This window comes from Schistocerca gregaria, chromosome 9 (genome assembly GCF_023897955.1).
Source record: "Schistocerca gregaria isolate iqSchGreg1 chromosome 9, iqSchGreg1.2, whole genome shotgun sequence".
NCBI lineage: Eukaryota > Metazoa > Arthropoda > Insecta > Orthoptera > Acrididae > Schistocerca > Schistocerca gregaria.
The window spans coordinates 148,637,507-148,781,685 of NC_064928.1; the positions used below are offsets into that span (position 1 = coordinate 148,637,507).

At 40.6% G+C, this 144,179-nt stretch overlaps 1 protein-coding gene and 2 non-coding genes across 3 annotated transcripts; all 3 read left to right on the forward strand.

Moving 5' to 3' along the window:
- Positions 1-22,070: 22,070 nt before the first annotated feature.
- On the forward strand, positions 22,071-115,429 carry LOC126291715 (ADP-dependent glucokinase). The gene is made up of 8 exons (XM_049985371.1): positions 22,071-22,489; positions 43,685-43,875; positions 55,549-55,645; positions 59,433-59,569; positions 74,864-75,027; positions 87,637-87,743; positions 94,788-94,965; positions 108,408-115,429. Exons 1-8 carry the CDS (start codon positions 22,161-22,163, stop codon positions 108,675-108,677), a joined length of 1,473 nt encoding a protein of 490 aa, XP_049841328.1. The 5' UTR covers positions 22,071-22,160; the 3' UTR covers positions 108,678-115,429.
- Positions 115,430-137,092: 21,663 nt separating this feature from the next.
- Trnag-ccc (transfer RNA glycine (anticodon CCC)) lies at positions 137,093-137,163 on the forward strand. The gene has a single exon. It is a non-coding gene; the product is annotated as a tRNA-Gly (tRNA).
- Positions 137,164-137,189: 26 nt separating this feature from the next.
- Positions 137,190-137,260, forward strand: Trnag-ccc (transfer RNA glycine (anticodon CCC)). Its single transcript has one exon. It is a non-coding gene; the product is annotated as a tRNA-Gly (tRNA).
- The last annotated feature ends 6,919 nt before the right edge of the window (positions 137,261-144,179 follow it).

Genomic DNA, 144,179 nt, shown 5'->3' on the forward strand with positions numbered 1-144,179 from the left:
CTTAGTGCACACATGCTCGCTTAGTCCACACATGGTCGCTTCGTCCACACATCTTCGCTTAGTCCACTCATGCTTGCTTAATCCACCCATGCTCACTTAGTCCACACATGGCTCATTAGTTCTTATATGGCACCTTAGCTCACACTTGCATTCTTATTTCATACATGCCTGCTGAGTTCACATATGCTTGCTTCTTCTACATGTCCCTCTTTAGTCTATATATGTCTCCTTAGTCAATATATGTCTCCTTACTTCATACATGTCTCCTTTTATTCATAATTATCTGTTCAGTTCATGCTTTGCTGTGTAAAGTATCGTCCTGGAAGTTACACTTTTTCTGGTGGTCATCTTCTTCAGCAGTGATGTGTGAGACGCCATCGATGACGACTGTGCATTAACAATGGCACTTTCGCTAGGTAGTGATTGACTTAACTGTGGTCTCTCAGTTCTGACCAAGGTTTTTTGGGAGGTTTTCCTAGGTTGTAAGGCAAATGCCAGAACTGCAAATCCCCTCCCATTACTGTAGTGAATATTGATGTGAAAGATTAAATAAATGTTAAAGCCTAACTTACCTTGTTTTTATTTAAGTTTTTTTTAAATATAAGAGTAATAAAATGATAAAATCAATCCTTGATGTAAACAGTGCTTTATAGGATCAAGTATGTTTCTTGTGTGATACTTATGGAGTGGCAGAGTATTTCTGAATGAAAAACATATTGCTGTTGTTGTGGTTGTTAACGAGAGTGGTAAACTGACGTTAGCTAATTGATGGGTTGAACATTTGGAGAGAGATAACCCAAATACAGCTGAAGTACATGTAGAAGAAAAATAAATTACAATAGAAACCGCAGAAATGATGTCATAGTGTTTCGTTCTCGTTTGTCGTTGGTATTTTGACTGAACCTGCTCGGCTGATTAGTGGTCAGTGTTTTTTTCTTTTTTTAAAGATTTGTTTAGAGAATAGATTGTCAATTGTTCAACTGTTAAGCAATCGTTAAATAATCGAGAGTTAGCTTTGGATTATTGAATCTACATCTACATCTACATTTATACTCCGCAAGCCACCCAACGGTGTGTGGCGGAGGGAGGCACGCTATTTCTGGAAAATAATTTGTTTCATCAGAAGAAAAGTCGGCGAAACTTAACGCTCGATTTGTGTAATAATCACAGGCTTGTTTTCTTTAACAAATGGATTTGTTTTGCGGCGGTAAGCAGAGAGTCCAGCGGGAGCGAAACTAACGTCTTTGAATTTTTACATCTGGATCGCTGTTAGAGCGTATTGAACAGACAAATAGTACTTAGTTGACCATAAAGAAATTTTTGGTGTGTTTCGAGATGTGGCTCGTCAGACAATTTAATATCCCACAGTGGGATGTCACAATGAAGAAATTCCTTACATGTTGGTTTTGATCGAAACACATTTCTTTACATTTCCTCAGTGAGGAATGGAATAGTCTACTTGCAAAACCGTCTCTTCCAACATACGCTGATGAACACAAAGAACACCTGGCCCAATATCCTTGACCATGTCGGCTTGTAGAACCCATTCTCAGCTAATTTAGTTATATTTTTTGTTCGAATGGCGCTTTGTAAAGTTGACAGGTTTCCAAAAATCGAGAGAGGAAGGTGGCTACTGGCTACGGATCACAGCTCCCTTAAAGACGCGGCTGGTCTCAACTTACTTGTGTTGGTACCTATTATCGAAAGTGATGCAATTTTAAATGCACCAGAAAAGACTAATAAATTTGATATGTAAAATTTCTCATGCTTGTTTATACACTCGTGGCATAAATGTAGGCCTATATACAGTCCAATAGAAAATGTGGTGAACGTAGCATGCATTCAATAACATACAAAAGTATTCTACTTCCATTATTTTTAATAAGATCCATACATATTATAAAAACGTGTGGCATAAATGTAGGCCTATATACAGTCCAATAAAAAATGAGGTGAATGTAGCATGCATTCAATAACATACAAAAGTATTTTACTTACATTATTTTTAATAAAATCCATACGTATAATAAAAACGTATCTGTGATAAGTATGTTTTAGTGTTTCACATCTCTTCATAAACCATTAGACCAATTTCGTCCAAACTTTGTACACATATCACTTACTGTCTAGAAAGAATCGCTGCGGGGCTAAGAAACACATACCTATCAAAGGGGTGGGGTTGAAAATGCCGCGTAGCCCACGACGCTCGAGTACTCTACTTTAATGCTAAATTATTTGAGTATAAGAGTAGTTAGTGACTTGGAACAAGCTTTACACGTAACTTCAAACCTTTACGAAACTTTTTCTTGCTGACAACCATAACAAAACGAAAGGAAAAAAAGTTTATAGCTTAGTACGTATCCATTGTTCATGCAGTGAAAGGGCCACCTAAAGTATGAAGTTTTAATTTATTACTCCTTCACTACTAAGTGTATTCGCTGGACATATTGCACACGTATTCACATGTACCGTTAAATCTATTTCGAAAAATGTATCCCTCTAAGACACATACACTCTGTGATCAGAAGTATGTGGACAACCCCAAACACATACGATTTTCATATTAGGTGCATTGTGCTGCCACCTACTGCCAGTTACTTCATATCAGCGACCTCAGTAAATGGTTCAAATGGCTCTGAGCGCTATGGGACTTGTGGTGTGCGTACTGTAAGACCTTCGGTACACACACCATCAGATTATTTGACTTGTCGCTCTAACGAAGTAGGCGAGTGACAGCAATATGTCTTGTGGTCTTATCATGGCGTGTTTATCTTCTGCCGTTAGGTCAGACGATAGAAATGCCACCTGCGCGCTTAGAGTAGCAGATTGACGGTGACCATCTTCAAACAGAACTTGATTAATTTTCACACACATATATTAAAACAATAAAAAGCAAAGACATTACGCAACTTGATTCTGGATGCTGCTTACAATTGTCAATCTGAAGTTCCTTTGGTCACATATCTCTGATACTTGACAAAGTGTCTATACATTTATCTTCATGGCTATGTACAGGAATATGATAATCTTCTTAGGTGCAGACTGAAACTTGACTATAGACTGGTACAGACTAATGCAGACTCGTACAGGCTGGTGCAGACTCGTACAGACTGGTGCAGACTCGTACAGACTGGTGCAGCAATCTCATTGGCTTTGTTACATATTAATATGTGGATCGTTGGAAGCAGAATTTGGTCCGTCTCTAAGGCAGCGCCATCTCGTAGTGCAGAGATGGACGAGCGCTGCGCCTGCGCTGTTGTGCTTAGCGGGGCACGCTCTAGTGGGAAAGTTGAATACGCGCTGACTACGTGGAACTATGTACACAACAGGACTTAACATCTAATATCATCAGTCCGCTAGACTTAGAACTACTTAAAGCTAACTAATCTAAGAACATCACACACATCCATGCCCGAGGTAGGATTCTAACCTGCGACGGTAGCAGCAGCGCGGTTCCGGACTGAAGCGCCTAGAACCGCTCGACCACAATGGTCAGCGACCTCAGTAGTCATTAGACATCGTGAGAGCAGAATGGGTTCCTCTGAGGAACTCACGGACTTCAAACGTCGACAGGTGACTGGGTGTCACTTATGACATACGACTGTACGCGAGATTTCCACATCCCTAGGTCCATTGCTCCCGATGTAATAATGAAGGGAAGGGACACGTGCAGCACAAAAGCTTACAGGCTGACCTCGTCTGTGGATTGAAAGACCGCCGACAGTTGAAGAGGGTCGTAATGTGTAATAGGCAGACATTTATCCAGAACAGCACACAGGAATTCCAAACTGCGTCAGGATCGACTGCAAGGACATTTGATTATGCTGTTTTCTATTAATCCCTTGCCTGTTAATATGCCTTTTATAGTGTTGTCCTTTTTAGTTGCTGTTTTAACATTGTGCCTCGCAGTGCTTTCATAATTTAGTCTGGGCGCTAATGACCATTGTAGTTGTGCGCCCTAAAACCACAAAAAAGACTGCAAGTACTGTGACAGTTAGGCGGGAGGGAGAAAACTTAGATTACATGGTCGAGCGGCTGCTCATTAGCCACACATCACGCCGGTAAATGAAAACGAAGGCTTGGTGTAAGGAGCATAAACACTCGACGTTTGAACAATGGAAAAACGTTGTGTGGAGGATAAATCATGGCACACAATGTAGCGATCCGATGGCAGCGTCTGGGTATGGCGAATGGCCTGTGAACATCATCTGCCAGCGTGAGTAGTGCCAACAGTAAAATTCGGAGGCGGTGGTGTTATGGTGTGGTCGTGTTTTTCATGGAGGAGGGGTTGCACTACTTGTTGTTTCGCGTAGCACTATCACAGCACGGGCCTACACTGGAGTTTTCAGCATCTTCTTGCTTCCCACTGTTGAAGAGCAATTCGGGGATGGCGATTGCATCTTTCAACACGATCGAGCACTTCTTCATAATGTACGACTTGTGGCGGAGTGGTTACACTATAATAACATCCCTGAAATGGATAGGCCTGCACAGAGGCCTGACCTGAACCCTATTGAATATCTTAGGGATGTTACGGAACGCCGACTTCGTGCCAGGCCGAACCTACCGACATCGATGCCTCTCCTCAGTGCAGCACTCCGTGAAGAATTGGCTGCTATTCCCCAAGAAACCTTCCAGCACCTGATTGAACGTATGCCAGCGAGAGTGGAAGCTGTCATCAAGGCTAAGAGTGGGCCAACACCATACTGTATTCCAGCATTAACGATGGAGGGCGCCACGAACTTGTGAGTCACTTTCAGCCAGGTGTCCGGATACCTTTGGTCACATAGTGTGTTGCAGGATATCTGACGTCATAAACTGGGATGTGAGAAAAACTTCCGCAACAAGCGTGAAATTTGTATACATTACTTCTTTATAACTATATTCACAACGCAAATCGCGTGCTGTGTCACACATACGCCGCTGAATATACTTAGAGAAATATATCGTTGTACGACTCCATAGTTCAGGAGAAATCATAAACATTGAGATGCGTGAGAAACTGCTGCATCATGGTTCAAATGGCTCTGACCACTGTGGGACTTAACATCTGAGGTCATCAGTCCCCTAGAACTTAGAACTACTTAAACCTAACTAACCTAAGGACATCACACACATCCATGTCCGAGGCAGGAATCGAATGTGCGACCGTAGCATTGCGCGGTTCCGGACTGAGCGCCTAGAACCGCTCGGTCACACCTACTACATCATACTTGACGTTATAATTTATTCTTTCGTTACTATTAACAGGTGTTGACAGATGTGAAAATTACCAAACAATCAGTTTGATATGCCACAGCTGCCAAATACTAACGCGAATTCTTTACAGACGAATGGAAAAACTAGTAGAAGCCGACCTCGGGGAAGATCAGTTTCGATTCCGTAGAAATACTGCAACACGTGAGACAATACTGGCCCTACGACTTACCTTAGAAGAAAGATTAAGGAAAGGCAAACCTAGGTTTCTAGCATTTGTAGACTTTGAGAAAGCTTTTGACAATGTTGACTGCAATACTCTCTTTCAAATTCTAAAGGTGGCAGGGGTAAAATACAGGGAGCGAAAGGCTATTTACAATTTGTATAGAAACCAGATGGCAGTTATAAGAGTCGAGGGACATGCAAGGGAAGCAGTGGTTGGGAAGGGAGTGAGACAGGATTGTAGCGTATCCCCGATGTTATTCAATCTGTATATTGAGCAAGCAGTAAAGGAAACAAAAGAAAAATTCGGAGTGGGTCTTAAAATCAATGGAGAAGAAATAAAAACTTTGAGGTTTGCTGATGACATTGTAATTCTGTCAGAGACAGCAAAGGACTTGGAAGAGCAGTTGAATGGAATGGACAGTGTCTTGAGAGGAGGATATAAGATGAACATCAACAAAAGTAAAACGAGGATAATGGAATGTAGTCGAATTAAGTCGAGTGATGCTAAGGGAATTAGATTCGGAAATGAGACACTTAAAGTAGTAAAGGAGTTTTGCTATTTGGGGCGCAAAATAACTGATGCTGGTCGAAGTAGAGATATAAAATGTAGACTGGCAATGGAAAGGAAAGCGTTTCTGAAGAAGAGCAATTTGTTAACATCGAGTATAGATTTAAGTGTCAGGAAGTCATTTCTGAAAGTATTTGTATGGAGTGTGGCCCTGTATGGAAGTGAAACATGAACGATAAATAGTTTGGACAAGAAGAGAATAGAAGCTTTTGAAATGTGGTGCTACAGAAGAATGCTGAAGATTAGATGGGTGGATCACATAACTAATGAAGAAGTACTGAATAGGATTGGGGAGAAGAGAAGTTTGTGGTACAACTTGACCAGAAGAATGGATCGGTTGGTAGGACATGTTCGGAGGCATCAAGGGATCACCAATTTAGTATTGGAGGGCAGCGTGGAGTGGAAAAATCGTAGAGGGAGACCATGAGATGTATACACTAAGCAGACTCAGAAGGATGTAGGTTGCAGTAGGTACTGGGAGATGAAGAAGCTTGAACAGTGTAGAGTAGCATGGAGAGCTGCATCAAGCCAGTCTCAGGACTGAAGACCACAATAACAACGACATATTTGACATGTACATAGACAGACAAACCAACGGGTATGAAGCTCATCCTACACGCCTGGGACGATTTCAGCCAAAGTTGGTACACATATTAGTTACGATCCTGAAAAAAAAAATACTGTGGGGACAAGGACCACCAGCGTCCTATTGGGATGAGGATGGCAATGTGGAGAGAGAAGGGGGTAGGAGGAGGAGATGGATTCAAAGATATAGTAGCAACAGCAATTGAGAGATTCATACCTCATAAATGCTAAGAGATGGAACTGATCCCCCATGGGACACAAAACAGGTCCGAACGCTGTTGCAGAGGCAACGGAAAAAGCATGCGGAGTTCAGAAGTACGTAAAATTCTGAAGATTGGCCAAAATTTACAGACGCGCGAAATTTGGCACGGACTTAAATGCGAGATGCCTTTAATAGGCTCCACAACGAAACATTGTCTCGAAATTTGGTAGAAATTCCGAAGAAATTCTGGTCGTATGTAAAGTACACAAGCGGCAAGACGCAGTCAATACCTTCGTTGCGCAGTGCCGATGGTACTGTTACCGACGACTGTGCCGCTAAAGCGAAGTTATTGAACGCAGTTTTCCGAAATTCCTTCACCAGGGAAGACGAATGGAATATTCCAGAATTTGAAAGACGATCAGCTGCTAGCATGAGTTTCTTAGAAGTAGATACCTTAGGGGTTTCGAAGCAACTCAAATCGCTTGATACGGGCAAGTCTTCAGGACCAGATTGTATGCCGATTAGGTTCCTTTCTGATTACGCTGATACAATAGCTCCCTACTTAGCAATCATATACAACCGCTCGCTCACCGATACATCTGTACCTATGGATTGGAAAATTGCGCAGGTCGCACCAGTGTTTAAGAATGGTAGTAGGAGTAATCCATCGAACTACAGACCTATATCATTGACGTCGGTTTGCAGTAGGGTTTTGGGCATATACTGTATTCAGACATTATGAATCACCTCGAGGGAACGATCTATTGATACGTAATCATCATCGTTTCAGAAAACATCGTTCTTGTGCAACGCAGCTAGCTCTTTATGGCCGCTATCGACAGGGGATCTCAAGTTGATTCCGTATTTCTAGATTTCCGGAAAGCTTTTGACACAGTTCCTCACAAGCGACTTCTAATCAAGCTGCGGGCCTACGGGGTATCGTCTCAGTTGTGCGACTGGATTCGTGATTTCCTGTCAGGAAGGTCGCAGTTCGTAGTAATAGACGGCAAATCATCGAGTAAAACTGAAGTGATATCGGGTGTTCCCCAGGGAAGCGTCCTGGGACCTCTACTGTTCCTGATCTATATAAATGACCTGGGTGACAATCTGAGCAGTTCTCTTAGACTGTTCGCAGATGATGCTGTAATTTACCGTCTAGTAAGGTCATCCGAAGACCAGTATCAGCTGCAAAGCGATTTAGAAAAGATTGCTGTATGGTGTGTCAGGTGGCAGTTGACGCTAAATAACGAAAAGTGTGAGGTGAACCACATGAGTTCCAAAAGAAATCCGTTGGAATTTGATTACGCGATAAATAGTACAATTCTCAAGACTGTCAATTCAACTAAGAACCTGGGTGTTAAAATTACGAACAACTTCAGTTGGAAAGACCGCATGATAATATTGTCGGGAAGGCGAGCCAAAGGTTGCGTTTCATTGGCAGGACACTTAGAAGATGCAACAACTCCACTAAAGAGACAGCATACACTACACTCGTTCGTCCTCCGTTAGAATACTGCTGCGCAGTGTGGGATCATTTCCAGGTGGGATTGACGGAGGACATCGAAAGGGTGCAAAAAATGGCAGCTCGTTTTGTATTATCATGTAATAGGGGAGAGAGTGTGGCAGATATGATACGCGAGTTGGGATGGAAGTCATTAAAGCAAATACGTTTTTCGTCACGGCGAGATCTATTTACGAAATTTCAGTCACCAACTTTCTCTTCCGAATGCGAAAATATTTTGTTGAGCCCAACCCACATAGGTAGGAATGATCATCAAAATAAAATAAGAGAAATCAGAGCTCGAACAGAAAGGTGTTCGTTTTTCCCACGCGCTGTTTGGGAGTGGAATGGTAGGGAGATAGTATGATTGTGGTTCGATGAACCCTCTGCCAAGCACTTAAATGTGAATTGCAGAGTAATCATGTAGATGTAGATGCAGATACATACAGGTGTAAGAGGAGAGGGGCAGAGAGAGTGGAGGGGGAATGGACATAGACAGAGGTGAGGGGGAGATGGACAGGAAAAAGGTAGGAGAAGGAGAGGAGAGAGGGAGGGAAAAGGAGGAGATAGACACAGAAAAGAGGGGAAAGAAGGAGATGAGCAGAGGGAGGAGGGGATGGTTAAAGAGAATGGGAGGAGCAGATGGAATTATAGGGGAGCAGATGGATAGAGTGGGGTAGGAAGCAGATAGAGGGGTAGGAGCAAATGGATGGGGAGATGGGCAGGAGGAGACAGAGAGAGTGGGGGATGGAGGAGATGGACAGAGGAGGGGTAGGGGAGATGGACAGAAAGGGGGTCAAGCATGGGATGGACAGAGAGGGGGAAGGAGGAGACATAAGTAGAAGACTGGAATAAATGCATACGCAGGCAACGTCGGTTGCGCAGCAAGTATGTTTATAATTCCAGTTTTGTTATTGTTTTGTTTTAGGGCGCAGAAAACTGGGGTCATACGTGCCCCAGTCAAAATTATAGAACACAAATGCAGAGACAAGGGAAATGGACAGAGTAGGAGACAGCTAGAAAAGACACGTGGTAAAAGGGCTAAAAAAGACACCATACAAAAATGGAGGTCCAAAACTAAAAATTAAATGGCCTTCGTCATGTTGCTTCGGCGGGTAGAACATGAAATGCGATCGACAGCCCGCGCGTCATTCGCTAAAATGACTGATAAATCAAATGGCGAACCCTTAGCTGGAACGTAAATTGGTAAAAATAGGGCATTCCAGCAGGCAGTGACGGACAATTGAAACTTAGGCACAATGGGTACGAAGGGGGGGGGGGGGGGGGGCAGCACTACTGAGGAAACGACAATGGCTAAAAAGGCAGGGCCCAATACGCAGCCGAGTTAAGCTAATCTCCTCCCGGCGGGAAGGCCAGGATGAGGTCGCCCAAGGCGCTGGGAGAGGCTCAATTCCAGTGATGGTAGTGTACTTGTGCTCTGGAGATGAGAAACATTTATTTTTGGTTAAAATGAAATCTTTGGTAATAGAGCGGACTGTTATTCAGTATACAAAAAGTACATAAAAATTTCAGTGACCTCACTTTGATGTATATGAAAAACAATATCGATGTCTCGTGACAATCTACGTTTTGTAGTAAAGGTACTGAAAACAAAAGAAACCACAGAAACACACTACTGGTCATTAAAATTGCTACACCAAGACGAAATGCAGGTGATAAACGGGTATTCATTGGACAAATATATTATACTAGAACTGACATGTGATTACATTTTCACCCATTTTGGGTGAATAGATCCTGAGAAATCAGTACCCAGAACAACCACCTCTGGCCGGAATAACGGCCTTGATACGCCTGGGCATTGAGTCAAACAGATGGCGTGTACAGGTACAGCTGCCCATACAGGTTCAACACGATACCACAGTTCATCAAGAGTCGTGACTGGCGTATTGTGACGAGCCAGTTGCTCGGCCACCATTGACCAGACGTTTTCAATTGGTGAGACATCTGGAGAGTGTGCTGGCCAGGGCATCAGTCGAACATTTTCTGTATCCAGAAAGGCCCGTACAGGACCTGCAACATGCAGTCGTGCGTTATCCGGCTGAAATGTAGGGTTTCGCAGGGATCGAATGAAGCGTAGAACCACGGGTCGTAACACATCTGAAATGTAACGTCCACTACTCAAAGCGTCGAACATGCGAACAAGAGGTGACCGAGACGTGTAACCAATGGCACCCCATACCATCACGCCGGGTAATACGCCACTATGGCGCTCATGAATACACGCTTCAATGTGCGTTCACCGGGATGTCGCCAAACACGGATGCGACCATCGTGATGCTGTAAACAGAACCTGAATTCATCCGAAAAAGACGTTTTGCCATACTTGCACCCAGGCTCGTCGTTGAGTACACAATCACAAGCGCTCGAGTCTGTGATGCAGCGTCAAGAGTAACCGCAGCCACGGTGTCCGAGCTGATAGTCCACGCTGCTGTAAACGTCATGGAACTGTTCGTGCAGATGGTTGTTGTCTTGCAAACGTCTCCGCCTCTTGACTCAGGGGTCGTGACGTGGCTGCACGATCCGTTACAGCCATGCGGATAAGATGCCTGTCATGTCGACTGCTAGTGATACGAGGCCGTTGGGATCCGGCACGGCGTTCCGTATTACCCTCCTGAACCCACCGATTCCATGTTCTGCTAACACTCATTGGATTTCCACCAACGCGAGCAGCAATGTTGCGATACGATAAACCGCAATCGCGATAGGCTACAATCAGACCTTTATCGAAGTCGGAAACGTGGTGGTACGCATTCTCCTCCTTACAGGAGACATCACAACAACATTTCACCAGGCACCGCCAGCCAACTGCTGTTTGTGTATGAGAAATCGGTTGAAAACTTGCCTCATATTAGCACGTTGTAGGTGTCGTCACCGGCACCAACCTTGTGTGAATGCTTTGAAAAGCTAGTCATTTGCATATCACTGCATCTTCTTCCTGTCGGTTAAATTTCGCGTCTGTAGCACGTGATCTTCGTGGTGTAGAAATTTTAATGGCCAGTAGTGTAGATTTTCACAATCTTTTTACTCTGGTTCGAATCTTACAACAAGAAAGACGTAGAGGGAGATAATGTATCTTGTATGGTATTTTTGCTAAATACATGCCGTTATTGATGTCCAAAACACTTATTTCAGTAGCATTAGCATCACTACGCATATGAATAATTAATTGTACATTTTTCAGAGATTAATGACGTACAATATGACGCGAGTTGTAATTAGTATTGTTGATCGCCATTTGCAAGTGGTATCGAGATCAAAACAGATTATTGTGGATGCCGCTTCACGACTATCTTTTGTTTAAGTGGCGAGATTTTCACTGTTAAGAAAGTACTCAGCTTTGATTAACCCTAGCATTACCAACGTATTTTTTGTTACATGTAATACCAACGGGGGGGCCTCAAAGGCCCATAAAGAATACCACAATTTATTTTATCATAAATCAAGCTTATTTACTTCTGATACCTCTAATAACAATTCAAAATGCTTAGACATTGTTTTTGTATACTGGATAATAAAAGATGTTATTATAATAGGAATAAAATGAACAATTCACGAGATTCAGTTTATATATTTTTTGGAGTAATGTTTCAAAATAGTGTTTTCTTATAAAAACGACTTTTTTAATTCGATACACTATATGAAGCAAGCAAAATTTACTGTCTCATTCTGCAACGCATTTTTCACACAACACTGTCTTCCTGCAGTGTTTCCCACGGACGTGTTTGTGGCACTGAGAGCAGGTAACAGTTGACTTTTCCCAGCTTGATGTACTTGATCTTTTTAGATGCAGCTTCTTGGCAGCATAGGTGGCACCGTCCACGTGTTCCTGGTTCTGCTGTTGAGGATGATGGTTCTACAGAGCAGCTGAGCTTCCGTTGTGTGATGCTTTCCATTGCCATTGTTACTGGCTTCTGAAGTCCATACAAATTTTGTGCCCGTTTATCTACTTGAGATCTTATTAGTTCGAGACCTAAGTTAGTGATAAAAACCCTTCTGCGGTTTAGCAAATTCTTTTTCCAATTCGGAAAGTTGAGGAGGAAGAGTGAATATGCATTTATTGCTGCTATGTCAATGAGTGTGTAGAAGAGGGACAAAGGCCATCTTCTTGTTCCTGTCTTTGTGCTGTAGTGTCTTGCCATCTGGTCTATGGTGTCCACGCCTCCCTTTGTAGAATTATAAAAAAGATTTACGTTAGTCTTTTTTGAGTCTTCATTCAACACCCCTTCTGAGTGATAAGTTGAAAGCATCAACAGCAGTCGCTTTGGCTTCTCGCGGGCTAGCGTTGATGCAAGAGTAACTGGTGGCCTCTGTGTCTGAGGGTCAGTATAAGTAAAGATGGAAGAGTGTAAACTGCGGTCAGTTGTAGTCTTCAGCTCTTCAGGTATGTGTCGTCTGTTAGACTGTAGGGTGCCAACAAGTGTGAGGTGAAAATCATTCCATAGAGTCTCAGCAAGCTCCACTGAAGTATAGTACCGATCTGTGGTAACATTACGGCCTGATTTTTCAATAGGTTTTGTTAGTCTCTTTACAATTTCCATCGGTCCATTTGAATGCTGTGTATTTCCTGACTTGCCTGTATAGATGTCCATGCTGATCACGTATCTAGTCTCAGAATCAGACAGCATTCGAATTAGAATGCCGTATTTTCCAGGTTTTTCTTTTAGAAACACCTTGAATGGACAGCGACCACGGAACAAAGACAACATCTCATCCACTGTTGTATGTAGACCAGGAATGAAATACAATGGAAGTGAAGAATTGAAGCTTTCAAAAATTTCCCTCATTGGAGCAAACTTGTCAGTCTGGCGACGAATTTCTCTTGTGTTCTTATCGTCAAACCTAAATATTTTAGTCAATTCGAAAAATCGGGTCCGACTCATTGATCCATAGTACACTTGTCGGCCCTGAAGCAAAGACCATAAATCTTGGACAGGTATCTTATTGTCATGATTTGAACCCATGATTAGCAAGAGTCCTATATAACAAAATAACTCATCTTCATCTGTGTGCTGAATACCTAGTCGAGAAGCCTCTTCATTTGAGTGTAGTTTTATTAGATTCATAATTTGAGGTGTAAAAAAGAGCTCTATAGCTCTTTCGGAGACGCAATTCTTCCTTGTTGTCCTAGCCCCATTCTTTCTCGCACTATATTTTGTACAGAACGCCGATATTGTCGAGATGGCTTCGTAATATACTCTCGTCCACTTTTTGCTATGAATTTATCACATTCCGTATCATTATCATCTGGTGGATTGGCTTCAACCTCATCTCCATTCTCAGACGATGAATCAGTTCTAATTTCTTCCACATCATCATCCACTTCACTTTCCTCTAAATCTGATTTGTTCAAAACTTCTTCTAGCACTCCTTCAATGGAACTATCACGTAAACGTTGTCTACTCATGTTGCTGGTTTAACAGCAGCAGAAACACTGAAAATAACAATGGTCCGCTTCATAATAATATGTCTGAAGGCAACAATGCCAAAATTTGTTTCATGGTAAGAATTTGAAACGAAAGACTCAACCTCGTAAATCTTTCCTTGCTATTACCAACGGGTGGGCTTCTAAGGCCCACAGAGAATTAAATCAAGTAAATGAATTTTAATTACATTTTTATTCCGAAATTCTGTAATGACTCAATACTACATTCAATAACGAACAATTACCTTAGCTTTCAAGTTCATATATCAAAGGGTGTGGATACAACATAGAAAAACTGAGTCAGTGGGCCTACGAGCCCCCCCCCCCCCCCCCCCCCCCCGTTGGTAATGCTAGGGTTAATAATAAGTTTACTAGCAAAGGATGTTTCTCCATGCGAACCTACGAAAGTATAGATTATTATTAATGTGAAAAAACATTCCGCTAGAACCCTGAGATATTTCCAAAAGCAAACGATTAACGTGCTCCACAGCGAGTTGTTCCTAATTTATTTTACGTTTATGCAGACAAAAAAATATGGAAATTTGTGGTAAGTTCTATGGTACCAAACTGCTGAGGTCTCGGACCCGAGGCTTACAGCCTACCTAATCCAACTTAAACTAACTTACGCCAAGGACAACACACACCCCCATGGGGTGGGGGGGGGGGGGGGAGCCGCGCGAACCGTGGCAAGGCATCCGAGACCGCACTGTTAGCCCGCGTGGCTTTATACAGACATTCCAAAGCGATTTATTTATCGGGCGCTTGCGTATATCAAAAATAAAATTACTTGTCCTTGGAATGAAGTTTTAGAGAATATGTTGTTTGTAGCCTCATGTGATTTTATCAACAAGACAAGCATACAAACACACACACACACACACACACACACACACACACACAAACGGATACACACCCAAATACAGATGAAAAATATCACTACAGCAGGCCACCGGAATACTGTCGTTTCTGATTTGAATGTGTATGCCTATATCGTGAGACAAACAGCGTCCACTAGGGCAGGATGGTTCAAATAGGCTCTGAGCACTATGCGACTTAACTTCTGAGGTCATCAGTCGCCTGGAACTTAGAACTAATTAAACCTAACTAACCTAAGGACATCACACACAAAGGGCAGGAAAGTAGTAATTAATGTGTAGCGCTATAATGTGCAGATAGACAATTGGGATGTCACATTATTTAATTTCACGTCGAGAAATTCAGTAGGTACAATTAGCCGACATTCCACTACAAATACACATTTGTTTTTAATACATTATGCATTGCATGGGGGAGATATTAATGACTTTCTGGCCGTTTTTTTTTTTTTTTGTTTCTCATTCACGTATAAAGTGAGAATGAAAGACTGTACCTTTGCCCCAATACGTTCCATAGTGTCTCTTACATTGTTTACATGACTTCTATCCGGAGCGATTTCATTTCAGTTATTGCATATTTAAAGACCTGCTGTCTAATATTTTAAAAGCAAGTCGTACATCTTACAGTTTTACATGCAATAGTACATTGTTCCCCATTGCTAGTGATTCACTGTAAATAATCCACTACAGTTCAAAAGGTACAATGATGTACATAATTACAGTATCAGAAAGGAAAAAGACGTTGATGACTCCACGTTAAGGTTGTCTTTTAACATGAAAAGCGATCTGGTCCCTTCCCTTTCCCCGTGATATAAAATGTCTGAAAGACGACAAAGTAAAATTTGTAAAGAAACTGAAAAGTGTCTCCTGGACAACTCCTTCTCTTCCCTAGAAGAATTTCTATTATTGTAATGTGTAAAATGTGGTGGGTAGGTATTACTAACTTATATCCGCAAATTAAAAAGAAATTTCAGCATGTGGCCATATTCACAAATTAATTTGCGATGTTAGTGACTCGTTCCACATCATTATGATTAATAGTGCAGAATGATCCATGGAACATGAAACTAACTAAATAAGTAATCAATAGAGTTACAGGGAAAATTGAATTATTTCATTAAGGGCTGAAAATCCTCTAAGTCAAGATCGCAAATAGTTTTTTTTTTATTTTGGTTACTGGTTTCAGCTACACGCGAGCCACCTTCAGATCATAGAAACATTGATTGTTGTGCTTGAAATGACTCCTTAACACATCGTTAAAATCTTTTTTTTTTTTTTCAACTGACAGTGTCCATACAGAACGAATAGATGAAGTAACTTTACATCGTTCCTAGGCAATCAGGTAGAACGAAGATCATAAAACTTAGTAACTGCTAATATAAATCAGTATTTGATTCATCTTAGAGCAGAGATTATGATGAGTGCGTTATTATAACGCGGCGTATGAGAATGATATTGCAGTTGATGACTACTATAACGATCAAGAAACACCAGTTTTGAAATGCACACATTGTAAATACACTACTAGCCATTAAAATTTCTACACCAGGAAGACATGCAGATGATAAACGGGTATTCATTGGACAAATATATTATACTAGAACTAACATGTGATTACATTTTCACGCAGTTTGGGTGCATAGAACCCAGTATAACCACCTCTGGCCGTAATAACGGCCTCGATACGCCTGGGCATTGAGTCAAACAGAGCTTGGATGGCGTGTACAGGTACAGCTGCCCATACAGCTTCAACACGATACCACAGTTCATCAAGAGTCGTGACTGGCGTATTGTGACGAGCCAGTTGCTCGGCCACCATTGACCAGACGTTTTCAATTGGTGAGAGATCTGGAGAATGTGCTGGCCAGGGCATCAGTCGAACAATTTCTGTATCCAGAAAGACCTGCACAACACCTGCAACATGCGGTCGTACATTATCTTGCTGAAATGTAGGGTTTCGCAGGGATCGAATGAAGGGTAGAGCCACGGGTCGTAACACATCTGAAATGTAACGTACACTGTTCAAAGTGCCGTCAATGCGAACAAGAGGTGACCGAGACGTGCAACCAATGGCACCCCATTCAATCACGCTGGGTGATACGCCAGTATGGCGATGACGAATACACGCTTCCAATGTGCGTTCACCGCGATGTCGCCAAACACAGATGCGACCATCAAGATGCTGCAAACAGAACCTGGATTTATCTGAAAAAATTATGTTTAGCCTTTCGTGCACCCAGGTTCGTCGTTGAGTACACCATTGCAGGCGCTCCTGTCCGTGATGCACCGTCAAGGGTAACCGCAGCTATGGTCTCCGAGCTGATAGTTCATGCTGCTGCAAACGTCGTCCAACTGTTCGTGCAGATGGTTTTTGTCTTGCAAACGCCTCCATCTGTTGACTGAGGGACCGAGATGTGGCTGCACGATCCGTTACAGCCATGCGGATAAGATGCCCGTCATCTCGACTGCTAGTGATACGAGGCCGTTGGGATCCAGCACGGCGTTCCGTATTACTCTCCTGAACCCACGGGCTCCATATTCTGATAACAGTCCTTGGATCCTGACCAAAGCGAGCAGCAGTGTCGCGATACGATAAACCGCAATCGCGATAGGCTACAATCCGACCTTTATGAAAGGTGATGGTACGCATTTCTCCTCCTTACACGAGGCACCACAACAACGTTTCACCAGGCAACGCCGGTCAACTACTGTTTGTGTGTGAGAAATCGGTTGGAAACCTTTCTCATGTCAGCACGTTGTAGGTGTCGCCACCGGCGCCAACCTTGTGTGAATCTTTGAAAAGCTAATCATTTGCATATCACAGCATCTTCTTCCTGTCGGTTAAATTTCGCGTCTGTAGCACGTCATCTTCGTGGAGTAGCAATTTTAATGGCCAGTAGTGTAAGTGAGCCAGTAGGTGGATTGGGGCACACTATGCGGGCTCAATTGCCATCTTCTCTTGTCTTTACTTCCCTCAACTTTCTCAGTCCTTGATCCCATTGTCTGCTCCACATCAGTCTGCCAGTTGCGTGGTGGGCGACGCCTTTTTCTCCGCTGGCCTGGTATCCGTCGTAGTATCCTGTTTGATATTGGGTCTTCATTCATCCTGTTGGCATGGTCAAACCACATCGGCTGTTTTTGTTGGATGCCGTCACAGATATGTCTATCCATTTTCATACTAACTGACAGTAAAGTGGTGTGAAAATGTCCACTCTGCCCCGACTATTTCGCTTTTATTAATTGATTTTTATAAGCACTAAAAAATGACGAAATGGTTTTTCTTTTCCTTTACTTGCCACTTTCATAATGACGTTGCTGTTCTCTCCGAGCTCACCTTCCGAGATAAATTCTTCCCCATCGTGAAGACTCGAATTAGCATCACTGTCACACACCTAAAAAGCAGCATAGCCTTCATGAGCTTCTCTCGGGCCGAAGTTCCCCTCTGACATTTTTGGAAGTTCGATTTTGGAAGATTTTTCCCTTACTATTTTCACATTCTAGGAGCTCCTGCTTCTCAGTGATGTCAGTAAGAATTCTTGTCCGTCCTCTTTTCTTTCCATGCTGAGCTGCGGTCTTACGTGTAGTTGCTTTTGGAAGATGTCGAATTTTCTTCGGCGACACCAAGAGTCTTGAACTTCTTCAACAGCTTCCATTTGAAGGCAGACTTACAACTGGAGTAATAGGCCTACTTCTGTTGTATTAATGGTGTGTTTTATATATGCCCTGTTTGTATCATTATTAGTATTTTCTGTTACATTTCCAACTACTGTATCTTTTTTATCATCATACTGCAAAGAGAACTTTCCTTTCAAGTGTCTGTCTGGGGATGATGTATTGTTTTGATGCTGCCAGAACTTTCATGCCACATTGAATCACACTATTCACAGCTTTCTTCACTTCTTCAGCAGGTGTTAGACCACAAGTTGTTTTTTTGTCCCTCTCTGGCGAGACATTTTTGTTTTTTGCATATATGCAAACTGTGCCCCCCAAAAAGTTGCTCACTCTGCCCAGTATTCCATCAACACAAATAAGCACGTTTGTTCTGTCACAAACAGACGTTATAATTTTGTATTTAATGTAGTATGAAGAAACAATACCTATGATAACTGCTTTCATTCTCAAGATTTGGTTCCTACAAAATTAAAAAGTAGAAGTCCTTACTACAGACGTGACAAAATTTGCAGAGGAAGATAGCAAAACATATGTCACAATTTCAATACTCCAGCATTATTTGGTCATCTATTTTCCACAGTCTTCTAAATGCTACGAGAGAGCAGATTATGTGTGGCATCTCAAGATATAGAAGGCAATGTCCTAACTCATTGACTGACTGACTGGCTGACTGAATGATAATAGCCCAGCCGAGACCGCTAAGGATAGAAACTTGAAATTTGGAGAAGGTGTGGATCTAATACTGTAGACATCATTTCAAAAGGGACAGTCTATAATTCCATTCCTAAAGGGGTAAAATTCTAAAGTAAGGGAATTTTGAAGTTAGAAATAGGAAAACTGGTATTTGGTTTCTCAGTGTAGTGTCCTTTTTGAAATATTAAGGACAATACATATGAAATGATTAAAAAAGGAGACTGTGAATAATATTAAATGGACGGGAACGTCAAATTATGAAAATTTATCAAATTAATTTCAAGGAAATATTATATCGATCGTAATGTAAAAAAGAAAAAAGACATTATATGTAATGAATGAAATCGTAGTGTATAACGTATAGACGCAATCATTATGATCTTTGTTCTTATATATAAACAGAAAGAAGACAATGAATTTTTCTTCTGCTGTTAGTCTGTTATCTGTAACATACGATCGCTATTGTATTGGAGAGATTACGTATAGCGAAAGCATTTGTATTGTTTGTTCTTTTGCTTGGCGATTAATTAGAGTGTATCCTGTGCTTGCTGAAAATGTATATATAAAGTGAGTGCATTGTGTCATTTCAAAAACCACACAAGCAACTCTTCATATAGTGGCAACTGAAAAATTTATTTAGCATTTTTCAGTTGCTGCGAAGCGAGGAGCGGTGATTTTGGCTGGTAACAATTGGCCGCCGTTACGCGGCATATTTAAAATTGCTATTTGTGCAGATTACTTCAATAGCCAGAGTAGTAAAAAATCATTCCAAGTCATTAAGTTATTTAAACTGGAAAAGTTCAAGAATGTTATTTTGGCAAAAACTAAATATTTTCAGAGGTGCAATTATCTCTGTGTCAGTGGACTTGGCTGGAATACTATTACGTTAAGAGCATTTGAATTAATTTGTAGGGAGCTAGGCGCTCAAGTAAATCATAACTTAACATTTATTTTGGCCACCTACAAATCGATTTTCTCGTTACGGCCTGTATTGTTTTTTACATGACAGACAATACTAATAAATCAAATTATCAAATAAATTACAATAAAGAGACGTAATATCAGTCAGTAAATAAAAAATCTTGTTTCAGCATTTTTGGAAATTCCGGCACTAAGAGGGTAAAATAGTGCGTGAAAGCTTTTTTGAAAGGAAATCATTATTAAAGAAAATATTTTTTAAAGGTACATCTGTGAAAATTGAAATTTGACACTCAGTTGGAAATCCAAATAAAACATATGTGTTTCAGTGTCTTTTGAACTTCAACCCCTAAGAGAATGAAAATTTCTAAGAAAATAATTCTTTACATTAAAAAAAATTTAAAGCCAAATTTATGAAAATTAGTAGTTCACATGTCGGTTAGATATAACGCAATATTTGTTAGTGGATGAAAGTTGCTAAGGAAATATCTCCATAAGGACGCAGAAAGCATGATTAATAAAAACTCAGGAATCCAGCTACCAGAATCGCTTTTTGGTTAGGAGCACATTCGGAAAAGACCATGCCTGTATGGCCGAATCTTAGCGTGAAAAGCTTAGAAGCTGTTGCAGTTTGTGAAAACATTAAAAATTCCATTAAAGTGAAACAAAACAAAAAAATCTGCAGGTCATACAGTCTGCGTGAGCGCTAGGGTGGTATATTTTATGCAAACAATCAGTCTGTGTGCCCCACTGCTTACTGCGACCCAGTCTCCCCTACTGCAGTGAAGAAGTGACTCAAACTTGTTGACGGAGCGGAGGGCGTTAAATAATAAATATTAGTAATTTGAAGAAAATAAGAGAAGGATAGGGACGGGACGATATGCAAATCATCTTTTACTGTTAAGTCGAAATATGAAATTTAAATTACGATTTGTATTGTTTGCAATAGGTCCATACAAAGCTGTGGCCAAGGCAAGGTCCATGTACATAAGTGGACCTGCAGGAAAGGTGGTAGAGGTAAGGTGTTGAGTTCAGTAAGAAGCGACTGGACACAGAGTGCAATTGGAATCCCGGAAGTTGTTGTGGGCAATGGATCGCCGTGTTAAGGAAATGGAGGTGGTAATTTGGATGGTGAGACTAATTATGAGTGTGGGCTGTGTAATTCACAAGCAGCAGTTGTCATCTGAGTCACACTGGAGAACGCAAGCGTTCACGAGGAGTCTGTTCACTGGGCTCATGTGGGAAGCTGCCGTTGCAAGTCGAACTCTACAGTGGTGGATAGGTCCAGCAGCCGCAATGCTGAATGCGATGCTGAACCATACACCAGGCTCCCATAGGCCAGATAGGACTGCGCAAGGGCTTAGTACAGTGGCAGCAGTGTAGAGCGATCACAACCCTAGTCAGTGTGGCTCAGCAGTTTTCCTTAAGCTGACGAAGAAAGAACAGACACCATATCCATATAAAGTATATAGTTCTGGCAATACCGGCCATGACCTTCTTCTTCTGTGCAGAAGCACACATATTGGCCAAATTCTTACGGGACTTGGTAAGAATCTCTTCCTTGAGAGTAATGAGTGTGTTGGGTAGGGACACTGCGAATGTAGTGTGTGGACATATAAGGTGAGAATGTAGGTCTCGCGGGTGGCGTGCGCGATGTAGTCCCAGCAGTCGCATTATCCTTTGTGGTTGAGATGGATAGAGCGTCTGCCATGTAAGCAGGAGATCCCGGGTTCGAGTCGCTGTCGGGGCACAGATTTTCATCTGTCTCCGTTGATATATATCAACGCTCGTCAGCAGCTGAAGGTATTAATATATAATTCTAAGTCCATCCTGAATTAGGTTTTCTATAATTTCCCTAAAGCGTTTTAGGAAATGGCGGGATGGTTCCTTCGAAAGGACACGGCCCACTTCCTTCCCCATCCCTCCCTAACCCTATGGGACCGATGATGCCGCTGTTTAGCTCCCTCCCCCAAATTAACCAAACAACCACCTAGCAAGCCAGTGGTGTTATTTTAGCTGCATGTTGAATCAAAGCGTAAGTATTAAAACTAATTTTCAACCAAATCATTGGATTTACTTAGCAAGAAATTAACAAAAACTGAAGTTGAAATAAATGATTTGCAGTAAATACTATGGATTATTGACGTCTATTTGTAATCACAAGTAACAACTTAAAGATATGACATTTCGTATTTAGCATTTTTTCTTCACGTGGCACGTATCTTTCTGGTAGTTAATTCTCTTTGGCTGCCTGCTGTTTAGGAAGTGCCAATTCAAAAATGGGAAACTTTCTGAAGTACTGTAGTTTTATTTCATTATTAGTCCTTTTATATTCATTGTACGTGAGAAGAGAGGCGGGCGATGAATTAAAAACCAGGTTAAATTCAGTGCTTGAAGGATTGGTGAAGGCTGAAAAGCAGTTTTCCTTAAACCAGCACCCAAAAGTAGCGTTAGGTTACGGTGCATGTCAGGACGTGTTTGTTGATGCTAGACATTTGTTGACATATGATAGCATTGCAGAAAAACCTGAACATTTCAGTGATATCAGATCAAGAGATGAACTTCTGAGATCCTACGCGTATTTCTTCAGGCATGGTGCAGCTGCGGAGTAAGTGTTTGTTCATACCGTAAAACTTCTTTTAGGTTACGTGTCGAGGGGCTTACTCAGCAAAGTGAATTCGAACTGGCTTTATTAAAATAATTTATTCTTGGTAGAGTTGTCCTACATCCTTAACAACGAATGAAATGATGGAAGAAAATCCTTTGCATAAACAAAGAGCTGCGCACAGTAATGAATAATCGTTACACGGATTTGAAATCATAGTACGTGTCAGTATTTCAGTATGGTTGATACTGAACCGAAATGGGTTTCATTCGCCAACGAAAAAAGAAATTCGTTTATGGTTTTAACAACTGTGCCATTTACGTGGCACAAAACATTCCCTTAAATAGTGTCATTCCAAGACAGAAAAGAAACTACTAACGTTGAATTTGTGCGTAACCACTTACTCGTTCTGTGGTTTTAACAACGGTGTCATTTATGTGGCACAAAATATTCCCTTAAATAGAGTCATTCCAAAAATTTTGAACTTCGTAATAAAAAACAACCTCATTGTTAAAAGACTATTTATTTCAAGTTTGTAACTGCAAGTGTGCACTGTGAACAGGCCTAATACCTGAAATGGCATCAGCATAATTTAGCAAACCAACTGTGTTTCACATGGTGGATTGATTGTGGTTCGGGGACTTGGTAACATTTTTATCCGACATTCACTTACCATCAGTACTAGACCTATATGGATCCAGTAAACATGATCTGTGCCACCACAACTCAAGAACTAAATGATCTGCAGTCTAAACAAAGAAGTTGAATGTCCCCTGTGGAATACAAATGTCACGGCAAAGAATGTTATGTTGGCTTGTGTTTTTTTTTAGAAAAGTCTACTTTTGCACTGTTACATAGATCTGCTACAAGGAATCTTGTGTATACACTGAAGTATACTGCAGGTATTACAAGAATTACAAATACATGTGTAATATATTTGATTTCCTCAGTTATGTGTTACAGCTTGTATCATCAAGTCTTGGCTTTATGTCATCCATAGTATGGTCTATTCATAAAAAGAAAAAATAACTTATGGGATGTATCTTCATGTTAATATGTTACTTCACTATCAGTTATACAACTGTCCATAACAATGGAATCACCCATTGGCTAACTCCAGTCATGGGCTAAGCTACAGAGCAGTCTGCCACTGCAACTTCCATTGTAAAAATTAATAGATGCAAAATAAATTTTTCTGCTTTGTTGTTTCAGCTATTTTGACAAAGTTCTGTCATCACACACATTAATAGCATTGCAGCAGGTCAAAGCCAATGTTTTGGCATCAATAGGCTCAAAATACTTGTAGCTTTAGTGTTAGACCCACAGATGCAACACATCCATTCATTTTTTATTTTATTTATTTACACGTCAAATTCTGTGGGACCAAATTGAAGAGAAAATCTCCCAGGTCATGGAACATGTCAGCAAATGAAATTACAACATGAAAGTAATAACAGATAAAAATATAATGTTATGATCCCATAAAAGTGAGGCCATAAGTTTACGTAAACACAATCAACACTACAAGAAGAATCAGTTTAATTTTTCAAGGAACTCCTTGAAAGAATAGGAGTGACTCATGAGGAAACTCTCCAGTTTCGATTTGAAAGTGCGTGGATTACTGCTAAGATTTTTGAATTTGGGTGGTAGCTTATTGAAAATTGATGCAGCACTACACTGCACACCTTTCTGCACAAGAGTTAAGGAAGTCCGATCTACACGAAGGGTTGCTTTCTGCCTTGTATTAACTGAGTGAACGGGTTTGACAAGAGGTTCGTGAACTTACACCACATATTGCCTGAATCGCCTGTTTCTGAGCCAAAAATATCCTTTTAGAATGGAGGAATTACCCCAAAATACACCACAACATGACATGAGCGAATGAAAATAAGCAAAGTAGACTAATTTTTGTGTTGAACAATCACTCACTTCAGATACCATTTGAATTAAGTCTTTGAACAAGTTTCTGATTGTGGGCTTTTCACAACAGTTTACTATCTGAACACCTAGAAATTTGAGCTGTTCACTTGTATGTCTATTCTATGAAATTAAAACATGAAATTAAAAATTAAAACATCAAGTTTTGTTGAATTGCATGCGAGAAACTGTAAAAACTTAGTGTTACTGTGATTTAGTGTTAGTTTATTTTCTGCAAGCCGTGAACTTATATGAAACAGCCAATGTTGCTCACTGTCCCCTTTACTACCATGCCAGTGTCACAGCAAACAGAAATATTTTAGAATTACCTGTAATATTAGAGGGCATATCATTTAAATAAATAAGGAACAGGAGTGGCTCCAACGCTGATCCCTGGGGCACCTCCCACTTCACCGTACCCCACTCAGACCCCCTCATCATAGCCACTCTCAACATTGTGAATAATGACCTTTTGTTGTCTGTTGCTAAAGAAGTGAACCAATTGGAAACTACTCCCCGGATTCCGTATTAGTCCAACTTCTGGAGCAATATTTTGTGATCAACACACTGAAATGCCTTAGTCAAATAAAATAAAAAAATGCCTATCATTTGAAACCTTTTGTTTAACCCGTCCAGTACCTCACTGAGATAGAATATAGCATTTTCAGTTGTTAAATGACTTCTAAAGCCGATCTGTACATTTACATAGTAAATCGTATGATCTAAAATGATTAGTTATCCTTAGATACACAGCCTTTTCCATAACTTTAGCAAATTCTGATGTCATAGAAATAAGTCTAAAATCGCCTCCATTATCCCTTTCTCCTTTTTTATAAAGCGGCTTTACTACTGGGTATTTCAGTTGTTCAGGAAACTGGACTTCCTAAAGGAAAAATTACAAGTAGGGCTAACATGTGCAGCACAGTACTTTAATGTTCTGCTAGGTACTCCATCATAACCAGTGATTTAATTATTGACTCAATCTCCCCATTGTCTGTATCACAGAGGAGTGTTTCAGACATCAATCTTGGAAAGGCATTTGCCAAGATAGTGATATGATACCCTGAAGAAACTAAATTTTTGTTTTATTCACCAGGAATGCTCAGAAAATGATTGTTAAATACTGTACGTATATCTGATTTATGAGTAACAGAAATATTTTTATTACAGACTGACTTAATATCGTCGACCTTGTGCTGCTGACCAGACACTTCCTTCACAACTGACCATGGGTTTTAATTTTATCATGTGAATTATCTGTTCTATTTGCATACCACATACTCTTTGCTTTCCTAATAACAAGCAACTTACAGTACAGTTTGTAAAAGGTTACTGTAGCTTGATTGTGACGATTTCTAACATGTTGATATAATTCCTGCTTTGTTCTACATGATATCCTTGTCCCACTAATCAGTCACCCGGGCTGCCTACTGCTGCTAGTATCCCGTTTAGAATGTTCTAATGGAAAGCAACTCTCAAAGAGAATGAGAAATGTGTTACGGCAATATAAACATCCTGCCACTCTTGTTCCTTGACAAGGTTTAAAAAACTCTCTATTGCTGTTGGATTAACTTTTGTGCACAGTTTGTAATTATATGTCACATTTGTTTGACTACCAAAGCCTTTGAGTGTTAAATTTGTGCTTCATGGTTTGTGAAAGGCCATTCACCCTTTTAATAACAGAGTGCTCATCTAGTAATGAAGAATGAGAAAAATTATTGTCTGTGGCTCTGTTACTGTTCCCCTGCACCTTATTTGGGGGAAAAAAGTGTCTGCATCAGGTCATATCAATTTAGAATATCTACCAACATCCTTTTTCTTGCACCATCATATACAAAATTTATATTAAAGTCACCACATATAACTAATTTCTGGTACTTCCTACGAAGTGAATCAAGAACCCTCTCTAGCTTGAGCAGTAATGCTCTGAAGTCAGAGTTAGGGGACCGAGAAACAATAGCAATTAGAAGTCACTAAATTCAACTGCCCCTGCACAACATTTAAATATCTGTTCAGTACAGTTCCGAGGTGGATCTATGGACTCAAATGGAATTAGGTGGGGAGGCTTGCGTGCCTCAGTAATACAGATGGCTGTACCGTAGGTGCAATGACAACGGAGGGGTATCTGTTGAGAGGCCAGACAAACGTGTGGTTCCTGAAGAGGGGCAGCAGCCTTTTTAGCAGTTGCAGGGGCCTTGCTGTGCTGCTACTGTGAACAGCTGAAAGCAAGGGGAAACTACAGCTGTAATTTTTCCCAAGGTCATTCAGCTTTACTGTATAATTAAATGATGATGACGTCCTCTTGGGTAAAATATTCCGGAGGTAAAATAGTCCCCCATTCGGATCTCCAGGCGGGGACTACTCAGGAGGACGTCGTTATCAGGAGAAAGAAAACTGGCTTTCTATGGATTGGAGCGTGGAATGTCAGATCCCTTAATCACGCAGGTAGGTTAGAAAATTTAAAAAGGGAAATGGATAGGTTAAAATTAGATATAGTGGGAATTAGTGAAGTTCGGTGACAGGAGGAACAAGACTTTTGGTCAGGTGATTATAGGGTTATAAACACAAAATCAAATAGGAGTGCGTGTAAGATACTACAAACCGCATAGTGAACGCATTATTGTGGCTAAGATAGACATGAAGCCCATGCCTACTACAGTAGTACAAGTTTATATGCCAACTAGCTCTGCAGATGATGAAGAAATTGATGAAATGTATGATGAAATAAAAGAAATTATTCAGGTAGTGAAGGTAGACGAAAATTTAATAGTCATGGGTGACTGGAATTCGAGAGTAGGAAAAGGGAGAAAAGAAAAACGTAGTAGGTGAATATGGATTGGGGGGTAAGAAATGAAAGAGGAAGCCACCTGGTTGAATTTTGCACAGAGCATAACTTAATCATAGCTAACACTTGATTCAAGAATCACAAACGAAGGTTGTATACATGGAAGAATCCTGGCGATACTAGAAGGTATCGGATAGATCATATAATGGTAAGACAGAGATTTAGGAACGAGGTTTTAAATTGTAAGACATTTCCAGGGGAAGATGTGAACTGTTGATTACAACTGAAGAAACTGCAAAAAGATGGGAATTTCAGGAAATGGGACCTGGATAAACTGACTAAACCAGAGGTTTTACAGAGTTTCAGGGAGAATATAAGGGAAAAATTGACAGGAAAGAGGGAAAGAAATACAGTAGAAGAATGGGTAGCTTGGAGAGATGAAGTAGTGAAGGCAGCAGAGGATCAAGTAGGTAAAAAGACGAGGGCTGGTTGAAATCCTTGGGTAACAGAAGAAATATTGAATTTAATTGATGAAATCAGAAAATATAAAAATGCAGTAAATGAAGCAAGCAAAAAGGAATACAGACGTCTCAAAAACGAGATCGACAGGAAGTGCAAAATGGCTAAGCAGGGATGGCTAGAGAACAAATGTAAAGATGTAGAGACTTATCTCAAAAGGGGTAAGATAGATACTGCCTACAGGAAAATTAGAGAGACCTTTGGAGAAAAGAGAACCACTTGTAGGAATATCAAGAGCTCAGACAGGAACCCAGTTCTAAGCAAAGAAGGGAAGGCAGAAAGGTGGAAGGAGTATATAGAGGGTCTATAGAAGGGCGACGTACTTGAGGACAGAATTATGGAAATGGAAGAGGATGAAGATGAAATTGGCGATATGATACTGCGTGAAGAGTTTGACAGAGCACTGAAAGTCCTGAGTTGAAACAAAGCCCCAGGAGTAGACAAAATTCCATTAGAATTACTGACAGCCTTGGGAGAGCCTGTCGTGGCAAAACTCTACCATCTGGTGAGCAAGATGTGAGACCGGCGAAATACCATCAGACTCCAAGAAGAATATACTAATTCCAATCTCAAAGAAAGCAGGTGTTGACAGATGTGAAAATTACCGGACTATCAGTTCAATAAGTCACAGCTGCAAAATACTAATGTGAATTCTTTACAGACAAGTGGGAAAACTGGTAGAAGCAGACCTCAGGGAAGATCGGTTTGGATTCCGTAGAAATATTGGAAGACGTGAGGCAATACTGACCTTACGACTTATCTTAGAAGAAAGATTAAGGAAAGGCAAACGTATGTTTCTAGCATTTGTAGACTCAGAGAAAGCTTTTGACAATGTTGACTGGAATACTCTCTTTCAAATTCTAAAGGTGGCAGGGGTAAAATACTGGGAGCGAAAGGCTACTTACAATTTGTACAGAAACCAGATGGCAGTTATGAGTCGAGGGACACGAAAGGGAAGCAGTTGTTGGGAAGGGAGTGAGACAGGGTTGTAGCCTCTCTCCGATGTTATTCAATCTGTATATTGAGCAAGCAGTAAAGGAAACAAAAGAAAAATTCGGAGTAGGTATTAAAATCCATGGAGAAGAAATAAAAACTTTGAGGTTCGCAGATGACACTGTAATTCTGTCAGAGACACCAAAGGACTTGGAAGGGCAGTTGAATGAAATGAACAGTGTCTTAAAAGGAGGATATAAGATGAACATCAACAAAAGCAAAACGAAGATAATGGAATATAGTCGAATTAAGTCGGGTGATGCTAAGGAATTAGATTGGGAAATGAGACACTTAAAGTAGTAAAGGAGTTTTGCTATTTGGGGAGCAAATAACTGATGATGGTCAAAGTAGAGAGGATATAAAATGTAGACTGGCAATGGCAAGGAAAGTGTTTCTGAAGAAGAGGAATTTGTTAACATCAAGTAGAGATTTGTGTCAGGAAGTTGTTTCTGAAAGTATTTGTATGGAATGTAGCCACGTATGGAAGTGAAACTTCTACGATAAATAGGTTGGACAAGAAGAGAATAGAAGCTTTTGAAATGTGGTGCTACAGAAGAATGCTTAAGATTAGATGGGGAGATAACATAACTAATGAGGAGGTATTAAATAGGATTGGGGAGAAGAGGAGTTTGTGGCACAACTTGACTAAAAGAAGGGATCGGTTGATAGGACATGTTTTGAGGCATCAAGGGATCAACAATTTAGTACTGGAGGGCAGCGTGGACGGTAAAAATCTTAGAGGGAGACTAATAGATGAATACACTAAGCAGAAGGATGTAGGTTGCAGTAGGTACTGGGAGATGAAGCAGCTTGCACAGGATAGAGTAGCATGGAGAGCTGCATCAAATTAGTATCAGGACTGAAGACCAGAACAACAACAGCCACTCTTCCACCCTGCAAGGAATTCCTTGAAAAACAGCCAGCTAATCTGTATCCTGGTAAAGGAAGCCCCTGAATTGTCAAATTATTTAAGTGGTGTTCTGACATACCAGTAATTTCAGAGTCAACATTTATAAGCAATTCACTAAGTTTATCTTTAATACCTCTTATATTTTGATGAAATATTTTAATTCTTTCTCTACTTAGAAACATTACATCCTCTGAAGGCGAACACTTAGAGGTACTTCCTTTAAGCAGGTCTACTTATCAGCTGACTTCAATCTAAAAAAAAAAGGTGCAGCTCTAACACCAACTAGTACAGGAATTTTTCCACGAGTGATCCCATCACCACCCACTACATTGTCACCTATAAGCTTTGCCAGCCTCCTCTTCCCATTCCTATTGAGGTGCAGACCATTCCTAGTGAAACCAGATCTACTGATATACCCAACTGGCACTACTGAAATGTGACCCATGCCCACTGTCATCACTGCCCTCCCCAGCCCCATGTTAACGTGTGTGGCAGCTGCATTAAGATGAGGCCGATCATGACACTGAAACAGTTGCATGAAATGCACATTAGTGCCACTAGTTTGAGTAGCTATCTTTACCAGGTAACGACCTACATCATATTCCCCATCCCTCTCAAGACTGTTCCGTGCTGCACCCACTATAACTACCTGATCGGCCCCCTGCGAGTTCAGGGGTAAGAGTAGGCCCGCAGTATTCCTGCCTTTCGTAAGAGATAACTAAAAGGAATCTCAAACGTTTTGGCCTTTATGTGATGGTGCCCTCTCGGGTTTGACCTTCATATTTCAAAATTACTCCTAAGATCGAGTCGATTGGGGAAGGGCGTCTTACTCGGTGCATTGTGTCCATTGTGGGTTGAGACCTTTAGCCAGCTTATTTGTCATCGCATTGCAGTCCCGTCTGTTCTCCATCTCATGGGCACAGATACTTTTCTGTATGCGATTTCCACCATGCATTGTGCAGTGTCGCTTTCTGCACTGTCAACGGCAATGGTCTACTTGTTACCTAATATCCAGCACGGTAGCCAGTCCGTTGTGGTGGGGTCGCCATGTAGTCCCCTGACAACACAGGGATCGCTCTACTGATGCCCGTGCTAGTTAACTTCCCGCGTATGCCAAGGAGTAGATAACTATCTCCCTGGGGCATTGGGACTCCCAGCAATGGCCATCCTGCCAGGTGGCACTTGCTGTGGCTGGGTGGCGCCCGTGGAGAGAGGGCCCTTGGTTGGAGTGGGTTGCATCAGGGCGGATGACCCGCAATGAAATGGAGTCTGTCATCTGTCGCTGGTCCTCAACCAGCAGTCTCAAAGCTAGGAAAGCATCAGTTCAATGCCAGTAAATATGATCTGAACTCATTCCCCTCCCTGGCCACGCTGTGGGAGGAACATCAGGCTAAAGAACGGCATGAGTCAGTTTTGCCCCAATTCTTGGTTTGTAGACGTTCTGATGGGGAATCTTTCACTCCCATGAAGCCTCAGTTCTTTGGTGGACATTCAGAAGACAAGTATGGAGAGGTGGACGGTTTGTCTCAGATGCGTTCAGGGTCTGTCCTAATTCAGACAGCATCATCTGCTCAGTCGAGGACACTCCTCACCTGCGACCACCTGGATGATGTTCCTGTCTCGATAACACCCCATAAGAGTCTCAACGTGGTCCAGATTCTTATTTTCACAAAGACCTCCTTCTGCAGTCCAGTGACGAGTTGCGTGCCAACCTCGAGCGACGAGGTGTTCACTTCGTCCGGCGAATATACAGGGGCCCGAAAGACAATAAGGTCCCCACTGGTGCCTGGTGCCTTCATCTTGGCTATCGAATGGGCACCTTACCCAAAAAGGTCAAGGTGATGGTGCACTGGTGTGATGTCCAACCATACATCCGTACCCCTATGCTGTGTTTCAAGAGCTGGAAGTTTGGACATATGTCTTCCAACTGTAATTCCAGCCTTATATGCTGCGATTGTGGACGACCTTCTCATCGTGACGCTCCATGCGCTCCACCTCCCATTTGTGTCAACTGTGGGCACGCCACTCCCTTGCTCCCCGGAGTGCCCCGTTTTCCAGAAGGAATGAAAAATAATGGAATACAAGACCCTGGATTGAATGACCTACACAGAGGCTAAGAAAATGTTTGAGTGGTTAAACCCAGTCTGCATGGACTCTTCATATGCTGTCGTGACCGCATGTTTCCTGTTCCTCAGTGACGCCACTTGTGGGTGGCCCTTTGAGTCACAAAACCACACCTGCCCCCTCAAGGCTCCCCCTCTCACTGTTGCCCTCGCACCTCCATCTTCGGGTGCAATGCCCTCCCAACCGTTGGGGCCGCCGGACCTCACATCTGAGCCGAAGGAGGGCCCCCCTTCTTTGGCCCCTCTCCCAAGTACAAGGTCCCTTGGGGCTCTACCCTCCAAGGCCCAACACTGTGTGAAAGTGGAAGTTAGCCAGTAGCTCAAGGAGCCACAAGCTGCAGGTCGACGGGCTTCCTGCTCTTCGTCCTTACCTGTTGCTGCTTCCAGAAAGCCCTCCCAGCAAGCTCCAAAAGAACAGTGGGAGGACAAAGAAGAAGAAACAACGTGTTCTGGCGATAGATGTTCCAGTGGTCTCCACACCACCACCACCACCACCACCACCACCACCACCACCCACGAGTTCCGCCTCTGAGGATGAGGTGGATCTTCTAGTGTCCCTGAAGATCTAGCTCTCGGCGGTTCCTCAGATAAAATGTTCCTAGGAGTTAGTCCCCCACCAGTGGCAGCAGCTGACTTTAGGGAATAACCTGCGTTCTCCGTCCCTCCATGCCTTCAAAGAACACAGAAAGCGTTATCATCCAGTGGAAATGCGCCGGTTTTTTCCACCACTTGGCTGAACTACTACAGATTTTGAGCTCAACACCTGCTCTCTGTATTGTCCTCCAAGAAAGCTGGTTCCCAGCAATGCAGATCCCTGCCCTTTGTGGCTATTGGGGTTTTTATAAAAATCAGACTGACTGTAACGTGGCATCAGGTGGCGTATGTCTTATGTCCTTACTTCTGTTTACTCTGAATCAGTGTCTCTTCATACAGCTTTAGAGGCTGTTGCTGTGAGGACAAGGACAACCTTGGATATTACCGTCTGTAATGTCTACCTTCCTCTGGATGGTGAAATACCTCTTAATGAACTGGCTGCTCTGATTTCCCAACTCCCCCCACCATTCCTACTGTTGGGGGACTTCAGCAACTTGTGGGGTGGCACCGCAATTACTGGGGGGGTAGAGTTGTCGATAATCTTCTCTCTCAGCTCGACCTCTGCCTTTTAAATTCAGGAGACCCCACACACTTCAGGTGTGGTTCATGGCATTAATTTGGCCATTGACCTCTCACTTTGCAGCCCAGGACTTTCACCATCTGTCCACAGGAGGGTTCATGATGGCTTGTGTGGTAGTGACCACTTTCCGATCTTTCTGTCACTACCACAGTGTCACACTGTCTGTCGCAATGGGCCCTTAATAGGGCTAATTGGCTGTCTTCCACATCTGCAGTCACTGTTGACACTCCAGCACATGGCGCTATTAGTGTGGTGGTCGAGCAGGTCACTGCATAGATCATATCAGCTGCAGAATGCGCGGTTCGTCTTTCTTCCGGGTGCTCTCGGCGTGAAAGTGTGCCTTGGTGGTTGCCAGACATCGCTGAGGCCATCGGAGAGCGTAAACGGGCCCTCCAACAACGTAAGCGGCATCCATCGTTGGAGACTCTCATTTGTTTTTAAGCAGCTCCATGCCCATGCCTGCCACCTAATACAAAGACAGAAGCAAGAGTGCTGGAAGAGATATGTTTCCTCCATTGGTTCTTGTACCCCTGCCTCCCAGGTTACCGACACTGTTGGGGCTGCCTGGGATTTCAGTAAACGGGGTAGTGTGCACCGACTCCGGTGAAATCGCCGAGCATTTTGCTAGGCGTTCTGCATCTACAATTGAAAGAGTGGACAGAACAGCAGCACTTGTCTTTTACATCGTACCACCCTGAGTCATACAATGCTCCTTTTACTGACTGGGAATTCCTCAGTGCCCTTACTTGTTGTCCTGACACAGCTCCAGGCCCTGACTGAATTCACTGCCAATTTGTCAAACATCTGTCTGTGTCAGATTCTGTATATCTTGAATCGCATCTGGAGTGAGGGAGTGTTTCCGTTCCAGTGGCAAGACAGCGTCATTGTCCCAGTGTTGAAACCTGGGAAGAAACCTGCAACGTTGGACAGCTACTGCCCATTAGCCTCACCAACGTTCTGTGCAAACTACTTGAACGAATGGTAAGCCGGAGGTTGTGTTGGCTCCTGGAGTCTCGCGGCCTTCTGGCTCCATCCCAGAGTGGTTTCTGCCGAGGCCGCTCAATGGCAGATAATTAGGTGTGCCTTGAGTCTGCCGTCCGAATGGCATTTTCCAGGCGCCAACATCTGGTAACCGTCATTTTTTGATTTACAGAGGGCCTATGACATGACCTGGCAACGCCACATCCTTGCCACGCTGTGTGAGTGAGGCCTCCGTGGCTCACTCCAGATTTTTATTCGAACTTTCTCTCCCTACGTACCTTCTGTGTTCAAGTGGGAGGCTCCTTTAGCTCCTCCCATATCTGAGAGAATGGGGTCCTGCAGGGCTCTGTATTGAGCGTTCCACTGTTTTTAGTGGGTATAAATGGCTTAGCAGCAGCTGTAGGGCCGTCAGTGTCACCCTCCTTATACGCTGACGATTTCTACCTTTATTTCAGTTCCTCAAGTATTGGTGTCGCTGAACACTGACTACAGGGAGTCATTCAGAAAGCGTAGTCATGGGCTCTCGACCACGGGTTTCACTTCTCTGCCGACAAGACCTGCATTTTACACTTCTGTTGGCGACGGACAATCCACCCTGACGCTGCATTTTTCTTGATGGGCATCTACTAAGGGTAGTCGAAACGTATCACTTTTTAGGACTGGTTTTCGACGCCCGACTAACGTGGCTCCCCCACATTCGTCAGCTTAAGCGAAAGTGCTGATGGCATCTTAACGCCCTCCGCTGCCTGAGCAACACCATTTGGATTTGGGGAGGGGGGGGGGGCAGATTGCTGTGCATTGCTGCAGCTCTACAAAGCCCTAGTACAGTCACAACTCGACTATGGGAGTGTAGTGTATGGTTCGTCAGCGCCCTCAGCATTGAAGCTGCTTGATCCTGTGCACCACTGCCGGGTTCGTCTAGCGACGGGCGCTTTTCGGACGAGTCCAGTGGCCAGTCTCATAGTGGAGACTGGCGTCCCTGCATTACACATCAGGCGCCGCCAACTGCTCGCCCACTATGCAGCGCATGTCCATAGCTCTCCTCAGCATCCAAATTACTGTCTTTTGTTCCCAAGCACTGTGGTTCATCTCCTGGAACTGCGGCCTCAGTCAGGGATAACGATTGCTGTACGTCTCCATTCCCTACTTTTGGAACTCGAGTCCTTTCCTTTCCAGCATCTCGTGGGGGTCCATACACATATGCCTCCGCGGTGTATGCCTCGGCCGAAACTACGGCTGGACCTATCACGTTTTCATAAGACTGTGTTCCTTCTGAGGCACTCCACAGTCGGTTCTTATTGATCCTTGACTAATCCCAGGGTTCTGAAGTCATCCATACTGGCGGCTCGCTGGTTGACGGTCGCTTAGGCTTTGCCTATTCTCACTCGGCCCATATCGAACAGTGCTCCTTGCCGGATGGCTGCAGTGTCTTCACTGCCGAGCTGGTGGCCATCTATCATGCCCTTGAGCATATTCGTTCCTGCCCCTGTGTGTCCTACATGGTATGCAGTGATTCGCTGAGTGGTTTACAGGCCATTGATCAGTGCTGCCCACGCCATCCTGTGGTAGCTTCTATCCAGGAGTCGGTTTATGCCCTTGAACAATCTGGTCGATCAGTAGTCTTTGTATGGACCCCAGGGCATGTCAGAGTCCTGGGAAATGAGTTTGTTGACAGACTGGCCAAACAGGCCACTCCTAAGCCGCTTCTGGAGATTGGAATACCCAAACCTGACCTCCAATCAGTGTTATGCCCCAAAGTTCTCTTGATTTGCGATGCTGAATGGTGCAGCTTAGTTACGCCCAATAAACTCCCTGCCATCAAGGAGAGCACAGATGATTGGAAGTCTTCTCTGTGGGGTTCTTGCAGGGAGTCTTTGGTCCTCTGCCAACTTTGCATCGGCCACACTTGGCTGACGTGTGGCTATCTTCTTTGGCGTGAGGCCCCACCATGTTGTTGCTGCGGTTCATGTTTGACAGTGGTCCACCTTTTCGTGGACTGTCCACGTCTCGCCACTCTTAAGACGGAATTTAAACCTCCCTGACTCCCTTCCTTCTATTCTAGGAGACGATGCCTCCACAGCTGACTTGGTTGTACATTTTCTACGTGATGCTGGTTTTTATTCTTCTGTTTAAGTTTTATTTCCTGTCTTTTGTCTCCCTGTGCTTTCTACCCTAGTCCGTTTAGGTTAGAGATTTTAATGTGTTGCAGAGTGGCTGGCTCATCCTTTTTTATCCTTGTGATCAGGCAGCCCAGGTCATCTGCTCTACTGTTTTAAGCTCTTCTGCCTGTTTCTTGTATGTCTTGTCTTCTGTTGTCCCTGGTGTGTTCAGCTTTGTGTTTTTTTCTTTTTGTCCCTCTCGAACTCCTGTGGTGTCTCTTGTATGTTTTCCATTTTATCCCATGGACTTAGTTCAATGGAACAAGAGACTGGTGACCACGTAGTTTGTCCCTTTAAACTTGAAACCAACCAACCAACTACCTGATCCTCCTTTGGAAAATTGCAACATAACTCCCCTAAGCTGTCAGTCACCTGAGCCAACCCTGCACTAGGCTCCACAATGCTGGTGACCTTGTACTCACTCCCCAACACTTCCTGCAACTGCTGGCCCACACATCTACCGTGTGAACTACCAAGCAGCAGAACCTCCTTCTTTCTGTTAGACTCTGCAACTGACCTGGGCCTCCTAACTGCTGAGGACTGCTGCATGTTCCCTACATATACAACTACAAGAGATTGCTCTCCACTCAACCCTGACAGTTGGTCAGATCTATTGCATATATGCAAAATATAACTGCCTGAGAACTACTAATCGCAGCTGCCTTCTTGCCAACTGCCAGTTCCCATTCCACACCATCCCTTGACCCTCCTCAACCTATCTAGTTCCTCCTTTGTTGTAGTTGCACCTGAAGGGCACAGATCTTATGTTCATGCTCCTCTATCAACTTATTTCTACTACAGATTCTGCACTCCCAGGAGAGGATGTCACTAGAATGCCCACTGGCTTCCCCACTGCACCCCCCTCCCCCTCCCCCAATGAAAATACTATCTATGATAGAGCCCACACTTCTTCTCGTGGTAAAATTTTACAGTTACTGGGGGGAGGGGAGGGGGGGTGGAATATGTGTCTACGTTACCTAAGTTACATCAGTAGAACTATTTATAGAACTAACAATAGCGGTCTCGAAATTTTCTGTCTACTAAGAAAGCAACTACTTGTATTAATACTACTATACCACAGCTAATACCAATACCAACAAAACTTCACAAAATTATTAGCTAAAACCAAACATTTAAGCCGCCACTGTAACACTTAGTGAAGTTAAAACACTGAATGAAAATTTTACTGAAATATTTCACTACAAACAATAAGAAACATCGACTGAAAACTGAAGCACGAAGTTTACTAAATAACTTCAACGCACAGAAAACTATAAAAAATGCAGTGAGCGAATATTTCCGAAAGTTTATTAAATCATTATTTCACCACAAACAGCACGAAACACTGCTGAAAACTATTATGTTTAATTACTGTATGACAGTGCACAAATGATTTTGTCAGTATTTAGGTGTATACCCATCAGTGTTAAAATCAATGAGTAGTGTGTATACCCATCAGTGTTAAAATCAATGAGTAGTAATACATTTATACATAAGTGAAGATCGTTTAAATAATGGACAACTAATTTAGTTTACAAAGTTTAATTTCATTTCAGTAAAAGTTAACCTTTCCCTGGAATCTATAATAGGCTTATGTAAAGAACTTTTCTCTCGCAAGAAATTTAAGAGCAATGCTTTTTTTTCCGTTGTCTTCACTGCCAACTTCTCCAGCGAATTTATATAGATATCATCATTCAGGTTAAAGTTTAACAATAACCTACTGACGAAAAGACAGTGAGTAGTTTTCGTCATTGCAGCTGGTTATGAAAGAATTTATGAGCATTTCTTCTGGAACATTCTGGTCTGCAGTATGTTTAAATGGAAGAGTGTGCCAACTTCCCCAGACATAAAACCTATTGTAGCTGTACATTTCCCAATAGTGTGGGTACATGCTTTGGGTAGGTGAGTGTTGGGAAGGTATCTAGTATTGCTCCAACATTGCTTTAACTTATCATGGTTTTACACTTCTGCTGGTAGGACTGCTATTATATTTACTTTATGAGTTATGGATTTTGCACATTGTAGATAAGATGTGCTGTCAGTAATGAGAGCTTGTCTAGCTTTCATAAACATGAAATGCTCCTTTCCTCGCGAATGTACAAAAGAAATGCCAGTTTAACACATGGCAACAATCGTCTTTCTCGAAAGCTATATTGGTTAATATGTACTAGTACTGTTATAAATGTTGTCTGTTTCCATCAAAGAAAATTTCCATCACTTTAAGATTAGAAAACTTATTTTTTGAGTTCCAAAGTATTTTATAATTAAAGAACGAACAAGAGAAAGTTTCTCTGTTTGACAGCTCCTATTCCATAGAAGAATTTCTATTACTGCAGCTATTGTGTAAAAGGTGATAGGTATGGGATTACAAACTCACATCTGTATATCTTTTTTCTTCGTGTAAAAAATATAAAATAAAAACAGCTTACAAATGCAAAATGAAATTTTCACTCTACTGTGAAGTGTGTGCTGATATGAAAATTCCTGGAAGATTAAAAATGTGTGCCAGACTAAGACTCAAACTTGGGAACTTTGCCTTTGCGGAGAAGTGTTCTGGTGACTGAGCTATCCAAACACGACTCACAACCTCTCCTCACCACTTTATTTCTGCCAGTACCTTGTCTCATACCTTCCAAACTTCATAGAGGTTCTCTTGCGTAACTTGCAAGACTAACGCTTCTGGAAGAAAGAATATTGTGGAGACTTGACGTAGCTACAGCCTGGGGGATGTTTCCAGAAAGAGATTTTTCACTCTGTAGAAAAGTGTGCAGATATGAAACATCCTGGCAGATTAAAACTGTGAGCTGGGCTGAGACTTGCACCCAGCACCTTTGCCTTTGTGTAGTGTGGGAGGTAGGAGACGAATTACTGGCTGAAGTAAAGCTCTGGTGATTGGTTGTGAATCATGCTTAGGGAGCTCAGTTGGCAGAGCACTTGCCCACAAATGGCAAGGTCCTGAGATTGAGCTAGATTAGTACACAGTTTTAGTCAACCAGGAAGTTTCACTTTACAAATGTTCAAAATTTAACTATATATCCGTGATATATAGATATATGTATCCCACCCCCCTCCCCTTCATCATGGGAGCGTATCACACAAGACTAGTGTAACCCCAATGTTTGCATGGTAGAATAATTATGGTGTACACGTATGTGGAGAAAGTGTTTGTGCAGCAATTGCCGACATAATGTAACTGAGGCAGAATAAGGGGAACCAGCCTGCATTTGCTGAGGCAGGTGGAAAACCGCTTTAAAAACCATCCCCAGACACTAGACCTTGATACTAATACGGCACAGCTTCCCGCCCGGAACGCAGTGCGTTAGACCGCACTGCTAACTGGGCGGGCAGTGGTGGTGGTGGTGGTGGTTCCATTCACCCATGGATCACTTTTACGAACGTGCTAGACATGTTATGGTATTACAGTATAAGATCAAGCATGAAACCTAATATATACTGGCATTTACATACTTGGAGGTCTAGTATGTCAAACTTTGGACAGGTTGTCTACTGTGGCCTTATAGTAGGAACCATCATGACACTTGCTGGAAGAGATTTGTGAAAACCATGGAAAATGGAACTCGGCGTGCTTAGGTGGAGGTAGGAGCCTCCATCATTCAGAATAAGAGACCTGTCTGCTTAAAACAGTGTAACCTTGTTTGGCTTACCCCAAGTGTAGAATATTGTTTCGAAAAAAAGTTATAAAATAATGTAAAACGTTGGTGTTACACTGCTCATTTGTTTATCCATACTGATCACTGCACATTCTACAGGTGCATTATTTTACAGTGTAACACTAAACACATTAGGTGACATCAGGCCATAGTGACTACCATTTGCTTTCATTTTGTGTTGTGCAACTTCCCATTTGCTTGCATGCAAAATTGAGTTAGCATCTCTTTGTAATGAAAAGGATGTTGAACTCAGAAAATGGATTGGGTGATAATTCTATACATTCCACAGCTTTGGAGTAAGGTTTCCAGAAAAAAATTAAAAAAAATAGTTAAGAAGTGTGTTGTGATATTGTAAAAATGTTTTATGATAATTATTGTTATTTATCTGTTACTTTTCTTTTACCAAACCCGCCCCAGTAGCTGAGTGGTTAGTGCAACGAAATGTCATACCAAGGGGCCCGGTATTGATTCCTGGCTGGGTTCGAGATTTTTCTCTGCTCATAGATTAGGTGTTGTGATGTCCAAATCAACATCTCATCCTCATTGACACGCAAGTCGCCGAAGTGGCGTCAAATCAAAAGACTTGCATCAGGTGAACGGTCTACCTGCCTGGAGGCCCTAGCCACACGTAAAAAAAAAAAAAAAACCCTTGATGATATATGTTGTTTAAGCAATCCTCCACTGTATTGCCTAAGATATAGAATACTTGAAATAAGTTTGTTTTGTTATGTCTTTCATCTCCGTGCGCAATTTATTGTACAGTTTTACTCCTTAGCTGCAAATGCTGTTGTTTTTATGTTCAGTTTAGACAGAAGGAGGAGGGAAGGAATGAAGTTTAGTGTTTTTATGTCCTGTCAGCAGCTAGGTCTTTAGAGATGGAGCATAACCTCAGATTAGGGAAGGATGGAGAATAAAATCAGTCATACCCTTTTTCAAAGGAATCATCATGGCATTTTCCTTAAGTGATTTATGGAAAACAGTGAAACCTAAACCTGGGATAGCTGGATCGGGGATTTGAACTGTTGTCTTCTCATTTATATTCAGTGTAAGTCTGTTTAAATGGTCATGCTCAGAGCTGTTTGCGCAGCAATTATCGGACTTATTTTTATTATGCATAACTGATGGGCAGATATTCTCACATGATAAAATTAAAATTTCTGGTGGTGTAAAGGATGAAAAGTCTATGGTGGAATAATAGTGAGGATGTAATGATGGAAAGAATTTCATAATGAGGCTGATCGTCAGAAAGCTTCGGCTAGTAGTGATCTTATTTTAGCTGTCACAGATGTAAGCTAGCTGATCCTACTGTATAAGGTAGCCATTGTTTGCTGCATTACTGAGTTATGTTCACCCTGTTTGATTTCTTTGTGACAAGTGTATGGAATTGTTCCAGTTAGGATTCTTAGTAAAGACCTGCTCATATAGTGTAATGTGCAGTGTGCTAGTTTTTCTGATGCAAAGGTGAGTAGGACCTGTATTGAATCTGCATGGCAGATTAACAACTGTTGCTGGTGCAGTGGACAGCCTGAGAAGTTTGCGTCGGGGATGTGTGGTGGCGGAGTGAGAGGAAGGAATATAATTTGCGTTTAAGAAAGAAAGTGGTTTCAAAGGCAGTGATTGGATTTGTGCCTGGTATTTGTAGGACATTATTTCTTGGTTATTGTATATATTTTGATACAAAATGCAGAAGTGATCTGAATTTGAAGAAAAAAATTGAGGGAGAAAAGAAAGGCCAGAAAAGCAGCTAGCAAGGAAGGTTCCAAATTTACCCATCTGAAAGACAGGAGGGCACTGGATGCAGGCTGCTCCTCCACTGCCCTCTGTCTCAGCGTGCCTCATCTCCCCAATGCCCCCGTACTCCAGTGGAATATTAATGGATACAGGACTTACATGGAGGAATTGGGACTCCTCATACAGGACACACCTTTTTGCCCCGTCTCCAAAATACTCATTTTAAATAGACCAATGCACCTGTACTTCGAGGCTATTGCCACTACAGAAAAGACAACATTACTGGTGGTGAAAGGACAAAGGGGGTAGCAGTGTTCGTGAAGGACACATCCATTCCTTACCTGTACTACAAGTGATTCCTGTTTGGATAGTGGCCGATGTTACTGTCGAGGTGTGCACTGCGTATCCACCACCTCATAAACCTGTTGGCAGTGAGATTCTCACACATTTTCTTGATGAACTACCTCATCTTTTCCTCCTTTTAGGGGACTCTAAAGCACACAGTTTTCTATAACGATCTAACACCACTTGCCCTGGGGGTTGGTTACTTGAGGATCTGAAATGAACTACAGACGTCATTTTGATGAACATGGGTCAAGCTATGCATTTTAGCACTGCTATGGTTTCATTGACCTCTCATTCTGCTTGCATGCCCTTGCAGACACTGCTCAAGGGAAAGTGGACAAGGATCATCATGGTCACGACCGCTGTCCTATGGGGAGCCATCTGCTAGACAGAGCAGAGTCTGAAAGGAAGCCTCCAAGATGGTTGTCCAGAAAGGCTAAATGGCTGATTTACATGCTGTTACCTGTTTTTTAGTTGGGAAACATGACAGAACAGCTAATAAAATCCTCCTGCTTAGACCCATCTGTATAAGAGTAACAAAAATCCAGGTGATGTAAAATCTCATTAAATTTAATTTTGAAAATATAGTCTGGAGTACAGACCTTCCTGTAAGCAATCAATTTGAAAAATAATGTGGGAATCTTTAGTAGCAAAGGACATCCCCTACTCACCCCTGGCTTTGGATCTTAATGGCCCTCAACTGTAGTAACTCGAGGCTCTCTCACACAGATTCCAAATGGCCTTCTTGCCCATGGATGGTGATGGAACAGATTTTCCAGTGGCAGCTGTGAACCGGAGATGGATGCTAACGATTTAGGAATGGACAAAGTGCAGTACACTTGGTGTACCGTGAGGAGGAGACGTCGAATAGACAGTGGAGCCTTGCACACAGGCTAGTAACTGGACTCATACGATATGCCCATGTTGATTGCCTAATACCCTTGTGGTGAATTGCTTCCAGCATTTTCCTTGTCCTATACTACTCTGCAGCTTTTATCATCTTCCCTGGAGGTTTCATTTGCTTTTTCTGCAAGAAGTTCTCTTGTTTTCTCAATCATTATAATATTATGGTCAGCAAAAATAATTTTTCCCCGTCATAAGTTTGTTTACCAGGAGTTGGATGATACTAATATGCTACCCGGAAGAACTACTACTAAAAATGTGTGAAACTCTCATGCTTGTGAAGTGTATCTAATACCACTTTTTCTGTATTCTGCTATGGCTGATTCTGTTCTTCTATGACTTCAGAAACCAAACTGTGATTCATTTAGAAGGTTGTATTTGTTGAAGTAATTCATTTATGTGTCTTTTGGAATTGTTTGTACAGTATTATTTCTGAGAACTCTGTTTTCTCCATTAGTTTTCTTTAACAGAGGCACAACTATTTGTTACTTTTAAATACTCAGGAACGTTACCTCATGTGATGGACTCATTTATTATGTACATTAAGGTAGCTTGTATAATCTGTGTACATTATTTCAGCACACTTCGTGGAAGTGTGCTGACATTTAATTTTTTAGGTTTGGAACCTACTGACTTCATGACCTGTAGTTGGTAATAACATTATTCCACTTAATTCATGATCATTTATGGGTGCTCTATTTGAACTCAGTAGACACTTTGCTTCACAAGAATAATGCTATTGCACATATGAAATATCCTTATTTCTGTACCTCGTTCACACTGTGTAATAATTAATTAATATTTCTTTCTTGTTAACATTGGCATGGCATGATACTCTGTGTGTGTGTGTGTGTGTGTGTGTGTGTGTGTGTGTGTGTGTGTGTGTGTGTGTGTGTGTGTGTGTGCTGTATATGGAAATCTCTCACATAAAATGTGTTGTTGTTGGTTGAAAACTGAAAGGGCTATTTTTTCTCTTTCATGTAACAGGCGATTTGTTTCAAATGCGTCACTGTTTGAGGAGTTGGTGCAGGCAGCCTCAGCTCTGGAGAGCACACGCTATGCCCTGGGAGGCAATGCGCCTGTCATGGCCTCTAGATTCTACTATGAAGGTTGTGAAGTTGTCCTGGCAGCACGCATGTCTGTATCTCTCATGCGTAGTCTGCCTGAAGATGTAAAAGGTAAGATTTGAATCTGCTCTCTCTCTCTCTCTCTCTCTCTCTCTCTCTCTCTCTCTCTCTCACACACACACACACACACACACACACACACACACACACAGAGTCTTTGTCCTAGCTTAGCATTATGGTTTCATTTTCTCTTGTGTATTGTTCGTACCTGATAAACCCATTTCATGAAAGTTTTCAAGAGGTCATCCACCAACTTAACTCTAAGAGCACATAGATGTTATGTTGTGAACAAATGTGAGAATTAAGGAAGCACAGTAGTTGCTGACTTCGAGCAGCCAGTTATATGTTAATAAGATCATTTTCTGTCAATCACAGTAATACTAAACATTATTTTCTAATGTGACAACAGCCCTAAGATTCTAACAGTCAAGAGTGTAAAAAGTGTAAATAGGCAAGAAAATAACACTCTAGCTTAGGCATATAATCATGAACACCCAGGGAATTAATTATCATAATTCTTGGACAGTCCATAGCAATCTTCAGCCAGCATGTATGTAGAACTTTATATCTTAAGCTTGTTCACAAAATACAACTATCCCTTTCCATCCTAACAATCGAAAATCTATAACGTAATCCAGTCAAGGAAGACCAAAAAAGGTTGCATAGAGGAGAAAAACTGATTAGCCACAAATTTTTGTACAGTGGTAGGATGGAGTGCCCTGAACAACATATTAAAAATTCCTGCCATTGGGACATGAACATGGGGCTGATTTAAAGGTTACTTTTTTATATCTTTCTGTAATAGTACTAAAATTGTTTCCCAGTACAAAATTAAGCTACATTAAATGTCCTACAGAAAAGATCCTATTCATTTTTTCTCTTGGACTAATACAGTAGTTGCCGTGTTGCAGGGGATGGAAATATCAGAGATTATTATATTATTTTACTGGTATAAAATTAAGGTTTATTGTCAAATGGAGTGGGTTTAGAACAACTATTAAATGTGTGTTCCATGCCTAAGTGCATTAAAGCCATATTAAGGTATAAATTTTGTTTTGGGAGTGTGGAGGGTGGTGGTGAATGATGAATAGAAATGTGAGGGAAAGTGGATCACCAGGATGTGGTCGTGCCACACTCTCCATTATAGATATGCAAACTAAGGAGGGAGCACATGATTCCATACCCTCGCTACCCCACTATATCACAAGAAGCAACTACTGGGTGTATTCATGTTGGATCAACAGTCGGAACATATCGTCATCTGGACACAATAGGTTGGCGGTCCACCTGGCTGCCATCTTCAGCTTAGTAGGCCATTGCACTATCTTGCCAGAACTGAAATCAAACATGCTGCTGTGGCTCGTTTGTACGTCGACCGTGGGTCCACCGTGTGTGCGCCAACATAACTGCCCTCTAGTGACAGGCACAACAGTACATAGGTGGTGAAACCTCATGGAAACAATAGACATCAAACACTGTTGACAGTTTTTGATGACCGAAGCAAGGATCATTGTTTCTTAATGTCAAACAGAACAGGGTTCCCACTCTTACTCAAAGGATACGCTTTATCTCCGTTTATAATATTGTCAGATAGCTGGATTTCAATGGCTTCTTTCACTACACAGTCCCAAATCAGCAACACAGGGGCAACCACTTGTATCTCATTGTACAACATTTTATGTCCTTCAGTAAGAAAATGTTTTGCCACTGCAGATTTTTCTGGCTGAAATAAATGTGTGTGGCGATGATGCTCCATGCAACGATCCTGAACGGTATGAACCGTTTGTCCAATATAGGCTTTCCCACAGTAGCAGGGAATCTTGCAGACCCTGGGCTTTCTGAAACCCAAATCACCCTTTACTGAGCCCGGCAGAGTTCTGGCCTTAGCTGGTGGATGGAATACACTTTAAACATCAAATTCTTTAAAATTCTTCCTATTTATGAAAATATGCTCCGTGCAAAAGGTAGAAATGTCACCAATTTGCTTGTATCCTCTTTGTGTTGCTGCGGAGGTCTAACCTGTAGAGCTTGATGGATGTGATTGTCAATATAACCATTCTGCTTGAACACAGCTTTTAGATGATCCAGTTCTTCTGTCAAACTAACTGCATCTGAGATGGCGTAAGCTCTTTTTACCAATGTACGTAGGACCCTGTTGCATTGGTACGATGGATGACAGCTTGTTGCGTGACGATATCGGTTTGTGTGCATGGGCTTATGATAATCACTTTGTCTTCATGTCCCATCATCCCTCCTGTAGACAAAGACATATAAAAATGGAAGTTTTCAATCCTTTTCAATATCCGTCAACTTAATATTGGGATGCAGACAGTTAAAATGATCTAGGAAGTAATCCAGAGTATCCCTCCCATGTGGGCATACCATAAACATATCATCGATGTATCTCCAGAAACAAGTTGGTTTTAAGAACGCTGTCTTCATTGCCATGTCCTCAAAATCTTCCATAAACAAAATGGCGACTATGAGGGATAATGGACTCCTCATAGCCACTCCGTCAGTTTGTTCAAAGTATTTGCCATTAACTTGGGGACTGAGAATGGATGCCAAATACTTGGCTAAGTATCTAAGTAGGACCCAATTGCTAACAATGTGCTGAAGAGGAACTCCTTATTTGTTTACCTTAGGCAAAGCATATTGATGCAGTTTAATTATGATGTGGCACAGGATGCTGCACATGAAATGTCCCGAAAGAACAAGAGATGTGTCCATTACTGAACAACCCACTATCTTCAAGTGCCTTTTTTTCTCACATCAACAAAAAAAAATTCGAGTTTGTGGATCATATTGTGAGAAGAGATGGATAAAATATAGAGAAAATAATTGTACAAGGGAAGATAGGGAGGAAGAGCAGCAAGTAGGTGGATAGTTCAAATAAAGGTGATCTCCAGTAAGTAGGCCTCTTCAGCAGGCTTTAAGAGGAGCTAGTAACCATCTGGGATGGAAATGTGATGTTCATGGGGTCACAACTCTCAGCAGTGAGCATGACAACTTGTGATGGTGAGTTGAGTACTTATTTGCAGTTTTTAAGTGATCTTCTGCATAAAAAAGTTAAACAGCTGAAGCTGTCAGCTGTCTACTACATTGAATAGCCTGTCTTAAGTGTAACATGGTGTCAGTATGTATTTGGTAGTGATGATTTCATTGTTCCCGCTAGCTGGAATACTTTCCACAGCACAAGGGATATCAAATGCTTTACACCATCCTGAGGTCTCCCAACAATGGAAGAGGCCAAGAGGCTTGAATTGTCTCCTTCTTTGCAACAAAATTGGATCACCTAGATGTTATGGAATGTATGATATTTCAACATAAGTCAAGCAATGTATTGCAGCAGATTACTGTTCTAGACTTAAACTTGGTCAGTCCCATTCTATCAGATAAATTCACATCTACCATGAAAGATATTCTGTGGATGAGTGGTGAATGGCTAAAAATGAAAAGTGAGCAACACTCATGGTGGGGGAAGTTGCCAATCCTGGAACAATGCTGTATCTGCTGTACGAGATGACAAGACTGAATTTTACTTCTAGTAATGTAAAACAGTGTGCAGAAATTTACATGGGTTCTGTCCATCCGTGTGTCTCACGGTAGTATTATTAGTACCTCATATTTGTATTCCATGTTGTGTTAGCACTATGTCCATGGACAGGGTCGCCAGTAGCAAGGTGTGTTAGGGAGGGTCAGTATAACTTTGTGAAACACCCTGTGCTTGCTTCTTGTGACACAGTGGGGTAGACAGAGTGGGGAATCATGTGCTCGTTGTTCAGTTTGACAATCTATGATGGAAGGAAGTGCACAAAAATTAATTTTATACCATTAAATCATTATTTTTAATAATCTGTGATTTTTCCATTGCTTGCAGTGCAAGAACTGTTACTACTAGAGAAAAAATTAAAAACTTTTTTTTGTAGGAAAATAAAGTAAATTAATTTTGTACCAGGAACTAGTTTTTGCTAGAAGCTGTGATTTTTGAGTTAATCAAGGGGGATGTGGGGGGGGGGGGGGGATGCTCCTCCCCTTCCATCTCCATCCCCATGACACTCACTCTTACTGCTGTACAAAAATTTGTGACTACATAATTTTTCCCAAAGTTTTCTTTTGTTGACTTGACTAATTAAATAACAGTATTAAAACAGGGTAGACTGATTCCCACTACATAGAGGGGCTTTGCACTGCAGCTGGGTATATTTAAAGTAACTTTAAAAGAAGATTAGTCAAAATCAGATAGCTTAGTCTACTTTTAAATCTCCTTTAAATATGCCTATGTGCTGCTCTGCTCTGCTTTGCAACCGAACCTAACATGGATTTTGTGCTTTTATGAAGACGACTATTTCAAATTCATAATAACTGTATGAACATAAGTAAATGCAAAAGTACTAATACATATTGATAACAAGCATCAATATGAAGCTGATGCAAAAAAGTGGAGAAAGGGCTGTGCACAAAATGCAAGCAGTTTGTTTTTTACATCGGGGAGGTGTCATCCATTTAACAGCATGTTCTTGGCTACTTCGTACCATCTACGTTGTGGTGTGCGTACTGTAAGACCTTCGGTACACACACCATCAGATTATTTGACTTGTCGCTCTAACAAAGTAGGCGAGTGTCAGCAATAGGTCTCGTCTTATCGTGGCGTGTTTATCTTCTGCCATTAGGTCAGACGATAGAAATGCCACTTGCACACTTAGAGTAGCAGATTGACAGTGACCAACTTTAAACAGAACTTGATTAATTTTCACACACATTTATTAAAATAATAACGAGCATAAAAATAACTTAACTTGGTTCTGGATGCTATTTACAATTGACAATCTGAAGTTCCTTTGGTCTTGGTATGTTAATCTTATTCTCACATATCTCTGATACTTGACAAAGTGTCTATACATTTATCTTCATGGCTATGTACAGGAATATGATAATCTTATTAGGTGCATACTGAAACTTGTCTATAGACTGGTACAGACTAATGTAGACTAATGTTGACAAATGTAGACAAATGCAGACTAATGCAGACTGACTAATTGGAGGTCTGTACACTCATTATAACACCTCGCGTGTTCATGTATCGCTGCGCGAGTGTGATCCGCGAGGAGAAAAGGTTCTACGTTAGCAGCAATCTCATTGGCTGCGTTACATATTAATATGCGGATCGGCGGAAGCAGAATTTGGTCCGTCTCTAAGGCAGCACCATTTCGTAGTGCGGAGATAGACAAGCGCTGCGCCTGCGCTGTCGTGCTTAGCGGGGCGCACTCTAGTGGGAAAGTTGTGTACACGCTCACTACGCGGAACTATGCACACTACATACGTATTTGCTGTCTGATCTGACATTATCGCACATTCCCAAAATCAGACTATAATGTGCACAGGGGCAAAACATTAACACAAGCCACTTGGTATGTTAGCTTACTTGTTCAAGTAGGAGGTGGAGGTAATGCTTGCTCGTCCATGGATTTTGATAAGCCACTTCTCTGCCTTCATTGATTGCATACAGGTCTGGTGAATTTGGAGCCCTGTACTGGGAATGGGCTGGCACTGTCAGTTCATTGTGCCTTTAGTGTCTAATGCGTACTTTAGCAACCCCCCTCCCCCCCCCCCCCCCCCCCCCACCCACCTTGTTGTCGGGTAGTGGAATATCTCTTGTCTCAGGGAGTGGGGATTTCAACTTAACCATGTGGATCGCAAGTATGATACAAATGTATGTTTTTTTTAAAAAAAAAACAAAAAAAGCCTATGCTGCCAAGTGTGGCACATGCCAATGGGGGTTCCTATACACAGTTGTGTAATGCTTGCTGAGGAAAGTGCAGTTGTGTGGTGCTTGCTGAAGCAAGTGGGCCCCTATCTTGGTGGATCTACTTTTACCTTTGCTGTCTGTGAGATACCAAAGAACCTTAATGTCAATCAGTGTGGCTACATTTCTTTGGACATCTCGTGTTTGGCGTAAGGTAGTAAAATTTCTCGTTTTATACATCAACAAACAGATACATTTATTGTAAGTTCACTCCATTTGTTGATGATTTGATCCATTTGTTGATAATTTGATAATTGCAAGTATTATGTGTACAGTATATCATGGCAGTCAGCTGCAACTGTGAACAAATGAGAATTTGGACTGTCTGAGGAGAGGAGAGGAGAGGAGAGGAGAGGAGAGGAGAGGAGAGGAGAGGAGAGGGGAGGGGAGGGGAGGAGAGGGGAGGAGAGGGGAGGGGAGGGGAGGAGAGGGGAGGAGAGGGGAGAATAAGCCTAGCCTCCCTCTTGACGGGCTGCCATTCTATGTCCGCATTCTGTGCTCCCGCAAAAGCAAATCTGACTTAGCAGTCATAGGGATTGCTGATTCCTTTTCTTGTGGTGAGAGTGTCATTCGAATCCCTTTGTGTGTCAGGATTAGTCTCTTCAGTCATTTCAGAATTAGAAAAAAAAAAAAAAAACAAGCAATCCACAACGCAAATTAAATTGGAGTATACAAAGCATTTGGTAGTGAATTTAGCGCAATTATTTTCTGCAGTTAATGGTGGTAGTTCAGGTCCAATCTCTACCAGTATCTCACGCAACAATAGTTCAGAACACTCCCCACCTGAAACTGCCACGATGTAGTGGCCACGTAATACCTCATTCGTTGTTGTTGTGGTTACCTTCTGTCTGAAGACTGGTTTGTTGCAGTTCACGATGTTAGTCAACTCTCTGCAAGTCGCTTCATTTGTGAGTAGGTACTGCATCCATTACATCCATTTGAACCTGCTTGCTGGACTTATCCTTTGGTTTACCTCTAAAATTGTACCAAATGGACCATTCCTCATTGCTTCAGTGTGTGTCCTATAAACTGATCCCTCCTTTTTGTCAACTTGTGCTGTAAATCCCCCATCCCCCAGTTTCATTCAGTACCTTGTTGCTCTATACTCAGTCTAATCAAGGCATCTTCAGCACTCTTCTACAGAACCATGTTTCAAAAGCTTTGATTCTATTGTAGTGTGAACTGCTTGCTTATCACCACATTTCATTTCCATACAAGGCTACACATCCAATAAATACTTTCAGAAAAGATTTCCCAATACTTGAATCTACATTAAATGTTAAGTGATTCTTTTTTTGAAAAAACCTTTTCATGCTGTGCCAATCTACATTTTGTATCCCCTGAATTTTTGCTCATGAGACATTTTGCTGCCCAAATAGGAAAACTCTTCTGCTACTTCTAATGCTTAATTTCCTAATCTAATTCTGTACCTGCGCTACACCACACTTCCAGGCCTTTGGCGTGTGTGACATCAAATAACATAAGTCAAATGATAGCTGTGTGCAGCTTTTTTATTTCTATCCACTGTGGTAGAAAGAGACTGCTTAAAACTCTCCTAACAAAAATGCAGACAGTGGTTATTAAAATCGTCCTTACGTACTTTATATTTCTGATAACTTTTATGATTGAAATAGCTTGCCACCTGTACTGTAGCATGTTTGTTAAACAATTCAATTCAGTTATTCCTCTGCTTCTTTGTAAAGGAAAGTGTGGATGCCATAGTTTATTACTAAAACCTTGTCTAGTATAATGTTCTAAATTTTATTTCTCAAGAACCCAGTTTTTGTCCATCCACTGCTTGCAAACACACACACATAGAGAGAAAAACATTTTCAGTAGAATTAATATTTCTTTCCTTTTTTCAAAAATTCAAACAAATGTTACACCATTTCAAATTAAAGCTGAAGTGATACCAGATTCAACTCCAGCTTCAAAACAGCACGACATTTTGCATTTCTTCTATATTCCATGGCTACTTAAACTAGACAAAAAAGTTAAATATTTGACACTGGAATGTCAAAACCTTTAGTTGATTTTTATGTAGACTGACACACGATTACCTCACACCACTTGTCTTATTTCAAGGGTGACTATCTTTCTGGAAAATCTGGAAGTCTCAAGGAATTACATTTTACATGGAAAAATCGGGGAAGTCTCAGGGCATTTCAAGAATTTCATAAAATCTAGTAATTCTATATTTTTAACTTTGCCTTGAAGTTGAGTTTATTGAGAGTTTTATAAATCACAAATTTTAAAGTACTTAATATCTGAAGGTGTGTTAATTATATGAATATTATTCCATAAAAGTTACTTATGTTCAAAACCTGCAGTTACACTACTGCATGATTTGTAAATCATGGAATTCTTTTAGATGGTTTGAGTGGGGCAGTGCACAAATGGTTTAATTCATACTTAACTGGAAGAATGTAGAAAGTTGAAATAAGTGGTTCATGTAATTTTAAAACAACAGCTGATTCCTCAAACTGGGGGGGGAGGGGGGGGGGGGGCTAATCAAGTACGGGGTCCCACAGGGTTCGGTCTTAGGTCCTTTACTGTTCTTGGTATACATTAATGACTTACCATTCCACAGTGATGAAGATGCAAAGTTAGTTCTTTTTGCTGATGATACAAGTATAGTAATAACATCCAAAAACCAAGAACTAAGTGATGTAATTGTAAATGATGTTTTTCACAAAATTATTAAGTGGTTCTCAGCAAATGGACTCTCTTTAAATTTTGATAAAACATAGTATATACAGTTCCGTACAGTTAATGGCACAACTCCAGTAATAAATATAGACTTTGAACAGAAGTCTGTAGCTAAGGTAGAATTTTCAAAATTTTTAGGTGTTTCCATTGATGAGAAGTTAAACTGGAAGCAACACATTGATGGTCTGCTGAAACGTCTGAGTTCAGCTACGTATGCTGTTAGGGTTATTGCAAATTTTGGTGATAAGAATCTCAGTAAATTAGCTTACTATGCCTACTTTCATTCACTGCTTTCGTATGGCATCATATTCTGGGGTAATTCATCGTTGAGTAGAAAAGTATTCATTGTGCCAAAAACGTGTAATCAGAATAATTGCTGGAGTCCACCCACGGTCATCCTGCAGATATCTATTTAAGGATCTAGGGATCCTCACAGTAACCTCATAGTACAGGGTGTTTAAAAAATGACCGGTATATTTGAAACAGCAATAAAAACTAAACGAGCAGCGATAGAAATACACCGTTTGTTGCAATATGCTTGGGACAACAGTACATTTTCAGGCGGCCAAACTTTGGAAATTACAGTAGTTACAATTTTCAACAACAGATGGCGCTGCAAGTGATGTGAAAGATATAGAAGACAACGCAGTCTGTGGGTGCGCCATTCTGTACGTCGTCTTTCTGCTGTAAGCGTGTGCTGTTCACAACGTGCAAGTGTGCTGTGGACAACATGGTTTATTCCTTAGAACAGAGGATTTTTCTGGTGTTGGAATTCCACCGCCTAGAATACAGTGTTGTTGCAACAAGACGAAGTTTTCAACGGAGGTTTAATGTAACCAAAGGACCGAAAAGCGATACAATAAAGGATTTGTTTGAACAATTTCAACGGACTGGGAACGTGACGCACGAACGTGCTGGAAAGGTAGGGCGAACGCGTACGGCAACCACAGAGGGCGACGCGCAGCTAGTGCAGCTGGTGATCCAACAGCGGCCTCGGGTTTCTGTTCGCTGTGTTGCAGCTGCGGTCCAAATGACCTCAACGTCCACGTATCGTCTCATGCGCCAGAGTTTACACCTCTATCCATACAAAATTCAAATGCGGCAATCCCTCAGTGCCGCTACCATTGCTGCACGAGAGACATTCGCTAACAATATAGTGCACAGGATTGATGACGGCGATATGCATGTGGGCAGCGTTTGGTTTACTGACAAAGCTTATTTTTACCTGGACAGCTTCGTCAATAAACAGAACTGGCCCATATGGGGAACCGAAAAGCTCCATGTTGCAGTCCCATCATCCCTGCATCCTCAAAAAGTACTGGTCTGGTCCGCCATTTCTTCCAAAGGAATCATTGGCCCATTTTTCAGATCTGAAACGATTACTGCATCACGCTATCTGGACATTCTTCGTGAATTTGTGGCGGTACAAACTGCCTTAGACGACAATGTGAACACCTCGTGGTTTATGCAAGATGGTGCCCAGCCACATCGCACGGCCGACGTCGTTAGTTTCCTGAATGAATATTTCGATGATCGTGTGATTGCTTTGGGCTATCCGAAACATACAGGAGGCGGCGTGGATTTGCCTCCCTATTCGCCAGACATGAACCCCTGTGACTTCTTTCTGTGGGGACACTTGAAAGACCAGGTGTACCGCCAGAATCCAGAAACAATTGAACAGCGGAAGCAGTACATCTCATCTGCATGTGAAGCCATTCTGCCAGACACGTTGTCAAAGGTTTCGGGTAATTTCATTCAGAGACTACGCCATATTATTGCTACGCATGGTGGATATGTGGAAAATATAGTACTATAGAGTTTTCCAGACCGCAGCGCCATCTGTTGTTGACAATTGTAACTACTGTAATTTCGAAAGTTTGCCTGCCTGAAAATTTACTGTTGTCCCAAGCATATTGCAACAAACGGTGTATTTCTATCGCTGTTCGTTTAGTTTGTATTGCCGTTTCAAATATACCGGTCATTTTTGAAACACCCTGTATATATATTCACTTATGAAATTTGTTGTTAAAAATCCAACCCAGTTCAAAAGTAATAGCAGTGTGCATAGCTATAACACCAGGAGAAAGGATGATCTTCACTATGCAGGGTTAAATCTGACTTTGGCACAGAAAGGGGTAAATTATGTTGCAACAAAAGTCTTTGGTCACCTATCAAACATCAAAAGCCTGACAGATAGCCAACTAACATTTAAAAATAAATTAAAAGAATTTCTAGATAACAACTCCTTCTACTCATTGGTTGAATTTTTAGATATAAATAAAGAGAGAGAGAGAGAGAAAAAGAACAACAACTTAAACATTAGTGTCATGCAATATTTTGTTTAATGTAATATCTTGTACAGACATCTTTTATTAACCTGACGTGTTCCACATCATTACGAAGTGTCGTATTCATGATCTATGGAATAAGTATTAATCTAATCTAATCTACTGCCTATGGCTAGTATAGCTCAGCTGATACGAAGGAAAAGTCATTATTATCGTGTGCTGCCCCCACATTCCCACCTTTAATTTAGCAGGAGCTTCTTGACACCACCTTCCATCCCACAGTAGCCATCCTGTATTTCTGTACTTTATGCTGATACTTATCATCAACCGGATCCCATAATCACTCATGCTCATGATACTGTCAGATAAATTGTAGTACTAGCAAGTTTGTCGAAACATAATAAAAATGCTGGATGGCAAGCTGAGAGAAATAAACACCTTTATTATAACTTTTGATTCACTTTGTTGTTGTTGTTGTTGTTCCCACCCAGTGTATATTGAGGTAGGAGTGACTGTGCCATGGTTGATATCCTGGTTCCCATCGGGTGCAGTTGGCACTTGGATGGTCGACCATCCAGACCACCATGTGCTGTTGATGTACCAGGACACACTCGTTAGTTGACCTAGTAGTGGTGACTCCAGGTCATGAAAACTGACAATGGCTGGTTTGGGTGTGCCAACAGCCACACCTTTCACTCTCTCTCTCTCTCTCTCTCTCTCTCTCTCTCTCTCTCTCTCTCTCTCTCTCTCTCTCAGTATATTGAATCAAGTTCTCTCCGTCATAAAGTGTAACCATATGTTGTAAATCTCATCCTTAGTTGTAAATGTCAGTGTTATGGACAGACTGAAACACACAATAAGTGTTAATGTGTATAATGCTTCTTTCATTAACAGCATTTTGTGATTATCTGATTGTTGCAGTTTATGGAGGGGAAATATCGAGAGATGATGTCCATTTGATTCTGGAGTACAAAGCAGGAGAGGTGTGGGGAAAGTACTCTTCACCTAGAGCAAACAGGTAAATGTAATGTTGGTGACCAGTTATGTATATGATAATCAGTGGAATTTGTTATTTATGTTTTATAAACTAAACCTACATACATTAATATGATATTTACATTTCCAAGTCTCATAGCTGTCCAATCCCACAATATTTTGTGCGGATGTGAGTAATAGGGAGCATGGTACTGTTAAATCTCCAACACTCCTGTGTGTTTCTTACAGTGTAACATAAACTGTGAATTTGTTTAATGTAATCATTTTCTGCTGGAAAGATTCTGTGGAGGTGTTTCTGCTTTGGTATAGTCATTTTCTTGCAGATTGTTTCCCAGTTGTATGCTTTTTGTATGTTCATATCTGCACACTATTTTTGAAGTTCCAAAGCAACATTAAATTAGAATTTACATTGCTGGCTGACAATTTAATTTCTGTAAGTATACAGTGACTGCAGATCATGTCATTACTATATCCTTTAACCTTAAATAAAAATGGTAAAATTTTTAGCATAGAACCTCCAACGATTTTAAACTCCATCTAATTGCGGAAAACATTTGTGTGTGGGTTTTTTTTTTTTTTTCCAGACAGTGTTTTCTTGGATCTTGTCTGATGGTAGATGATGTACAAGCAATAGCTAAATAGAGACAACTAACAAAAAACTCTGGTTAGAAATATAAAATGCATTAAACTCAACCTAAGTCAGAATTCTGGAGGGCGGGAGGGGGCGGGGTCTCCATTTAGGAAATATGTTGGGAACATGAACTAGCACAGAGGACAAAGAGGATTATGCGACCACAGAAAGTGTTAAGGGTAGAGTACAATTCGGAGAACTTGTGTTGGATAATGTAGTATGCACTGCTGTGGTGTGGATGTATGGTGGTGGCGTGATGGGACAGGTAGCTAGCTGTTTTGAGCCATGTCCATGTTAACAAGGGAAGCGCTGTATATAGAGGTGATGCGGCAGCTACACAACACGTCGCTTTGTGGCCCACACCACGTCCCTCTGTATCCATGAGTGGCACTCATAAGTGACATATGATGGAGACAGTCAAGTGGCACACTGTTATTTTAATTGATTTAATGTGTGGAAATTCAAGATAATTTAGCGTTTAATGTAAAGTCTTGTCAGTGCCATGCCATCACCATGCCATGCCACTCCTGTGTGTGCTGCACCAAAAGTAGGGAAGAGGCAATTACAGGCAGCAGGTTGTGATTCAGCTATTGCCAGTCAGTATCCCAGCTCTCCATTGCACATAGGCCCTGCATGAGATAACCAAGCTTGTTCGCCCCTACAATTTGGCTTTGACTATTAACATCATCAAAATGCATTTGTTACAAATAGAATGAAGAAGGGATATTCAAATATGTCATCCTTCAGTATTCAGATCAGCCTAAACCACAGAATGTAACAATATTATGAAAAGGGTAGTGGCTACTCGTCGTATAGCAGAGATGCTGAGTCATAGATACATACAACAAAAAGCTTCAGCAGCCAGAGACTGTGATCTTTTGTGTGTGTGTGTGTATGTGTGTGTGTGTGTGTGTGTGTGTGTGTGTGTGTGTTTGTTTTCTATCTCTGATGAAGGCCTTTGTTGGCTGAAAGCTCATAGTCTTATTGTTGTGCCTATGTGCAACTCAGCATCTCTGCTGAGCAGCAACTCTGGTGAGCAGCAACTATCTTTTTCTTAATTTTTTGCATTCCATCCTGGATTTTCCATTATTAAACCCTTATTTTGTAAATGTGACTGTTTATTATTGAAATGACAGCTGAATACATCAAATTGCTTCTTAAATACAGATGGATAGGGGAATTCTGTGTTCCTTATTCCCTTAAGCAAAATTTTTGAAGATGTTATTATTTCTTAAGGGATGGTGGAATGAAGGGAAAACAGACTTCAAAAATATTGTGAAGCAAGTCATTGACATGCTTGCGGATGGGAGGAGGGACTGTTGCTATAAATTTTGACTTTACTAACTTGTCAGATTGTTTTAAAGCAGTCTATCTCTGGAAGTGTGTTTGTGTGTAGCAGACCCCTGCAGTGTTTTGAGTGCAACAACAATTATGCAATGCTTGCCTGTGATGGACAGGTAACAACTGGTGGCAGTTACGGCAAGGCAGTTGATGAAGTGCGAGTCATTTTCTCTACTCCCAACTTCGGTGTCAATTTTTCCAATCTGAAATGATCAGATATTTCAGTAGGAAAATGAGTTGTAGGAGAGTAAAGTCATTGAGAGTGTCTTCCACCAGTGCAAAGTAGCTCTACAAAGCTGACCCAGTTTCACTATCGAGCCTCTTGAAAAATTTTGTGCTGACTGCAATTTAACTCATTCAATTAAACCCTAAGGAATTTTACACATAGCTTTTAATTTGGTGAGTAACCATTAATGTCTAATTCTGGTGAAAACGGGTAATTTTTGCATGTTTGAAGTTGCATTATGTAAGTTCTTGTGACATTACTTTTTGGACTGTGTGCTGTGAACCAGTTGTACGCCTGTTTGATATCATCTGAACTGTGATTGATAGGGCTGAGTTTGTACCCTAGATTAGTATGCTCGCATCATCAACAACTGTTGTAGTTATTGAACCACCCTTTAAATTGTAAGGATATTTGCAGTATGTATGTTAACAAGAGAAATAGGTTCAGTACCCATCTCTGTAGGACCCCCTATGTTATGTGGCAAGCAAAGTTTGTGACAAATATTGCTGTATTCTGCCACCACTTGGCTCGATCATATTTTGTGACCCGAGTATTTGAGTATGGAAATGGGCGGATTAGACTTCTATAATTGCTGCATCTCTGTGTGGAGTAGGTATGTTGCATCAAGACAATTTTTGTACTCCATAAGAGTGATATATTTGGTTTCCCACCTCAGATTGAGGAAGGATTGAATGTGCCCCAGTTCTGTCCTGGAGTTCCACTATTGTGAAATGCTGGGAAGGCACGAGTCAGTACTCATCACGTAGGAAAAAAGACTATATGCATGTATCCCATTATTCAGTGAGATGTGATCTACCTGGATATAGTTGTTTATATTCTGTTGATTGCAAGTGGTAAAAAGAATTTACTGGAAAGAAGGTATGCTGACAAAAAGATAGAGAGAGAATGAATGAGGTAGAATATAAATGAGGAAGTGGAGGAGTGAAGGAAAATATGAGCATACGTATTGCTTAGTGGCAAAATACTCTGTTATTTCCAGTTAGCCTATTCGTGCTTTGTTGTCCTTTGAGTATAGCCCAGCCAAGTGTAGTACATGCCATCACAGATTAGGAATATAAATGCATAATACCATGAATGTATTTTGTGATTAATGAAAATGATAAAGAAAATAATTTATTAACTAAAAGTATGCTATGAGCATTGAGTTCTAATTGTTAGACATAACAGAGTGTACTAGCTGTGTGGCTTTCTCTAGCAACACTCAGTTTGAAAATGTGATTTCCTTGCTCCAGGTGCACACACTGCTTGATTGAGGGATGATCTTTTTCTGTTATAGATGTTTTTAATAGTCAGTTAACGATTTTTTTCTATTTAATTTATAAAAAATAGTGTAATATTTTGAGTGGCTCACCGAGAAAGTCGGTGTTCTTGATGAATACGAACTAGTTTGATATTTAATTTGGCAACACAGATTCTCTTAACGGTAATGTAGTGTTAGCAGTGTAGGTAAACAGTATTATTTGGAGTGCTTGTATCAGAAATTATGTGAATATATTTTGTTATTAAGTTCTTATTCATCCAAAAATTCTAATTTCTTTGATTTGTTATTAACCTACAGTAATAAGTGAAATTTGTCGTCTCTATTTGTAGGTTTATTGTCCACAATGATGTGACAAATCCAACATTGAGCTCAATGGAAGGCTTTGATGAAGTTCTGGACAGCTTTGAGCCAGATCTGCTTGTAATTAGTGGTTTACAAATGATGGACAATTATCCTTTTGAATTTGGTGAGTACTTGAAACTTTTCTTAAGATTTTGAGAATACAGTCAAATTGCATGAACATACCAACCTTCCCCATCTTTCCCTAATCCAATGGGACTGATGACCTTACTGTTTGGTTGGTTGGTTTAAAAGAAGGGGGAAAGGACCAAACCACGAGGTCATCGGTCCTTTGTTCCTATTTTCAGAGTTTATGAATATCAGTTGCAACACAATATCCCTATACCCGGATGTGTTAAGACAGCATCAGAGGATATAAAAACACTTTTTTAGTGTTAAACTGGGACTTAGATGTAACATGTTAATATTTTACCATTTGGAGCACTGCATTATCTGAAAAATTACTGCTCTACTTACACTATGCATATTTCTCGTTCAGGAGAGGACCAGTGGTATTGTCCAATAGGACTGTGACAGTGATAGACCTTTGACAGGGCATGGCCATTTTACTTCCCCATCTTTCCGTTCGATTAGTGACAGGAGCTTTTAGGATGAGCCCGGTGACCAGTGTACTGGTGGCATATGTTCATGGAGGACATATTGCACAGCACTCCTTGCCAGATGGCTGCAGTGTTTTCACTGCAGAGCTGGTGGCCATATCTAGTACTGTTGAGCACATCCGCCCGTGCCCTGGCGCATCATTTCTGCTGTGTACTGACTCATTGAACAGCCTACAAGCAATCAACCCGTGTCACCCTCGCCATCCACTGGTAGCATCCACCCAGAGTCGCATCTATGCCCTGGAACGGTCCCGTCGTTCAGTGGTGTTGTGTGGAGCCCTGGACACATTGGAATCCCAGGCAACGAACTTGCCGACAGGCTGGCCAAACAAGTGACGCGGAAACCACTTCTGGCGATGGGCATCTCCGATGCTGATCTGCGTTCTGTCTTACGCCGCAGGGTTTTCAGGCTTTGGGAGACGGAATGGCATAACATTATGCACAAGCTGAGTATCTTTAAGGAGATGACAAATGTGTGGAAGTCTTCCAAGTGGTCCTCTTGCAGGGAATCAGTTGTCCTCTGGTGGCTCTGCATTGGCCACACATGGCAAATGCATGGTCACTTACTCTGTCGCGAGAACCCACCTTTGTGTCGCTGTTACTCCCAAACGACAGTCGTCCACCTCTTGCAGGACTGCCCACTTCTAGCAACTCTCTGGCGGACTTTCCCAGCTATCTGCCTTCGGTGTTGGGCGACGATGCCTCAGCAGCAGCTTTAGTTTTAAGTTTTATCCATGAGAGTGGGTTTTATACTTCTACTTAGGTTTTAGCGCATGCCCTTTGTCACTCTGTGTCCTACACCCTAATGCTTTTAGGGTGGAAGTTTTAATGTGTTGCAGAGGGACTGGCTTCTCCTTTTTATTCTCGTGGTTGGCCAGCCACTGTAATCTGCTTTCTTGTTTTACTCTTTTCTGTTTCTAGCATCTCTGTTGTTTTCTTGTCCTCTTTTGTTCCTTTTAGAGTTCGTTGCCTTTCCTTAATTTTTGTGGTTTTTTTCCCTTTCTTTCCGTTTTGTGTTATATGTCTCGTCTGTTTTATTCTCACACTTGTGGCATTGTTTTGTTAGGAACAAGGGACCAATGACCTCGTGGTTTTGTCCCTTCCCCCTTCTTTTAAACCAACCAACCAACCTTCCCCATCTTTCCTTAATCCAATGGGACTGATGACCTTACTGTGTGGTCCTCTCACCCAATCAGCCAACTGGCCTTGAATACTGGGTTTCCAATCACCATACTGAGCATTACAGTAATCGTGTGGATTGTCTACACTGCAGTTGCTGTCACAGTCATAGTAGCTTAATCTTTGCTATTGTATTGCCTGGTCAAAACTTTCTGCAGTGTACACTACTTGCTGTTAAAATTGTGACACCTCGAAGATGGCATCAGAAGAAAGTCAAATTGATGCCAAGTGTTCTAGATAGATGCTCCGTGCTCAGATTTGCAAATTGCTAGGATTTCAGCACAGCTGCACAAAGCAGGTAGGGGTAATGCCACCTAAACTCGTTATCTAAGAAAAGATTACACACTGTGTCTGTCATTTGGAAATACCACACAAATATAAGCTGTTTGTGATAAGATCGTGCTACACTCAGTCCTTTTGAAAGAAAAACTTAACAATTAATAGTTCACTAAAGCAGATTACCTAGCAATTTGGCCATACAGATACAGAACATGGCTAAATGTGACACTACCTGCAATTGCACCAATGGTAGGAGTGTTACCATTTGCGTCAATGATTTTGTGACACTGCAGTGGCCTGGCACAAGTGTTTGGTTTGATAATATGGCAGACCTGTGAGATGGCTTTAAGTGCTCCATTTATCTGAGTTTAAGATGAGGTTTCCTCCAAAATTTATCACTCAAAAAATACAATGTTGTCTTACATTGACACATTAAACTATTATTGCTGAGGTCAGTCTTTTTACATTGTGTAATAGATTACTTTAGGGCTCTTATTTATGTGAGATCACATGAACATTTATTTTGAAGAGTTTGTCAATGTTCGGTCGTTTCACAAAATTGCTGACACCAACGTTCGTACTCCTGTCACTGGTGCAATCACAAGCAATGTCTGATCTGTCTGTGATTTTTTCGAATGGACTATTATTTAATATATTTAATTCTTTCTTTCACAAGGATTTGGTTTCTTTTTATTTAACTCTGTGTGAGACGAGAAAGTGCTGTGGCCAACTGCTGTTCATCTGCTGCGTAACATAGTTTAGTGTGTGCTGCCCCTGCCACACAGGCCAAAGATTATGGCATATTTAAAATGTGCAACACCTGACAGGCGGTAGAACGGAAGACAGAAGTAAGTTTTATTGAGAATACATTGGCGATGCCACAGGATGGGCGTTGACCAGAAAAGTGGTGTAGATTCATGAGGTATCATAGAGGTCACATGGTGAAGTGCGTGGTGCAAACTCAAGCATTGATGATAATCTTATATGGTGACATACAATGGCCAGAAGAGTGGTAGCCAGATGCCAACGTGGAAGGGGTCGACGCTGCCTATAAAGGTGGTAGCAGCTGTGCCTTGGAGAGAGAGTTCAGTTTAGAGAGTGGTCCAGGAAATGTCTCCATGCAGGTCAGACCCGAGGCTGGTCTTGTCGTTTCGCTGTGGCTCTGTTCCCATCTCTGAATTAGCTGTGTACCTCTGTCCCTGGATCTAGGACAATCAGGAATAGTATACATTCAAGAGTCACTTGTTCAGTTTTTCTCTAATGAGCAATGAAAGATTGTAGTCATCCAAGTCTTGCCTACTCATTTATATATTTCTGACTGAGTTCTATAACTCCTTCAAATATCCTGTTAGCCTTCTCCACATAACTAACTGGATGAACCGTCCTCCTCTTCCTTATGACATTAGGCATCTAGGCTGCTCGTGGGGCACAGCGTTACAAATTTGGTGTCAGATGTGGGGTGTTAGTTGTGGATTAGCGTGCAGCTGCCATGCTACATGTTATAGGAATAGATCACTTTCTTTGAAATATCGAACCTGCTCAACCTAACGTCACGCAAAATGATGGAAATGGCTTTGAGAATCCGCTTTTGCATTACCTAGATAACCCGTATGCAAACCAGTGACAGAGTCAGGGGAGTAAAGGAGCTCTCGAGAAGAAGAGGAAGCCGAGGTACTGACGGTACCTGCAGAAGAAAGAAGAGGAGGCCGGGACCAAGTGGTGCAGCCTCATTAGCAACACACGGATGGTGCCTGGGGTTAAGCGGACATCCCTGCAGGTGGCCAGGGGTGGTTGACAGTGGCATGAGTTCACAGATGGTGCGCAGGGGCACCATCAGTTGCAGAAGGTGGCACCAGGTCGCAGACAACAGCGTGAGAGCAGCCAGCACAATGGCAGGCAGCGCGGGGTAGCAGGAGACACAGAGGCGGTGCAGTGTCAGCAGTGATGGTGGGCAATGTAGTGGGCAGCACACAGCATGGGCAGGCCACAGCGGCGGCAGTGCAGAGACACCTGAAGTTGCAGACGGCGGCGCAAAAACAGTGGAAGGCACACAGCAGTGGCAGCGGTGACGACAAGATCAACGGTTCGTAGAGGAAAGATGGTAATAAAAAATTCCGTGGTGAATGAAACAAAAATTAGCAGGCATGTCACATGACAGCGATAATGTTTCAAGTGCAGGCACTGACTGACATGAGCAACGTACTAGGCAATTTGTTAATTTGTTGGATGTGCTAAAATTAACCCCCCAATCTTTTGATGCCACTAAGAAGACTAAATGAGTTCCTCAATAACTATGATTTACCATTCTTCTTGTTGACTCAGAGCTGTGTTATACTCTTTTGAAGTTTGTTGAAACTAAATTAGTGGGTTCAGCATGCTGCAAGTTGTTAGAGACATAAGCACCACTTGGTGAGATGTGCGAGCCGTATTAATAGAAAACATTGGCAACAAAAGGACACTTGATTACTATGTTTGCCAATTAGTTTCAAGTTGGCAAAAACTTGTGGAAAGTATAGCACAGTGGGAGTCAAGGTTGGATACAATGCAACACCATTTAAGGGAAGCTATTAGAGGTCCCATGAAAGAATCAGAATTAGAAGGTAGCCTTGTTCTTGTCTGGAAATTAAGCCAAGCTGTGTTTATCCAGGGCATTTATGATAGTAGGATACACCATAGTGTGAGCACGCAGTGAACAGTTAATGATAGCAGAGGCTATAGAGATCACTCTGGCAGAGGAGAGTGCGATAGCCTCTTCCCGAGAAGAGATGGGTGCCCGAGATAGTGGTGCCATGCCGCAAAATGAAAAGAAGGCCTCGAAGTGCTTCAAGCGCAGGAAAACAGGCCATGTGATGCAAGATTGTAGCGGTAAAGTAATACGAAAAGCAGGACTGGTTGCACCAGGGAATTGCAAGGAAACTGACCGAGTGAGAGTAGTGAAACACTCACCATGTACTTTACCAAGTTGCAGGCGCCCCCACATGTGCAGAATAAATCTGTAATGTGCTTAAAATGTCAAAGAAAAGGTCATAACGCGAGAGACTGCCCAGAGTGCGCTTGCTATGCACAGAATGCATATAGGAAAGGTAAGAGCCAGGATAAGAATGCAGTCACCTTACATCCTGCCTGGGAATATATTAACAGTTGACTGCAAAAGCAAAAATGAGTTTGTAAAAATGTACTGTGACACAGGTATTAATGATCACCTGAGGTTTCTCATTGACAGCGGGACACAGATAAGCCTAGTTTGGAAAAGTAGTCTGAAAAATGGCGGAAAATGTATTGCAGCGGAACATATTAGGATTCGGGGAATCACTAATATGATTGCAAGGGCAGAAGGCACAGTAAACCTAGGATTACGAGTGGGAAGTGGAGTGCAATTGAGGCATTGTTCCATGTAATTGGGGAAGATCTTCCTTTTGATGAGTTGGTGGGCCGAGACTTTTTCAAGGAGAATGGATCGGAAATTAAGGCGGAGCAAGAGTGTGAGCTCTGCACAGTTCAATTAGGTATTAGAAGACTGGGACTTGGTAATACAATTGCGGAAGTGCCGGAACGACAAGGATCTTTCGGAAAAAGCTTAGACGCTGAGTGAAAGATGCATCATGAGATGAAGATGGAGTCACTGGGTGAGCTCCGCACAGTAACTTCAAAACAGAGAGAAGGCTCTTTCGACATAGGCTTAAGTGCGAAGTGAGAAACATCTGAATAGGTGAGAGTGAGTGGTTAGAGAAAGTCATTAGCAGTTGAAACACAACAGTGACAGGCAGCAGGGATTGCCAGAGAGAAGTGAAAAGGGCAGAAACCAAATGTTAACAGAGTTTCAACAATAACAATTGGATCTGAGAGGAATGGGTGTGTCGGATAAAAATAGAGGTGAGTGGAATGAGGAAGGCTATCATTCCAAAACAGGAGATCACAAAGGACGCGTATCTACCAGAGGCTTTGATAAAAGCAGAATCGGGAAGATATCTAATAAATGTGCTGAATACTACAGAGAAGTATATATCAATAGAATGTCCAGAATGTCCACAGGTAGTAGCCGAAGAAGTTCCAGAGCAGAGTGAATCATATCAGTAAAAATAAGCCACAGTTGAAGGTGAGAATAAGGGTTCTAAAGAAAAATATTCGAGTAAGCCATTTGAATGCCGAAGAGAGGGCAGCAGTTATAGAGCCATGTACCATATACAGTGATATTTTCTATTTTCTAGGAGACAAATTGTTGTACACTGATGGTATCAGGCATGAAAGTAAGCTGCTGCCAGAACTGGAAGGTTGGGTGATATGCTCATGACCCTATAGAATATCGTAAATACAAAAGGAGATACTCCAACGTGAAATTTAGAAAATGTTAGATGGTGACATTATAGTACTAAGCAAGTGTGGGTGGAGCTTTCTGTTAATAATTTTGCCTAAAAAGAAAGATGCTAGTGGAAAGCAAAAGTGGCAAATAGTCGCAGACTACAGGCGACTGAATGAGATCTCCCTAAATTCAGTTTATCCTTTACCAAGAATAGAAGAAATTCTTGATGGTCTTGGAAACATGAAGTATGTCTCAACCCTGGATGTAGCAAAAGGCTATTATCAGGTTTTATCAGACAAACAGGATCAAGAGAAGATGGGCTTTCAGGATGCTGCTGAGCATTATGAGTACAAAAGAATGCCCATGGGATGGAATACAGCTCCAAGTACGTTCTAAATATTGATGAACTCCTTTATGACAGGGTTGCAAGCTGATAAGCTGTTCATCTACCTGGACGGCATGGTCATATTTGGCTCCTCCTCAGAAGAACACGGTGTGCAGCTGGCAGATGTATTTGAAACACTGAGACTCCACAATTTAAAGTTACAGTTGGAAAAGGGCGAATTGTTACGAAAAGAAGGGTGCTACTTTGGACCGTTATATCAGCTGAAGGCTTGAGGCCAGATCCACAGAAGATCAAGGTAATAAAGTGGTATCCGCAGCCCAGAACAACAAAGCAATTAAAGACATTTTTAGGCCTTGTGGGATACTACCAATATTTTGTAAGCAACTTCAGCAAAATTGCGAAGCTGCTATGCAAATTACTGAAGAAAGAAGTTCGTTACATGTGGGATGTTGAGCAAGAGATTGCTTTTCAGTATTGGAAGGAGAAGCTGATAACTCCACGTATAATGCAGTGTCCGGACTTTGAAAAGGACTTCATAATTATGACTGACACTAGCCAGTCAAGCATTGGAGCTCTGTTGAATCAGGGAAAAATTGGAAGTGCCTTACATCGAGGATGCTAAACAAGGCAGAAAGAGGGAACAGTACGATTGAAAGGGAAATGTTGACCATTTGTTGGGTCGTGAAATATTGGTGACTGTCTGTAATTGGCAGAAAGTTTTTGATTTTATGAAAAGACTGTGTAAACTGCTGTGTATTGAAAAGATTCAGACTACCAGCTACCACCACCAAACAAACGGAGCGCTAGAAAGGTTGCACCAAACATTAATAGAGACGTTGCGGCATTATGTGAATGAAATGCAGACAAATTGGGACAGTTGGGTTCCATCTGCAATTTTGGCACAGTACGGCAGAGTGTATGCCACATGAGTTGTTATTTGGAAGAAAATGTAATATTCCAGGGATACTTCAGAAAGATCCAGCTGGAATGAGGTATAATTTTGATAGTTATGAGACGGAGCTAAAGGAGTGCATACAAGAAATGCACTGGTGTGTGAGAGAGCACATTGTGCAATGTAAAATAAAGAACAAGGAATACTATGACAGAATGCAGAATCCTAAGGAATTTCGTTGTGGGGTAAGGTTCTGTCATTTCATGAGAGTGCACGAAGAGGCAGATCGCATGAGTTAGATACGCATTGGCGAGGTCTGTGCACAGTAGTACTAACAAAGGGGTCTAATGTGGTAATCTGCCTGAAGTGAAATGAAGTATCTTATGGTTCACGCCAATAGATTGAAGGAGTTTTTCTAATTTTAGATGTTGGCATCGTACTGCATTGCCGGCGTTACCCTCCTGCTCACAGGGATTGAGCACACCAGACAAGGACGTCATATGCAAGTAACCAAGTTCCAGATGCCTCCCAGACTATATTATGGTAACTTGGGGCAAATGAAAATTTACAGTGTAACTTGAAAAATTGTGAATTATTTCTACTTCATGGAAATGAAAGAAAAATTTGCACACATCAAGGCTCTCGTGAGGCAGGCAATTATGTATTGTAAGGACAGATTAGCGTTACTGAACATGAGTGCAGCAGTGTGTAAATTTTAGAATTTGCATTAAATTAGCTCATAGCAAAAATTGAAAAAGTGCAGCGATTAATTGGATAATTAGCACGGCATGAAACTGGTCTAAAGAAAAAGGGATCTTGTGGGCAAGTTCAGTAAAATTTTGTTCGGAACTATAGACGAAGATGATGGTACGTACTTCAAGGTGAAGATAGACATCTTAGAAGGAGAAAAGAAACAGCTGCTCAGACTTTCGAAGGAACAAGTGACTATAGTTAAAGCTACTTTGACTAGATTTAACCAAACTGTAAACTCAGTAGCAAAAAATGCACGGAATGAAACAATCAAGCCGGCACATGGTAGAATTTGAGAGCAGTATTGACAAATGGTTTCAGGAAGCAGTCATTTTGATCACTGTTAATGAACAGTCAATACAATGCATGGGCATTTTCAATGAGCTAGTGTGGGAACACCGTATGTTAATATCAACAATTGTTAACGCTCAGAAAGGCATTCTGGAAGCACATCCGATCAATCCAGTACAGATCGTGAAATATGTAGAACTGATAAGATAACATCAAGGATAAGCAGTTCCCTGTTGCACTTACGGACGATAGCAGTTATCAGGTGATCAGAATTATTGATGTGGATGTTTTCATAGCTCGAAACATCTTATGTTATTTGCTGAACATCTCACTAGTAAAGGACAATGTGTACAATCTCTACCGATTACTGCCATTACCATCAGAAGTAGATGGAAAAAGCCGTTTATTTAAGTATATTGGCTCTGAGAAAGCTAGTGCTAATTGATGACATGAAATTGCAGTAGGTGAAGTTAAATAGTGAAACAGTAGGTCAAGGCCTCAGAATATGCAAACAGGTTCTCATTCTCTTGTATACGTATGACCATGAGAAAGTTACTAGTATTAAAATGAAAGGCTGTGGACACCGCTAAGTAATAATGAATGGCTGTTTGTTCCCCCTGTGAATGAGGGCATTACTGTCATCTGTCACAAAGGAAGACGTACAGATATTGTGCTCCGAGGTACAGGGAAATGGAAATTTTTAGGTAAAAGTCATGGATATCCAGCTCTAATGGGGATACAATCTAAACATAATAATACAAACAAATGAAATTGTAATCCTTTTACGAAGTGTGCAACAATGTATAAAATGTAATTAATGATGAAGTTGATTGTAGAAGTAATTGTAAAATAAAAGTGTATACCGTCCAACCAGAAAATTAAATTGTAAAATGAAAATGTATACTTATACTATGAGAGAAGAAAAGTGTAATCATGATAATACATATAATGTATAGTAATGTAATGTTGGTGTAATCTGTGAAATGTAAATGTGTTCTTTTCCAAGAGAAGATTGATTTATATGTATCGTTACAGAAAACTGAGCATTTACGTATATCGGAGTAGTAAAACAAATGTATATGCTTCCCATTATACGGAATGAATAAAACAAGTAAGAATATAGTACAAAACTTTTGTAGTCACTGAGGACAGCGCTTACAAACATTCCCTAAGGGGGGGGGGGGGGGGGGGGGAGGTGTCACATATTTGAAATATACAATGCCTAACAGGCATTAGAACAGAAGCCAGAACGAGTGAGTTTTGTTGATAATACAAAGGGGGCGCCATAGGATTGGCGTTGACCATAAAAAGTCTCATGAGGTATCACGTGAGGTCACATGGTGAAGCACAACTCAAGCGTAGACAGTAATCTTATATGGTAACATATGAGGCCAAGAAGGGCAGTGGCCAGACACCAACGTAGAAGGGGTTGATGCTGCCTATAAAAGCGGTAACGACAGTGCCTGGAGAGAAAGTTCACTTCAAAAAGAGGTCCAGGAGGAACCTCCGTGCAGGTCAGAACCAGGGCTGGACTTGTGTAGTTTTGTTCTGGCTGTGTTTGCATCTCTGAATTAGCCATGTACCCCTGTCCGTGAGTGTAGGAATCAGGAATAGTGTGCATTCATAGAGGTCATCCATTCAGTTTTGCTCTAACAAGCAATTAAAAAGATTGTAGTTATCAAAGTCTTGCCTATTTGTTTGTATATTTCTGACAGAGTTTCATAACTCCTTCAAAATACTGTGTTAGCCTTCTCCACGTAGCTAACTGAACGGACCGTCCTCCCCTTTCTTGTGTCATTAAGCATATAGATTGCTCGTTGGAAACGACAAGATGTTAGGCGGACGAACTCTGTGATGCTGCATTAAGGAGGTTAGAATCTATTCTAATTTCCTTGCACTACATAGACACCATTCTTTTATCAGTGAATTATTGTTAACTGTTTTTCTGGATTGATTGGAGAATGATGTCACTAAGTAATAATACTCAGTAATTTGCCCCACTGAGAAAATGTAATGTCAATTTTATCAAAATATATTACACACTAGCAAAAGGAAAAAACTTCACTATTTTTGTAGTAGCAACGAAAGCTAAATCCTTTCCTGAGTTAGTTGTTATTTCAAAAGAAAATAGCAGGCTGATAGTGTTTGGAAGCAAGAGGTTAAGGGCAATATTTTCACATTTCATGTCAGTATGGCTGTGAAACACACTACATATTTGTTCTCAGATCCCATCATTAACCACAACCTCAGACATAACATCATCTTCAGAAGAAACAACATAATATTTGTGACAGCTGAGATTTCATTATTTTTATAGCTGCTCGTTTCACTTGCAGTATGCGGCTTTTCGCGGATGATGCTGTAGTGTACAGAGAAGTTGCAGTAATAGAAAATTGCAGTGAAATGCAGGAAGATCTGCTGCGGATAGGCACTTGGTGCAGGGAGTGGCAACTGACCCTTAACATAGACAAATGTAATATATTGCTAATACATAGAAAGAAGGAGCCTTTGTTGTATATGATAGCGGAACAAACACTGGTAACAGTTACTTCTGTAAAATATCTGGGAGTATGCATACGGAATGATTTTAAGTGGAATGATCATATGAGATTGTTGGTAAGGCGGGTACCAGGTTGAGATTCATTGGGAGAGTCCTTAGAAAATGTAGTACATCAACAAAGGAGGTGGCTTACAAAACACTTGTTCGACCTATACTTGAGTATTGCTCATCAGTGTGGGATCTGTACCAGGTCGGATTGACAGAGGAGATAGAGAAGATCCAAACAAGAGCGGCGCGTTTCGTCACAGGGTTATTTGGTAAGCGTGACAGCGTTACGGAGATGTTTAGCAAACTCAAGTGGCACGACTCTGTAAGAGAGGTGCTCTGCATTGCGGTGTAGCTTGCTGTCCAGGTTTCGAGAGGATGCGTTTCTGGATGAGGTATCGAATATATTGCTTCCCCCTACTTATACCTCCCGAGGAGATCATGAATGTAAACTTAGAGATATTCGAGCTCACACGGAGGCTTTCAGGCAGTCGTTCTTCCCGCGAACCGTACATGACTGGAACAGGAAAGGGAGGTAATGACAGTTACACGTAAAGTGCCCTCCGCCACACACCATTGGGTGGCTTGCAGAGTATAAATTAAATGTAGAATTTCAGCCATGCTATGAGGTCTCAACGTAACCGTCACTTCGACCCTAACCATCACCTCTGAAATCTTCACATATTTGGGAGAAACAGCCAAATATTTGTAACAAACAGGATTATGAATTTCATTGCTGCTCATACCTAGGAATACATAGACCTGTTTTTATTGCCTTTCATTTGTTAGGTTAAACTGTTATCCCAGTTAATGGTACATCTACTGATGTTTATGATGATATTATTATTATTATTATTAAAATTGGTTCCATTACATGCTGGGTGACTGGTACAGCAATTGGTTATGAATTTCTTGAAATAAGACAGTCTTGGTTGCAAATTGTTTGATCTTTTTTATTGGCAATGAAGTGTTTCATCCTTGTAGGACATCTTCAGATTGACGTAGGAGTGTAAAATAACATTGTGAGCCATAGGTACATTAAAAGCCGGTGGGATGGTGGTAGTATGTCTAAAGGTCCAGGCTGTGTAGCCGTCTCTAAACTAACAATAATTGTGAACTTGTACGCCAGCATATGGCATGAAGATAAAGATTATAAGAGAATACCGTCCACCATTGTCCTATCGTCATTAGGCAAATAAAATCATAAGGAACCTAAAACTGGGATTAATACGCCAAAATATAACTACAATATGAACTGGAAAGAAAAACTATGGCAAACCAAGAAAAATATTTAAAAGAGCTTACATAACACAGAGCCAACCATGTTCCACCATACACAGCATTGAGCATTGCTTAGGCCTGTATCACACTATCATATTTCTTTGTCAAAATTGATATGTCACATATTTTAGCCAAAGAAATTTGATGGTGTAATAGAGAACTTTGTCAAATCTCACCTGTCGTCAAATAAATATGATCAAATCTAGGGCCTCGCTGTAGATTTGATCATAAGTCATTTGTCTTCTGTTCAGTGTGATGTGAAATGTAACCACTTGGAGTGCTGACGTCGCTACAGCTATTTTATGCCTCTGTTGTGTGTTTGTAAACATGGCTTCAAAATTGGAGTGCGTGCTATTAGTTGTGCATTGATGGGCATCTGGAGTATGCTGTAGACGATCTCAAGTCCACAATCACAGCTACATCTGGAAATATCCAAGCTGCTTTTCAGCAAGCCGGAATAGAGGATGTGGTCACACTCTAAAATAAAAAAATTCTGACTTAGCTTTCCATTTTTCTTTGTTTATTTTTGAACTCTGGATGCCACAAGTTAAAAATCGCTTAATCTGTTTCGTACTTTTTATTAATTTTGTAGTTGTTGGAACACTAATTCCATTAATTAAATTATTCAAAAATAAAAATAATTCTTATTGCCCATGTCGTGTACTAAACATTTATTTACCTTCACATATTCCCCATTCAGTGCTTTATAAATCGCTTCGCACATTTCTGGAATTATTTGGTTAATGTGCAATGTGATATTGGAGTGCTGTGATGTAACCTAGAGTAGCTCTCCCATGTGTCAAGAAATCCCATTGTCAAAGTTTGTCTGTCTTCTGCACATACAGCATATTTCAAGAGAGTATTCTGTTTCATAATATGAGAAGCCACTTTACTGAGCAAATACTGAAATGCACTCTCATCCATTCGTAAGTAATTTATATATATATGACTTACCTCCTCCACTAGCAGCTCTTGTAATAAATTTTGCAGAATGCTTTTACTATCTTGACCCGATATCTATGGCTTTATCCAAGTACGTTTCCTTTTCTTCTGTCGCTTTTCTTCCAAATAGACACACAGTGCACTTGTGGTACTAGCAATTGCAGCGCATAATACCAAGTTGTTGTCAGACGTCATGAAATTTGATGAAATTTATGACGACATGTAATACCCCTTTTTAGTGCCACATCAAAGATCTTTGTCAAAGAAATTTGATGAATATTTGATCATATTTCATTGTCAAACTAATATGATAGTGTAATACTGGCCTTACAGCAGATGAAACGTAAATATAATGTGGTGTAGGACACAAAATACATCAGACCTCGTAGCTTGCCACAGAGACCTAGTGCCATAAAGACAGGGTTATACAACTGTAGTAACAGACATTAAGGGTAGGTTGCATTGGTTAACCAATGTACTTAAGAAAAGCAATTGCACAGCTAAATTACATATGTGGTAAACAATAAATTATGTAAACAGTCCAATTATAAAGGTTAATTTAGTACAGGTATAGTGATAAAATAAGTGCAAAGACACAAGCTTTGTAGGAGTAAAATGACATCTGTAGAATATGAAATTATTAAAATCTGCCTAACAATAAAACTTAAAATGAGAGTAAAACATAACAAGTCAGGACATAACTAGAAGGTTATGGAAAAAATAATGTAGCATCACATTCACGATAAAAAATAAATAAATAAAAAAAATTAAAAAAAACTGTTGATGGGGCTGTATTGTGGTTATCGTAATATCAAAATGAAATAGGTTTCTGCTAACCAATTGATAATTCAGTAATCTACATTTCTATACACTAGAATGCTTAAGAATTTCCATTCCCTCTAAAAGATTTTTTTCCTTTGTGGGCATTATGGAGTATGGATAAATCCCTCAGTATTGGTGGCCACCAAATTTTAGGTGCTCAGCAAAATCTGAATGTTCTTTGATCTTAATGCCATATGCTGGCATTACAGAATAGATGTTGGCTAACCACATTACTTCTTACGTAAGTTCAGTTAATGTTAGTTGTAGAGATGGCTACACAGGCTGGAACTTTGCCTCATACTATCCTCCCTTCCCCCATTTACCTATGCCTCAGTGTTGTTTTACACTCCTAGGTTAATTTGAAGATATCCCACAAAGATGAAATGCATCATTGCCAATAATAAATAAAACAATTTGCAACAAAGAATGTCTTACTTGAAGATTATTGCTGTTATTATTATTATTATTATTATTATTATTATTATTATTATTATTATTATTGTTAAAAATTTTAATACCTCAAAAGAGTGACATAACAGTAAGCAAAGAAGGAAGTGAAAATAAAAATTATTGCAAATCATTTCTTTTTGTTTAATTAATTTGTCCTTTCATTGTCAGAACGTACGTAATCAGTAAGCTGCCAAAGTTTAAATAGATATAATATTAACTTTCTTAGGCAGATACTTTATACCGTTAAACAGTTTGTAATTTTGATTAGTTGGAATATGTTTAAAATAAAATTCTCTCATAGAGGGCATTGTTATATATCCAGAGTTGTCGTATATTCAGGGCTGTTATTTATTCAGGATCGTCCTAAGCTTGAGGGAGTACAGTATTAAGTTTCTGGTGTAGACAATTGAGTGTAATGTGTAATAGTGTTTTCTGTTGTGAAGGAAGAGAGATGTGGGTGAGGGTCAATTTAAATCATGTGTAAGTTTGTCTTTTCAGCTAGCATTATGGCAGTCTGTCATGCCGAGACAAGTGGATGGATGTCAGCTGCCATGTGTAGTGATGGGAACAACAAATGAAAATGATTGATTCACTTCATTATATTTTTATGTATTCTTTCATATGGACCACCCTGTTAGTGTTTTTTAACGGCACAAAATGTTTGTTGCATTTCTATCTCAGATTATCAGACTTTTTCATGTATCCCTGTTTCCAACTTTCGTAGGGGAACGAATGCAGTTGCTGGCCAGAGTGCGGGAGCAGATGCGCAGCCGTCCCGCTTCCACAAAAGTGCACTTTGAGATGGCGTCTTTCAGTGAGCCTAAGATGCTGCATGATCTCGCCATGTACATTATTCCATTTGCAGATTCTCTTGGTATGAATGAACAGGTTAGAATTAGCAGTATCTCCCTCTCTTCTCTGTTTGTATGAGCATTTTGGGTGGGTCTGTAACATTACTTTGCAAGTCACTGGAACAGTACAGATGTACAAGTTGAAATGCTATTGGATGTCATGTGGGCACTGTTGTTCAGAGAGAAAAGCAAAATTTTGTATTGTTGTTTGTACGAGTATTAATGCTATGTAAAGAGCTACATCTGTGTTCACTGGAGAAAAAAACTGAAGACCCTACATTAGGAAATCTGACTCCCTATTCTGCATATAGAGGAGAAACATTGAAAGTTAATTTAAAGTCATGGTGAAGAAGAAAAACTTATAAGTGCTTCGGGGACTGCAAGAAGCACAATCTTGCAGTAGCATTTCTGAAAATGGTAAATTCGTTAATAATGAAGATAAGTGTTAGAAAGTTTTTTTCTGAATTTATTTGTCCAGAATGTTGCCTTGTACGAAAGTGAAATGTGTACAATGAACAGTTCACACAAGAAGAGAATAAGAGCTTAAAAAGTTATCCTACAGAAGAATGTTGAAAATTAGATGGGATAACTACAAAGGAGTTACAGAATCAAATTGCATGCCAATGGTGTGTTGTCTCAGTTGTGCAACTGGATGCATGACTAGGTGTCAGAAACATCACAGTTCATAGTTGTTAACGGGAAGTTAATAAGTAAAACAAAAGTGATATCTGGGGTTCTGCCAATGAACTGTTTGTGGGTCCTCTGCTGTTTAATTTACATCAATGATTTAGGAGACATTCTGAGTGGCCCCCTCAGATTATTTGCAGATGATGCCATCATCTGTCATTTAATAAAGTCTTTGAAAGATGAAACCAAATTGCAAAAGTGATTTAGACAAGAGATCTGTGTGGTGCAAAAAGTGGCTAATGACCATACACAATAAAAAGTGTGAGGTCCTCCACCTGAATAGTGAAAAAAGTCCATTAAATTTCAGTTACATGAATATCAAACTAATTTAAAAATTGTTGATTCAACTAAATACCTAGGGATTATAATTACGAACAACTTAAACTGAATCTTCACATAGAAAATGTTGTAGCAGAAGGCAAACCAAAAACTGTGTTTTATTGGCAGAAAACATAAAAGATGCATCAAAGCTACTAGAGAGATTATCTACACTACACTTGTTTGTCATCTTATGGAGTACTTGTGTGCATTATGGAATCCTTACCAGGTAGGATTAATGGAGGATATGAAAAATGTTCCAAGAAGGACAACTTTTTTGTAGTATTGTGAAAGAGTGGCAGTGGTATGCATGTCAAGGTGGCAATGATTAAAACAAAGGCATTTTTTGTTGCAGCAAGGTCTTTTCACAAAATTTCAATCCCTAACACACTCTTCCAAATGAAAAATATTTTGTTGACTCAGACCTACATAGGGGAAGTGACCATCCAAATAAGTGTTCAGTTTTCCTTATATGCTATAAAGAAGTGGTACAGTCAAGAAAGTCTGAAAGTGGTTCTGGGGACCCTCTGCCAAACACTTTAGTGTGAATTGCAGAGTAATAATCTAGATGTAGGTGAATGAAGCATTGATTATTGGAGAAAAGAAATTTACAGCACAAGTTGACTTAAACAATTGCTTGATACGACACATCCTGAGGCATCAGTGACTCAACATTTTGGTAATGGAAGGAAATGTGTGGGGAGGAGGGGGGGGGGGGGGGGGTAAAAGTTGTAGGGAGAGAAAGGAGGAGGAACACAGTAAGGTGGTTCCATTGGATGTAGGGTGCAGCCTGTAAGCAAAGGTGACAATAGTTGTATGATGTAGACTGGCGTGTAGAGCTGCATGAAACCAGTTTTCGGACTGAGACTGGTTTGATGCAGCTCTCCATGCTGCTCTATCCTGTGCAAGCTTCTACATCTCCCAGTACCTACTGCAACCTACGTCCTTCTGAATCTGCTTAGTGTATTCCTCTCTTGGTCTCCCTCTACGATTTTTACCCTCCACGCTGCCCTCCAGTACTAAATTGGTGATCTCTTGATGCCTCAGAACATGTCCTACCAACCGATCCCTTCTTCTGGTCAAGTTGTGCCACAAACTCCCCTTCTCCCCAATTCTATTCAATACCTACTCATTAGTTATGTGATCTACCCATCTAATCTTCAGCATTCTTCTGTAGCACCACATTTCGAAAGCTTCTACTCTCTTCTTGTCTAAACTATTTATCGTCCACATTTCACTTCCATACATAGCTACACTCCATACAAATACTTTCAGAAATGACTTCCTGACACTTAAATCAATACGCGATGTTAACAAATTTCTCTTCTTCAGAAACGCTTTCCTTGCCATTGGCAGTCTACATTTTATGTCCTCTCTACTCGACCATCATTAGTTATTTTGCTCCCCAAATAGCAAAACTCTTTTGTTACGTTAAGTGTCTCATTTCCTTATCTAATTCCCTCAGCATCACCAGACTAAATTCCATGACATTCCATTATCCGCGTTTTGCTTTTGTTGATGTTCATCTTGTATCCTCCTTTCAAGACACTGTCCACTCTGTTCAACTGCTCTTCCAAGTCCTTTGCTGTCTCTGACAGAATTACAATGTCATCGGCGAACCTCAAAGTTTTTATTGCTTCTCTATGGATTTTAATACCTACTCCGAATTTTTCTTTTGTTTCCTTCATTGCTTGCTCAATATACAGATTGAATAACATCGGGGAGAGACTACAACCCTCCCTTCCCAACCACTGCTTCCCTCTTATAACTGCCATCTGGTTTCTGTACAAATTGTAAATAGCCTTTCGCTCCCTGCATTTTACCCCCGACACTTTCAGAATTTGAAAGAGTATTCCAGTAAACATTGTCAAAAGCTTTCTCTAAGCCCACAAATGCTAGAAACGTAGGTTTGCCCTTCCTTAATCTAGCTTCTAAGATGAGACGTAGGGTCAGTATATCCTCACGTGTTCCAATATTTCTACGGAATCCAAACTGATCTTCCCCGAGGTCGGCTTCTACTAGTTTTTCCATTCGTCTGTAAAGAATTCGTGTTAGTATTTTGCAGCTGTGACTTATTAAACTGATAGTTTGGTAATTTTCACATCTGTCAACACATGCTTTCTTTGGGATTGGAATTATTCTATTCTTGAAGTCTGAGGGTATTTCGTCTGTTTTATACATCTTGCTCACCAGATGTTAGAGTCTTGTCAGGACTGGCTCTCCCAAGGCTGTCAGTAGTTCCAATGGAATGTTGTCTACTCTGGGTGCCTTGTTTTGACTCAGGTCTTTCAGTGCTCTGTCAAACTCTTCACGCAGTATAGTATCTCCCATTTCATCTTCATCTACATCCTCTTCCATTTCCATAATATTGTCCTCAAGTACATCGCCCTTGTATAGACCCTCTATATACTCCTTTCACCTTTCTGCTTTCCCTTCTTTACTTAGAACTGGGTTTCCATCTGAGCTCTTGATGTTCATACAAGTGGTTCTCTTATCTCCAAAGGTCTCTTTAATTTTGCTGTAGGCAGTATCTATCTTACGCCTAGTGAGATAAGCCTCTACATCCTTACATTTGTCCTCTAACCATCCCTGCTTAGCCATTTTGCACTTCCTGTCAATCTCATTTTTGAGACGTTTGTATTCCTGTTTGTCTGCTTCATTTACTGCATTTTTACATTTTCTCCTTTCATAAATTAAATTCAATATTTCTTCTGTTACCCAAGGATTACTACTAGCCGTTGTCTTTTTACCTATTTGATCCTCTGCTCCCTTCACTACTTCATCCCTCAAAGCTACCCATTCTTTTACTGTATTTCTTTCCTCAATTCCTGTCAATTGTTCCCTTATGCTCTCCCTGAAACTCTGTACAACCTCTGGTTCTTTCAGTTCATCCAGGTCCCAGCTCCTTAAATTCCCACCTTTTTGCAGTTTCTTCAGTTTTAATCTACAGGTCATAACCAATAGATTGTGGTCCGAGTCCACATCTGCCCCTGGAAATGTTTTACAATTTAAAACCCTGTTCCTAAATCTCTGTCTTACCATTATATAATCTATCTGAAACCTGTCAGTATCTCCAAGCTTCTTCCATGTATACAGTCTTCTTTTATGATCCTTGAACCAAGTGTTAGCTATGATTCAGTTGTGCTCTGTGCAAAATTCTACCAGGCAGCTTCCTTTTTCATTTCTTAGCTCCAATCCATATTCACCTACTACGTTTCCTTCTCTCCCTTTTCCTACTACCGAATTCCAGTCACCCATGAATATTAAATTTTCGTCTCCCTTCACTATCTCAATAATTTCTTTTATTTCATCATATATTTCTTCAATTTCTTTGTCATAAACTGGTACTACTGTAGTAGGTGTGGACTTCGTATCTATCTTGGCCCCAATAATGCGTTCACTATGCTGTTTGTAGTAGCTTACCCGCATTCCTATTTTCTATTCATTATTCATTATTAAACCTACTCCTGCATTACCCCTTAAAAATTTTAAGAGGTGTAACAATAGGTTTATTTGCATTGCACATTCTCAGAGGGCCAAAGTAAAAGATACAGATAATAAATTTAAACAGAGTGGGGTGAAGCATTGCTGAAGAGTTGAAATTACTATGCAGCCATCCAGATTCAGTTTCTCCACCCAAAATCTATTGATGTAGATGCTAATTCATTGGTTCAAAAAGGTCATGACTGATTTTCTTCCTCCATCCTTTACTCAGTGTCAGCTTGTGTCCCATCTCTAAAGACCACATTGCTGACAGGACATGAAATTGTAGTCCTCCCTTAACTCTCCAACACCCCATCTATTTTCTCTCATCAATTTTCCTTCACAACTGCCATAATTATCAAAGCACTTTCATTACTACGTAGCAGACTTCTTTCATTTTTAAAGTTGCTCTTAGAATATTGCCATTACCAAAAACGGAAAATCCAGAATGGAATAATGACAATATTATGAACAGGATAGTTGCTACTCACCATATAACGGAGGTGCTGAGGTGTAGATAGGCACAGCTAAAAGACTGTCAGCAAGTAACCGTTCGTCCTAAAAGACTTTCATCAGAAATACATATTTGCACGCAAATGCAACCCACACACGACCACAATTCTGGGTGCTGAGGCCAAAGTGCAAGTGGCAGTGTATGATGGGAGAAGCAACTGGGTGGCGGGAGTGAGTAGTAGTTTGGGGTGGGGGGTGGGAGGGATTGCAGGGTAGGTGTAGGGGATGATAAAGGGCTGCTTGTAGGAGCATACAGAAACAACTTGGGAAGAGAGTAGGGCAGGTAGATGTAGTTGGGAGGTTAGATGAAGGGCAAGGAGGGGGGGGGGGGGGGGGGGGGAGAGGAGTCAGAAAAGAAGAGACATAAAAAGACATTTGGTGCATTGGTGGAATAGAGGGCTGTGTAGTGCTGTAATGGGAACAGGGAAGTGGCTAGGTGAGTAAGGGGAATGACTAACAGAGGTTGAGGCCAGGAAACTAATATATTGCGGGGAGAGTTCTCACATGTGCAGTTAAGAAAAGGTGGAGGAAGGATCCAGATGGCACATTGCAGTTACGGATTTCAGGCAGATGCAAACTGAATAAATACTTGATTATTCTCTGTAAATGTTGATAAAGAAGAGCCATTACTTGACGTGTAGAAAAGGATGCCAGCTACCAGGGTGCTAGATCATGACTGTAATGGGTGAGAGTTGTGCAGAAGTACCATCTGCATTTATGACAAGGTGTGTATTCTAATGAATTAGGACAGTTTCAATTTTCAAGCTTCCTATGTCATAGATTTTGAATGGCACATCAGTTTTGAATGTGTTAGACAGAACATTTCAGATGTTTTTGATGTTCTCAATTGCTCAAAACAATTAATTTTTGTTTTCAGTCAAAAAACAGCTGCCATGATTTTGTTCACAGACTGAAGTTTAACAGCTTTATTTGTAATTATTGTTTTTCAGCCCCGATTGTAATTACACCACAGAATAATTTGCTACTCAGAACTAACACTAACATTAAAAAAAAAAAAAAAAAAAAAGCTTCATCACCTGTCATTATCCATCTCTCTGATACTGGACGAAAAATGTGCTCATATATTTCACTTTGCTTTTGGGGAACACAAAATTAAATTTTGTATAGAATTAGTGTCCTCTGTTGCCTGGGAGGCCTTTAAACATTCCATATGGAGTTAATTGTTCATCATCATCATCATTTAAGACTGATTATGCCTTTCAGAGTTCAGTCTGGAACGTAGCCCCCTTATAAAATTCAGAGTTAATTGCTATGTGGCAATTTTAAAGTAGTTGTCAAAGCAATATATTTTTTTGTGCTAGGTCTGCCCATTTCTCTCCAGTGTGCACATTTATGCAGCTTTCTGAAATATCAACGCTACTTCATTTTCCTTCATTCATTTCTGAAGACCTACAAATTCCACACAGTTCATAGTAAGTTTCAGACTTGTGTTGTTGTGTTGAGGGATCAAAATTCCTGGCTGTACCTTGCATGCATTGTGGCTGTTTGTTTTAGGTGTTATTTTAGCTTGTTTTGCAAAGTGAAACCAACAAATGTGTGAGGGACTTTAACAGCTCCTTTTCAGTGATTAGTCCAGTCAGCACTATGGACAGCGGTATGTTTGATCTTACTGGGTCTTATTGCATAGGCAATATGTCTCATAGTTTCAGAACATACAAGTACCTTTCTTAGCCTAGAAAGTGAAACTGAATGGCTGCTCTGTACAAGTTACACTATGCATGGAGAGCAACAAAAGTAGTCTCTCTCTCTCTCTCTCTCTCTCTCTCTCTCTCTCTCTCTCTCTCTCTCTAATTCCATGTCTGCCTTTGCATTGTGAAATGGGTTATCAATTTTTGTGACAGACTAATGTTGAGGAATTTTGCATGTTTTGTTTTTGACTGTCATCAGTTGCTTGTGTCATTATTGTGTAATACATAAGAGTAATGTTACTGTTGAAAATAATCAATGCTTGAAAATACAATATAAAATGGACAGATAAAAAATCTATTCACTAAGTGACAGCAGGAGAAAACACACATAAGGTATGGAAATGCACAAGCTTTTGGAGCCAAGGACTTCTTCAGCCAGAGGGATTGAAGGAGAAGGAAGAGGGTTGAAGGGAAATGACTGTCGAGTTTTAGGAAGTGGGAGGAGTGACAGAAATGCCACTCAGAGTGCTGGGTCAGGGGAGACTTACTGGACAGGGTGATAAGGAAAAGCTGATTGTTGGTAGCTGATTTATGAAGGATTTTGAAGAAGTATCTACCAACTATGCAGTTGTAAAACTGACAACGTTTTGGAGATATGTCAATGGCAAATTCACAGTTTAGACCCAATGCAACGACAAATTGATTTTGTTGAACAATATAACTCCACTCACAAAAATGTCAAATTTGCATGGAACATGAAACTAATGTTTTCCATCCTACACTTCATCGTGGTGGCTTGCTGTGCAAAAAAAGATTCTTAAGTTTATATACAAAACACTTATTAACTGCATGAATTCACAATATCTGTTGTCCCAAAATCAAGAAATGATGTATCGCCATTATCACTTGAAATTACAAACACAAAGTTTACTGTTGTGATAAAAGGACTACAGCCTGCGTCATCCCGTCCATGATGGGAGGAGTAGTGTCAGCATGACGATGGTGTGAAGCAGAGCAAATTCTCATGGCTTGTCTCATCAAGTTGCTGTGGATGGTCTTTGAGGGTAGCTAGCTCCTGGCTAAGAACTGCGAGAGCAACTGAACTGCACTGTGCTGGAACTGCAGCTGGTGGAGTTGCCTGCTCGGAAGCATAGCTAGTGCCCTGATGGAGCCTGGAACAAATAGCATACAAACATACTGTTTGTATCCTGCACAGTCATGGCATATGATGACTGTCTTGTATGAATACACAATTGCCACAGAAGACACACTTGCAGGCAATGGGTAGGCATGTCCGCACTGTAAGGACATAATACTCTCAGCAGACTTATGCGGCCTAATGATAATATATGACAGAATGGTTGTCCACTATATGTGGATGTAATAGCTTGACGTAAGGAAGATGGGTTTTGGGACGGTGCATTTACCGAAGTCCCCATGTACTGATTTATAGTTTTAGGCACCTGGTTGCCACCAGTCGGTGAGATTGTATGTTTACTTGGAAAGATATTCCATAAGAATGGATACAAAAACATCAAATTAGGAGAAGTTTGCAACCGAAAACACGAGACCAACCAAAATAAGTGCAATAAGAAAGAGATATAAAGTCTAAGGCCTTTTTAGCATACATGAGAAATATTTCTCAAAAATTGCAAGAATAATAAAGAAGCATGAAGTGGATGTGATATTTCTCCCACCGGCCAGTACCGCAGCTATTCTGGGATATCTGAAAGATGATCTGCTTTTACGAAAGTCAAGTATACATCAAATTCCTTCTGAGTATGGTAAAAGACACAGAGGACAAACAATCCATAAGCAACGGAATGCAGTTGAGTAATCAGATGATCCTGAGAGAATCTGATTGGGAAATGAGACACTAAAGGGGGGGGGGGGGGGGTGGATTTTGGTATTTTGGGAGCAAAATAACTAACAATGAATAATCTTGTAATATTGAGAAAACCTTACTGATAAAGGGAAATTTGCTAACATTGAACGTAAATTTAAGTGATCTATTGATCTGATGGAATTACATATTCCTGGAGACACGAGTCTCAGTTCTATCTTCGGTAAGGATAAAATCTGAAGTAATGAATTACAATTTGTGACCAGGCCGGGCCACACATTTTAGTTCATTACTTTAGATAATATCCTTAATGAAGGTAAAGTTGAGACTCAGATATCTGCAGGAAAAAGTAATTCTGTCATATCAGTAGATCATCTACACCTGAGGTACAGGCAAGATTTCCCCTTTACGTACAGAGCTGGGGTGCTGTTCCAGTATCAGAGAGCCTTGGCAGTACTGACGATTTAAGAAAGAGAAAATGGGCTGAAGACATGAATTGAGGGTTGTGTTAGAGAGGGCATTAAATTAGGATAGTCCATGAAGCTGTGTGAGCCACAGTGCCAGGACGGTGTAGTGATTAGTAAGCAGGTGACCCGTGTTCAAGTTACATCCTTGGCACAAATTTTAGTTCATTACTTCAACTTCTATCCATCTCTAAGTAAATTTAAGTGTTAGGCAGTCCTTTCTAAAGGTATATGTCTTTGTATGGAAGTTAAATGTGGACAATAGGCAGTTCACACAAGGAAGTAATGGATATTTTTCAAATATGGTGCCTAGAAGAATGCTAAAGATTAGATGGGTTGATTGACTAATTAATAAAGAGGTATCTAAATGGGATTGGAGAGAAAAGAAATCTTGGCACAACTTCAATAAAAGAAGTTATCGGTTAATGGAATGCACGTGGTGCATCAAGGAATCATCACTTTGATAATGGGGGCAAGTGTGAGGAGTAAAATTGTAGAGGGAGACAAAGGCTTGACTATGGAAACTAGGTTCGAACGGTATTGATTTCAGTAGTTATATGGGGATGTAGAAGCTTATACTGGATATACTTGTGTGGGAAGTTCCATCAGACCATTCTTTGGACTGGAGACCACAAAATCAATTAAGGAAAAATGTTGTTGCTTAATATTAGAAATGTGGTGTGGAAAATTCATTGTATGATTGGTGAATACTTAGATTTTTTGTAGAATAACACACGGCTAGCATGGTTGCAAGTAGTGAGAGTTGAAGTTTTAGAACAGCTGATGTGATGGTGGGATTTGGAACTCTGCCATTATGCGAGTCACAGTGTGACATATGATGTGTGGCTATAAAATACGGGACTCGTGCTGTTATGGACTTAGTATGAATGTGCCAAAGATGAACAGCCAGTAGCTGTGAAGCATGAAGCCTTCTCAGTCAAATGCGGCATCACTGGTGTCTATAGACAAATCAGTGTGACCGTGTTCTTCATTTTTGTAAGCGCTATTAGTTTTTTGTGCTGGAAAAACTATAAATATAATTGTCATGAAATATCACATAAAATTTGGAAAAACTTCTACTGAAACCTTTCTTTACTAAAAGAAGTGTATGGCGAGGACAGTTTTGTCATGTACACAAGTTTTTGAGTGGATTGAGCTTTTCCAAGATGGCAGAATAGACGTTGAAGAGAAATCGCACCTAGGATGCCCTTCAACATTAAAAACAAATAGAAGTATGGAAAAGTGTGTAATCCTGATTTGATCTGACCATCAGTTGAGTATTCAATCGATTGCTGAAACTGTGAGAATTGACAAAGAATGCACAAAGCAAATTTTATCTAACCAATTTAATATGAATGTGCGAAACTGGTGCCAAAACCGCTCATGGTTGAAGATAAAGAATGTTGTAGTAATGTTTGCACTGACTCCTCGGAAACCACTGAAAATAATCCTGATTTCTTGGAAAGGTGATAACGTGTGAAGAATGTTGGTTTTTCACTTACGATCCAGAAACAAAGTGCAAGTCCGTGCATTGGAAGGGTCCAAAAAGTAGCTCGAATAAACAATTCAAGATTCAGATTGCCTTTTGATACTAAAGGACCTGTGTGTATTCACTGGGTTTCTGAAGGTCAAACTACACTGAAACACCAAAGAAAATGGCATAGGCAAAGCAGTTGGCAATGCCTATATTAGACAATAAGTGTCTGGTGCAGTTGTTAGATCGGTTACTGCTGCTACTGTGGCAGGTTATCAAGATTTAAGTGAGTTGGACGTGGTGTTACCGTTGGCGCAGAAGCGATGGCACACAGCATCTCCGAGGTAGCAATGAAGTGGGTATTTTCCCATATGACCATTTCAAGAGTATACTGTGAATATTAGAATCCATAAAACATCAAATCTCGGACATCGCTGTGGCTGGAAAAAGATCCTGCAAGAATGGGATCAACGATGACTGAAGAGAATTGTTCTACGTGACAAGTGAAACTCTTCCACAAATATCTGCATATTTCAATTCTGGGTCACCATCGAGTGTCAGCGTGCAAACTATTCAACGAAACATCAACTATATGGGCCTTCAGAGCCAAAGGCCTACTCGTATACTGTTGATGACTGCATGACACAAAGCTTTATGCCGTGCCTGGCCTATCAACACTGACATTGGACTGTTAATGACTGGAAACAGTTGCCTGGTCAGACGAGTCTTGTTTCAAATTGTATCAAGTAGATGGATGTGTACGAGTATGGAGACAGCCTCATGAATCCATGGACTCTGCATGTCAGCAGGGGATTGTTCGCGCTGGTGGGGGCTCTGAGCAGTTGTAGTGATATGGGGTCACTGATACGTCTAGATAGGACTTTGACAGGTGACACATGCGTAAGCATCCTGTCTGATCACCTACATCTATTCATGTCCATTGTGTGGCTCCAGGAACACTCTTCTGAGTTTAAACACTTCTGCTGGCCACCAAACTCCCCAGACATGAACATTGTTGAGCATACACGGGATGCCTTGCCATGTGCTGTTCAAAAGAGATATCCGCCCTCTTGTACTCTTATCGATTTATGGACAGCCCTGTGGGATTAATGGTTTCAGTTCCTTCCAGCACTGCTTCAGACATTAGTTGAGTCCATGCCATCTCATGTTGCTACACTTCTGCATGTTTGCGGTGCCCCTACATGATAATAGGCAGGTATACCAGTTTGTTTGGCTCTTCAGTGTATTAATTGACATTACTACACTGAGGTTCTTTCTCAAGAGAAAATTAGGGAAAATACCCAGATTGTGGTAGAACAAGTTACATGTTCTGCATCATGACAACACACTGGCTCATACCGCATTCTGTGTTAGAGGTACAATATCCCAGTGTTTGAATATCCACCACATTCAGCTGACTTAGCACCTTGTGATTTTAATCTATTCCTCAAGGTCAAACTTGCATGAAAATAAACAAGATTTCAGTCCATTGAAGTAGTGAAAGGAAAAGTGTCACACACCATTGAGGAGCTCGCAGAGGAAGACTTGTGATACTGTTTCCATCAACACTCACAGAACGTTGTAGGTGTAGAGAAGTAGATTATATGTATGTTTTTGGAAAAAAATGTTTTGTAGTAATACTACTATTATTTGATAGCCATGCCTCACATGACGCTAAAGAATGATGTTAGTAACAGCTCTTGTGAATTGTAACAATTAGTTTATATACAGTTTCAAAAATTAAACTTCCTGGGAGAGAGAGCCCCATGCCAGACATGGATTTGAACCAGAATCTTTGGGTTTTGTGGACAGATGCTCTACAGACCAAGCTATGCAGGTACTGGTGTAAGGAAAGTCGTCAGACCAAATTATGAGTTGTGAGAGATAGCTCATTCCGTAGAGCATTTGTCTGTTAAAGGCAAAGGTTCCAGGTTTGAGTCCCAGTTGAGTGTACACTTTTAATCTGCCAGTAAGTTTAATATTGCCACACATTCTGCTGCAGGATCAAAATTCATATGGAATTTAAAAGCCACTTTTAATTCAGACTTCATTTTGTGGGCATTTAATAATACTTCTACTTACTTGCCTGTTTCTGTGCTTAGCATGGACATGTTCAGTATAAATGCATGTAGTTTTGGACAACTTGCACTGTTTCAAGCTATGAGAACAAGCTTTAAAACCTAGAAGTTGTGAAATGCTTAATATTCCCCTCCAGGAACTGACGAACCTGCAGCACATCCTCCAGTTCGGTAACATCAGTCTGGTGTCAGACTCTAACCCTCGAGTAGCGACAGTCCTCGACCAGATGCGTCACGTGTTCAGGTACGTACTGCCCATCACTGCTCACACTGCTGTCATCTTTAAATCAGTTCACATGTCAATAATGAGTTACTTGATGTGGAAGACGTGTAAGTGACTATTCTGTCATCTAAAAGATGAAACAGAGCAGTAGCTTTCGCTTGTGGAACTTGTAACATTTCCCCCACTCTGTTGGTAACTGGGACATTAGTAGTAATATCCTCCTCCATTACTTCAAATGTTGTTCTTATGATTATCACTGTTCATTTCCTCCAACCAGTGCCAAAAATTTCACTAGTACTTTCTTTGACCAATTAACATTTTTTAAGTAAAGGAGAAGTAATTCAAGTCGGGTAAGATTTTAAGGTTGCTAAAACGCAAGCATTTATGTGTTTAAATTACAGGCACAAATTGCTATAGTTTTTGTTTGTCCATAAATTTCACTCATTTAGTCTGCTGTTGATATGCCAGGTATTGGTCCAGGTCTGCATCATATGTTCCACTCCTCACACATAAATGTTGATACATATATCTAATGGTTGAAGTAAACTAGATAGCCCTCCTGGAATTAGTTACCAGAATCATCAGTTCATTCAGTCTATTTTTAACATAATCTGTTCTGTGAGAACAAAACTGTTCCTGTAGTAACAGGGCTTCGTGAGTAAGCCTCAATGTTGCCTAGATCAAATTTCATCTGTCCACAACCTCATTTCTCATCCATCCATCCATCCATCCATCCATCCTTTATTATGTACGTGGACAAAAACTCCTTTCAGTAATTCTTCCTTAGGAAGCGTCTTTCTTTTATAAATCAAAGGTGCTGGAAATTTTGTCCTATCAGCACAGCAGGATAAAACGACTGTGTAATAAGTCATTTCATGTCCTGAAGTTTTAACAGTGATGATTTTGTGACCTTCCACAATTCTGTTAGAAGGCACATCAAAGGCTAGGGGACTCTTGTCCATCTTTCCAATTTGGGAAAGTTCAACTTCTGTCTTTTACACCAACTTGATGAAATTCAGCAATTTGTTCTTCATACCTGGTTGGCTTCTTCTGTAATATTTTTGTCTTGGTCTGCATACAAGACTGATACCTCTTCATAAGTCTGGAACACCACAATGTTGATCCAGGAAATTCGGCAATCCCTTTATTAGTGGATATTACTTTTGCTTGGTCAATGATCATTGTAGTAGAAACTGAAATTCCCTCTTGTCTGGTCCCAAAAATCCAAGTACTGTGTTCTGCTTGAAGTTTTGGCCATGTAACAGGTCCACTTCTCAGTTTATGTTTAATGCAAGGTGCTTTGTCTAAAACATCCTCCTGATTTCATCAAGTTCTTCTCATTTTTTCAGGTGAATGTGGCCTGCAGTGCCTTTCTGCAGCCATGTTTCCATGCTCTTTAGCACAGGCAATCATTTGCAGCTTAAATTCAAGTGAAGAGCTGTGCCATTTTTCAGTCATTTTTGCAATTAAAACCTCAGTATAGCTATGGCACAGGTGGATCTCAACATTAGACACAACAATGTATGAAGCCTGAACGAACATTATAAAAACTATTCACAATGGCACATGTGCATCCACTGAACTCTATACAACAGGACTGTTCAACATTCACAAGGAAGCTAACAGTGAAGTGCTTCAAGCTAAGGCATAGAAATTTTGAAGAAATGGAGCTTATAGCTACCTACCTTTACCTAAGACTAGGTTATAAGATTCAACCAGTTTTCTGGCCTATTTTTGAAGGAGAGAAAGTGTGTCTTACATGCTGGCAAGTACAATAATTTCAAACCTTTCTCTCTCTCTCTCTCTCTCTCTCTCTCTCTCCACTGACACCCTCACACAAAATGAGAAACGAAAAAAGTTTGTCACTTACATTTTGCCTGTTCATGCAGGAAAACTTCATCATAAGGCATGATGTTTTACTTCATTACTTCTCCACTACCAATTCTACTGTCAACACCGTGTGCAAACATGATCCACATATACCACTGAATGTACCTGCATAATTACATCAGTGTATGACATGATGATACATCATTCTAGAGTTATGACATCATAATGATTGAGAGATTAGTGAAACACTTACTTTTGCTTAAAATGGAGTGCATATTCCCCAGACTACATTCATTAAGTGTTTTATAATGAGAGCACTTAGTGACATCAAATGAACTTTAAGCAAAATTTGAAATCTTTTCTAAGCTTTTCTCATTTACATGCTTAATGTCAGATATTTAACATATTAATCATATGTTGGAAGCTGTTTTGTACATGGAAATTAGATTCTTTGAAGAATTGGCGGTTTACTGGTTGCTACCTATACGGGAGGATTCATGCATCTCTTCAATTACAGTGTCATTCCCAGTTTTGATGTTGAGCTCTGTTATTATCCTTGCTGCTTCTCTTTATACATTTATGTTTTCTTTGTTCATCCTTCAGCTATATTCTCTGACAGGTATACTTTCCGCACCTTTTTAAAATTTTCTCTCTATTCATTCATTACTTCTCAAGCGTAAATATAAAATATAATGTAATGTGATGTATGTACTGTTCCTGAGTTTATAATATTGGAGAAAGTGCTTGGACTACAGGAAAATTATCTAAACTCAGATGGCTGAAATAGACTTATTTATATATTTATCTATCAAAGCCCAGTTTCTTGTGACGACACTGGACTGATTATATATAGAATAGTATTTATGTGAATTTTTGTGATAATCTATTTCCTTTCTTTCACTTTTCCTTCTATTCTGATCATTGAACTAAGTTTATGGTGTCTGCCACTATTTATTTTTCCTTATCTTTAGGCCTACTTCCTTCTGTTGCTATTGCACTATTTAGGACTCTCAATATATGTTACTCTATATGTAGCTTTTCTACAGCACCTTCTTCCTCTCCCTGTCAGGTTTTCCTTCACTTTGACAAAAGGAGCCATAGGTTTTCATTATTTCAAACAATTTTGAATAATTTTGCAGTACTATTTATATCCACTGCTGTTAGTACTGTTAAGACAACTCATAGTACTTCAGCAATACAACTATTAAAAATGTAAAAAAGTCACTATTAGTACTAAAAGCACCTTGATTTTTCTGCAGCAACTGCTGCTATTATGTTACTATACTAACACTAATCCTAACAATTCTACTATAGTTACTTATTATGTCAATGGTAGGGCCACTGCCCTCGGATAATAATTGAATAGCAGATTGTTGTGTTGCGTGTAGCTTCCCTGTTTCTCTTTACTGTAGTCTGATATTGACGCAGGTGCATGCATGTGCCCCCCCCCCCCCCCCCCCCTCACACACACACACACACACACACACACACACACACACACACACACACACACACACACAAATTTACCTCTGGCAGAATGTATCTAGTTTTTATGTATGTTCCGTATCATATCAGCCACACTGTCAAGTTTGGTAATGTTTTGCTACCTTTAGATAGCATGGCGACAGATCAGAGAGCATTGTTGATATTTCAATGATTGTTGTTTCTCATTCTTGTTAGCGACATTTGGATCATATCCCTTCACTCTTTCCAGTTGCTGGGCCAAGAAATTGTATAGCTATGAACTCCATCTGAACAGGTCTTAGAAGACCCAACAATACTAACTGACCGCTGTGTCATCCTCAGCAGGTAGGCGTCACTGGATGCAGATAAGGAGTGTTATGTGGTCAGCACACTACTGTTGTTCGTTTTTGTGATCGAAGCCACTATTTCTCAGTCGAGTGGCCCCTCACTTGGCCCCAAAAGAGCCGAGTGCACCCTGCTTGCCAGTAGCGCTCAGCAGCTTGTATGGTCACCTGTGGGGTCCTGCCCACTCGTCTTATAGCGTGCCTAAAGATTGATGCATTCTAGGATAGCTATTCAACAATTCAAGCAAATCACATTAATAGTTTTTATTACGATAAAGAAGATTGACAATACTAAACTTTGAGTTTCCAATGGTGTTGCAAGCGATGGGCGACATGCAAACAGTCAATGTCTTTTGCTATAGACAGTGTCCATACAAGCAACGGAACACTAATAACTGCTATCGTAGCGCTCTCTGCTAGGTCAGGTCTAGTATTGTGCATCCGAGGCTGGCAGGAGTGGCACTCATATTCTCTTTTTGTGTAGGCCACTCCTGTCGGGGCGTGGTTCTAGCCAGCGGGCAGTTGGCTGACGCCATCTCACAGCCTTCTCTGCTCTTGTGTTCTTCATCTTCATGCCAGCACTTGTCGATACGCCGGAACATCATGCATTGAAGTGCTAGCCAAGCCTGACAGCGCTTAATTCCAGTGGTCTGACAGGCACCAATGTTACCACTGTGACAAGGCTGTTGGCCAAATCAGTGCTATTCATCTGTAATACTTTGTGTGTGGCAGGTATTGGCAGTTGAAGGTTAGTCTACTAGCTTTGCTGTGTTGTAGCTGTATAGCATATGAGTGAGGCCATTGTGTTTGGTGGTGAAGTGCACCTACCAAAGGCAGATGGCAGAACGCAGTCAACTGCGTGAATGTTGTTAATCTGCTGTGAGAAAAGGTACATCTGATTTACACACTGGGTAATGATAATATAAATGGAGGGAAGGGTGGGTCGATGGGTCGTTTATATGCATTTACATGGTATGGTAACACACAAATATTTCGGGTCCTTAATCTTCAAATAAAAGTAGCTTTCAGCTTATCTCAGCAAATGTTAAAGGAACATTATTTTTCTCAGTGTGTGTGTGTGTGTGTGTGTGTGTGTGTGTGTGTGTGTGTGTATAATTTGTACAGAGAGCAGATGGCAGTTATAAGAGTTGAGGGGTATGAAAGGGAAGCAGTGTTTGGGAAAGGAGTGAGACAGGGTTGTAGCCTATCCCCAATGTTATTCAATCTGTATATTGAGCAAGCAATAAAGGAAACAAAAGAAAAGTTCAGAGTAGGAATTAAAATCCATGGAGAAGAAATAAAAAATTGAGGTTCGCCGATGACATTGTAATTCTGTCAGAGACAGCAAAGGACTTGGAAGAGCAGTTGAATGGAATGGACAGTGTCTTGATAGGAGGATATAATATGAACATCAACAAAAGCAAAACGAGGATAATGGAATGTCGTGGAATTTAGTCGGGTGATGCTGAGGGAATTAGATAAGGAAATGAGACACTTAAAGTAGTAAAGGAGTTTTGCTATTTGAGGAGCAAAATAACTGATGATGGTCGAAGTAGAGAGGACATAAAATGTAGACTGCCAGTGGCAAGGAAAGCGTTTCTGAAGAAGAGAAATTTGTTAACATCGTGTATTGATTTAAGTGTCAGGAAGTCATTTCTGAAAGTATTTGTATGGAGTGTAGCCATGTATGGAAGTGAAATGTGGACGATAAATAGTTTAGACAAGAAGAGAGTAGAAGCTTTCGAAATGTGGTGCTACAGAAGAATGCTGAAGATTAGATGCGTAGATCACATAACTAATGAGGAGGTATTGAATAGAATTGGGCATAAGAGGAGCTTGTGGCACAACTTGACTAGAGGAGGGATCAGTTGGTAGGACATGTTCTGAGACATCGAGGGATCACCAATTTAGTATTGGAGGGCAGCGTGGAGGCTAAAAATCGTAGAGGGAGAGAAAGAGATGAATACACTAAGCAGATTCAGAAGGACGTAGGCTGCAGTAGGTACTGGGAGATGAAGAAGCTTGCAGAGGATAGAGTGGCATGGAGGGCTGCATCAACGAGTCTCAGGACTGAAGACCGCAACAATAATATATATAAATGACTAGTGGGGAATTTTGAAAGTAGCAGGTGTCTTTTTCACAGATGATGCTGTTACATGTAGAGAAATTGTAATGCTAGAAAATTAAACCAAAATGTAGGAAGACCTGCAGAGGACAGATGCTTGGTGCAGGGATTGTCAGTTGACCCCTAATGTAAACAAATGCAAAATATTGTGCATAAATAGGCAGAAAAAAACTGCTATTGTGTCATTACACAATTTCCAAACAATCCTTGGAAGCAGTCACATTCATAAAACTCTAGGAGTATGCATACAGAGCAATTTAAAATGAAATGACCACATAAAACTAATTGCAGGTAAGGCAGATGCCAGATTGAGATTCATCGGAAAAATCCTCAGTAAATGTAGCCCATCAACAAAGGAGATAGATTACAAATCCCTCATTTGACCAGTACGTGAATACTGCTCATCAGTCTGGGAGGAATGCTGCTTGGGAAGGCATCTCTTGTTAACCAAACTACTACAAAATGGTGACACTGGATGCGGGTGTAAAATCCTGCTGCCACACATACTTAGGAAAAGGGCAGCAGATGACAGCTCAAGCCATGTGGCATTACACAGGATGAGCTCTTGAGAGCACGGCTGGGTGGGGTTGCATCAGTGAAGTGGAAGAAGAGTCTGCTTGAGTGATGGTTTGGCATGCGTCATGTCCAGAAAGTGTGGCCGTCTAAGCTCTACCTCCAGTGGAAGTGACCAGAGAGTGTGCTGCAGTTAAACACTGGCTGGCAGCCACTTCGCTGATCACTATCCGATCAGTGCAGCCTGTCATCTGCTGCTACAGGTTGAGGCCAAGGGAAGGACTTGCCATGGCTTGTGGCATCTTTAACAATTCCCTCCCATACATTACTGTTCTTCGCATTTCGCCTCCATCCTCGGATTTGTATTTTGTTAACATCGGTTTTGATTGTGGTCAGCCTCCCCCCCCCCCCCCCCCTTCCTCCCACACCATATTATTGTTTGAATATAATCTTCCTTACCGGATTCTTTCAAGCATCCTGACTTCTGCCATCCTCCTCCATATTCTAACCAGTGTATTCTTTTGAGATTCCATAAATTTTTACTACACATTTTCCTTGTATAAATTGCTTTAATTCAATACTATAGCAGCACAAAGTACATTAAAATAGGGCAGTATATGTCTTAAAAACAGTGAGATGCTGAGAAGCCAGTGACATACATTAGGCACTATTCAACTACAGTGATGTTACTGTTGATACCACTTCTTGTACATTTTCCAGCATACTTACATTTTTTTATGCTTCTGTATGTAGCTAGAACAGGTTGTTAATTATCATGATGTGTTTCAGGTTAGTACTGAGCAAGAGTAAGGGCTTCCGTGGCAACCGCCCGCTTACTCGCTTGCACGTCCATACGTTAGCTTATCAGGCAGTGATGACTGTGAAGGGCTCGCCATGGCGCAACACGATGGCAGCAGCCGCCAAGGCGTCACTGACGGCTCACCGTCACGTCTGTGCCTCCGAAGAGGTGAGTGGAGAACAGTACATAGATGACAAACCGAAAGATCGAGTTGTTACCAGAAGCTCAGAATTGAGTTTTTTTGTTTATTGTGTTTATGTATTAAGAACAACATAAGGGGAAAAGTGTACTATTGTGGCCTCTATTGAATGATGGCTTCAAGCTCTGCTTGTGATCTTAATCACACATTAATAAAATAGTCACACACTAATAAAAAAAAAAAGAGGCAAGTTTATGACACATCAGACGGATTTCTGTGTATTGTCAGTGTAATTGTATAAAATGTGACAGCTTGCTTAAAAATACCATGAAAAATATTGCCCATGTGAAAGAGAGCAACAATAATGTTGGCAGCTAAAGCTCAGTAATTTTAACAGCATGCTAAAAATGAGGGAGAGGATCGTACATTAATCATACACTGTAGGCCTTCCCAGCCATGTTTATTCACTTAAAATTTGTGAACTTAGAGGCCATGGTTGATTTATAAGACTATTCCCACACATTTCGTCTCTTACTGCAGGAGATAATTATGGAAGTTAAAAGGAAGCTGTGACAAGTTTCAAGGGCCCCCCCCCCTCCCCCAGATTTATAAAGATGTATAGGATGCAGCGCCATCCATGACTTGATGCTAAGAGTTTGATTATCTCTGGCAGGTGTCATCATTCTCAATTAAAATGTATTTTGTGAAATTTAACTTCCTTTATATTTCTGTTAAAATTATTATGGTATTTGTAAATCCTGATGACCTTTGTATACATACGCATAAGATAAACATTTAATTCGCTAAAATTTGCTGAATTTTGCTTTATGGTTTCCATCAAAGAAAGCGTGTTCTTTTAAGGCGCTTTGTCTGTCTGTCACAGATGACAGTTCCATTTGTGTTCAGCTAAATGGTTGTTAATACTTCATTTCGTGGTAGTGTTGTGTATTTCCCCACAACTACATAGAATTTTACATACTGCAGGTGTTCCTAATATATGTGGTACATCTTTTGCTATTCTTAAGCCAACACTTTATCGATGCCTCCATAACCTTGGGAATAAAAGAGAGGAAAATTTCAACAGTTGGTGGCCATTGTTCCTCACTAGTACTGGCTTTCTTTCTTATTTGGTGGAGTGCTTAGTCCACTTCCTTAATGGAGCAACAATTTTTTAAAGCTAGCAATAAGTGAATCAGCCCATCTGTATTTCTTTTTATTGGATTACAGATTCCGATGGAAAAGCATTGGCAAGTGTGTGTTTGAAACAATCTTTAAACCCACCAAGCAAGAAAAGGAATACTTAAAAACAGCAAAAGATGTTCAACATCCACTAGCAACACCTGGAGTATATGAAATTCCATGTAGTTGTGTACATGGGAAACATACCAAAATGTTAATGCCCGCTTAGCCAAACACAAAAGTAAGTGCCGACTGGGTCATACAAATCGGGCATAGTGGAAAGTGCTTTCTGAGATGGAAAATTATGAGGACTAGTATTTTAGCAGAGACAACACTTTACTATGTGTGCATGTATAGAGGGACCTTAGATGCCAACTTTGTACCAACAGAATAACGACCAATTACCTTTAATTGGGCACAGTGGCACCAGTCAGTGATAATCACACATGTTGCATTGTGACAAATGGTGGTGCCCTTTATACATCTCTATAAATTCACAGGGCCCCTTGAGCCTTCTACGCAGTTACCCCTTTTACATCTGAAGATGTGTCGACAAAATGTTTGGGAATACTTTTATATACTGACCACGGCTTCTCTACACAGAAGCCTTAACTGAAATAAACTGTATGGCTGTTTGTTTTTACACACCCCTAGTGCAATTCCTGAAAACCATCAAATTGTATGATGCTTTTTGGAAAATGCAATTTAAAAAAAAATTGGGTAGAAAATCTTGACTAAAGAGTTGAAACTGCTTTTATTGCTAAGGAACATGCTGTGTGTTGGATCATTACTGCTTTCTGTATTGAACAGTCTCCCTACGCTGTGAGAAATAAAAATTTATAAAAATGAACTCGTTACTTACGAATAACCAGTTTATGTGCCTCAGAGGTGTCATTATACTGTTTCAGCATAAATCACGTACAATGTCGGTCACAAGAGAATGAATGTGCTCATGCAAATTTGTTTACATTGTAATTATTTTCAATTAGCGATAGTCACAGTGCAAGATTCATTCAATTTCAAACACATGTGCCTTTTTTGCCTTTCATTACTCAGACATTCCTATGTGTCATTTCCTGCGAGGTTGCACAGGTGCTCCACTGATTTTACTTTCTAGCATAGCTGAAGAACACATTCATAGTAAACTGAAACTTGAAGAAAATCTGTTACAGTGTGAGGACATTGCTCAAGATGGCAAGCTTGTTAGTAAAGCAAATGGTCTCATTTCTTTTATTGAGGTGGAGCTATCTATCTGAGAATATTTTCTGCTGAGTGGACACCACAGCTTCGATAATTTAAAGAAAGACATTGTTGCACTATGGTGTACTTTAAAACACTTTTCAAGTGCATAAAAAAATATACCACACCATAATTAAGAGAGAAAGAGACGCGAAAGCCACAAAGTTGTACTGAATGTAATGTTATGCAGATGTAGTAATGACCTAGTACAGAAGCAAATACATCATCCTCCTGCTGTCATACGAAAATTACGTGTCGTGTGTATTTGTGCATAGCACAGTTGTTGACATTCATCCTATATAAATTATAAGTTGCTGAAATGATAGTGGTTACGAGAACAGTAGCATTTGATAGTTCACTATAGAAATAGCCAAAGTTTCCAGATTCACTTTTTATTTGATTGATGACTAGTTTCAGGTTACCTGATCCCGTTTTAAAATCATCCTGTGAGATGGAGAGTTAAAATTACAATTCATCCAACGAACTGGCACAAATTTTTTTGCATGCATATAACAAAATAAAGAACATATCATATCAGGATATACGTACCAGACAGACAAAACAGTATCTTCCGAAATAGCATATAAACAATGTCAAGATTATACGTCTCTTAATATTATTTTATATCTCCTGAATAATTTGATGCATCATTTGTCGATTAATTCTAGTTGGAAGCATAGTTTTTATTATGTCCATGTCAATAGTGCAAGTGTAAAAAGATCCAGTCATTCCGCACTGACTTCTTTAAGTACGTCTCTTTCCAGAACTATTCAGTCTGGAAACCTGTGGTTTTCAGCTATTTGCTACTTGAATTCATGTCAATGTTCGTGTTAAGAGGTTGGATGCAGTGTGTATAGCGGTATTGCATATGCATTTTGTGAAGACTCTAAATGGTAAAGAATGACTTAATAGACAGAAACATTGCTGAACTCTAGCAGTATTATGGAATGGCAATAAGAAACAATACACATGGTCCCTATAGGATTAAAAGAGCAGTGTGGACTACATTCTTCCACAAATTATCCACTGATAATGCTCCTATACATGGTCTTTGCCCACCTGGTGCTGATTCAGGATGCAAGTACGACAAAGCCTAAGCAGCGGGTACAGAGGAATAATTTAGGCACAGCAATAGCATGCCTTCAGCCTGATGGGCTACTAAACCAATATATAGAGGGAGTTAGCTCATCCTGACCTTCTTTCCAGATGTCTCCATGGTCGAACTCAAAACCTGAATGAGTCTTTCAATAATGTCATTTGGACCCATGTACTAAAAATGTCTTTGTAGGAATGAAGACTACACTTTGGTGTTTGTGACACTGTGATAACATTTAATAATGGTAATAAGGGAAGAATTAGGGTACGAGAGCAACTTGGTATCACTCCAGGAGCCAACAAACTGAAAGTGTTCCAGGGAATGGATTGACCTGGGGTTGTGAAAGCCCAACTTGCAGCAGAGGAAATGACTGAAGAAGCAATAAGCAGGAAAAGAAAGAAGCCTTTAGGTTTGCAGGATGGTGAAGAACAGGATCCAGATAATGTTGATTATAGGCCTGGATGTTCTTAGGAGATGGCATGCCTCCACATGTGAGTTACTATGAAATGAAAAATTTAAACTTGATTTTCTGAAAATATTTGACCCATCATCTCAGAAACAATTACAGATACATATATCTAATTTTACACAGTATTACCTCTTAGTATACCACTACCGCTGCTGAACCACCTAAACATTTCTACCTATAGTGATATTTTTACTTAAAGAAGCAAAAGTGGGTTTTAAAAAGTTGAATATAAATTTTAAAAAGTCGTAACTAATTATTTGTCTGTATATTATGATTCTGGTTCAGTAATCAGAAAAGGAGTGAAACAATACTTCCCAAAAATTTAGGATCTCTATCTGCCAAAAGTTCTGAGATAAAGGGTCATAAATATTGCACATTTAATACTGTAGTTATAGGGTTTATGTATTACCCTTAACAATGAATAGTGACAGAATAAGCATATAACTGATAATCTGCTTCCTCTGCTGCCACAAGGAAACTTCAGATAGGGAAGTCCTATCAGGTTTAGGGACTGTCTTTATTACAATTATTATCCAATCATAAAGAATAAAACAATTAAAAAAACCACCAAGACAGTTCAAACCAATGAAGAGTAAACAGCAGCAGACAAAAGCCATACGCTATAGTGATATGTATCATCATTCACTGTAAACCATAAAATAATGTGGGGAAGAACAAACTACAGGGGGTTACAAAATGAATATATGGATTTTAAGTCTTATGTAGCATTTCTTACATTAAACTTACATCAAATGAAAGAGCAGCTGAAACACTTTGTCTTACAAATGTTCAATAGCGTTGATAGGTGAGTTCTTGCCAAACATTGATCAGTGCGTTCGGAGTTATTGTTGCAGTAATGCTGTTTCTAGTCATGTACATCAGTTGGTAACGGAACCATATAAATATGATCCCGTATGAACTCCCAAAGGTAAAAATCACATGGCCACAGTTGTTATAATCCATGTAGGCCTTATTAAAAATCTTACAGGAATATAAAGCAATCTAAACTTAATAGTAGTGAGAACAAACTTGTTAGACATTGGAGCAAAAATGCAACATGTTGCATTTCATTGTTTACAGTTGATTAAGACTCGGAACTGAGAATATACTAAGGAACAACATTGCAAATCATTCACATGGGTTATTTCTAAGAATCCTTACATAAGCCATATGCTGGTAAAAGGGGCCCAGACTATTTTACTAAAACTAAACTGAACTAAACTAAAACATATTGTATCATAACAACTCCCAACGAACAGCAACTGACAGGTACCAACAGACCGTAGCTCACACTGGAATTCAAGGCTGTGTTAATCGGTTAGTGCATAAGCCATGAAGCTTCATCAGGAGGGAAAGCAGATGATCAATCAGTGGTGAATTCAAGGAAAAAGACTACAGAATATAAGGTATACGTAAATTATTTCTAATGGAGGGGGCAAGTGGGAGCAGGTGATTGAGAAAGCAGAAATGATAAAATATAAGGGACAACCAACGAGAAGTACACAGGAATATATTGCTCAAACTATGCAGGGGTTGAAGAATGGGGTAGGGGATGGGGGACAGAAGGGCGTGTAAAAATGATTTATATAAAAGAGGGAAAATGGTTGGTATTCAAGACTTACGAAGAGTGCTGTGGCCTTCCCAACCAGACATCACGGGTTGACCGCTTGGCAGGCACACCGAAGCACTACGCAACAGACAGGCAGTATTGATGAACGGCCACAACAACAAAAACAACAACAACAAAGCAAAGACACCAGCGGCGACTAGGGGCCACTACTGGCCCACATAAACATAAGGAAGAGGTTGCTGCAGATCCCAGAATTATTTTCACATGTCAAACCACGTGATGGGAAATAGTTCCGAGGTACTCATCCGCCAAAGTGCTAGAAAGGCCGGCGCTCTGTCGCACATCGGCAGTTCATCGACTGCCAGCAGACGTCGATAGCTGCCGCCCCGGCAGCCCGGCTTGGATCTTCTCGCTGATCTCTGGATTAGGCTTGGTATATCAGAGAAGTCTCTTGCGGAGACTAGTAGGAAATTATTTCAGTTGTTTTCTATATTATTCTTGAATGTAGTTGTGATTCGTAGACGGATCACTGTTTTGTGTTGGTGTTATACTTGCAGAATTTGTTTTGGTTAATTGAACTGTCCAATAAATTGTTTTCAGACTTCGATCGTTAGTTTCTTCTGCTTACGTAGACATATCAAAGAGTGGGTCACTACAAACCGAGCGGAAAAGGCGACGGGGATGGTAGAAGGGAGGGGGAGTAATGAATTAATTGTATGCAAAGGAGCTCACTATGAACATTGTCGTCCCCTTTTACAAGTTCTTCCATTCCTCACCTCTCCCTTTTAGGTGCCTGATATTCATATTTTACTGTTTTGGTCATACAATTATGTCAATTTGATATATGCTTTTATGGGCCCCCACATTTTCTACAGTGTAAGAGAAAACATAGCATTTTAATTTCTGTCTTCACTAATGGAGTGCTCTTTAAAATTGATTTTTATATTTACACACTCTGTTAGGTTTGTTTCTGGTTAAGTACTGATTTACAAGTTTGATAGGTATGGTGATATTTCCACCTCATACTATTAGATTTTTTCCACGTTACTTTATGGTTTACAGTGAGTCATGATCTGTGTCACTATAGCATATGACTTTTTTTGTGTATACTGTGAGTGGTACTGTAGCTATTTACTGTTCATTGATTTTAAGTGCCCTGTTTTCAGAGAAAAAATTAAAGAGCTTAAGTGTGGTACTTTCATGCACTTTTAATGTATTAATTGCTTTATTCTTGGTGCTTGCTAGTTGTAATAAAGACATTCTCTTAAACCTTGATGGTGCACTCCCTGCCTGAGGATTCCTTGTGGCAGTGTAGGAAGTAGACCGTCAGTTAAATGCTTATTCTGTCACTATTCAGGGTTAAACTTGCCGTGGTAAGTGCAAATGTAACACTGCAAATAAGTAACAGTCTAATTGCAGTACTGACTTTAAAGTAATCTTAACATGCTTTATATGCTATTTTGGAAAATACTGTTGTGTCTGTCTGATTCGTATATGTTGCTACAATACAATGTGTCTTGTTACGTGCACTAAATAATTTTTGTAATATCTTATTGGATAAATTAAAATTTTAACTTTCCATCTTGCAGGATGACTTGAAAATTGGTTCAGGTAACGTGAAACTAGTCATCAATAACATAAAAAGTGAATCTTGATACTTCGGATATTTCTAAATCAAATAGGCTAACACCCGTTGCTGTTGTGCAATTGATCTAGCGTGCTGCAAACCCATAAACAATAGCTTTACCAGACTATTGAAACATCACATATAACACCTAACAAGAAGGTGATAAACCTTGTGATGTGTTGGTGGTTTAGTGTCAGTTCCTGTCACTAGCAGTGTTATGTGAATAATAAGTACATGGCTGTGTATGAGGAGGAGCTCCTCTCTTTGCAGTTCAGAAAGAGTGGGGAGTGTTGTGAGTAACCAAATTCTGTTCGAGTCAACCATGTTACGGTGTGTGCCATGCACTGTGACTGGGTGGTCAAGCATGTGTTCGCCCACAATTTGCAAATTCCCAGGTTAATAGATTGATATACCCCACATACATACAGCACCTGCAGCAAAGTTTGTATGCTGTGATTGTGTGTTAGCCATGAAAGACTTTGAATGTTAAGCAATTTTTAGTCACTTCTGCTTGTATATTTGCTACTCAGTGCCTCACCCGCTAGGCAAGTAATGATGTCTCCCTATTTACATATTGAATATAATAGAGGGAAACATTCCACGTGGTAAAAATATATCTAAAAACAAAGATGATGTAACTTACCAAACAAAAGCGCTGGCAGGTCGATAGACACACAAACACAAATATACACACAAAATTCTAGCTTTCGCAACCAATGGTTGTTTTTTCAGGCAAGAGGGAAGGAGAGGGAAAGACGAAAGGATGTGGATTTTAAGGGGGAGGGTAAGGAGTCATTCCAATCCCGGGAGCGGAAAGACTTACCTTAGAGGGAAGAAGGACATGTGTACATTCGCGCGCACACAAACACATATCCATCCGCACATACACAGACACAAGCAGACATTTGTAAAGGCAAAGAGTTCGGGCAGAGATGTCAGTCGAGGCGGAAGTACAGAGGCAAAGAAGTTGTTGAAAGACAGGTGAGGTATGAGTGGCGGCAACTTGAAATTAGCGGAGGTTGAGGCCTGCCGGATATTGAGAATAAAGGATATACTGAAGGGCAAGTTCCCATCTCCGGAGTTCTGTCAGGTTGGTGTTAGTGGGAAGTATCCAGATAACTCTGACAGTTTAACACTGTGCCAAGATGTGCTGGCCATGCACCAAGGCATGTTTAGCCACAGGGTGATCCTCATTACCAACAAACACTGTCTGCCTGTGTCCATTCATGCGAATGGACAGTTTGTTGTTGGTCATTCCCACATAGAAAGCTTCACAGTGTAGGCAGGTCTGTTGGTAAATCACGTGGGTGCTTTCACACGTGGCTCTGCCTTTGATCGTGTACACCGTCTGGGTTACAGGACTGGAGTGGTGGTGGTGGGAGGGTGCATGAGACAGGTTTTACACCGGGGGCGGTTACAAGGATAGTAGCCAGAGGGTAGGGAAGGTGGTTTGGGGATTTCATAGGGATGAACTAAGAGGTTACGAAGGTTAGGTGGACGGCAGAAAGACACTCTTGGTGGAGTGGGGAGGATTTCATGAACGATGGATCTGTCCCGGAAAGTATCCTGTCACAAGTGGGACACTTTTGTGGTTCTTCTGTGGGAGGTTCTGGGTTTGAGGGGATGATGAAGTGGCTCGGTTATTTGCTTCTGTACCAGGTTGGGAGGGTAGTTGCGGGATGCGAAAACTGTTTTCAGGTTGTTGGTGTAATGGTTCAAGGAGTCCGGACTGGAGCAGATTCGTTTGCCATGAAGACCTAAGCTGTAGGGAAAGTACCGTTTGATGTGGAATGGGTGGCAGCTGTCATAATGGAGGTACTGTTCCTTGTTGGTGGGTTTGACGTGGACGGACGTGTGAAGCTGGCCATTGGACAGATGGAGGTCAACGTCAAGGAAAGTGGCATGGGTTTTGGGGTAGGACCAAGTGAATCTGATGGAACCAAAGGAGTTGAGGTTGGAGAGGAAATTCTGGAGTTGTTCTTCACTGAGAGTCCAGATCATGAAGATGTCATCAATAAATCTGTACCAAACTTTGGGTTGGTAGGCCTGGGTAACCATGAAGGCTTCCTCTAAGCGACCCATGAATAGGTTGGTGTATGAGGGGGCCATCCTGGTACCCATGGCTGTTCCCTTTAATTGTTGGTATGTCTGGCCTACAAAAGAGAAGAAGTTGTGGGTCAGGATGAAGCTGGCTAAGGTAATGAGGAAAGAGGTTTTAGGTAGGGTGGCAGGTGATCGGCGTGAAAGGAAGTGCTCCATCGCAGTGAGGCCCTGGGCGTGCGGAATATTTGTGTATAAGGAAGTGGCATCAATGGTAACAAGGACGGTTTGCAGGGGTAACAGATTGGGTAAGGATTCCAGGCGTTCGAGAAAGTGGTTGGTGTCCTTGATGAAGGATGGGAGACTGCATGTAATGGGTTGAAGGTGTTGATCTACGTAGGCAGAGATATGTTCTGTGGGGGCTTGGTAACCAGCTACAATGGGGCGGCCGGGATGATTGGGTTTGTGAATTTTAGGTAGAAGGTAGAAGGTAGGGGTATGGGGTGTCGGTGGAGTAGGGAGGTTGATGGAGTCAGGTGAAAGGTTTTGTAGGGGGCCTAAGTTTCTGAGGATTCCTTGAAGCTCCGCCTGGACATCAGGAATGGGATTACCTTGGCAAACTTTGTATGTGGTGTTGTCTGAAAGCTGACGCAGTCCCTCAGCCACATACTCCCGACGATCAAGTACCACGGTCGTGGAACCCTTGTCCGCCGGAAGAATGACGATGGATCGGTCAGCCTTCAGATCACGAATAGCCTGGGCTTCAGCAGTGGTGATTTTGGGAGTAGGATTAAGGTTTTTTAAGAAGGATTGAGAGGCAAGGTTGGAAGTGAGAAATTCCTGGAAGGTTTGGAGAGGGTGATTTTGAGGAAGAGGAGGTGGGTCCCGTTGTGACAGGACGGAACTGTTCCAGGCAGGGTTCAATTTGGATAGTGTCTTGGGGAGTTGTATCATTAGGAATAGGATTAGGATCATTTCTCTTCGTGGCAAAGTGATATTTCCAGCAGAGAGTATGAGTGTAGGACAGTAAATCTTTGACGAAGGCTGTTTGGTTGAATCTGGGAGTGGGGCTGAAGGTGAGGCCTTTGGATAGGACAGAGGTTTCGGATTTACATATTGAAACTGTTTACTTGGCATTTGGTTAAAGAAACTTGGCCAAATACAACAAAATATGCTTCTTCCAATCAGAATTACGTTTCAGACTCCCCCCCCCCCCCCCCCCAAAAAAAAATCATTATAATATACAAAAATAGAGCCCAGACCCATCATACATCTCCAAATACCCAAAAACTCCTTAATTTTTTATATATCTCTACCTTGTATTATTATTTCCCTTGGAAGAGACATAAAAATAGTAAGTAGGGTTATTACATACAAGAAACTGCTGGTCATGAACTTCAAAATCATTAACTGTTAAACTTCATATTATCAGTGATTTTCAGGAAATTCATTTAGTCATAAACAGGTGTCTGAAAAAAGTATAATAAACTGAGAAATTTTCTCTGTTAGCTAAAAAAAGTAAGAAATGTTGGCAACAGGTTTGGAACATCCACAGTTTCATTTATACAGAGTGGAGGAAAAATTGTGTCACAAAATTTTAACCCTGGATAGCTGATGCCATTAGGAACCAAAATTACCAATGTTGTGTAGGTCGACAAAGCACAATTTTTAAACTACGGAAACTTGGCGCCACGTGCTCCAATTGGCCACATTATTGCCCTGTTGCTGGACGCTCTGGACAACATGTGACCGTGAATGCTTTGCCTGCCAGAGATCACAATGTATCCGCATGCTTGGTGGTAGCACACCAGCCTTCCACTCTGGGGGCAAATTCGCCAGGGTCCTGACACATCCATTGTAGTTTCATGTTAATATGTACTGGGAACAAACCTGTCAACAGCTGTTAGTTTGTATACAGAAAGCCTTTTACAAATTGTATCGGCCCTGTGAAGGGTGTTTTTTTGTAGCTAAGACTTTGTGTACTTAGAGCAGGTGCTCAAACTGGCAACCCTCTGACGCTACACAAGCTTGGTAATGTCAAACGGTGCTTAGGTGAACTCTTTCAAAGATTCCTGGCATTGCCCTGATGTAATTGGTGGCATGTTGAATGCAATCCATTAATTCCTCTTCGTTTCGAAGTGGCTCGTGTCTGGGTGGGTGAACTAGAACATTCAAGAATCCCTACCGGAAAAAGTCAAGTGGCGTGAGGTCTGATGATCGCGGTGGCCGTGTCCTACGAGCACCTCTGCCAATTACCCGGCCGTGGAATGATTCATTTAAATATCTGTGCACAGCATGACTGTTACGTGCGGGCACACCATCATGCTGCAACCACACGCATAGCCGTATGTCTAGGGGAACACCTTCCAGCAAGCCGGCTAGAGTTTCTTGCAAAAAGTGAAGGTAATTTGCCCCATCAAGTTGAGGAGGTAGACGGGCTCGCCCAGTCAGATGGTCACCCACAGTGCTTGTCCAAATGTTGAGCAGACATCGTTCTTGGTGTCTGTGGATGTACGTGACTTGAGGACTACCCTTTGCTCAGTACTGAATGTTTCGAGTGGTGTAAAGGCCATCCCAATGGAAGGTGCACTTATCGGTAAACAACACAAAATGGCGGGGAAGCCGGGAACTCGTGCAACATGTCACAGAAACCACCAGCAGAATCCTAGCTTATGTTTATAATCCGTCACAGGACAGGGTCTTGGACAGGGTGGAAGCTAAATGGATGCTGGCTGATGAGAGACTTGAGATCCCCCCCCTTTGTCATGTCCAACCACTCGAGTACTTGTCGTAGGTGCTTCCTCGAAGTGCTCAAGAACAGTCACCAAATGCAGCATCCCGTCGCATTCGGGGTTTTCCAGCATCACCATGATATCCCGCTAACGAGCCTGTTTCACAGAGTTGCTGGGGAATTGCTGTAAACGTTTGCAGGTGTTTGTGGATTCTTGCTGGGTACTGTTCGTCGTACAACTGTCGAGCTTCATGCTCATTACCGTTGGCTAGTCCATAAACAAAAATCATATCTCGTTTCTCCAACGAATACTGTGCCACCATGCTTACTGCGTGGCTAAATCGCAGGTGACGTGTGTGTGCTTCGAAGCAAAGCTTATGTGGGGAGGCCTCTGAAGTGAGGTTCAGTCAAACAGCAAGACCTATTCAACACGTGTGCATATCACATTGGGGCAGTGACGGGGCGAGGGACGTTTGTACGTGTGAATCGACGACAATAGTGCTGCCCATTAACTGACAGACGGCAACGGGGCAATCTCACAGCCAATCGGAGCGTGTGGCGCCAAGTTTGCGTAGGTTAAAAATGGTGCATTGTCAACCTACACAACATTAGTAATTTCGGTTCTTATTGGCATCAACTACCCAGGGTTAAAATTTTGTGACACAATTTTTCTCCACCCTGTATAAGAATAAATGGTAACAATCTACATAACAACTTTTTTTCAGTTTTCTGTTGGTGGTGACCTGTTTCTGTTTTAACCACCATCTGACCATAATTAATCTACATAGAAGGCAGTGCTCAGAGCTGCGGTGTGCTACCAGACTGCCAGACTATAGCTGTCACCATCAGTCATTGCTTGCGAAGCTGTCAAAATTGTTACAATTAAAATTGGTTGCCGCTAATAGAAATTTTGTGTGTGTGTGTGGAGGCGGGGGGGGGGGGGGGGGGGGGATGGTATTTAGCCTGTTACTCATTACTTTTAAAGAAATAGATTTAAGTTCAATCAACAAGATGTTCTCCACGGTAGTGATGAAGATGGGTGATTTATTCATATTCCCCATAAAAAGTAAATGAATTGGTAGTAACTGGAATGGGAGGGACACAGATGTCGACACCTTTTTTGAATAATGAAAATCTATTCTCTTTTGATTTATTGGTATTGTTAGGTATGGAGATCACTTCCTTAAACCAATTCTTAATACTTGAGTTTAACTGGAAACTAAATGTCAGAATTTAAGACTTTGTTCAGAGGTCGACCTGTGGATACTTTACATCATAGCATATGACCTTCATCAGGAACATTGTTTTCCATTTGAAAAGGTGTTCTGCAGGCGTGCCACCTCAGTATTTCTGTACTCGAGAGGTGTGGTGTTTGGAAGACATTGACTAAATCATTTGTACAGCATTCCACGTTTGAATATATTATAAGGGCTGTGAGTGACTGAACAGAAGTGCACTGTCATCTGATCTCGAAGGACATGTTGACCTGACATTTTTTGTGCACATTTGTCCAATTGCAGGTGGACATAGGTAAAGCTATGCTGATAATGGACGAGAGCTTCTCGACGTCTGTGGCCCCGGGCAGTCGGCGCGTCCCTCTGGACGTGGAGAAACCTGTGTCCTGTTGGGAGGAGCTGTTGGGGGAGGATGATGTCAGCCGGGATGATCTGCCAGTGCCTCCCGTCCCTGTCGAGATTTGCGTTGCGCCCGTCCTGGTCTGTACCCGTGCCCACCAGACTGCTGGAGGCGGTGACAACATCTCGTCGGCTGGTCTCGTCCTCCAGATTTGACATGCCTGGGGAAGTTGTTGTACGCGTTCGGAGGTTAAAGTTCCCTTTTTTGTTACCATGTAATACACGCTGTAGAAGCTGCCGAGATGAAATGATTGGTTGTAAATAAATGTCACTTTCTGTAGTTCAGAACTAAGACTAATGCCCTTAGCAAAAGTTTTCTGTTCTGCTCTTCACAAATTTGAATTTCTCCTTGCTGTGTTGTATTCCTGTACACTCACGCTTTAGGTCAACAAAAGGATTGCAAATTAATAAATTAAGAGACGTAACTGCTGACCAGTACTTACCTACAGCGAGAGGAATGTATAGAACTACCAATACATGACCATGAAAGTAAAATCACTATTTTTAGTTTTTGGAACTCTTACTCCCTTTCTCAGTAAGGGGAGAGGGATATGTTCGGCAAGACTGAGAAACGAAGGGTAGGTCGCTCAGGGCGAGAGGGGCCCACCTGCGTTGAGGAGGAGGGTGATATACGTCCACCAACCTCTCTCTTTCTCCTTCATGAGGAAGGAACTTGTAGTTACAGAAACTGAGACTGAATCATCAGTTTTGCTTTCATATGCACACATCAGCAGGATTAAACGCTTCCCCTAATCGAGGTATATACTACCCAGCAATTCTGGCTCATAATTTATCAGTGTTCTCAGCTGAATTTTCCTTTTGTATGAAATATTGTACATCAAAAGTTAAGAGAGACAGTAGTAACACTGATTTACTTGGAGATGTTTGCTCTCTTTGTTAAGGGGAGAGATGCACTGTGTAGTACATTTCTAATTTTCCAGTTCTGATGTGTTTTGGGACAACTATGAGAGATATTTCTGAACTTACAAAAAAGACTGATTACTATTATTTTTATGGAGTACATTAACACATACTTGTCATTTAATATCTTTGGTGCGTGTGTGTGTGAGAGAGAGAGAGAGAGAGAGAGAGAGAGAGAGAGAGAGAGAGAGAGAGAGAGACTGCCAGTAACATGTAACCCATTTCCCACAAAATTTCATTCCAGTGTTAAGACATGAAGTTGGTTTCTTTTGTGGTTAATTGCTGGTAATGGTATGCTGTGTTACGTGTCCCATCAACACATTAGTGATTTTTCTACTGTTTCTCCCTTTGACTGTACTCAGTACAATAGTCGTGGGTCAAGTTATTTTTTTTGTTACGTGTAACTTGAAGTTAATAAGGTGATGACTGTGTGAACACATTCTGGTTCCCAAGCCATTGAAATAATTATGATGACTCTGTAACATTACAGGATGGCTAGATGTCAGGGAATTTGTCCCAGACTTTTTGCACCATATTTATACTCAGTTGTGTGTCTCTGTTGCAGACTTTTATGAAGCTTTGAGTTGTTGTAACTACAGCTAATCATTTCATCTTGTGTGTGCTTGATTTAAAAAACAAATGGTTTAAGACTAGTACATGGTATTTTTAAATTTTTGAATTGTTTTCTGTTGTCTTTACTTCTAACGGATCCTCCACAACTTACCATTCCAGTGTAAGGGAATAAGTTTCACATTCCTTGTTATATTTAGTGCAGCAAGCAATGAGAGATTTTAATTTAATGTTAATATGTTATTTATTTAGTCCCTTTCACATAATATTTTTATTTAGCAATTATATAGCGAATGCAAGTAATACTACTTCAATATCTTGAAATGTCAATTCAGCTCCCTCTTTGAAATATGTATTTTTTTCCAGTATCTTATCTGAAAGTCCCTGTGGATTACTCAGGTTAATGGGAAATGGTTGGCTTCTGGTCTTTCAGGTCAACGAATGCTTTCTTAATTTTTAAAATACTACGTATTTGGTGTGATAATGATGATGATACTGTTTCATCAGTAAGACAGAGTACTTTACATAAACATGTATTGTTGCATATTTGCTGCAAAACTAATCAATAGTCAGTTTGTGTCTATGCATTTACTGTAGCTCCACAGTGTGTATGGTAGGAAAAGATGTATGTCTTATAATGTCTTTAAAAAAAATTTAAAGTAAATGCCTCCAAAATATATCTAAGGTTGATATAAGGTACTCTTTGAGAATGTTGGTTGAAAAAAGTTAAATAAGATTTGGAACCATTTTTGCTGCCTACTGGATTTTTAATAGGAAATCAGATAATTTGTTAACAAAAAGATGCACCTACTAAAAAAATACATATTTTGCTATGATGCAGAATGTAGAAATCACTGACAGAGTAGTGGTTGAATAGTTTTTCCTGTGTCTCACACTAAACTCTGATCAGATATCAGTAAGTTCACTTTGATACTTGTGATAGAATCACTTAAACACCATCCTCTTCATAAACACTACACCACAAAGCACAGCAGTGGTGAAACCATTAAAGGCAGAGAAATCATGTTTAATGGAAAGGTAATTGTGATGCATATTCTGTGTAACCAGATTGCACTACAGGCTTATGAAAAAAAATGTGGAAGTGGAATAATTCAGTAATGTTACATGTCTGTGCTAGAGGAAAGACTTGCCACATAACTGACTAGATGCATTACCACCTATACTTGTTTCGTAGAAGCATACCAGTTTCAGTCCATTTTCTGTGGTGATGTGGCACCTCAAATATCTTACCCATCGAAAACATTTAAGGTCTCAGTCATCAGCATCATCATCATACCCATGCCCAAGAAAAAAGGGAGATGGGTAACAAAAAAGTGCGGTCTTTTGTTCTCACAAATGGAGAGCTGTATCCACTAAATATGTAGCATCCAATAAATGTTGATTTGACATTTTTCTTGAATAATTCTCCTCGCATGCTTTCATTTTGGCAGTGTGCTTCCTCTTCTGTTTTGCCAACTGAAAGTTTATGTTTAAATTTGGTAATTAGTTTGATGGTTCTTTTCCTTGTCTACTTAAACCTCAGAATTTTGTATAAGTATTCTGATGACACACTCTCCCACATTCTCTGATTTTCCTGCTCTCTTCATAAAATCTTAGATGTTAGGTGATATGCCAGCTTCACAACTACCTCGTTACTTCCAGAATTGTTACTCACACATAATCATTACTATACTTTTTATAGCTAGAACACAGAAATAACTCAGAGCTGTGAAGTTCTCATAGATATGGGATTTTTCAGTATTGTTCACTGATCACAGAGATTGCTGAGTAGTAGCACATTCATCTATGTTGCCAAAGGAATGCCTGTTGTAGGAACATTGTTTATCATTCTTTGGGTTAGATCCTAAAATTTCATTCCCTTTGCATTGTGTCTATCCTCCACTAGTTTAGGCAATTTTGATAGATATTGTCTCCTCTTCTGCTAGCTTTGTCATTTCAGTCTCTTTCCCATAGTAATTGTGATAAACAGTGACGTCTGAAACAGTGACGTCTGTCTGTGATGATATTTTGTGTGATGGATTTCCTTGCTTGCATTGCAAGGTAAGAAGATGCACTGCTATCAAGTTGCCATATGGCTGTATCTGGTCCTGTGGCCTTATAATGTCTTGCTGTAATAGAGACCAAATTGGGTTTGTTGTTTCATTCATGGTTCAAAATGAAGTACACAGTCTCAAAGTTAAATGAATAGTGTCACATCCGCACTAAATGATTATATGACATGATACCATACACACCTAGTGAGAAGGTATGGCAACTGTACACAAGAGCTGAGGGTGTATGTTTTTGCACTTGGTGAACAAAGCCCATTTATGTACTAAAGGTATTTCCCATTGACAGAAATCTAAATAGATAAACCACCCTTTTGCATGAGAGAAGTTTTAACAATCTGCATACTGAAGAAATACCACAGACAAATTTTAAGCAATGTAAAATACGCAGTACTTGTATCAAAGTGAAAAATATTCAGTTGAGATTGCAGTTTAGTCTTACGACTGTGTCATCATTGTTATTTTTGGGCAGATGCCACTAGCAGTTGCAGTTTTTAAAGCTACATCCGGTTGTCACAACACATCTGACAAATCACCACTGAGCAGTGAACATGATGATGTACGTACATTCCTACCAGATGTTAAAATGTCACCTTGTCGTTTCTTGGTGCAATGTCTTACTTACTGACTATACTAATTGAGCTCTGTGTGCAGTCTTGAATTCTGGACTTGACAATAATTTTGAAGTAAGTCTTGTGTGCTTCGTCGAACTCAGTAGTTCGTACAGACTACTGTCATTTTTGGCTTTTGAGTCCTCCCATCCTACTCTTCAGCTTCACTTGCTTAGTCCACATTGCTGTCACTGGTAATGATTTGTCACAATTTTTTAATTACTAATGATACCTAGCATCTCTGTGAGACTTAGGACTTCCTTTGTGGAATTCCTCATTTTTTGGAGCTTTACAGTACTGCAGATTCCAGAATGTGAAATCTAGCATTATAATGTTACTGGGATATTCTTAAGGCATCAGATTAGTGATGTGTACTGTGTGCTTTGTGGAAGATTGTAACTGCTCTTGTATCAACTTATAAACTACATTTTTCTCATTGGCATTCACCTAGCACTTATTTTATCAATTGCTGTGGGGTGACTGACCTACATGTTGTGTCCTTTATATTTGTATACAATTTACTCACCATTTTGAACAGAAAAAGTAATATATCTTCAGTACAGCACTAATTCTGCAATTTACTTTGTTACATGGCAGAGAAGTATGCTGAGCATCTATATTTGAAAATAAAGGGCCTAATAACATAACTACATTCCAAACAAAACATTCAGATGTATGTTTTGTTTCAGCATAATTTTTAAGATTAACAGCCTAAATAAAGACTGAGATATCCATACTGGCTTTTTGCCATTTTTATTTGCTAGCTTTCTGAAGGCCTTAATCAGTAGTGAAGAAATGAGATGGTAGCATGAATGTTTTCTTACAGAAAGTCTTACAAATGTGTAGACTCTCTTATGATCTGGTTTATTTTATTCTCCTCCATGTTTTTATCAGTGGGTATTATTTCATAAAACAAGCCACAGGTATAGACCACAAGTGGATGCTTGAGTAAAGGAATGGGCCATGTCTGTGTTAGGACATAAAAAAACATGTATGTACTTTATTTTATTATTAAAATACCTGAATAGCTTACATGAGTACATTGTTTTATTATGTTTGATAGAATAAATTAACACTAGAAAAATTATTGTTATGGTGAAATTGCACTTCCAGTGGCTGCTTTGGCCAAGGAAAGTCCTCACTCTTGTTGTAGAGCAGCTGGGTTTTTGAGAAAAACAGGGCCTTGTCCACATCATTCATTTTCATTGTAAGAATTTTTAAAGGAAGTACACAATATGGACAGCACAACCAAAAATTTACAAAAACCAAGGCATATCCCTTCCTTACCAGCACTACGGGTGCTGATTTACTTTTCTTCGTCTTCAGCAATGTATATCTTACTTTCTTCATTACCTCCATTCTCTGACATGCAGTTCAGACAGAAGGCACGATACATAAGGAAGAAGTTTCCTGGGGTGTTTCAGTTTTGCCAAGGCTCTGTCTCACTGCCTCTGCCTTCCACACATGCACTCAAGAGTATCGACAGATATGCTAAAATCATTATTAAAACATTGTCTGTTGGCCTATTCCTTAGGTTGCAGTGTTCTTTTTATTAAGGACCCTAGATACAGATGATTTCAATATTAATCAGAATATACAGGTATTACCCTTGTCCCTTGTATCCCACTACACTCAAACCGAGCGAGGTAGTGCAGTGGTTAGCACACTGGACTTGCATTCGGAAGGACGATGGTTCAAACCTGCATCCAGCCATACTGATTAGATTTTCTGTGATTTTCCTAAATTGCATCAGGCAAATGGATGACTCCTTTGAAAAGGCGTTGCTGACTTACTTCCCCATCCTTTCCTAATCTGAAATTGTCATGCTTTAATTGGAATATACCAAACATCTAACAAACTGCTGTGTTCTGATCACTTTTCTTTGTCACTTGAATTACTATAAATGTTGAACTCCAAATACAATCTGTCACTTTCAACACTATTTACTTGGCCCATTATATCACTGAACGAAGGAGTATCACTTCTTGGAAGAGCACATATATTTCAACAGGTGTTCACGAAATATACACCCTAGGATGTAAACTATTTTTTCCCTGACACGTGTTTGTCCATGCAATGAGAAGTGGCGCCTAGTTGAAAAACTGCAAAATTGGACGTGGTGCACTATTTTACTCAAGCGGTGAAGTGTCATAAATTTTTATGGTATCATGAGGGTGTCAGAAGTAATAGTTCCTTGTACATGGTTAGCTGACTCCATGTAAATTTTATTTGACTGAGTTTTTAGTATCCTGTGAATTTATTCTGAGCTTTTGTTGTCAGTCATTGATGTTACCAATTGTTAGCCTGATGGTCACTTTATGATGAATTTCTTTGTTAGAAAATATAAATGAAATATAAAACTGCTCATACCAAACTTCTATTCTGTGCATATTGCAAAGGAACAGTGCTGTGCTCATCGTAAGCTGCCTTAAAGCAAGTGTGGACCATGTTTTCTTGTAAGTGTTTCACTTTTAAGTTTTGTACTTACTTTTACAGTTTTTACCTTACCATTGTTTGGAGAAATGTTTTGACACTTTTTGGTGCAGAGAGACTTCACTGTGAATGGTTAATAATTTAAAGAGAACATTGATTGAAACACTGATAGTTTTCTTTAGATTTTTACATGGTTTTATGCAAACTTCATATGTGCCAGATATTTTACAGATATATATGTTGTTAAATGTTATATAAACACTGTTAAATGTGTACAAAATTAAACAAAATAAATGAGCATTAACTTTGTGTAATTTTCTTGCCATCCCTTTTCATTGTTTACATCCTTCAGGATTTTAAATACAGCCTACACCAAGAATTAAGTCGCCGTTGAAAGTGAATTGCTGTTTTGAAAGTGCAGCTTAATAATCTTGTATCAGTTTGGTGGCTGCATCACAAACGTATAAGTGTGGAGGCATAGTGAACACACACGCGCACACACACACACACACACACACACACACACACACACACACACACACACACACACACACACATATATATATATATATACACAGAGAGAGAGGGAACTGGAGGTGTATTATTATAGTGCAATATGTATGTAATTGGTCATGGTGTCTAGCTCTGCAATACAGCATCCTGCAAGCTACACAAAATCCAGCAATATGTTGTCTGCAAAAAGTGGTCAAGGCAGTCATGTTACAATATTCCCCTCTCACAACAGTTGTTTCTCTTCATCCGACAATGAAACCGATAAATATTTCCTCATTCAGTTGTCTTTCATTGAAATTCATTTTACAATAACTCATGTCATCTTGTCCACCCCTCCCCCCCCCCCCCCCCCTGTATAAATAGATAGTAAAAGGTGCCCCCCTGTACTAGTTACTTTTTGGTCACAAACTGCAATTTATATCAGTTCCACATAAAAATAAAAAATTAAACTAGAAGTCCTGATATAAACTACTGGAAGAAAATTAGCACGCTCTTTTAAGGGTTCCATTTCACTAAAGGTTTATTGTTGCATATGGGGTATATGAAAAGATTAAATATACAGATAAATAGGAGAAGCGGACCTGAGGTACCAGGTTTCGAACCATGTTTAAACACAACATTAGTACATGGTGCAGCCTCCACAGGCAGCAATGCATCTTCTGGCTCTAGCAAATGACAAATACTGTCATGGGATACATTATACCAGGTCTGCTCGACCTGTCCAAGCATTTTTGTAAGAGTTCTTGGTTGACGAATTGCTCGAGTCACTTCTCGTCCCATCACACCCCACATGTGTTTGATTGGAGACAAGTCCGGAGATCGAGCTTGCGAGGGAAGCTGCTGTATGTCTTGCAGAGGATATTGAATTTCATAGGCAATGTGTGGGTGAGCATTATCCTGTTGGAACAACCCATCATCTTCCTGTTGCAAGGACAACAGAAGAATGGGTCTAACAACTTTCTGCATGTTAGTGTCTCCTCCAGAAACAGTGAAAGGTAAGTGAAAGTTGTAGCTTATTGCACCCAGGTGGTGAGGCGTGGGGTGTGGCCAGTGTGTCTTGGACTAATATACTCTGAGACAGCACTCACCAGGTCTAAGTCATAACACGTAAATAACCATCATTTGCATTCAGGCAGAATCTGATTTCATTTCTGAAGACCACTGCATGCTATTGATCTTTCAAGTAATCCTCTGATGGCACCGGTCAAGTGGTGCGCATCAAAGCTGTTGCGTGAGGTAAGATGGGTGATAGGTGTGCGTGCCCGTAAACCCACTGCTAATAACTGGTTCACAACAGTTTATGTTGACACATCTGGACTCGTAAGCCTTCTTTATCTATGCTGTGGTAGTGTAGAACCTGCTACTGCTATCCTTGCAATATGACAATCCTGGTGTGTGTGTGTGGGGGGGGGGGGGGGGGGGGGTAATGTTCTCGTGACTGCTGATACCAGCATCATTGCTCAACTGGCGCAGCACATCTAACCTTTGTGGCAGTTCTCCATAAGAACCATCCTACCACTTGGAAGCCCACAATTTGACCCTTTTCAAACTTATTCAGCTGGCTGCAGGAAGCAAGAGTGCATCTCCATGACACGGTTCCCTCACACTTCTGCACCATGCTGACACGCTGAGCCTTCTGGTTGTGAGCATTTCCTATTAAAGGATAGACACAGCTGAGACTGGTAGCTATGTCACATGTTGGTGGACAACATTGAAACCATTATCAGTACTTTTACTATTCCATTGGGAATCTTTTACTATTCCATTCAGAATCTTTGCATTCCGCAACTATGATATGATTATAATCAGTTATGTACACGGCAAATAGATGCCTCAATAGCTGGGACATTGTAACCCAGTGATTTTATTATGAACATTGTTAACATGCGTTTTCTGATATATTCAAAAAGATAATTTTCAAACTAATACTTGAGATATATTTTCTTAAAGTCTTTCTTTATAACCCAACTTTGTATCAAACGTGGAGCTCAGTTTGCTTTACTTCTCATTAAACCCTTAACTGTGCTCTGTGAACTGAGTTTGGACTGCCTGGCAGTGCTGCACTGTTTACTCTACAGATAGTCCTTGGTCCTACAGTTGCCAACATTCGGAAAGCTCTGCAAAACAGATGTAGAATTTTATATCAGCTGCAAGGGTTATACTACCTACATTGTCATTTAACAGATGTTGTTGGTATTTATGTTTTGTGGAGAAGACAGCGATGATGAGGATTTTAATGACAGTGATACCGAAATGTCAAGTGGCGAAGGAGGCATTAAAGAAGTGCTGTCTGCTGCTGTTTTACAAGAACATGCTCTCTTAATAGGGTATAGGAGTGAATTTGCATTTACAAGGACACCATGTGTAAAAGTTTATTTTACGGCTCCTCCAAATTGACTAGACATATTTCACATTCTTTTTTGGTGATAGGTTATTAATTATGATAATTAATGAGGAGAAATGTGCTGAACAGCTGAATTTCACAATCAATACACAGAAACAATTACATGTGCACAGATAAGTACCAACGAATAATTGACAACTGCCTTTTTCTGTTCGCATTGTTATTCCAACAACACAGATTTCAGAAACCCAATTGTAAATTATAACATTCAAGGAAATTCTTGAACCAATCCTTCATGAAACTATCAAAATAAATCAAATGTAATGGAGTTATTTTCATAGAACACATTGTTGCCGCCAAAAGTTTCAAATTGTCAGCAACTTAACAAACGAAGCAATCACTTGATCTGAGAAAAGCTCGCTGAAACAGGTTAGATTACACCATGTTGGAGGGAAGTGCCACGAGGCAAAGGAACAATTACATGGGTGGGAACAGACAGCAATGCAAGATATACAGCCTGGTCAAGGGGTTAAGCAGATAGTGCTGTATTACCTAGACTTTATATCTGCACTTTTTCAGCCTGGTTTTATTTACTCAGTGCAAAATTTATAATTATACATTGTCAGTAAAAAAATTCCCCCACCTGGAAGGATGGCAATGATTTTGATGTGATGACAGCATATGCCACCCTGGTGTCAGTTCGAGTCCTATCATCCTTCTTGACCATTTTCCACATGTTCCCTTCTTTGCAGATTCTGCGGAGAGCCGCCTCATACCTTCCTTTAACACTCCACCTGATTTTCAACATTCTTCTACAGCGCCACATCTCAAATGCTTCAATTCTCATGATTCACTACCATGCAATTCTGTGCTCATCACACACATTCTGAGAAAATTCTTCCTCAAATTTAGGCCTATGTTGGACACTTCCATTATCAGCTGCAACATCAGAAGTGGCTCTCTGGTACCTTTGCCTTTCCTAGACCCAAACTGATCATCATCTGACAGATCCCCAATTTTCTTTTCTTTGTCATTAAAGAACAGTAACATGCAACTGGCTTTAGATTTACTGGTTTCAGTCATTTGGCATACTTGACTCAGCATACCTGCTATTATCGTGGGAACAAATTTTCTATGAAAATTAATCTGAAAGAATATAGTGTAAGATAAAAAAGATAAAAACATTTTATGTAATTGCAAAAGAATTAAATACAACATAATTGGAGTATTGGAAGGTATATGAGGCTGTTTATAGACAGTTCTGTTGTCCCTAGGGAGGTTGCAGTGTTCAAAGATTGAACAAAATTTAGCAAGACCTGCAGAAAATTGATGACTGGTCCACGATTGGCAGGTGTCAATCACACTCGAAAACAAATATCAACTTTCAGACTACTTTCAGTTATCTTCCTCTGCAAGAAAACTGTCTTGTAGAAAATTCTCTCTCTTTCTGTCAACCGAAGCCCAAACTCGAGAACTGCTTTTCAACATGGGGAGATAGATAACAAGCAATAACAGTATGTTGTGGCTGTGTGTGATTTTGCATTTACTGGTCACACACTTGCTTCCTCTATGACTGATAGAAGTCAGCTGACTTCAGTCCATTCTGCAATATTTACGCTTGTTGCCAACCTCAGCTATGTGACAGTGCTGCGTACCCTAACAATAAGAGACTATTTTATGTACAGTGTTGATCTGTGTGTGGTGTTGTGCATAGTGACTGTGAATATTATTTACTTAAGTGAGTGAAGAGGTCCTTCTAGCAACTCACCATTAACTTTCGTGTCACTTCTACAATGCATTAATCCATTACATGTTCGTTTCTTTGATAAGATATAAGCTGGCTGTTTGTCCCATCAGCCAGTGTGGTAAAAGCCGATTGCTAGCTTCCACTCCCAGCATCCTCTACTCAGGGGCCAAGTGAAACTGTGCAATCAGTACAGGGCAAATTGACACAGTCACTTACATGGTACTGTTTCATTGACAACAATTTCAAAGAAAATAACTTTAGCCTTAAGCAAAATATTCAGAGTTATGTTTTTTTTTTGCATTTGTCATGACATAATTTTCATATAACATCTTCCAGGAAGATGGCTTGGGGTTATGAAATGTTTGATTTTAGTTGAGTCTTGGATCTAAAATTAAGTCTACATCAAATCAGCCAACAAGCTATTGTATCTCCTTTCAACAGTTCTCATCCCTTTCACATCTATCTAAGAGAGACTTCTGTTAAATCTCCTCCGACAGCAAGGCCTTCGACATATGCTCCAGAAACCTTCCCAGCAACAAGCCATCCATTTTTAAGTGGATTGGCTTCACTCTTGACTCCACCTCAGGCATCACTTAGCACATTCTCAAAGGTGTTCCATTGGGTTCAGTTTGGAACTCTGTGCAGGCCAGTCCATTTCAGAAATGGTATTGTCCAAAAACAATTGCGTCACAGATGCTGCTTAATGACAGAATGCGTGACGCTGATATAGTCATTGTCTTTGAAGTGTTCCTATACTGTATACAGTGCATAATGCTGTACAATGTAATTATATTCTTTTGCATTTAGCGTTTTCTTAAGTGCAGTAAAGGAGCTGCACCCTAACCACAAAAAATACCACCATACCACTCCATCATTGGCACTACACACAATAGCCCCTCCACTGGATTGACACGGAGTGTAGCATCACTCCAAATCACTTGTTTCCAGCCATACATTGTCCACTAGCATTGATCTTTACACCACCTCAAGCATCACTTAGTGACACACAGTGGCTAATTAGGACCTGCTCAACTATTGTACCTTATTCTTTACAATTCCCTATGCACAGTCATTATGCTAGTTCGATTGTTGGTATACTCCAATTAAAAGTACTGTGTGATGGACAGATTACAGTGGTTGGGGGAGTACTGCCCGGCCCGTGTGGAGGCAGCCACACTTCACAGGGTGCTGGACATATCTACAAACATAAAAAAAAAACTTTTGCATCACTCCGGTTCCCAGAAATCCTGAAAATAGACATTGACTGTGGATATTGTATCACAGGCACATTCCCTTTGACTTTTCAGAGATGTCACTAAACCCGTCCAAAGATGTAAACAACTATGCATGAGCAGCACATATTAGACGGAGGGGGTCCGACAGCCGATCAGTCCCAGTCATTCCATCAGGAAGGAGGTACACGGCTCGTGTTGTCTATAGTTCAACCATGCCTCGACAGTCAATACCGTGGTTCGATCGCAGCCACATTGTTACTTTGTGCCAGGAAGGGCTCTCAAGAAGAGAAGTGTCCAGGCGTCTCGGAGTGAACCAAAGTGATGTTGTTCGGACAATGAGGAGAGACAGGAACTGTCGATGACATGCCTTGCTCAGGCCGCCCAAGGGCAACTACTGCAGTGGATGACCGCTACCCACGGATTATGGCTCGGAGGAACCCTGACAGCAACACCACCATGTTGAATAATGATTTTCGTGCAGCCACAGGACATCTTGTTACGCCTCAAATTGTGCGCAATAGGCTGCATGATGCACAACTTCACTCCCGATGTCCATGGCAAGGTCCACCTTTGCAACTACAACACTATGCAGTGTGGTAGAGATGGGCCCAACAACATGCCAAATGGACTGCTCAGAATTGGCATCATGTTCTCTTCACCGATGAGTGTCGCATATACCTTTAACCAGCAATTGTCAGAGACATGTTTGGAGGCAACCTGGTCAGGCTGAATGCCTTGGACACACTGAACAGCAAGCACAGCAAGATAGAGGTTTGGAGGTTACCTGCCATTTTGCGATGGCATTATGTGGAGCTGATACACGCTACTGGTGGTCAAGGAAGGCACTGTAACAGCTGTACGATACGTGAATCCCATCCTCTAAGCGATAGTGCAACCATATTGGCGAGGCATTCGTCTTCATGGATGACAATTCGCGCCCCCATCGTGCACAACTTGTGAATGACTTCCTTCAGGATAACATCATCACTTGACTAGACTGGCCAGCATGTTCTCCAGATATAAACGCTGTTGAACATGCCTGGGATAGATTGAAAAGGTCTGTTTATGGATGATGTGATCCAACAGCCATTTTGAGGGATGTACGCTGATTCGTCGTTGAGGAGTGGGACAATCTGGATCAACAGTGTCTTGATGAACTTGTGGCTAGTATGCCATGACGAACACAGGCATTCATCAATGCAATGTGCTACTGGATATTAGAGGTACAGGTGTGTACAGAAATCTGGAATCTGGACCACCACCTCTGAAGGTCTCGATTTATGGTGGTACAACATGCAATGTGTGGTTTTCATGAGCAATAAAAATGGTGGAAATGATGTTTATGTTGATCTCAATTCCAATTTTCTATAAAGGTTTCAGAACTCTAGGATACAAGGTGATGCAAAACTTTTTTTGATGTGTGTGCAAAACAGGCAACACAGAAAGCATGTGGCACACGAGAAAGAACTATAATTGGATGGTAGCTGACCCCTACCACTCAACTTGCTGAAATGTCAGTCACAAAGTAATTTTCCTTGGAGCATACCATTTTGAACTTTTGAATGATTCCTTCTGTTGCTTTCACGTGGTTTTTACAACTACTCTCCGCAATTTTCGACTGTTCCAGTAGTTCAGTACGTGAGGTTGGCCATGGTTCAGTTTAACCACAGTTGTTCATTTGCATTTCTGCTTCACAATCACATCTCCAATAATTGATATGAGAAACATCAGAAGGGTTGAAATGTACCTGGCACATTTGTTACTCAGGTGACACCAAATAACTAGTTCACATTTGAAGTCAATGAGCTCTCTTTATTGACCTATTTTGCTGTTACTGCTTCTCTACAGCCAACACAACACCTCCTTTTACATTGGCAGGCACTCTTCTCATGACATCTAGTGCGCAATTTTGCATTACGTAGCGGTGTCCAGATATTTTTGATCAGGTAGTGCATGTAAGTCTGTCAGGAAAAATGCCCCTAGCCATTGACTGATTACAAAGATACATTAAGGGCAATCTTATCAAGTCAGCACAAGATTTTAACATACTGATAGGATCATTATCATAGCCAGCAGAATTACTGTTTTTAGGGAATTGATGAATTCAGTAATCTCCCTATTGATTTGCATTTTTGAAACTGTTGATGGTGTGTGTAGTATCTACACAACTGGATGGACATATCTTTATTTAGCTGTTTGTTTCTGGTTGCAGTGTTCACAGACACTATGAGGAAGTAACAGAATTGGGAGGCCAATAATTTGAACATGTTGCCATTTCTGTCAGAGCTATTTATGAGGGGGCTCAATTTAATTTGAATTGTTTCTTGATTAATAATGTCCCAAATAATTTCCACCTTGTTCTCTAAACTCTTTTTAGTACAGTACACAAATTTTGTTTGCTTTTTCAGTGACAAAGTGAGGATTTGACAGTATGAATGGCAATAATGTTTCAAATTTTGGCTACTGCTTCTCTGAATTACATAGTGCACTCTCTTTCTAACATAATGTACTCTAATCCCAGTAGTTGTCCACCCATTATTTTTCTTTCGTTCAGCCTTGCCCTTGTTTGTTTTATAGGAAAACAGGACAAAAAGTGATGTAGGAATACACAAAGAGTTAAATTTTCCATCAATGCCATCTTCTTTATGAATTCTTCCCCAGTGTTCTTCCTGTAATTTCAGAATGTGTGGTCATGTCATTTTGTATGATTCTGTGGTATTAGGAAACACATTATCCTTGGTTCTGAGACCCTCTGTGGTGAAGCCCAGGAGGTTGGCAGAGTAGGAGGCTGGGTTGTGTTAGTGTTTTAGCTGGAAGGTTGGCATCATGGAGAAGGAACATAGTCAGCAAGTGGCTAGAGTGTGAAAACATAGTGTGCCATTGTACAGTAAGGGAAAAGGAGTGACAAACGATAGTGTCATTGTTAGCTTGCCATATTAGTGTGAATGGTACTTGCATAGCGATGTTTATCATCTCATCAGCTGCCCTGGAACTTGAGTAGAGCACAGTGTATTGCAGACGTGCTAGACCAGGCTGTTGTCAATGATATCCTGGTGCATCTGTTTGACAGTAAATGAATTACAAGGAGGGAATGCTTATGAGTTGAGATACAGTTCACTCAACAACTTACTGAATGTAAGTTGTAGGTTACTTATGACTGTGACATAGCTACTAGGGAAGAAGGTTACACTGCCTTGGAACTGGGCTCTGGATAGCACCATTCTATGGCATGTGATTTTGTTTGAGTTTTGCGAGTTCTGCTCTACCAACACTTCCAGGTGCTATCATTTCTTTTGACCTGTCAGGGATTTGGTTCCCAATTGATTTGTGTGTGTGTGTGTGTGTGTGTGTGTGTGTGTGTGTGTGTGTGTGTGTGTGTGTGATTTTATTTATTTATTTATGTATTTTTGGCACAGAACAAAGCTTTCAGATGGCACTACACAGGATTAATTACAGTTTTCTACAAATTATCACATTTTGGTTAGTGGTAACCACAAGGTAATTTGTCTACTTCATGTCCACCAGCTATGCAGTGTTAAAAAAAGTAATAAATGAAGATAAAAAAGGTACGCTGTTGGCTGGTGCTGTATTCATCACTATTTCTTCAGCTAGCATATCTTTAGGGCATCATCTGAAGGTCACAATTGTTTGTGCCATGTGTGAGTTGTGCATTGGCCATTTGTAAGCAGTTGTATTATGCTGCTTATGGGTTATGCCAGTTATTAGGAGTGTTAACTTCAGTTAAGGGCTTTACACAGGGGTATCAGTGCTGAATGTTAACAGTCCCCTTTGCAAGCTCTCATTTCAAAGACGACATTTGTCATTGCTATGATTGTATATTAGATTTCGCTCTCTGAGTTTTTGAAATGTAAATTGTACTGGACATGCCACACGCTTAATAAAGTTATCATTTTTTAACTTCTTGTCAAGCATGTACGTGTAAGGTTTTATCTCTGAATATGGCATATTGCTTTGTTAAACTTAAATGAGCCAGTAAAATGGGAAAAAACTATCCATCAGAGGATGTTATGCATAGGTATCGTGTTTTACCTATCTTGGCACGGTTGTAATGTGATTAATTTTTCAGATGAGCAAAAATACCCACATGTGTATTATGTTTAAGTTGGTGGTGAAGAACTACCATACATAACAGGTGGTGGATGAGTGAATATTTCCAAGGCAGCTGCTTATTGTTGTTGTTGTGGTCTTCAGTCCTGAGACTGGTTTGATGTAGCTCTCTATGCTACTCTATCCTGTGCAAGCTTCTTCATCTCCCAGTTCCTACTGCAACCTACATCCTTCTGAATCTGCTTAGTGTATTCATCTCTTGGTCTCCCACTACAATTTTTACCCTCCACGCTGCCCTCCAATGCTAAAATTGTGATTCCCTGATGCCTCAGAACATGTCTTACCAACCGGTCCCTTCTTCTTGTCAAGTTGTGCAACAAACTCCTCCCCAATTTTATTCAATACCTCCTCATTAGTTACGTGATCTACCCATCTAATCTTCAGCATTCTTCTGTAGCACCACATTTCGAAAGCTTCTATTCTCTTCTTGTCCAGACAACTTATCATCCATGTTTCACTTCCATAAATGGCTACACTCCATACAAATACTTTCAGAAACGACTTCCTGACACTTAAATCTATACTCGATGTCAACAAATTTCTCTTCTTCAGAAACGCTTTCCTTGCCATTGTCAGTCTACATTTTATATCTTCTCTACTTCGACCATCATCATTTATTTTGCTGCCCAAATAGCAAAACTCCTTTACGTGTGTCATTTCCTAATCTGATTCCCTCAGCATCACATGACTTAACTCGATTACATTCCATTATCCTCGTTTTGCTTTTGTTGATGTTCACCTTATATCCTCCCTTCAAGACACTGTCAATTGTGTTCAACTGCTCTTCCAAGTCCTTTGCTGTCTCTGACAGAATTACAATGTCATCGGCGAACCTCAAAGTTTTTATTTCTTCTCCATGGATTTTAATACCTACTCCAAATTTTTCTTTTGTTTCCTTCACTGCTTACTCAATATACAGATTGAATAACATCGGGATAGGCTACAGCCCTGTCTCACTCCCTTCCCAACCACTGCTTCCCTTTAATGCCCCTCGATTCTTATAACAGCCATCTGGTTTCTGTACAAATTGTAAATAGCCCTTTGCTCCCTGTATTTTACCCCTTCCACCTTCATAATTTGGAAGAGAGTATTTCAGTCAACATTGTCAAAAGCTTTCTCTAAGTCTACAAATGCTAGAAACGTAGGTTTGCCCTTCCTTAATCTAGCTTCTAAGATGAGACGTAGGGTTGGTATTGCCTCACGTGTTCCAACATTTCTATGGAATCCAAACTGATCTTCCCCGAGGACTGATTCTACTAGTTTTTCCATTCGTCGGTAAAGAATTCGCGTTAGTATTTTGCAGCTGTGACTTATTAAACTAATAGTTCGGTAATTTTTTCATCTGTCAACACTTGCTTTCTTTGGGATTGGAATTACTATATTCTTCTTGAAGTCTGAGGGTATTTCGCCTGTCTCATACTTCTTGCTCACCAGTTGGTAGAATTTTGTCAGGACTGGCTCTCCCAAGGCCGTCAGTAGTTCTAATGGTATGTTGTCTACTCCCGGGCCCTTGTTTCGACTCAGGTCTTTCAGTGCTCTGTTAAACTCTTCACGCAGTATCATATCTCCCATTTCATCTTCATCTGCCTCCTCTTCCATTTCCATAATATTGTCCTCAAGAACATCGCCCTTGTATAGACCCTCTATATACTTCTTCCACCTTTCTCATTTCCCTTCTTTGCCTAGAACTGGGTTTCCATCTGAGCTCTTGATATTCATACAAATGGCTCTCTTTTCTCCCAAGGTTTCTTTAATTTTCCTGTAGGCAGTATCTATCTTGCCCCTAGTGAGATAAGCCTCTACATCCTTACATTTGTCCTCTAGGCATCCCTGCTTAGCCATTTTGCACTTCCTGTAGATCTCATTTTTGAGACGTTTTTATTCCGTTTTGCCTGCTTCATTTACTGCATTTTTATATTTTCTCCTTTCATCAATTAAATTCAATGTCTTGAGCATGATATTAGTTTGTGTCCATCAAGATGAATCTGTTCTAATTATATTAATGAAAATTGATGAAACAGGCTGTGTAATTTATGTATAAATATTTTGGTGCACCACGAAGTTGTCACATACTGGTTTTCAGGATTTTTAATATTAAGATAATAAAGGTTGACAAGTCATTGTGCACATTAATCACTTAGTTTATTGCCCCCACTATCTACCAGTGTAGCACATTATCATCTGTATCTAACTGGCCAGTAAATTTTGCTGTTAATGTTTGAATGTCATGGTCAGATAAACCATTGACTTTTGTTTTTAATGCTAAATCACTGCAGATTGTTGGATCTAAAAACAAATTGTCAGTAGCTGTTACACTATGCCATTTGATCCTAGCAGGGAATTTTACTGTGCAAAATAATCCAATACTGGACATCAACAACTAACAACTCTAGGCACTCTCAGTCAGTAATAGCTTATAGAAAATCAATGTTTAGTCACCACAAACAATTATTTACCAGTTAAATCAACATAACTTTATTACAACCCTCTCTAGCTGCTTTATAAAAATTTAATTTTCTTCCATAAATTGTGAGTACCACAAGCTAGTGTTTCCTGAGCCACTGTTGTGAGACAGCATTCAAAAAGCTGTTCAGTACAATATTCAGCTTCCTGAAGGGCCTGGGACTTAACTCCATTTCTTGCACTGATAGCCACTCTTCCTTTCTTTTCATTGGCTCTACATGAGTGTGATATTAGCTTGTGTCCATCAAGATGAATCTGTTTAATTTTAGTGCTTTCCCTGTGATGTTCTCAAATGCAAAACAAGTCCACTGAAATTCCATCTACATTTTCATTTTCCTTAAAGGATATGACAAGTTGTTTTCTTTTGTTAATAAGGTTTCTAATGTTTTGATGGAAAACACTAAAGGAATCTGCTTAATGTTCTTTCCTTTGTCCAAGCTGCAGTATGTTGTTTTATTAGTAGTTGCTTCAGCTGAAACTGGATTTATTCTGAAACTTTGTCTTTTGGATGAATTTACCCTGACTGAGCACACTGGAAATCACTGGGTTAGGAGGGATACTGCTTTGATCATATGGGATGCTTGTGACAACCACGCAAGTCGCCTCTTTCCAGAAGCAATCACATGCACACTGTGCTGTGTGTGAACATTGCTGTCCCCTGAGACATTTTCAGGCTCTGCATTGACATCTCCTATGGAACCGTCTTTCGTGGCTTATCATATTGCTTTAGGAGAGAGACGATCTTCACTGTAGGTAACATGTCAGGTGAGAATTTGTATGATAGAAGTTTATGTTGAACTAAAACCAATAGGGAACTACAAAAATTGTCTAACATAGTTGAGCCATCATGAAACCTGTGCATGCATTCACATACAGTAAATATTCATAAGCAATTTGAGCATGGCCTAATGGACACAGTAAATATTTTCTCTCCATTGTGCAACAGATGGTGGCACCACTGTATTTTACGATTGTGTGGAAGTAAGGAACTGTACAACTCTTATTCAGCAAAACAGTTTTGTCCCAACAAACTAGCTTGTAACTGCAATATATATTTAAACAGTATGATGCTTATCGCTACATTACCAAAGCAATAAATTTGTAAGATAGAAGCTTAAAGATAATACAAATGTTTGTTCATCTATGAATATTTTTAGATGCATTCTGTATTGCCAAACAACATAATTAGGTAAGTGTCACAAAATATAAGAAAAGAATGCAAGATGAATACACTGAACAGACAGATAAATAACAATGTTGTAATTACGTAATTATAACTTACAAGGTAAATGCAAAACATAATTATATGAATGATAAAGGTAATAAATAGTTAGGTTAATGGCAATAAACAAAAGATAATAATGAAATAAATACAAATAGCAGCTTATGATTATATAATACAGTCTGTTGATTATTGATAGTTAATTTCATAAGAAATGTAGGTCATATGTCTCTCACACGTGGAACACTTGAACGAAGTAAAATTATTTGCTTTAAATCTATTTTGCAATGCTAGTTATAAATTTATGTATTGACATTGTGTAGGCTTTTTAAGATAATTTGTTGAAGTAGATAAAACCAAGATATTTGTTATGGGTCTCTGCTGGCCTAAAACAAGGCGTATTAATCGTATGCCCACTTTTTGTTTTAAGGTCGTGGACTTGCCTCCTTAGGTCATATACATTTAGGTTTTCTTTAATGAAGGTGCAGTTATAGATACATAGGTTACTTACTTTTGTTATATTGGCTGAAATAATCTTTGTGCAATTCGCATGGACTAAGATCAGCGATGCACAAGATAGCCTTTACACAGTTCACATGGACTAAGACCAGCAATGCACTAAATAGCTTTCTTTTGCCATTTAAACAATCTTGAACCTACAGAATTATTGCATAGTAGTACTCTATAGTTCACGTGCGAGTGGAAGAATGTGAAAGATGCTTCTAATATGATCCCTTTACTGGTGCTGCTCTTCATTTTGAACAGCAGAGAGATGATACATGCTGTTCTGCCTGATGTGTGGGTATCCAAGCAAGGTTTTTGGTTTATGTACACTCCTGGACTGGATGCTATGTCCAAAGTTTTACTGTCACATTACTGTAGTAAAAATCAAGTGGAACATTTATTTCTCTCTCCCAACATACTGTGTTGCACATTTTCAAGACTTGTGTCACCTGCCCCCATGAACCATGGACCTTGCCGTTGGTGGAGAGGCTTGCGTGCCTCAGCAATACAGATAGCCATACCGTAGGTGCAACCACAACAGAGGGGTATCTGTTGAGAGGCCAGACAAACGTGTGGTTCCTGAAGAGGGGCAGCAGCCTTTTCAGTAGTTGCAAGGGCAACAGTCTGGATGATGGCCTGATCTGGCCTTGTAACAATAACCAAAACGGCCTGGCTGTGCTGGTACTGCGAACAGCTGAAAGCAAGGGGAAACTACGGCCGTAATTTTTCCCGAGGGCATGCAGCTTTACTGTAGGATTAAATGATGATGGCGTCCTCTTGGGTAAAATATTCCGGAGGTAAAATAGTCCCCCATTTGGATCTCCGGGCGGGGACTACTCGAAAGGATGTCGTTATCAGGAGAAAGAAAACTGGTGTTCTACGGATCGGAGTGTGGAATGTCAGATCCCTTAATCGGGCAGGTAGGTTAGAAAATTTAAAAAGGGAAATGGATAGGTTAAAGTTAGATATAGTGGGAATCAGTGAAGTTTGGTGGCAGGAGGAACAAGACTTCTGGTCAGGTGACTACAGTGTTATAACCACAAAATCAAATAGGGGTAATGCAGGAGTAGGTTTAATAATAAATAGGAAAATAGGAATGCGGGTAAGCTACTACAAACAGCATAGTGAACGCATTATTGTGGCCAAGAAAGATGCGAAGCCCACACCTACTACAGTAGTACATGTTTATATGCCAACTAGCTCTGCAGATGACGAAGAAATTGAAGAAATGTATGATGAAATAAAAGAAATTATTCAGATAGTGAAGGGTGACGAAAATTTAATAGTCATGGTGACTGGAGTTCGGTAGTAGGAAAAGGGAGAGAAGGTGAATATGGATTGGGGGTAAGAAATGAAAGAGGAAGCCGCCTGGTAGAATTTTGCACAGAGCACAACTTAATCATTGCCAACACTTGGTTCAAAAATCATAAAAGGAGGCTGTATACATGGAGGAAGCCTGGAGATACCGACAGGTTTCAGGTAGATTACCGTATTTACTCGAATCTAAGCCGCACCCGAAAAATGAGACTCGAAATCAAGGAAAAAAAAAATTTCCCGAATCTAAGCCGCACTTGAAATTTGAGACTCGAAATTCAAGGGGAGAGAAAAGTTTTAGGCCGCACCTCCAAATCGAAACAAAGTTGGTCCATTGTAACATGAGACACAATTTAGGTCGAATGAATGACGATACAGCTACAGTAGTTTGGTTCGAGTCGTAAGCTTAGAAGTTAAGCTTTACCAGGTAGCCATTGCTATGCGTTAGGCGATCCGTCCGTATTCATACGGCTACCCTTCCTTTTTCACGTGCTTCGCCTAGTTTGAATTCATTGCTTATTTTTCTTTGATCTGATAAGTGCCGTTCTCTTTGTTGTAGGTGTTTACACCACTCTAAACTGAAAAGGTTGTCGCATTCTGATTATGAGTGTTTACGGCCTATCGCCGCTCGCGGCATGGCTTGCTTTTGTGCGCGCTACCGCCGCCTACAGTCTTTTTTTTTTTTTTTTTTTTTTTTTTTTAAGATTGACGAATCGTCTCATTAGGAAACAATTGCAAGAGACTGCTATTTGTTGTTACACTGCTTCTTTCTTTGATAATGATCAAAAGGAACCAAATAATAGGCTGCGTAATGATGGAAGATGTTTGGCGAAAATTTTTCTCCGTTTGAAAATCTTTGCAGACGCCTCTTTTTTACATTATATTCTGCACATAAATTAGAGTCGTTTTAGATTTAAATATCTAGTTAATTGCCGTGATTCATTTCTGACTCTATTACTATTAGGCATACAAAAAATACGAATATAAACATGACATGATATGTACACTCCTGGAAACTGAAATAAGAACACCGTGAATTTATTGTCCCAGGAAGGGGAGACTTTATTGACACTTTCCTGAGGTCAGATACATCACATGATCACACTGACAGAACCACAGGCACATAGACACGGGCAACAGAGCATGCACAATGTCGGCATTAGTACAGTGTATATCCACCTTTCGCAGCAATGCAGGCTGCTATTCGCCCATGGAGACAATCGTAGAGATGCTGGATGTAGTCCTGTGGAACGGCTTGCCATGCCATTTCCACCTGGCGCCTCAGTTGGACCAGCGTTCGTGCTGAACGTGCAGACCGCGTGAGACGACGCTTCATCCAGTCCCAAACATGCTCAATGGGGGACAGATCCGGAGATCTTGCTGGCCAGTGTAGTTGACTTACACCTTCTAGAGCACGTTGGGTGGCACGGGATTGTCCTGTTGGAACAGCAAGTTCCCTTGCCGGTCTAGGAATGGTAGAACGATGGGTTCGATGACGGTTTGGATGTACCGGGCACTATTCAGTGTCCCCTCGACGATCACCAGAGGTGTACGGCCAGTGTAGGAGATCGCTCCCCACACCATGATGCCGGGTGTTGGCCCTGTGTGCCTCGGTCGTATGCAGTCCTGATTGTGGCGCTCACCTGCACGGCGCCAAACACGCATACGACCATCATTGGCACCAAGGCAAAAGCGACTCTCATCGCTGAAGACGACACGTCTCCATCCGTCCCTCCATTCACGCCTGTCGCGACACCACTGGAGGCGGGCTGCACGATGTTGGGGCATGAGCGGAAGACGGCCTAACGGTGTGCGGGACCGTAGCCCAGGTTCATGGAGACTGTTGCGAATGGTCCTCGCCGATACCCCAGGAGCAACAGTGTCCCTAATTTGCTGGGAAGTGGCGGTGCGGTCCCCTACGGCACTGTGTAGGATCCTACGGTCTTGGCGTGCATCCGTGCGTCGCTGCGGCCCGGTCCCAGGTCGACGGGCACGTGCACCTTCCGCCGACCACTGGCGACAACATCGATGTACTGTGGAGACCTCACGCCCCACGTGTTGAGCAATTCGGCGGTACGTCCACCCGGCCTCCCGCATGCCCACTATACGCCCTCGCTCAAAGTCCGTCAACTGCACATACGGTTCACGTCCACGCTGTCGCGGCATGCTACCAGTGTTAAAGACTGCGATGGAGCTCCGTATGCCACGGCAAACTGGCTGACACTGACGGCGGCGGTGCACAAATGCTGCGCAGCTAGCGCCATTCGGCAGCTAACACCGCGGTTCCTGGTGTGTCCGCTGTGCCGTGCGTGTGATCATTGCTTGCACAGCCCTCTCGCAGTGTCCGGAGCAAGTATGGTGGGTCTGACACACCGGTGTCAATGTGTTCTTTTTTCCATTTCCAGGAGTGTATATTCTTCCGCGTTTGCTGTTGTCTCACTCTAGTTTCGTGGTTTATTAGGCAGACAGGATTTAAATGAGATAGCAACAAACACGAATAAAATACATGGCAAAATGTTTATATTCGAATTATTCTTAAGGTGAAGAGAATACTGCATGTGATTCACAATTCATAAAAATTCCTATTAGCAACCATCTCTTCTCACAGGTAGCAAAAATTCAGAACGTAGAGTTGGCGATATTGACAAACATCCCAAACAGTCTTGTCAGTCGGATTTTCGTAGTACATTGAAATGGTGTTACATTCGAAGATGAACAATATGGAATTTGTATTTACTTCGTTGGATAATGTATGAAAATGCAGTGGTCGAAACTCGGGGTGGAGAAAAAAAAACTCGTCTTCCACCTTTTTTTTAAATTTATTTACTGACGCAGAGGTTTTGGCGCCAGTATTTATCTTTGTGACTGCAAAGCATGCCTGTGTAGCGCTGCATGTATTCGACGGCAGAAGTTAGTTGTGGCGGCACCTACCAAATTTTTCAGAACTTCCGCTTACTTTGCACTCGATTGTAAGCCGCAGGCGGTGTTTTGGATAACAGAAACCGACAAAAAAGTGCGGCTTAGATTCGAGTAATTACGGTATATAATGATAAGACTAGGAACCAGGTTTTAAATTGTAAGACATTTCCAGGGGCAGATGTGGACTCTGACCACAATCTATTGGTTATGACCTGTAGATTAAAACTGAAGAAACTGCAAAAGGGTGGGAATTTAAGGAGATGGGACCTGGATTAACTGAAAGAACCAGAGTTTTAGGGAGAGCATAAGAGAACAATTGACAGGAATGGAGGAAACAAATACAGTAGAAGAAGAATGGGTAGCTTTGAGGGATGAAGTAGTGAAGGCAGCATAGGATCAAGTAGGTAAAAAGACAAGGTCTAGTAGAAAACCTTGGGTAACAGAAGAAATACTGAGTTTAATTGATGAAAGGAGAAAATATAAAAATGCAGTAAATGAAGCAGGCAAAAAGGAATACAAACGTCTCAAAAATGAGATCGACAGGAAGTGCAAAATGGCCAAGCAGGGATGGCTAGAGCACAAATGTAAGGATGTAGACGTTTATCTCACTAGGGGCAAGATAGATACTGCCTACAGGAAAATTAAAGTATGTATGAACATCAAGAGCTGAGATGGAGACCCAGTTCTAAGCAAAGAAGGGAAAGTAGGAAGGTGGAAGGAGTATATAGAGGGTCTATACAAGGACGATGTACTTGAGGACAATATTATGGAAATGGAAGAGGATGTAGATGAAGATGAAATGGGAGATACGATACTGCGTGAAGAGTTTGACAGAGCACTGAAAGACCTGAGTCGAAACAAGGCCCCGGGAGTATACAACATTCCATTGGAACTACTGACGGCGTTGGGAGAGCCAGTCCTGACAAAACTGTACCATCTGGTGAGCAAGATCTATGAAACAAGCGAAATACCCTAAGACTTCAAGAAGAATATAATAATTCCAATCCCAAAGAAAGAAGGTGTTGACAGATATGAAAATTACCAAAGTATCAGTTTAATAAGTCACAGCTGAAAAATACAATCGCGAATTCCTTACAGACGCATGGAAAAACTAGTAGAAGCCAATCTCGGGGAAGATCAGTTTGGATTCCGTAGAAATGTTGGAACACGTGAGGCAATAGTGATCGTACGACTTATCTTAGAAGCTAGATTAAGGAAGGGCAAACTTACGTTTCTACCATTTGAAGACAGAGAAAGCTTTTGACAATGTTGACTGGAATACTCTCTTTCAAATTCTGAAGGTAGCAGGGGTAAAGTACAGGGAGCGAAAGGCTATTTACAATTTGTACAGAAAACAGATGGCAGTTATAAGAGTCGAGGGACATGAAAGGGAAGCAGTGGTTGGGAAGGGAGTGAGACAGGATTGTAGTCTCTCCCGGATGTTATTCAATCTGTATATTGAGCAAGCAGTGAAGGAAACAAAAGAAAAATTCTGAGTAGGTATTAAAATCCATGGAGAAGAAATAAAAACTTTGAGGTTTGCCGATGAAATTGTAATTCTGTCAGACAGCAGAGGACTTGGAAGAGCAGTTGAACAGAATGGATAGGGTCTTGAAAGTAGGATATAAGATGAATATCAACAAAAGCAAAACAAGGATAATGGAATGTAGTCGAATTAAGACAGGTGATGCTGAGGGAATTAGATTAGGAAATGAGACACTTAAAGTAGTAAACGAGTTTTGTTATTTGGGGAGCAAAATAACTGATGATGGTCGAAGTAGAGAGGATATAAAATGTAGACTGGCAATGGCAAGGAAAGCGTTTCTGAAGAAGAAAAATTTGTTAACATTGAGTATAGATTTAAGTGTCAGGAAGTCGTTTCTGAAAGTATTTGTATGGAGTGTAGCCATGTATGGAAGTGAAACATGGACGATAAATAGTTTGGACAAGAAGAGAATAGAAGCTTTCGAAATGTGGTGCTACAAAAGAATGCTGAAGATTAGATGCGTAGATCACATAACTAATGAGGAGGTATTGAATAGGATTGGGGAGAAGAGAAGTTTGTGGCACAACTTGACCAGAAGAAGGAATCGGTTGGTAGGACATGTTTTGAGGCATCAAGGGACCACCAATTTAGTATTGGTGGGCAGCGTGGCGGGTAAAAATCGTAGAGGGAGACCAAGAGATGAATACACTAAGCAGATTCAGAAGGATGTAGGTTGCAGTAGGTACTGGGAGATGAAGAAGCTTGCACAGGATAGAGTGGCATGGAGAGCTGCGTCAAACCAGTCTCAGGACTGAAGACCATAATAACAACAACAATGTTGTGTCATCTGCATATAGCACAACCAAAAGTAAGTCATTTACATATGTCATGAACAGGACAGGTCCAAGAACAGGTTCCTATGGCACACTCTTTTTAACTGAAAGACAGTCTGACTTTTAATTACTATTTTTCAATATCTTTTTCCTGTCATTCAGGTTAGCCTGCATTCCGCACAGAGCATTCTCTCCTACTCCACAGAGCAAGAGTTTTATGACAATAATATTGTCGGAAACCATGTCAAATGTTTTCCATAAGTCCAACAGTGTTTCACAGATTATCTCTTTGTATTCAAAGGAATTGTATTGCTTTGCTGCCACGCTTTGGTAGTAGAACACACATTGTGAGGAGCAAAGCATAACATTCGATCCAAAATACTGGCTCACCTTTTTATTCATGCACTATTCTATTGTTGTTTGTACTGGATTAGAGGTGTAAGTGATAGATCGATAGTTATTTGGACACACTGCATCTCCTTTCTTATTTCCTGATTTGCCACAGATATTTTCAAGCATCCTTGATGATTGCATTCCTTTAAGATTTTATGAATTATTTTAGTCAACGGGATTACAGTTTTTTCCCTGTTGCATCTAATAACTTAACATAAAAGGCCATAGCAGTGCTCTTCTCTAGAACTGCTGAACTTGGCTACTGATTTATTGATCATGTTCTCTATTATACAAGCTAGTGAAAGCTGTCTGCAAGTGTACTGTTTATTATGAATTGTAGTGCTTCTATCTTAGTCACATCCACCATATACTGTGATCTGAGTGAGGACTGACAAAACGTCCCCCTTGGCTATTAAATATTATCAGTGAAAATTTTTCCATCACTGGGATTCGAGCCGGCTTCTCATATATTTCACATTGAAACTGTGTGCAGTAATGTTTGTTTCCCTTCCCTTTTTGCACATATAAGATTGTAATCGTTGACTTGCCGTAACTTACAGTACTATCTTCGTATAGAATGTAATTTCATAGGACCAAATAAAATAAATAAATAAATCCTTTTAAAAAATCGTAGGCGAAGCTGGTGCCTGCAACGAATCAATTAGTGGGAATGATCATTGACGGCTACTCAGTAACAGAAGAGATAAATTAGACTCTAGGTAGATATAGGCCGCCCTGCATAGAAACAAATTTGTCTCTAATTTGATTCACATAGAATTCAAAATAAATATCTCGTAAGTCGAAAGTTAAAGAAAACAATCAACTACGTTATGTATATACATTAAAGTTTGTTTCAACGACCATGGGCACTGCTGGTGTAGTGGTATCATGCAAGATTCCCATTCTTGCGACCCGGGTTCGATTCCCGGGCAGTGCATACATTTTTATTTACTTGTAGTGCAAGCACTGCTGGTGTAGTGGTATCATGCAAGATTCCCATTCTTGCGACCCGGGTTCGATTCCCGGGCAGTGCATATATTTTTATTTATTTTCTATTAAATTACTTGTAGTGCAATTTTAGTTACAACATGTTACAATAGTAATGATGTGGTGTTAATATACTTCTTCCTGTTAAGTTCCCACATGTTGCTAGCAATTCGATTTGTGTGTGCACTTCGCATCTCTACGCAAGCAAGTTGTGAATACAGTAAAACTAGATCAAAACGGAATCGCATGAGAATAAAATAATTTCTAAATTGTACAAGTTTCCGGATTACACAAAACTCAGTAGGCTACATAAAATTTGTCAGGTATGATGCACAAATGTATAAATTTCTAATTATGCTCTTATTTACGTACCTTCACACTGCATAGCGGACGTTCATTTACTGTATATTGTAAAACAGAACACTAGACTATTACACTAAATGATAAATAATACGGTGTTTCCGTATTATTACTCTAAATTCGTTTATTGTCATATTTATATACATATTATTGCTGTGTTTATTTGCTTTAGATTTCACTTTTTGCTGAATATCAAGGAGGGACTGTTGAAATCTCTGTTGTGTACACAAATTTTTGCACTATACAATGGTTCCAAGAGCTTGGCCGAATTTGTGTGAGCTGCATGTAAATTGCGTAACATCGAGTATGCATGTAATAACTTCTTGAGGCGTATTAATTTTTCTAGGGCCATCATTTTGTTCTGTTTCTTCCTTTGGTTCTTCCTGGTTATCTCTGTGTTGCGGCAGATTTCTACTAAATCTGTTACTGAAGTAAAAGTGGAGTGAGTTGGAGGATGTCATCGCTTCGAAAGTATTCATCTGCCCTATATGAACTATTTCGCATTTTAATTAATTCGCAATTGGTTGTACCGAATTGTCTTACGTCCAGTTGCTACACTTTCCTGCACGTTCTTAGACTCCCCACACAGTTCATTGCACAGGATGTTGCGCCTAACTTTGGAACTATTCAAGCATCCTACGTATTTCCAAGCTCTTTAGCGACTTTCAGAGCCGCACTATGCAACGTGTGTTCAGACAAAGGTAAGATTTCTGCTAGCGCACTTGCCAACAATTCCCACTTCGTCTAGTTAATTTCCACATTTCCGTTTTCTTTCTATTCATTTGCTCGTTCCCTTTCATTCGTCCCGTATCTTATCCTTGTTTCTTAAAGTCTCATAATTCTGTATTTCACTGCATTTGAAACGCAACATATTTCGCGTACAGAAAATTTGTTTCCTAATCGCCTCGATTACTTTAAGCTTTTTTTTAAGTGTTGGTTGCTGACACATGCCTCTTGTTCGATGTTACCTTAAGGCCAACACCTAAAGTGCTACTGCAACTGACAGAAAATAATGCAGGCAGTTTGACCTGGTTAGATAAAACTATTGTTTAACGGAACAAGACCCAACTTTTTCACTGTGCAGATGGCAGCAGAGTGTTCGGAGGGGCGCGACAATGTTCTAGTGTGGGCCCGTATGCGCGTCAATGATGACGGAAAACGAGAAACATGGACAAAGAAGGCGCGCAGAAGCTAATCATGTCCTTTTATGTGCCAACACTGCGCGTATCTTGTTCGTTGTTGCACAGAGCAGCGCAGTTGGGTGTCCACACCCGCAACGCCGAACTTCTCTTTGTTGGTTTTTCGTCGCTTAACAGTGTTGTCAGGGCTTTACAGTCTTCGCGTTAACAAGTGTATTCCTTGTGGAGTCGTGAATAAGTAATGTATACTGTAATACAGTAGCACTGTATAAGCTTTTTTCCGCATTATACAACGGATTATTAATTAAGTCTTAAAATTTGCATTCCGTTTCCGCCGTAGACACATTCCGTTTTGTGTAAAATGTTTGCATATAAATGTGTACTGAATGTGTCAGGACTAAAATGTTGGACGGTTTAGGCAGATTTCCGAATTATATACGTTCGCCTTGATCAAGTTTTACTGTATTTATTTTCGTTAATGAATACGTGCCAACGAAATCTTTTACTAAGAGAATTTCAGCTTTATTACTGTATATTTATATCTGTATATTGATTACTAGACTATATTGAGCTATAGTTTAGGATTTCTTCCCCTTCAATTCCTCTTTGCGAGCTGTTACATAGCTTAATCTTACGGTCACAGTATGTAGGGGACAGTTTTCTATCCAGTTGAATATTCGTTGATTTCTGAATTTTTTAAAAGTGTATTAATTACTTTTTACTTCACAGGTGGCAAGGGTCCTATCGACCATCTTTACGAGCCTCTTCTTTTCTGTTGAGTGATTTGCTTGTCCATTTGGCGTTGATGTTCATAGTAGCTGCGTTCTCCCTCGCTACCTAATCATATACATCTTCCTCTCGTGGCATCTACTGTCCTGCAAACTGCTGTACTATAGGGACGTTTGCTAATTTATCATTATTGCTCTATGGTCGGTCCAGTTTCATCTTCTTTTCTACAGCCCTTCGACGATGTTAACGGTGTATTTACAGCTCTCGTAATTCTTCCATTTCTCTTATCCTCCATTCGCTGTTATTTTCATCACGTACAAGTCCAAAAATTTTCCTTACTATTTTTGTTTCGATGCAGTTTTGCTTCATCTTTCTTTTTAAATATTAATGCTTCACATCCGTGTAATGCTGCCGGTACAAGCGAATTTTAAAATTAGCTTAAGCTATTGATAAAACTTAAAAATTGTTCTGTTCAATACTTGAAAACGGGCAACTGTCTTGGAAGTGAATAGTGAATCCATCGACTGCCAAATGTTCGTCATTTTAGATTTTCTTACTTATGACCATATATTCTGTCTTTACTTCATTAACAGGCAATCTTGTTTTCTCAGCGATTTTGTAGTAATTTTGTATCATTCTTATTCATTTTATTTTGGAACTGCTTATCAATGCTACATAATCTGCGTAGACAAATCTCTAAAGTTATGTTCATCCCCTGCAGTTGGTTCCCTTGTAGATTAGTTTTAGTGAATTATCTGTCTACTCTAAGACGAGGTGGAATGGCGTTCTGAATCCAGAACGCACTTTAAAATTCTGAGTTTCTCCCACAAGAGTCCTTATACGAAATAAAGTTTTGTCTATGCACATTTTAACCAACATGATTAACTTTGTGGGTATTTCAAATTCTTTCATTCTACACGATCCAGTTACATTAACGTGAACACCGGCTATATTTGAAGTCAACTATAGTAAACTATCACGACGGCAGGTCAGCACTTCCAGTGGAGGGCATATAAACGCATTTTAAGTGCAAAATGTTTCACAAAACACGTAACAGGGAAAGCAATGCAAGTAAGAATGGCTACCCATGAAACAGAACACATTACATCCTGTAGCTTAGAGACGGCAATGGCACTATTCAGAGCCAATATCTCGCCAATACTGACGTACGGCATAGAAATAATCGGACCACATCTCACAGTGAAAAATCTAATGACTTTAGAAAGAGTAAAGGCGTCCTATACAGAGTGTTACAAAAAGGTACGACCAAACTTTCAGGAAACATTCATCACACACAAAGAAAGAAAATATGTTATGTGGAGACGTGTCCGGAAACGTTTACTTTCCATGTTAGAGCTCATTTTCTTACTTCTCTTCAAATCACATTAATCATGGAATGGAAACACACAGCAACAGAACGTACCAGCGTGACTTCAAACACTTTGTTACAGGAAATGTTCAAAATGTCCTCCGTTAGCGAGGATACATGCTTCCACCCTCCGTCGCATGGAATCCCTGATGCGCTGATGCAGCTCTGGAGAATGGCGTATTGTATCACAGCTGTCCACAATACGGGCACGAAGAGTCTCAACATTTGGTACCGGGGTTGCGTAGACAAAAGCTTTAAAATGCCCCCATAAATGAAAGTCAAGAGGGTTGAGGTCAGGAGAGCTTAGAGGCCATGGAATTGGTCCGCCTCCCAATCCATCGGTCACCGAGTCTGTTGTTGAGAAGCGTACGAACACTTCGACTAAAATGTGCAGGCGCTCCATCGTGCATGAACCACATGTTGTGTCGTACTTGTAAAGGCACATGCTCTAGCAGCACAGGTAGAGCATCCCGTATGAAATCATGGCGGTGAATCGAGGAAGTACAGTACATACTGACGAAACTAAAATGAGCTCTAACATGGAAATTAAGCGTTTCCGGACACATGTCTACATAACATCTTTTCTTTATTTGTGTGTGAGGAATGTTTCCTGAAAGTCTGGACGTACCTTTTTGCAACACCCTGTATAAGAAAGCGATCTGAGTGTCCAAGGAGCCGAGTGACCACTACGGTCGCAGGTTCGAATCCTGCCTTGAGCATGGATGTGTGTGATGTCCTTAGTTAGGTTTAATTGGTTCTAAGTTCTAGGTCACTGATGACCTTAAAGTCGCATAGTGCTCAGAGCCATTTGAACCATTTTTTGAGTGTCCAAAACAACACAGTCCAGACTCGTATACCTGCTGACGACGGTATCCTTCCTCATTGAAGACAAACCAACCTAACTAACCTAAGGACAACACAAACATCCATGCCCGAGGCAGGATTCGAACCTGCGGCCAGCTAGGGGACTGATGACCTCAGATGTTAAGTCCTATAGTGCTTAGAGCCATTTGAACCACAGTATATAAAATATCTATTTTAGTGTACTATTGTAATCGTCCTTTGAACCTGTGTGGCTATTTAGCTGAAATAATCGTGCTATTAACGCAAAACGAATATGATCATTTGCTTTTGGGCAAAGGGTGGAAGCATTTCAGGGTGTATACGACCCGGGACATCCGGGAGATACGGGAAAAACCCGGGAATTTTTTCGTCTGGGAGAAAACAGGGAAAAACCCGGGAATTCTTTAGAATTCCGGAAACTTTTCCTTGTCTTAGTTACCATTAAAATTTTTTGTGATTTTCACAGGTAAGAACCAATACTCTAACGAAGGATATTACTGTATCCCGCTTCTGCAGAATAATGCTACAACAAAAAAACATGAATGAATGTGCTCAAGCTTTTCAAGATATGTAAATTGTCTGTCTGAGATTTTAGGCTGAAGATTGTAGCGTGATGCAGAGTGGCTGGCTCATTCTTTTTATCCCAGTGATCAGCCAGTCACGGGTATCTGCTGTATTATTTTAATTCTTTCCATTGCTTCTTCTCTTTTTTTGTAATTTTTGGGTCTGGCAACTGTGTGTGTGTGTGTGTGTGTGTGTGTGTGTGTGTGTGTGTGTGTGTGTGTGTGTGTGTGGGTGGGTGGGTGGGTGGGTGTGTTTAAGGAAATCTTTATATTTTGATTTGCAGTTGACTAATAATTTTTCGATATTTCTTTACACTCATCCCATAAAATTTTAGTACTAACTTTACTGTTGTGAGCTCACACCATCATCATCATCATCATCATCATCATCATCACCATCATCATCTTTGCCATTGTGCAGACTCTCTGATTTTGTAAGGCAATTAAAAATAGATACTTGCAGTTTGTGGCATCATGTAAAGTACCTCAGAAAGTTTGTACAACAAATTAACACACTTCTACATCGGCTCCTTCTATAACGTGTAAAATATCTAGACGATATTCGATCTGAACCCAGGTGTGCATAAGCACCCTTAGGATGATGGAAACTACAGCATAAACAATTCTCCTGTGGAGGCCGCCAAGGTCATGTACAAGCAAAGCACTGGTAACGTCATTCACAGAAACCTGCAGGAAGAAATACAGAAGGGTTATGTCCAGGGACTGTATGGTTAGTCCATCACATTCTATCTAATGCTATGAAAATGTTCAGTCCAGGAAGTCACAAACATATTAACTCCGGTATGGTGGTGCACCATCCTGTTGGAAGATAATATTTGCCTGAATGGGAAGGTGCTGACGGACAGCAAATTGCTCAAGTATGATAAGAAAAACAGTTCTTGTTAGTGTGATTGATAAAAAATGTTCTAACATACACCAGACATTCACCTTTTCACCAGTTGTAGGGCAATAAGGGTATCAGGATAGTCCGCATTGTTGCTAAATCTTCCATTATCACAGTTCAAGGTTACAGTGTTGCCAGATTTCCCTCAGGGATGTGAGTCCTCAGACATTTGTCTTCCTTTAAGTTCACAGATCACTGTCCTTGGTTAAAGCCTGAGCAGCTGTCAGTGTCCTCCTTGGTCAAAGTTCTCTCGGGACAAGGGGTATATTCTTCTCTACAAGTTGGCCACTTGGGTTAACCCCCATTATGTTATATAAAAATATGTGAATTATACTTAAGGTGACCAGACGTCCGGATTAATCCGGTCATGACCTCCTTTTTAGCTCTTTGTCCATGGTCCGGGCGGATTTTTAGTGTCCGGCTTTCCCGCAAAGTTGAACGTAATACAGTTAAATTCACAATTCGTCCCGTTCTATTGCTCTTTTCTTAAATACTTTAACAATTGGCACAGCCTTCGTGATAAACACGCACGAAGGCGGTGTTAGTAGGTGGCACCAGGATCGTTGATGTTATCGTTGATCGACCTATAAGCGAATGTAAATTTCGATTATTTAAAATTTTCTTTTCGTATCTTCGCCTTGTATTGGCTTGGCTTCCTGTAGTGCACGTGTGATTTGTGAGTGTAATTTTTAACCTAGTGAGTTACGTAAAATATTTGGCCATGCCTAAACGAAAGTGTTCGTTTTCTGCAAATATCCGGCTTTCAGGAAAGGGAGAAATGAATTTGAAGCGGAATGTAAGATATGTGGAGGTGGAACGTACGTCTCAGTGGCCAATAAAGGTAAGAAACAACTCGACAGATTGACTTTCATGGTTTTATTTCATGGTCATTCAATTTATCTGTATTCGGGAGGTTAAAGTGCAGCTGCTGTTTGAATTGTAGATGTTGGTAGCGGTGCGTCGAATGAAGGGAGGTGAATGGTCTTACGTTTTTCACTTTGTAAACAATTCCGTGTTGTTGACATAACAAAACAATTGACGCCACACAGTCACCAGAAT

Bases quoted from the DNA above. Each gene is read 5' to 3' on its own strand.
- LOC126291715 (XM_049985371.1), top strand. From the start codon at position 22,161: ATGGGAAACTTTCTGAAGTACTGTAGTTTTATTTCATTATTAGTCCTT. The intron at 22,490-43,684 runs GTAAGTGTTTGT...TTCATGTAACAG, and splicing joins AGGCATGGTGCAGCTGCGGA to GCGATTTGTTTCAAATGCGT. The intron at 94,966-108,407 runs GTGAGTGGAGAA...GTCCAATTGCAG, and splicing joins ACGTCTGTGCCTCCGAAGAG to GTGGACATAGGTAAAGCTAT.